The 144179-nt window shown below is 41.0% G+C and overlaps 3 protein-coding genes across 4 annotated transcripts; 2 read left to right on the top strand and 1 right to left on the bottom strand.

Annotated features, from left to right (window-relative positions):
* The first annotated feature begins 54388 nt into the window (after positions 1–54388).
* FAM180A (family with sequence similarity 180 member A) lies at positions 54389–78967 on the top strand. The gene is made up of 3 exons (XM_030960795.1): positions 54389–54464; positions 78017–78117; positions 78419–78967. The coding sequence occupies exons 1-3, from the start codon at positions 54389–54391 to the stop codon at positions 78758–78760; spliced, it is 519 nt and encodes a 172-aa protein (XP_030816655.1). The 3' UTR covers positions 78761–78967.
* Positions 78968–82900: 3933 nt separating this feature from the next.
* On the top strand, positions 82901–109681 carry SLC13A4 (solute carrier family 13 member 4). Of its 2 annotated transcripts, XM_030959978.1 has the most exons (17): positions 82901–83651; positions 89149–89277; positions 92261–92397; positions 92619–92800; positions 93531–93585; positions 95194–95233; positions 95946–96023; positions 97646–97824; positions 98967–99086; positions 101828–101929; positions 103027–103128; positions 104182–104279; positions 104364–104387; positions 105382–105512; positions 105858–106019; positions 107495–107632; positions 108309–109681. In XM_030959978.1, exons 1-17 carry the CDS (start codon positions 83487–83489, stop codon positions 108444–108446), a joined length of 1980 nt encoding a protein of 659 aa, XP_030815838.1. In that variant the 5' UTR covers positions 82901–83486; the 3' UTR covers positions 108447–109681. The 2 variants fall into 2 exon arrangements, with proteins under 2 accessions (XP_030815838.1, XP_030815841.1); XM_030959981.1 differs by lacking the exon at positions 104364–104387 and having other exon boundaries at positions 108309–108446.
* A 4542-nt stretch (positions 109682–114223) lies between these two features.
* On the bottom strand, positions 114224–120358 carry STMP1 (short transmembrane mitochondrial protein 1). The gene is made up of 3 exons (XM_030960224.1): positions 120259–120358; positions 117159–117212; positions 114224–114683 (listed from the first exon to the last, which is right to left on the bottom strand). Exons 1-3 carry the CDS (start codon positions 120271–120273, stop codon positions 114603–114605), a joined length of 150 nt encoding a protein of 49 aa, XP_030816084.1. The 5' UTR covers positions 120274–120358; the 3' UTR covers positions 114224–114602.
* Between the last annotated feature and the right edge of the window lie 23821 nt (positions 120359–144179).

Here is a 144179-nt window from a genome sequence, read left to right as displayed (position 1 = left end):
TTTTAGTCCATTTAATGTAATGTGTTGATATGTTAAAGAATAAAGATCCCAGCACTGAACCTGGGAGCATCATGATAGCTGCCTTTCCACTGTGTTTAGTTCAGTGCTCTCTTTCCTAATTCTTAAACCATTATCAGTCCCTGAGGGAATACTTCCTCCCCAACTGAGAGGGCTGAAGAGCTTTCCAGTAAGGAGCACTGTTGCCACCTTTTTTTGGAAGATGGCAAACTCAGCACTTGAGCACAGATTGTGTCCATGGATGGGTGACGTGGATGTCTTCCCTGGACAAAATGGATGGGGATACATAGATCATACAGATAATGTTTACTATTTGTTCTCTTCTTTGGGGGGATCTTTTCTGTGATTTCCAGCAGTGGCAGGGAGCCCTTGTTTAAGGTTGATGCCACACTGCCACCTTTCATTCCTCCAGCACTTTGTCACTGCTGAACTATAGATCACATCTCATGGCAGCTGCACAGCTGAAGTGCTTTAAGCTCCTGGATAAACATCATCTGATCTGGGCAGTTTTTCACCAGCTCAGTTTCTCAATTTGCTCCAAGTCATCCAATATTGATTTACCAAGCTGAGGCAGTTCTTCCTGGTGAAGAATGTCTCCATTGTAGGAAATTCATGGATACTTTTAGGGCCATTAGATGCTTCTGAAAATCTCTGAGGTTCTTTTCTAGCTTAGCAATATGTCCTGTCACAAACATTAAATACAATGTCACTCTGGGGTGTTGTTTCCTCTGTCCCACCCCTGATAGGCACAAGTCAGGGAACTGTGTCTTTTTTCTTTTTTTTTTTCACATATTCTATAACAAGTTGAGGCTTTATTTTGTCCTCTTATGTTCTGAGTCTTGATATACACTTTGGTTGTGTTTTCAATTGTTGTTTTTCACAGAATCATCCTAGAATCACAGAATGGGGTAGGTTGGAAGGCATCTTAAAATATCATCTTCTTCCAACCTCTGACCATGAGGGTGGTTTTTTCCCCCTTGAACTGCAAAATCTAACACAATATAGACAGAAGTTTAATATGATGGCCTGGGGTTTTTTTTAAATTAAGATTTCCCTTTATGTAATGGTTATGAGAGCGTTCATGATATGACCATTAGATTACCTACTTAGTAGTTTATTTCTTTTTTTAAGTTCTTCTGAAATTTGGAGCCTAAATCCTTATGTAGATTTACAACAAGGCTACATGACATGAAAAGTGATGAACATACACCAACTTCTGTTGCCTTTCAGCCTTTTCACGGCAACTCAGAGCTCTTTTCTTCTGCTTTAACAGACAGGTGCTCTTTTGTTCCAGCCATTTCTGAAAGCAGAACAGGAACTATTTCATTACTCCCTCTAGCCTAGGTCAGGTGCTGTGAGTGGTCAGCTATCCAGATATTCAGCATGCCAAGGAAGGGAGGGCATATTCCTTGGACACCCAACTTCAGGGCAAGGAGGTGTCCTTTGTGCCCTTTGGCTTTTGGAGCCACATTTCTCTTCACAGAGAAAAGCAAGGCACAACTTCCCACAGATATTTCTGGGATTCACATTCTTTGAACCTCAGAGAAAGAAAAAACAATTCTTATCTCATTAACTGCGCCTCTGTTTTGGAACAAGTGGAATGCGTTGAGGAAGATTATTTACCTGAAGGAATTTGCTTGATTGGATTCTGGTGTGAGTGTTTTGATCCATTGGCCAATTGAATCCAGGTGTGTGTGTCAGGACTGTCAGCTGACAGTCATGAGATTCTGAGTGCAGTGAGTGCTTGTGCAGATTCAGTGTAATATAGTGCAGTACAATACAGAATAATATAGTATAATAAAGTAATTAATTAGCTTTCTGATAATATGGAGTTCTCCCCTCATCAGGGGTCGCTTGCTTTCATTATAGGCTTTGAGGGGCTGTTCCTGAGGCTGGCAGGCACCTTTCTTCTTAGATTGATGGTGGGTACCCAGAGTCACAGGCAGCCTCTCAGCATCACTTATTTTGTTCTGATAAAGCTAAAAGCCTTCACTTTTTTTCTTCCCCTGGAACTTCTTTGAGCTTTGGCTCATACTGACTTATAGAAACTGCTTACTCACTCGTTTCTTTCTGAGATTTCTTACAGTCAGGAGCATAATGAATATCAGCCAACGCCATTGTGACAGTGTTGCAAACATCTCCAAATATTGCCAAACTGCCACACCATAGATTAAGATTTCATTGTGAGAAACAGAATTTAATGAGAATAGCACTTCAACCATGGGAATGATTGGTCATTGGAATGATTTATCTGTTGATTGGAGTGGATACCCTGTAAATCAGCAATATTTAAATCAAGGGCACAGAGATTTTTGTAAGGATGTGCTTGTTTCAGCCTCAACAAAAACCGTTACAGAAGAGAGAGATGATAGGAATCAGATTATATTATGACAGTTTTCTCTTTTTTTTCCTCTTAAAATGATATAAATTGTATCTCTTAGACTAGAAGTGTTTTTCTGAATTATTTACCAGTTTACGTTTTTTTAATCATCTTTCTTCACATCTTCACTAGAATAGTAATAGAATAAATAAGCAAAAGTTTTTGGCTTTTATTTCTGGAGGGCAGAAAAAATCCACACTTCAAGCAGCATCACAGTCAGCATCTCCCCCTTTCTCATCTCCTTCAGATCACCACTGAGGAGAGACATATTCCTCTGCCTCTCACTAGGCACGTGCTGAGCTCAGGAATTTCACATCTCATGGCTATCTCTAGAGGGAATTGTCATATGCCAAAGGCCGCAGTGGAAAGGACTGGATTTCTACTGTGTTGGGTATTTTTAATATCTAGCAGGATTCGTAGAAAGGGTAGCAAAGCAAACAAAATTAGTTTGAACCTCAAGGTGGAAATAACTCATCTTTGCTGTTAGAGTTTTCTTCCTCTTCGATTCTGTTTCAGTTGAAGCCAAAGATGCTCAAATTCAAATGCTCAGACAATTTTGCAAATGAATTTCTGGCTCATTCTGTGATGCACTGAAGGAAACGCTAGTTCCAGTTCAGTTCCTAGGAAAAAGTACACAGTGCCTCACATTGCTTGCTGCCACAACTGCTTGCCACCCTTACCTCTGATCTCTCCCAACCCACTCAACCCTTGCTGTTCTGTGGAAAGCTTTGCTTTCATACTGAAAAGTGATCTTTATAAGTGTTTACTTAAATGAACAAGATGCTGCTTTTGTACTTGTTCTGTGTTTCTCATACCATTAAAAAAGTCCTTTTCTGTTAATCCTCTGATTCCAGAGATCAGTTTTTCCCTTCCAGAGTAAGGCAGCACACAGCATGGCAAACACCACCTTGGTGCATTGGCTTGATTGTGGCTCAAGCAAAGTTCTTGCCAGGCTTCTGTAAAGAATTGTGGTTGTCACTGGTTGCCATCACTTGATTGCTCTAATCAAGATTATATCCCTAAAACTACTGGTTCAACCAAGTTTTCCTGCTCAGAATACAAGATTCAATCACCATATTCAGTTTAATAGAACAAGTTGACTCCCTTACCCTTTTAGCCCAGGAGACTAATCACAGGATGTGTCAGCTTAAAGTTCCAGTGGCAATAAATGTTTTTTACACATGAATAAAAAATGAGGAAGTGTGTGCATGCACGTTTTCAGCAGGTGGTTTCCAACAGCCTCAGTCTCTAACCAGCAGTTTTCTCTGTTCCCTTCTCGTGGCTTCTGCAGCAAACATGCTGCATTATTATTCAGAAGATTAAGATTTTGAGGAGGGAAAATGGAAAGTCCCCAAACCATTTTTTTCCTGCAGCCTGCACGGCTGGCTGGGAAGCACAAGATGTGCCTACTCACCAGCTTAGTGGAAAGGGGTAGAGCCAGCCAATTTACTTTCCTCTGACAGCTGAAAACCTCCAGTTTCTCTGCTTTCCTGACTTCCTTGTCTCTACTTCTCATTGCAGGCGTCACTGCAAACTGGTTCCAACTGGCTGCAAACAGCTGTGCTGTTAATTACTTTATTGGCCATAGAAGATCCCAACATGTAGCATTCTTGCTTGATTTCCCATCTCTTCTTTATGTTCCTCCTTATCTCTGCAGTGGGAATTGTGACAGCTTTCCCAATGCAAGAGGTGGAGGCTTAAAACAATAATGTATTTAATTGCAAAGGAATGTTTGAATGGAAATAAAGTGCTCTGTTCTCAGACATGCTTTGGTACTTCTTTTGGAATTACAGCCTGCAGGAAGGCATTGCTTCATCTATTGCCTCTGCAAAGCACCACAGTCACAGGTGGGATCATTCTGCCCCCTGGAATTGTCTGTTTTGCGTTGATTAGTGTCTTCTGTCTCCTTTTATAAAGCCACATTTTATAGGGTTTTACCGTTATGAAGTCAAATATTATAGGTTTGTTATAGGGAGAAAATAATTAATTATAGGATATATATATTATATAAAAGCAGATATAAACTATGATTATTACTCTAAGGCATTGATTCATTTGAATGGTTCTCATAAAGTACATTAATGTCAGAGATTGCACTAAACACACCTTCACTGCATGGTTAACCCAAACATCACCTTTATTTTCTCCCCAGTTCTACTATTTAGGTGAAAAATCTTGTACTATTGAACAAATACATCCTCCCCAGTAAGGGTGGTGACCCTTTGGACTCAGGTGGAAGATGTCCAGAAAACAGGAAACAACAAGGAATTAATTCTCCAGTATTGTTCCTGTGAATCCCCTACATTTATCAGTAAATAACTGAGACTATTAACTTACAGTGGCAGCCTAATTCTTCTGGTACTTTTAAAAGAAAATATCTTTCCAAACAAGAAAAAAAAAGGACCACTGAGGAACCTTCAGGTATCTCCATGCTCTGCTGAAATAGAGTTAAAATTTTCCAGAAGTGAAAATATGTTTCCTGCCAATGAGTGGGATTTCTTAACAAGAATTTAACTTTGACTGCCATGAGAAAGATGGTGGTAAAGCTTCTGGTAAAATGCATTGGTAATAATTGCAGCTGAAAGTAGAGCAAAGCACAGGAATAAATTGTCTGGTTGTTGTGGTGTGCCTGTTGCTGATAGCTTTTAATAATAATACATTACAGCTAAATAAGCATCTCTCATTTTTGGGGCAGTTCAGTAGATCTTGCCTTAGGGCAGATGAATAAACTGGTTATTAGACTGAGGTCCCTCACAGCCCTAATTTTCAGTGATTGCTCACCATCCCAAGGAAAAAACTTCTGCTCTTGTCAACCAGGCTATGACTGATCAAGGTCCTGGGTGCTGTCCTGGCTGTCTGGAGCCTTCTTATGTGCCCAGATAAGGAGTGGTACAGAGGGGAGGTGAATATTCCTTCTCCTGGCTGGTTGTACTGGCTGACACTGTTTTACCCTGACAAAACCTTGGCAGCCCTGCCCACAGCAGTGTCTGAGCCTGGGCTGTGGTGTGGAGTATTTTCCACAGGCAGGGGAGCTGGGATAACAGGAATTCTGTGGGACACCTGTAGAAGCAATTTCACAATGTTTGTTCTGTGGAAGGCAGCCACAAACTTGGGAGGATACATCTGCAGGTGTTGCATCCTGCTGCAGTGCTCGTTCATCTGGCTGGCAACACTGAAGTGTTCAGAGATTTAAGTTATGTTTTGAATTCATTTTCAGGGAGTTGCCAGAAAGACCAAGAAAATCTGTTCCTTTCCTGTGTAAAGAACTCCATAGGCTGTGGAATGTAAAACCACTGGAGAGGAAAAAAAAAATCCTTTATGCAAGTTACATTTTCATAGGATGTTATTTTTTTCTTCTATTTAAAATTTACTGATTTTTCAAAATTCCTTATACATGCTGGATAGGCCTACTAAAAGCTTCTTAAGCACGTGAAATGTTTTACCTACATAATTTCTGAGATGAATAAATGCTGTTAGCAGCTGGTAAAGAACATCTCACTTAAGGTTCATTTATATTATCCCAATAAATTGCTTGGCACGTGCTTGAAAGCTTGTACTGGAAGTCAAACTAGGTATAAGTGTAGCAGTAATGGAGAATTATGTTTTATTGTTACCTAAAACTTTGCATGACAAGGAATCTACAGCTGGATGGGTTCAAACTAGAAACTTCTTCATGAGATTCTTTTAAATAGAACTTATTTGGGAAAGAAAATTCATCTTAAAAGTGGTGACTCTCTTTAGTCTTTAAAATAAAATTGTAGGGTCCAAGATGATTCACCACATAAATAAAGTAGATTAGCAAATATTGATTGATTCCCTGCATTTACGTAGGGCAATTCATCTGGGGAGAACAGCATCTTGTGCTGATTTACAATCTATTCTCCTTGCATATGTACCAAATTTCTAAAATAAGTAGCAGATCACATGCTTTTTACCACTGCAGAAAAGGATTAGAAAAGCAAAGAACTGCCAGGAAAAAAAATCATAGGTACATGGAATTATCAATGGAAGTGTTTTCTTAGGGCTGAGACCGGACCACCACGTAGGTTTTGGAGAGCTGAAAGTTACTAAAATGACCTCTATCCTGACCAGCTCCCAGGTAAATAATGTCTGTTTCTATACTTTCATTCAGAACTGGGCAGGCTTTGTCACAGTGGGGTAAATCATGAGTGTGAGGAATTTGTGGAGGTATGTCCTAGCAGCAAATTCCAGGAGTGATCAGCGAATGGCTGTGAAAACCACAGGTTCAGCTTCCAGTCCCAATGGGTCTATTTTCATGAATAGGAAGATTTCAGAGACAAAACGTTTCTCAGCATTGGTTCTGGGTTTGCTGTAAAAGAATGCTATCACACTGTCAGAGAAGGGACATTCAGGTATGGTGGCTGATGTTTATTTCCTGCTGCTGTGGGTGAACCAACCACAACCACAATCTTCCGTGCCAGCTTCTTTTTCTGCCTTACAGTCTCTGAAAACAGACATTTCTAGACTAGAAAAACAAGGAAATGGTTGATGTTTGAAGTCTCTCTCTGCTCTGCTTCCCTTTCACTTTGCCATGCTGATAACTGCACACTTTGGAGAGACCATATGACCTGCCAAAGAAAGCAGGGGATTATCCTGTTAGCACTGCTGAGATAGCATCTCTAGGGGCAAAGTAGAGGAGTGGAATCAACAAAAAATCATGATGGAGTGGATAGTCTTTCTCTCTTTAAACCTCATTTTACTAGCTGCTTTAGCTGAACTTAAATATGAAATATCTCCTTGAAACCAATGTGGAATCCCCAAATGGGACCTTTGGCAGCAGAGCTTGCCAGAGGGTGCGAGTGAGATTCCATGTGCAGTAAAGCACAGGAGCTGGCAGCCTCTGGGCCTCAGAGGGGAATAACTTAAAATCAGTGGCTGACTCATGGAGACAGGCAGATACAAACACTCTTGTTAGCTCTCTGAGAGATCAGCATTCCCATCAGGCCACCACCCTGCCAAGTCTTGTACACATTCTCAGCCCAAAGCAGATAAATAAGGGGAAATTTAGGAAAAATGGACTCGAAGAATTACAAAATTTCAGTATATGAAACACAGTGTTACACTGTTAATTTCCTGATTACTTTCAAAGCTACTGCTCCAAAGGTTGGATTTAGCTTTAAATATGCTGTGTCTATTTCAGCGCAGGAATTCTAAGGTAATGCAATTGCTATCTTGTGAAGGGTTACACACCCTTTCACAGACAGCTGAGTGCAGAGAGCCATTCAGGACAAGAATTGCTTGTTCTTTCTCTGTTGTCCTCTGAAAGGAAGTCTTTGACTTCTCAGAGTGAAGCCCAAAGTTCCTGCCAAGGTAGAGAGCAGAGAGAAGGAATGGGGGAAGACTAATGGGAGCATTCTTCTGTGAATTTGTCTCATTGTTTCTGCAATCTGCATGTACCTTTGGCTTTGTGAGCTTCCAAATGTAGAGATTTCTACAATGCAGTATGAAGCTCTTCTTTTTTTTGTGCTGCCAAGAGAAAGAGGTTCCTTTAAGGCCTTATGGTAGTTCTGATGCAGCTCTCCTGTTCACAGTTGTTGTTTCATGACAGATGGAATCAGGCATTTGGACATGGCCAGTGGTGAATAGTGACTCATTCTACCTGGTTACCTGAGTTTATGTGTCTGTGAACAACTGAATTATGAAACACACAGGGGAGGCAAACTGATGCAAAGTGCAACAGTACAGTCCCAGGCTGGGGAAAAGAGTAAAGAAATTGCTAAAACAAAAAGAATTACTTCTCTGGAGTTTTGGCTCCCAGAATCTTTTGTCTGAGTCTCGTTTCCAAACTTCTCAGAGGTTGTTTTGTTATTCCTGCTCAGGTCACATCACTTGTGCCCAGAGCTGGTCAAACAGGCTTTGACTGTCAGTAGCCAGATGCTCCCACCTCTGCTCTGTCTGCAGGTTCCCAGGAGCACAGGGAAATGCTCCAGGCTAAAATCATGACAACACTACCAGCAGCCCTGGCACATACCTTCCAGATGATTTATGGGAACCAGCACTTCATGAATGGGAGTAGCACTCAAAATCTTTCCTTCCTTCAGCACTGCTGCTTCTGCCCTAGGACACATGACTGCTTTTCCTGTCCAATGGAAGGGAATCACATCAGCAGCTCCTCTAAGATGAGAGATGTGGTGGCTACATTAGAGTAGCCCCCATGGTGTCACCAGAGCTGTAGACTTGCTTGGAAGAAGTGATTGTCTCAGGGCACTGAAATATCTTATTTCCCATTTAACATTTTATACGTAGAATTCACTCTCACATGTACAGCTTGTGAGATATTGCAGCCCTTCTAAGTCAGGTTAAGGATTCCTTAAGGAATCCTTTGGAGTTTATCCTCTGGGATTTGTTCTCAGCACTTTACAATTGCTGTAAGTAAAACTGTACAAGTAACTAACGAGTTACACATGGAACTTTAACTAAGATGTTGTCTTGCCCTTTTCAGTTTTCTCTTTTTTCTTTTGTTGTTCACATTTCTAGAACCTACAGACAGAAAATGAGATCTCTTTCAAGAAAAGCAGAATGCTGCCTCTCTTTTCCAATTACTTTGTTTTTCAGAGGCAATGAACTGACACTGCAATCAGTCAATACCTAACAAAAGTAAGGTACAATAACACAACAGCAACAGTCTCTCATGCTGTACAATTTGCTAATAAATCCCTTGAGTATCAGGCAGGTTATCTTAGATAGGCTGGCTTCCATGCCCACTCCTCCTGTGTATCATATTTGCCCTAAAAATATTGTGCCAAAATTTACTCTTATACAACTGACCATGAGAAATAAGCTTGACTTTTGCAGGCTTAATATTGCTGATATTTCCCCTTACTCCTCTTGTATAAGCTTTATTTCTTTAAGGGATCTAGTGCACTTTTCACACTCCTCAAAAAATGTATGGTTATTTCCTAAATGAAATAACCAGGGCTTACCTCCCTGATAATGGCAAAAATCAAATTAAATAAAAAGAAGCCTAGACTTCTAGCTATTGTTAAAGAAACCTTTCTCTGTATCACTTTCATATGCTATTCATGGAAGGGAGTAGAGAAGTGGCAGTCAAAATCCACAGCATCCTTAAGAATCCTTGGCTGCAGTTAAACTCCAGGAAAAGTTTCTCTGAACCAATAATCTTCCAGTCTCATCAATGTTCATTTGTCTTTGCTGAACTCTCTGTAAAGAAAGGTGAATCTTCCAGACTTACCTCAGCCTGAGCCATGTAGAAGTTACTGTCTCTTTGAAATATGTTCTGACAGACATGAATTCTAATCAGGCGCAGATGATTTTTCATTCACTGAAGACTTGAACCAAAAAGCAAGAGGTGACAAAGCTCAATCCTACTAATCTTCTTTCCTTACTTTGCTAAACTTAATCAGCAATTGCTGGCACTGACCTTTCTTTCCTTGACATCAAGAAAAGGATGCTCCTACTGAATTAATCACTTCCAGCTTGATGAGGAGGCCTGCACTTCTAGTCAAGTGTGGGATGCAGATAAGGACATGCATTCCCTCTAATGATCAAACACAGGTGACCCCATTGACATCATTTGTGGGGCGCACAAAACCCAGCAATCGAAATTCTGCTGAAGCAGAAAGAAAGTGATTGTTACACCTGTGTAGATCTTTCCCTTCACTTCAGGGAAAGGGGAAGAAAACTTTGCAGATGGAAACAGAATGAAATTACATTCTGAAAATAATGGGGCTTCATTTTCTCAGGCACTTCTTCAATATAATATAATACATATATAATCTTATAATCGGAATTAGTGTTACTTTTTGAAAAAGCTATTTAGAACAGCATATAAAACCTGGAATTCTGACATCCTCCTTTATTCATAAGAAATTCATTCTGAAGTAAGCATGACAATATCTCATTGCTCCTGCCCTGTATGTCTGGCAGCTGCCTAAAAGACCACAAGACTTTGTGATTAGAGAAGTGGCAAGGGCAGAAAAGAGAGTTGAAACATCCCTGAAATGCATTTGCAATCAAAAGGGAACAAAATGTCCCTTGAAAGATGGAAATGAGGACATTGAAATAGTATCTCGTTTTGGTGGTAACCTGGAGAAATAATATTTTTTGCATGAAGTTGTTCATGAGTCCTGCACAGATGCTCTCTCCATCTTCACCCTCCACAAAAGATATAAAACCAAGCTGAATCAGGAGATTTAACTATATTCTGAGTGTTAGTGGGTTTGTTTTTCTCCTTTAAATGTGTCTCCAATTCTGTAAACAAAATGTTTACATTCTTAGTTCATAGTGACAGAAGATATAAATAAAGACTTGTTACAGGAAAAAAAAAACCAAACTGAGAAGATAGCAAGTCAAGGCACATTATTATTAGCATTAATATTAGTATTATTAGCATTATTCTAGTAATTAGAAAGCCTTGCCCATTAAATTCCCACTTTTTTTTTTTTGTAGGTATTATTGCCATGATCCAGGAAAAGTCTTCTTGAACAGTTCTTCTTGTGAGCATTTCACTGGGGAGACAAGGCTGCCACTAACTGCAGGAGTGATGCTTATGGATGCATCATGGTTCTGCCAGGTCCAGACATCTTTGGTGGGATCTCATTTAAGTTGTTTACAGCACAGACATTTATGTCTGGGCTCTTTATCTAACCACCCTGAGAGGTCAAGGGGAGAGAAAAAGACACTGAATAATTCACTTAAACTCAAGGGGACACTTAAGGACATCAAGACTATCTGCTCGGTAAAAATGTCAAATTCTGTCCAGCAAGCATGAAAAGAGTCCAGGGGAAATACCTGGCAGGCATTTAGACTTAAGCAAAATTAATCTCACCCTTCATTTCAGCAGGTGTTGCATAAATTAAGAGATCACAGACACAGGAGGAACCAGATCACATCCCCCATATGCCTCCAAATATGCTTGTGTGACAAAACAGTGAAAATATTATTCCATCATTCCAGTAGCTCTCTACACTTTACACCAAAAAGCCTCCATCTGCTGAAGCAGCCATAAAACAGCTGCAGAGGGCAGGTCAGCATTGCTGGGTGTTTGCTGGCTGCTGTATTCTCTGTTTGTGGCAACAAACCAAATGGAGCACAGAAACCCAACAGGCTTTTTTGGCTGGCAGTCAAACTGTGAAACAGTCCCATCAGCTGGGCTGTAGCCAACACTGCTTCTCATGTCAGGTATCCAGGCAAGAAATCAGTCAAGCCTGCAATTTCTGTCTTACCTGTTCCCACCCTCTCAGACTAAGCCAGGCATTTAAAATTCATCACTCTCCTTAACCACTTTTCCTGCCCTGCCTGTGTTTTTTCCCCCATATATATATATATATGTACACACACACACATATATATATACACACACATTCTTTGTCAAACATAGCAATCTGAGTGTTATTACCATAGAAATTGTATCAAGAACTCTATAAAAAACCTATTTCCTTTCCTTTACCCTCTCCTTGAAATTATTGTCCAGCTGCTTCAATAGACAAAAAAAAAATCCTTCCTTGCACACATGATTATTATTATTGAAAAGATTAAAACAGTCTGGCTATCATAAAGAAAGAAAAATAGCAACCCACACACAGAGGAGCAACTTCTGCATGGAACCATCCAACCCAAATTCCAGGACATGGCCCCTCCTTGGTAAGAAATGTCTTAGGACACTGCTTCTTTTCCACTGCCCAAGCAGCCCTGCAGATGGTGAATAAAAAGTAAGGAAAAGTAATAAGATGTTATTAAAAACCAGCCAAACAAATAGTGGGGAAAGCTGTCTGCCTGCAACCTGCCTGTAGCTCAGGAAAATCCATCAGTCTCTAAACTGATTTCCAAAACAAGAGAAGAGACTGGGAAGGGCCAATATTTCAGTGTCTGAGCCATTCTTCAGTTCAGCTGTGCCTGTGCTATTGCACATAAGAATTTATTATGATTTGCACTGAGGAGTGCTAATTCATTATCCCAAAAAATGTCTTGGACAGCTCCATCACACAGCCAACAGATTCATTTCACTCGTGCTTACTTTTTGTGAGGCAAGCTTTAAGAGAACCCTATTGCTTCCTGTACTTTTGCTGAAAATGCATTTAGGCTGTTTTCTCCTAACTTGGGTTTTATTTGATAGGTTCTATGTCCTGATTGTAGCATTTTGCTGCCCATAAAATTGCACTTGGGGAAGAGCTGTTACAAACATTGCATCGTAACAATCCCTCGATTGTTCCGTGCTTGGTGCTTTCCTGATCGAGGCCTCAGTGCTCTATTACCATACAAATTATGTTAGAATGAGAATAGGAAATGGGGAAAAGTGTTTCTGATTGATTATGAAGTTGAAGCTGTTTTAGGAGCAATGTGGGGTAGTTTACCTTGTGACTCATGCAGCTATACAATTCAACACCACCTATCTTATCCATAACGCTGTGATCGAGTCACGCTGTTTTCCTTCAGGCTGCTGCATCTTTGTGAGCATCCACATTGCAGTGGAAACACTCATTTGCTAAAATAACCCTAGGTGTGTCATCCAGAGCTATGTCCTTGGCAATCTCGTGTTACTGTTGAAAGCTCTGAGTCCCTTCTGGCCGGCTTTGATTTCGCTCTGAGTGTCCCTCACCTTCCAGGGAGGCTTTTGGCAAACCAGCACCAGCTGCACTGTCCAGGCACCCAGGCTGCACACAGAGGGCTCTTCAGATCTGCACATTGGACCTTTGCTGGCCCAAGTGGAAGCCACACAAGCCCCTCTTCCTGGGAAATCTGTGGCTGTCCCTTTTTCTCTTCTTCACTTCTTAAAAGCAGCAAGATAGTGTAGAGATGGAAATTTTCTTCTGACCTCATTTGGATATCAAGGCCAGCCCTGGTATCCTCAGGGAACAGACAAGTATGTGGGTTGAACATGCTGCTTGACACAATTTGTCTTAACAAAAAACACTTGGCTCGTAAAAGCAAACACTTGCTAGGAACTGTGCCAGCTATAATTCCATCACTCCACTGGCCCTATTAAGAACTTTATTTTTAAAAAAAAATTGTCTCCCATTACTGCACACAGCTTTGTTTTCATAACTCGTGCTACTGTCCCAGTGTAGTCGCAAAACCTGCAGTATTAGGAAACCCAGATCTCTCTGTCTTGGGATGGGCCAGGCTGGAAGGGAAGTCACAAGGCCACTTGGTTGAGTTTGTAGTTTCTTTTGACTTGGGGCTTTGAGGGCTTCTATTTTCAGCATGTTGGTAACTTGACACCTTTTTCTGTATTTAGAATGGTTTTGGGAAATGAAGATGAGACACAAAGCTGGAGTTGGAGGCTTGGTTCCTCTGACTAACCATCAGATTTGTTTATTCACTTGTGATTGCAGAGTCTCCTATTGTGGGTGAGCAGGTCTATGTCAGAAAGGATGTGATTTAAATTTTATATCTCAGGGTAAATAGCAATTACTTCAGAGACAATAAGCTCACAAAGCTGCGTTTTCATCACTCTGCAAGTGTAATTATGCCAGACTGATATGAGAAACAGGCACAAGAATTGGATCATTCAGAATTTAAGGTGATTGTTCCTCAACAAAATGGTGGGGAAAAATTGCTGATTATGATAAAAGATGTTCAATATTCATGCTTCCAGAGTAGGGCAAAATATTTTCCAAGGAGCTATTTCTGGGGCAATGATAATTTTTTTCCATCAATAATGCTTTGAATAATACTTCTATGCAGTTCTTTGTGTTAAAGTTGTTTAAACATCTTACCTTATATTTCCATATGAAAATTTATTAACTTTCAAAATACAGCTTACACACTAAATCTCCTGGGTCTAAGGAGAATGACAACAATAATACAATGATTTATTTCTCAGCTCGGGTACCAGCCCACACATTCAGTTCTAAATGAAATGTTCTTCCTTCACTTTTTTAAATATAAAATGTTCATATTTGAGCACCCAGAAAACTCCATTAGGTAAGACTACACTGTGTAAAGGAGGTCAAAATAGCCAATATACCAGAGGAGTCTGTGCTTTAAAAACTTCACTGCTCCTACTGTAGTCCTACCTTATGCAACCAAATACCAGTTACATGAAAAATTGTGATAACGTTGCAAAAGCTGCCAGAGCTCTGAGATGAGCTTTTGTACCAGTAACAATGAACAACACTGACAATGAGCAACACTTTTTTCCTGTTAGAGAAAAAAGAGCAACTCAGCACAGCTAACTTTGGAAAGAACAAGCTGCAACTGTGCTCATCTTGGAGCAATTTAAAGGCGCCTATGAGTTCACTCTGCCCTGGTCTAGGACAAGAACACAGGAAAGAAGCTTGTGATCCTTGTTTCTTAGGGTCTCTCTGATTTGTTCCACCCAGAAGACAGAGGGGAGACATGGTCTGAAAGGCCACCAAGAGCAGAGAAATGACCTGTGGAGGGATGGTGAACTTCAGTTATGGAGCAATGTCAGCAGATCAGCAACTGGGTCACCACTAAATTGATGTAGTCTTACCTTCTGCCTCTGCAAGAGCTGAGAGCAGGGCAGGATGCATCTGGAGATGATAAGTCATCAGCATGCCTAACACCTGGAGTGGTTGCCTGTCACCTGGAAATTTTTCTGTTTAAATCTATGGACTTGGAGTGAAAACTTTCAAGTTATTTCCAAGACTCTCCCTCTGGATTTCCCTCCATCAATGTCCATAGGAAAGATTTTTCATTTTCCCTGTCTTTCTGCTGTCCCACTGCTCTGACATGTTGGATTTTGTTGGACCCTGAGCCCTACTACAAACTTGAGGTGATAATTAAAAAAAAAAACCAATGAAAAAAGCATTACAATAACAGAGCTTTGAATTCCTTTTTAAAACCTTTTGACATGCAGAGGCCTCCCATTGTATATCCAACTCACAGGATAAATTCTGCAGAAATCCAGAGGCTTCATCCCTGGAGAACCAGCCAGAGCATTCCAGCACAGACTAGCACAGAGCCTCACTGCATGCACACAGCTGGCTGGATTTTTCTGCAGACTCTGGGTTTGTCTGCTGCAGAGCAGGATGGACAAATTGCTGGACTGAAATGTGTGACTGAGATATGAATTAGCATCTCCTGACTATTGGTCTGCAAGGAGCAGTCATTGTGGTTAACAATGAAATATCACTTTAGTCTTCATGGTCTTCACCCTTTGTACTAGAGGGAATTTACTTAACCAGGCTTGGAAATGGCAATTGCAATAAGGCAGTGCTCTTTCACCTCCCAAAAGTAAGAAAGAGAGAAAGAAAAGGTTGTGGGTTTGTATCCTTCCCTTCTCATTTAAGCCCGTTTTGTGAAATTACCATAATGCCTTGGATATGCTGGGCTGCATCTCCTAATTGTTCTCAATTCTAGTTCTTCTAAGTAACTGTGCCTTGGTCTGTGCCTCATCTGTTGTACCTTTGTTAGCAGCCTTGCTGGAATCTGTGGCACAATTCATACCTACATCAGCCTATTCACAATTGTCTCTGTGTCTCTCAGTGCTGCTAGTTTCATCTCTTGTTATATTGATACAGTAATGATTGCTGCAGTTCAAACTCCTGCAGTTTGACTCTTTCTTTTCTGCCAGTCAGTCCATTTTTCAGGTAGGACAGTACAGAGATTAAAATAAAATTATTTTTAAAGCTCAGTGACAGTGCCAGGCTGTATCCTATCTCCTCTTCGAAGCAGAAGCACAAAGGTTATACAATTAAATACTCCAGAAACACATAGAAAAATTTTCCTTTTCAGCCCTTTTGTGTGATTTCTTCTCTCTTTCCAACAGATCAATAGCCTAAATTGACACCCACAAAATCTCAGCCCCATGACATGGGAAGCTCTTCATCTACACCAACTGAGACCTCAGTGAAGCTATTCATTCTCACCCGTGGCTTTGCAGAGACAGAGTCAGAAATCACTCTCAGGGTCAGAAATCTCTGTGAGTAGCACCAGGCCAGGTAATTCACATTTGATCTTGGCACTATTAATTTGCTGCAGGCCCTTAGCCCAGCTTGCTCCTCTGCTGGTCCTTCCTTGGTAGTCCCCAGGTTTGGCTCCACCAGCACAGAGCTGTGCCTTACTGTCAAGGCCAAGATGGGCAGCTCTGGGCAATCATCTCACAGCACTTCCTCAACAATTTCATGGTGAAAAATCATTCCAAACTGTGACAGGTTTTTTTTTGGTTTTCCAAAAGTAGACTACCTAGCAAGTTTTGCTGTAGGAGTGGTTCTAGTCTCAGCAGAGCACCCTCCTGTTCACAGTGTCTGGATCTGCAAAAAGCCTTCTGGGAAGCAGGTCAGAAACTGCCAAAATAATCCATGCTTTTCAAAATCATACAGCAAGTTGTATATGCTAGAGAGGAATCAGGTCATTGCCTGGTGGCAGATGGGCTCCCAAATTCCTGAACCCACAGTGACTGCTGCTTTTTATGGTGCTCCCAGGCACTGTTCTTCCTTCCTGCTCTCTTCCCCTTGCTTTTCCTGCCCTGGAGGCTGCTGCTGCTGCCTCCAAAAGAGCAAATGTGTGCAGGAACAACAGGCTTGTTTCATGGAAACTGTGTCCATGCTGAAGATAAGACTCCTCTTAATGCTTTTGCCAGATCAAGACCAAAACACTGATCATCTTCAAGATTGTTATTGGCCTTGTATAATCCATATGATTGCTGATTAAATCAAGGATATATTGCAATTAGAATAGGGATTAAAATCTCTGATTTGGCACAAGGAAAAATGGGAGCTGAACAAGCGTATAATAAGCAATGAGGAGTCAGGAATTTCCCTTGGGACTAAGTGCTCAGTTCTAAGAATATCCTTGAAAATCCTGACTTTCAGTTCCAGGTTATACACCTCCAAGAAGTGCAAGTGCTGCCTGTCAACACTACAGAGCCAGGAGAAATCCTGTTTTCCCTCCTATCCTATTACTCAGCACAGGGTTAGTCATAACTGCCCAAAATAAATGTAACTTTATAACATAAGGCCTTCACTATGCCTTGCTATCCATCTCTCTGGATTATTTAATTATTTCCTTTCCTACCTTACTTGTCCTTCTTTCAGCTTATTGATTTTAAAGCAGTGTCTAGGGCTACCCATTCATGTAAATTAAAAGAAAATAAAACACTTCAGGCTCTTCTATTATGTTTTCAAGTGAATCAGGAAATGCACAATTATCAAATTTAAAACAATTATCGGAAGCAAAAATCCTTACCAAGACAAGAAAGCCCCACCCAAACTCAAACACTGCATGTTATCTCTTGCTAACATCACCATTAATAATCTTTTACCATATTGGCAGAGGAAAGTAAATGATAAAAACCCTCATCAAGGGTCTAGAAGACAAAAAATAAAATCCTGGAGGTTAAACCTTGGCTTTTTGAGAAGGATGTCAAAGGCAAACTGCAGTAGCTGGTCTCTTTGCTCTACTGAGGGCACAATGCCTGACTTTAACTCCATTTCAAAACAAACCAAAAAAATACTGTTATTTCTCTGGAATTTAAATGACATTTCCTTTACTACAGGAAATACAAGAATGTATTTCTTTTTATATGCAGTTTTGTATGCTCACAATTACCATGAAAGAGAAATATGTAATTTTTTATCATTGTTAGTAATGAAACTTAAAGGTGTTCATTGAATAAAAAACTGACATGAGGTTCAGAAATGAGAAATTTGCAGGCAGGGCATTGATAGATTTTCATATTCCACCTTACAGCAGCAGAAAGAAATAAATTGCTGCATTGTCCTGAATATTTCTAATATTAAAAAGCAGAAAGAGCAATCATTTCAAAGCCTGGAGCAACTCTGCCTTTTTCAGCACATGAGATATTCTCCCTTTCATAAGATTTTCACCATGGTTTCTGTAATATTGCTAAAGTTTCCCCACTGGGACAGTACAAGCCTGGATTAGCATTTGGACTGAGGTCTGGATTATTACATTAGGGATGTTTCAATGCAAAGGATTTGCTGCTGCACCGACCCCTTTTTTATTTTCTTTCTTTTTGACTGACTTGGTTCTAGAAAGTTAACTTGAATTAAAACTCAACCAAACAAAAACCAACAGCTGGAATATATTCTGAAATATGTAAATTTAATTTAGTTCCTCTACAATCCTGGTTAGAGCAGCTCTGAGAGTGAGCATCTGATGGGAACAATAAGAAGCTATATGTTGATGCATATTCTTCAGTCTATAGAGGGACAGAGAAATTGGAAATGTGTACTCTTTAAAGGTAAAATCCACAGAGAGAGGCATTACCATTTACATTACTGAGGTGCCCTTTAGTTGAGATCCAAATTTATCTTCCTGAATTACCATCTTTAGGCAATCTATTCTCTCTGCAGGTTGGAAAGTGCTGTTCTGTATGCCCGATACGATGTTGTTTAGTTATTAATATTCACAACAATGTCAAAAAGGGATGGCACTGTTTTTGTTACACACAGTTTTAGTCTTCTTCCTGTCAAAGTTGGGAGTCACACTGGAAAAATTGAGATGGCACCTGGATGTGGTTTGTTTTACTCAGCATCCAAAGGCCAAATAATAAACTTTGTGTGATATCAACTTTAGGCAGCTCAACTGAGCACAACTGGGTTTTGCAAAAGGTTATTTATTGTATTTGCAGGGACTCCCATGGCAGGGAGGAAATGATGCATTTGACTCCATGTTCTCAGAAGGCTAATTTATTACTTTATAATACTATATTATATTAAAGAATACTATACTATACTAAAGAATTCAGAAAGGATACCTACTGAATGCTTAGAAGATAATAATGAAGTCGTGACTCTTTCCTGAGTCCTGACACAGCTTGGCCCCAGTTAGCCAAAGAATGAAAACAACTCACACCAGAATCCAATGAAACAACAACCTGTGGGTAAACAATCTCCAAACACATTCCACATGTGAGCACAACACAGGAGAAGCAAATGAGATAAGAAATTGTTTTCCTGTTTCTGAGGCCTGTCAGCTTCTGAGGAGAAAAATCCTGGGTGAAGGGATTTTTTCAGAGAATGTGAATGCCACAGTTATTGAAGCTTCCTATCAACACATCTTCCTTCCAGTTAAACATAATGTTAATAATGACTAGTAACTATCAGTGATACAACACAGTGCTCTAAATGTGGGTCAATATTTCAGCGCTGCAGAGACTTTGGGTTTGCCTCTGAGGTGATAGTGTGGCACCAGAGCTCTTCCCAGGGTTTCTGAGCTGTCACATGGCCACCCATCCACTACATCCATTCATCTTTTGCTACAGCCCTGCCCAAGTGTGCCTACACATAATTTGTCAGAGTGAATGGTACCTGCTCCTGAAAAATCAGATAAAATGAGGTTATCCAGTGAGGTCTTCCCAGTTGTAAAATGAAGTCATTAATTTAGTCACCACATTAGATGATGTTTTGTACTCCCTGAATTCAAGTTTCTTACCATTTTCTGTCTCAAATGTATTTAATTTAGTATGCTGGATGCTCTACCAAGTTGACAATGTCAATGCATCATTCATGCTCCATGAGTTTCACTGGGGACTGCTTCATTTTAGCTTGGCAAAGTCTAGTTGTTTCACTAAGTGCCTTTCTATTTGCTTCATTAAGTGACTTTCAGATCTCAGCATGGACCTAATTCTCCACCCTGCAAACTGGCCTGAGGACAAGGAGCTGATCGCTCTTCCTTGCGTTTCAGCATTTTGTCTCTAAAGTTCTAGCTACAAAGAGATTTCCTCATTCTGTTATTAAAAGAAGCGAGGAGATCTGGAGGTTGGCTCCCACCAGCTGCAGGGAAATTACCAGGTCCAATGTCACAATCTAAGTGATGGCTGCAAGAATTTTCACCCCTTTCATCCCTTTCTGTTGGATGAAACCCTATAATTCTGTGCTTGGGATCCCTGAGTTGATATCATAGGAATTTCCTTATCTGGCATTTGGATACTGAGTAAAACAAAACAAAACAGAATCTCCTTATCCTTCCCCATCCAGAAAAGAATAACCTTGCTCAGGAGGAATCTCGCTTGCGCTTGAGACACAGGAGACAAAATCTTGCAATCACATTCATTCTTTTATCTCTCCATGACTTGAATACATTTAAATCCCAAGTGATGAGAATGAAGAAGAGCAGGAAGGAAAGATTTTTTTAAGGTGACTGAAAAATTATCAACCCCCAACAACATCTCTTAAAGTCTGTCTTAGAAATGGTATCTTACCCTCTCTACAGCCACTGTTCTTCTGCAGAGCTTGCTGGGAAAGACCATGTAGCAGCAGAAAGGTAACTAAAGCCTTGCAGCAGAAGACTGGCATGAAGAGAGAGGTGGAATTACTCAGTTTTAGTTATCAAAATACTTCAGACTAAAATACTAACAACAAAAGTCTATAAACCCCTGAGAAAATACAAGTAGTGAGACAGAAGTTGACAATTTAGCAAGAGCAAGGGTTAGAGTGTTCTGTGGAGCAATCAAGGACAAAATTTCCCTGTTCCATTGGCTCCTGCCTCACTGACAGACTTGGGAGGGTGAGGAAGGGATGTTGCATCACTCTTAGGCTGTTCAATCATTATCATTCACCTCAAACAAGTATTTAGGGGGCTGTACAGTGGTGGCATTTAAGTGCCAGAGACTATGAAAATCGGAACTGCCCCCATCATTTGTCATGTGGCATTGTGCACAATCACTTGGTTCTTTGGATGCTGTCTTCCAGATGTGTCCTTCAGCAGTGAAGGCCCTGAACAGCAAAGCCCTTTAACATTCCTTCCCTTGGTTTGGCTCAAAAAGTCCTTTTCTGTATCACTCACACACTGGCTCTCTTTGCCCATGGACAGGCTAAGTGTGGATCACAATTTCCATCCCAGAGCAACTGTGCTGGTATTTTACCATTTTAAAAAATAACGTCTTGGAAAGCTGACATATTTTGTTTTAACATTTTTGACTGAAATGAACAATGTTGATGTTCCCAAATTAGAATGTTTGTCTTGCTGAACTCAGCTGGAGTTTCAGTTGAAGTCAATTCAAAATGAGCATATCTCTGCCAGTGGTGCTGCAGGCTCCTGGCTTGCCACTTGCTTTGGGATGAAGCTGCAGTGGCCTAGGGGAAGTTCAGGGTGGGATAAAGGAGTCTAGCCTGTAATGGAGCATGAGAAATAAGTCATGTGAATTCTGACATAATAGGATTTGAAGGGTTCAAGTAGAACATATTTCTGAAGAGATGATTATGTCCTGCAGTCATTCTGTCTGGGAGAAGGGATGTACTGGCATGGAAGAGGCACAGCAACAGGACATTCCTACCCAGAGAGGAGCAACTCTGAGTCTCAAACACTGAAACTTGTTGCAGCAGGTCAGCACGTGTTTTATTCCAAAAACAATCCACAGCAAACTTTAAGGAAGAGGAGACAAGTTCATGGTGTGCAAGAAAAAAAAAAAAAAAGCACCAATCCTGAGCCTACTTTACAGTGCCTGTTAGTAGGTCTGAGGGGAAAAAAACAACTAACAGACAAGAGGAGAGCAGCTGATCAGCTGTCTGCTTCTCCCAGGTCCTTCTCCTCCAGCTCCTGCACAAATTGACTCAACATACTCAGGCACTGGGTAGCATACTGAAATATGAACTCCCTCTTTCTCTCTTTCCTTCTCCCTAAAATAATTCCTTCTCACTTGATGTAATTGACTCTTTTTGCAGGGAAAATTATTCTTTATTGAGACTAAATGAGGGCAAAAGGGGAATAAACTGTTAATGTGAGTAGGGGGGTAGGGGGATGTAACAGCTCACTCTCTTGAATACTGATGCTACTGTGGGGCTCTCTATTTTCTGTGACAGGGCTACTCAGTGTGTGTGACTTTGGTAATAACTTGCCCAAAAGTGTCAAAGACCCAGTATCTATGAAATATTCTATTTTTCTCCCATTCCAAATGGTAAAGCAGCACCTGAGATTTCTTGTAGACATTTTCATGCCACTAACTCAATGCTGTGGGAAGCCCACCTTGTCACGGCATGGACACAGGTCCCCTTAGGACTTGGAGAAGAACCAATGAGAGGAGAACAAGAAGTTGAGAGAGAAAGCAAAATTCTCCAAGACAACTACTCAAGTTAAATCAACTAATTCTGAGCAAAATAAAGCACCTGACTTGTGCAGAGTGTGTCAGTTCCTTGAATTACTGTCAGAGCAGAAAGCATTCCATGCTTTAGCATGCACTGTTCATAAGAAAATTGTGCCATCTTGTGGGAAAATGTAGAAAATATCAGACCATACCTTCACATACATTATGCAAAATGAAAGGCAGGTGCTTCCATGATCAGATATTTGAGGGAATATTCAGTAAAGGGAAATCCCCAGCCTGAGCACTGAAGGACCAAAACCTTCAAAAGACAAGTTCAGCTTCCTGACCTAAACACTTATGTGGGCTTTGTAGTTCTAAGACTAAGAAGACAAACTCAGCCAGGTGATTTATTACTGAAAAGTGCCAGTCTGGCAGGTTTTTCCCAGGCGGCTGTGAACTTCCACAGTGGGCTAATTCTTACCCAAAATAAATCAACATAGGCCAGCTAACTCGTACCATCCTGATTTGGAACCTTTTTAAGAAAAGAATATGCAGGTTGATCAGAAGAGACATAAATGAAAATTAAGGGAGAAGAAGATCATCAGCACTGGCAGAAGAAAACTTGTACCATCAGAGCGTCAGTCTCTGTGATTTCTGGCAAAGAGCAAGCCCACAAGACTTTGTATCCACAAGAATCCTGTTGTATTAGCAGTAAAAAATAAAAGCTAGATAATAGCAACAAATGTCTTGGTCAGAGTTCAAACGCTCTACAGCAAATCCTTGGATTATTTATATAGCTGGGAACAGTGGTGCTTTTCAAACAGACATTTGGACATGAATACTACTGGGCTGCTGTTGCTCAGGAATCCTGCTGCAAGAGGCACCATGAGGCAGGAAAGATGAGAGAAAAGGGACTTGAATCTGTGGGGCCAGTGCAGAGAGGCAGAGAAAAAACAGTGGGGAAAGCAGCCCAGTGTCCTAGAGAAGAACAGGTAGTACCAGTCTGTGGCAGAGAAGGGCTGTGCTGTGTCCTTCCTTCTCCAGTGTCTGCAGGGCTTTCCCACTGTTCCAGCCTGGCCCTGGTGTTGTGGAGGGAGCCCGAAGTCCCCTCTGCTCACAGCACTTCAATAATTGCAGCACACTGCTTCTAAAAGGTGATGTTAAGGCGCTCTGGACAGCCCAAGCTGCTCAAGCTTCACAGCTGGGATTTACCCTTTGACAGGAAAAAGCATCAGATGTGTCTTATTAGCTGCACTGCTTTCCCACAGCCCTTTAAATAAGGCAAAGTATGGAAGAAAATTCTTGAATGCAAAAGAAGAAAACAAACATGGGTCAGGACAAGATGCATTGCTCTAAAATCATATTTGGGGCACATATGCTTTAAATATAAAAACAACTGAGAGATGCAGAACAGTGGAAGGAAAAAGGATATTAAAAAAAATAAAAATAAGAGACTGTCGGAAGTCTTAATAAGCAACACAAAAGGAAGTCTGAAAACTTATGTTTTTTGCTGCTTGGAAAGCTTCCCTTTTTTGTTAACAGTCCCTTGAGATATAAGGGAGGGTTCAATGGTAGGGAGAAAATTTTTAGTCTGGTTTGTAATTTTTACATCAAGAATAAGGACAGCACAAAATAAGAAGGTCAAGCATCAAAACAAAAAGAAAGTTCATGTGATATGTCCAAAATGTTGACAGAACCTACTTTAAGTAAGAGCAGGTCCATGGAGTAGGGCAGGACTCAAGGCACTGAACTTTAAGCTAAGATGGAGATTCAGTGCATTCTGTTCCCTGGAGTCAATACAGAGAGAGGGGCTCCAGAGAGCAAAGTAAAGGATTTATCTGCAATGTTTGAAGATTGAATCAGGACTTTGCTGTGGCCACGTTGACACTGGGGATGTTCAGGACCCCAGACCTGCATGCGCTGGTTTGGACTGGGATAAGAGTTAATGTTCTTCACAGTAGCTGGTATGGGGCCATGCTTTGGATTTATGCTGGATGGAAACAGTGTTGATAACTCAGGGATGTTTTGGTAATTGCTGAGCAGAATTTACACAGAGTCTAGCCCTTCCTGCCACTCTCATCACCCCACCAGCAACTGGGCTGGGGCTGCACAAAGGGCTGAGAGGAGACACAGCTGGAATTGGCCAAAGGGATACCTCAGACCAAATGCCGCCATGCTGAGTACATAAACTAGGGGAAGCAGAAGGAAGAGGAACATTCATTTCTACTCTTCCAATTCTCTCTCCCAGCCTCTCGGGTTGCTGTTGATAATTGCTGCCCCGAGATGCGTTGGATGTCTCTGCTTCAGCCCGCACGGCTGAAGAATGAGTCTGGACTCTTCACTTTTCGGTCTTGAGGTTGTTTATTAATTCTTATCTATAAAATTTTCTTTCTGCCCAGCGGAGGTCTGCTCTGCAGGGCAGCCACAGGCATTCTGACTGCTCCCGAGGTGGTGTTGTCCTTTTATTCTCCCAAACTACGTATAACATATTTACACTTAATTCCCAATACCTATCACCTATGCTAGACAGTGCACTTCTACTCTAGACCAATCCCAAAGTGCCAAAATCACTGCAGAAAATGGAGAACAAGAAGAAGAAAGGCTAGACACTCCCAAGTTCCTCCATCTTGTCCCCATAACCCCCATTTCAAAAATCCTAAAATCCACATTTTTACCCTGTGATCATTTTGTTATTACACTATTCAAACCTGTGTGACTTTCAGGTCCTCATACAAAGTGGGAAACTTGCTCCAGGGGTCAAGATCAAACCCCCAGGTGTTCTGGGCAGCATGCCAGGGTCTCCAAGCCCCCCGGTGGGGTCCTCAGCAACTCTGGACACCCGGAGGGATGTACTGAGTTCCGACACCAGCCTACCCAGGGGGAATGAGCAGTTGTGTGGTTAAACCTTGGCATTATGTCTAGTCCAAAGTAAAACTGCACGTTAATGTATTTGCAGGCACCCTGATGAAGGCAGGAATGATGAATCTGACTCCATGTTCTCAGAAGGCTAATTTATTACTTTATTATAATATACTATATTATACTATATAATATATATAATATACTATATAATATACTATATTTTACTCTACATTATAATATACTATAAAGAATACTATACCATACTAAACTAAGGAATACAGAAAGGATACTTACAGAAGGCTAAAAAGATAATAATGAAAACTCGTGACTTTCTCCAGTCTCTACACAGCTTGGCCCCAACTGGCCAATGAGTGAAAACAACTCACAGCAGAATCCAATGAAACCATCACCTGTGGGTAAACAATCTCCAAACACATTCCACATGTGAGCACAACACAGGAGAAGCAAATGAGATAAGAATTGTTTTCCTTTTCTCTGAGGCCTGTCAGCTTCTCAGGAGAAAGATCTTGGGCGAAGGGATTTTTTCAGAGAATGTGAATGCCACAGCACCTGGTGTATTTGCGCTCTCAGCAATGTATTCTTCACCTCATTGCTGTGTCCTGGCTGTGTCAAGCTGTTGCTCATGTGTTTGCTGAGGCAGCACAGCTTGAAGTGAGCCTGGACAGAGTGCTGAGCCACAATAATGCTGTCCCCAGGCTGACTCAGGCATGGAGAGCTCTGAATGTTTGGGGTTTTTGGCAGAGTATCTCCTTTGCTTGGGGTTACCAGGAAGGGCAGAGAATGACAAACATAATTAGACCATCCTCTCAACCAAAGCTGCCTTGTGGCACACAGGATTACCCACTGGCATGCAGGAAAAGCAGAGCCAGCCTTGGCAACAAAGCTCTTGGCACCTGCAGCCTTCATACTCAGGGCAGCCATGAAGGTGCTGGTGTTGCTGGTGCAGGAGGATGTCAGCCTGTACCAGCCCCAAATCCTTCACAGCAAAGTGCAGCAGGGGTTTGTTAAAGCAGACAGAACAGAAAATGAGCCACAAAGTTGGGATCTGGTCCTGATACTGAGACAAAAGAGAGCAAGACAGAGAATTAGCAAGGAGTCAGCTTCAGCACCATGCTACAATAGGCTTTTTTACATGGGAAGATAGGTTATGTAAACCTATCCTAACACACCATGCTTTGGTGAGCTTCACTTAGGAAGGCTCAGGCTTTTAGCTCTATTAATTGGGGCTTCCTCTGATGACAGCATCAACTCTGCTGAAGGAAATGGGAATGTATTTGAATAAAGACCTAATCAGGCCAGTAGCAACTACATATTCCCACTGCTGAATGGCCTCTTTGTCAATTCAGCACAGATGTTTGATTGTATCCTGGTTGCTTGGCTTCCTTTTCATGCACAGCCTAACTAGTGTGATTTAAAAAAATTGCAATAACATTCCTCCATATTTGCTTTAAATTCCTCCCTGTTGGTTTTGACCTTTCTGAAAATAAAACTACATGCGAGTTTTGACTAAGAAACATTTTTAATTCCTATAGTCTCTGACTAAAGCAGGACCTTGAGACCATTCACTGAGCTTGGGGAGCCCATGACAAGTGCTGGGGAACAGACAGAAAGGTCTTTGGAGGAAAGAAAATATTTACAGGTTCAGAGCTCCCAGTTCATCATAAGCTGTCATGGGCCACTAGTTGATGTTCACTGGCTACATCCTGTACCTCTCATTCTTTGTTTCTCCTGGCAATAGACATTCTATTGGCCCCTTTCCCAGTCCAAGCTATTCAACTTAAGACAGTGCCAAACCACCAAATTTGATCCAATTTTAATCTCCCAAAGCTTGGGATAGGGTTTTACTCTCATCTCTTGTTATAAGATTTCTTCTCATGACAAAAATTACTCCTTTCAAATATTCAGAGTATACAAATTGTTGCTGTCAAATCCATTATTTGAAATACATTATTTCAATTATTTTCCTTTAGGTTTTTTTTTGTCTAGCCCATGAAGAAATGACATATAAGTCCACTGATACTTGCCTCTTCTGACTTTCAGCTGGATTTATTGCTTCATTTCCTCCAGAGTCCTGACAACCTCCCAGCCACAGGAGTTTTAACAGGCTCACTTCTAAGGCAGACCATCTCTTCTCCCTGCCCCAGCTCTCTAGGAAAACTGCCCTCTACTCTTCCCAGTGACAGGTTCTGCTTGAATACCAGGTTGTTTAAAAAAACCCAACCAAACAAAAGAAAACAAGCAAACAAAAAAACAGCTGGAGCAATTTTACACGGGCCTCACAGCCCATGGTCACAGTATGGGGGAGCCAATGAAGGTCCCAGAAAATGGGTAAAGGTGTGGGACTGATCACCTTATCCAATAGCCACCAGCAGATGAAGGAAAGAAGTTATCATATGGTTTAAACCAGTTCATTGAGGTTTTAAATCCAAACTCCAACTATTTGGCAATTTTTCATCTTCCAGAAAGGAAAAGTAGGTGACCTTATTTCAGCTCATAGTAGTTTCCACCAGCCCCAGCACATTGTGTAAGAGAGCTTCTCCCTTTTCTGCACTGGTGCTGGCATCTGCTTTGTGAGGCTGGATCCAGTTGGTGCTAGGTTGTGTTATGGATGAATTGCACAGGCACTTCTCAGTCTGTGTCCTTTAAACCACATCGTTTTTGAGAAGTAGACCACAGAATTTTTCTTGGCTGGAGTCTCCCAGACTGTCTTGAGAATTTAGTCTTGCCAGATATTGTTATCCTGATCGGTGAAACTTTTCACTGCACTCAATTCCCTCTGCAAAGCAAGCAAGCTCAGGCCTGTGTATTTCCAAAGACTGAATGTTATGTAGGATTTGTGCTGAAAACTCTGTGCTGGATTTATGTGTCCTATGAACACCTCCATGATTCCACAGATGCACATTTAAACCTTTGTGCTGTTCCCCAGACACCTGCAAGCACCATAGATTATACTATGTCCTTTATGTTCTCCCATCAAGAGGTACACTCCATATCAATTTTCTTGTCTTTTGATTAGACTTTTTTAAAATTTGGATCCATCTTTTTTCCACATGGTTGTTTTTTAGCCAAATTCATCTACAGATGAGTTTAGGAAAGAAAAAAGGCTGCACAGCAGTGCTGCAATTGTTCCCCTACAAGGCCCTAGGATGATTATACTGATGGTAGAGCACTCTCCCCCTTTGTCTCAGCTCTCAGCGAAAACAGATACCCCCAAGTTTCACATTTCTCTTTCCATGGCCTTTATTCCCTTCACAGGCCATGAAAAAAATATTTTCTTTACACAGAGATGACATTATATCTCCTGACCCTAAAGCAAGTCTCTTGACCTTACAAATGTTCCTTAATGTTTTCACATGTGCAGTCCCCCAGTTTCAGTTGCAGTGCCAATGCACTGGTGCTCAGTTCACAGGATCAAAGACTGAGACAGTCACGAGTTGCGTGACAGATGACAAAGTGTCAAAACTGTTTACATCAGGATGAACTTTTAAGTTATTTAGAGATGTAAACATGCGGGGAAAGACCAAAATAATTTTTGAAAGGCCTTCTCGTGTTTAGGAACAAACCCACAAGATTTTAAAGGTTCCAGACTGCAAAAGGATATAGAAATTTAGCTAAGTACCAATCTTATGGCCTGATAATCTGCTGCTGGTCTGAAGAAACTCCAGCAGAGTTTCCCAACACAGAGTTGTTAAGGTACATCCTGCACAGTGGCATTAGTCAGTTTTCTGATGTAGGTGTGATTTTCCTTGGACTCACTGAACTATGCCAGGACTAGAGAAAAGTAGTAAACGTTATTCCTCCACTGAGTTAAAGGGGGCAAAGTGAAGAAAAAAGAGGATTTCTTGGCTGAATACTTTGGGTTACTTTATAAAAGAATAACTATTTCATCAAATTTGCTTTAGCACCTGTGTGAAAATATAAGCCTTCACTTAGAAGAGACAAGTCTCCAGTTCCTAACTCCAGGATTGTGTCTTTTTAGTAGATTAAAATCATGATTCCCATCCTTTGGTATTTGGCTGAGTGAGCCAGAACAAGGTTTTTCTGCCTGCCTAAGAGGAAGGGCACATGCCACCACCCTGCCTGTGTCACTGCACTGCCTGGGACATGATGGGATTTTGCACCCAGTCCCACAGTAAATGCAACAAACCTGACTCCAAGTGTTGCACCTTGACATGCATTCAGTAAATCATCAAGAAGTCCTCACCTTGAGGGTTTATTTATGACACATTAGCAAGCATATTTTTATTGGGTTTACAAATAATTATTTATTGGTTTTCCATTTAGTCCCTGAGGGGCTGAATTTTTTTATTTTATCACGGCTTAGTGTCACTGAGCAACTGCTATTGTTGAAAACCTTATTAAAAGTATTTTCATATCTTTCTGCCTTTATTTATAACAATACTTATTGGAGCAGTTAATAAATTAATAAGTTAGTAAGTTAAAAGCCAATACCTACCTACTGCTTAGGGCTGCTTTTTATTGTTGCTTTTTGAACTGTGGCCAGGTTAGTAATTCATATTTAGTATCCATTCTCCGGTGTCCTGATCTCAGCAGGTAGGGAGAGTGAGAAACACCCACCTCAGAGAACTCAAATCTTTCACATTATCTGCACACCAACACAGACTTGGCAATGAGCAGTTGTAGCAGCAAGGGGAAGCTGGGGTGATTTTGGGTAAGACAGGAGCAAGGGCTTGTTATCAGCGAGCATTCACAAGGCAAGCTGCTGAGAAATGCGTGTGGGTTGGGGATTTTTTGGTTCTTTGTTTTCAAGAGGAAGCAGATGTAAAGTTCAAATATTAATTTCCAGCCTAATCCGTGCCTGGCAGAGAGGAGGTTCCAGGCTCTTTGCCTGCTGTATTGCCCTGCCCAGGGAGACCTTTCTGTGCCTGCTGTTCCTGGGAGAAGGGGGGAGAGTCACCCTCTGTGCTTCCCTGGCAGGGTGGAGCTGCTGTCCTGCAGCTGGCACCGAGTGTGACACCTCCAGAACAGGAACTCTTGGCACAGCAATCCTTGGAGCTGGCACATTAAATCCTGTTAACACTGCTTCCTGAGGAGCAGAGTGAGCTCAGATCTCACCTGCTGGTGCTGCAGTTTAGAGCAGCACTTTTGTGCTGCAAGTGGGAAGGATGCTTTGTGATCATGTGAAGTCCCAGGGGTAGTAGGAAGGGAAAACGTGACAAAGAATAATCCTCTGCCAAGGAGCTTGCAATTTAAATACAAGCCCATTGTTTCAGGATTTAAAGGGATTAGTGCCATGCAACCTGCACACTGGGCAGGCTAACTGTGGCCTGCCTGGTCACCCTTCCCAGCCATCACCTCACTTAAAGGACCCTGTGTGGAGGGGAGGCACCACAGCTGTTTTTTGCTCTCTGACAGATCCATGCATTGCACTCCTTGTACAATCAGGATAAATAACTTGTACCTCAGGTTATCTCAGCAGGTCCAGCACAGGCTGAACAGCGTATTTCTGAGATTTTCAGTAGGCATATGGCTCCCCAGTCTCTATCCTTAGCTGATTCTCCAGGCCTTGCAACTTGCTGCTTTTTGGAGAGCACAGCTCCTTCAGTTGTGATTCCTCCTGAGTCACAACAATCACTGCATAAACTGTGCCCTCCACACCCTCTCAACAAGATTCTCCTGCTTCAGGGCTTCTTTGAGGAATGATCTCAGGACTGGCAGAGCAGATGACTAGCTGGAGTTTGGTACCTGAAAATAGACTCATCCTGCAATTATCCACACACACTGATGCAGCCAAGTTGCTTTCTTTAAAAGGGAACTTTTCCATAGCACCACATTTTTCTAGCTTATTCCTTTCTCATCCCCCATTAAGGCACATTCTCTCTTCTGTCTTGCAGTCTTTCATAACTTTATCAACTAAAAGTGATTCACAGTATTAAAAATTGTCACACTCAGGTTATTCCATGTTTATCACGGTAAAAGTAGATATATTTCCTTTAATAACTAAAACACATCCCTCTGTTGACTACCACTATTATCCTGTTTAGAGGGTGGCTATGCTTAAGGAAGAGTTTCTATCACTCATGGTATCCCAGAAACTATTCTTACATAAAACATCAAGCACCATTTCCATGTGAAGCTTAGAAGTATTCTTTTCTGGATGTGAAAAGAACAATATTTTTCTTTTCCAGCATTTTTTATCCAGACACAGGGCTTTTAGGGTTTGTTTACTCTATAACAGGTGGAGTCAGTGTTCTGTAGTTACCTTTCCATGGAATTAGTTTGAGCTGGGGTGATCACCCAGGAATATGAAAGTGAAATAACAGTGCTTCAAATAAGACAGTGCCTAGGTTCACTGCTTTATGAGGTTTGTAACTTAATTACCAGCATGTAGATCAGCAGTGCTTCAATGTTCTAGGTGAATCTGCTTTAACAAGAGGGCTGGACTAGATGATCTCTAGATGTCTCTTCAACACCAACCATTAATGACTCTGATACAGCAATATTGTAATTTATGTAACAATTAATTCAGTGATTTTTAATATATATATAAATAAATTACATCTAAAATAAATTACTAAGTACTTCAGCTCTTTCATGCAAAGAATGGAGATGTTATATTTGGTTTCATGTAAAAGATTCACGTTCAACTTCCCAGAATAAAAGTCCAAAGGTAACTGGAGAGTAGCATTGTGGGTATGTGTGGACAATTACTTGAAATCAAGGACATGTAAAGAACACGTTTATTTCCAGCTTTACACCACCTTCATTTTCAGTGCTGTTTGAAGAGGGCAAGTACAACAATAAACATTCTGATTGCCACTTCAAGCTCACAAGAGGTGTCCAATATTATTATTGCAATGGGTCTTAAAAGCACATAGCAGATATTAATATCTTCTTTCATTTCATTGCTGCATTTACTGAAGCAAGAGTTTTATGAGAATTTGGTATTGTTGTCACTGACCTTTCCTGCTGAAAACATTTACCGCCATATTCACCATCAGTCTTTCTTTCAACAGCATCTGTTTAAGGAAAAATGAATCTTTTATTTATTCTCTTTATAGCTTAATCTTTTTCCCTCCCATTATTATTTTGGCTTAATAAAAGGCATTTTTAAATGATCAGGAACCATGCCTGTGAAATGCACCATGTGGGAGCAGAAACAGACCCAGAATGCAGATAAGCCTTAAAAGAGAAGTATTTTACAAAACAAAGCAGCCAAAAAGAAAAAAGGAATTTTTTTTTTCATTATACCTCATCAAATATGGTTTCCACTAAATGACAGAGAACAGAGAGAACTAGAGAAGACACTGCACTAGTGAAAGACAAATGGCTTTTTCTACTTGTAATTTATGCTTGGGGTTACAATGCAGGAAATACTTAAGCCTGCTGTGATTCAAGGTTCACATGAAAGCAAGCAAGTCCTCTGATTTAAAAGGAAATAAACCACTTCAATCTCAGGTTATCAACTGTGGCAGTGATGGGAATCTTCTCTCCTTGTTTCTGCATTCATGACGTTTCTTTCACACATCTTTCTATAAAGAGATGTTCAGCTATCAACATGAGAGTTCCAATAATCTTGGAACACAGAAGAATTATAGGGAAAAAATGGCCTCACATGAAACAGGCTATTACATCCCAATTTTCCATCCAATTCTTCAGTATCTGAGACACCCCTTAAGAAGGTCCACACTTAATGCATTATCATAACCTAGTTGTATTACAGTCTAAGAGCTCTGAAAATGCTCTTCACCCCCGAGTTCAGCAATTATTGATACTGCTATAAAAGCAATATCCCGGACATGAAACACCCAAGGCCATTTAGTGCTATAAAACAGCACATCTGCTGAGTGGTTGGGAAGGACAGTGCAGACTTGCTGTCATGGAATAGTTCCATCAATGCAGTCAGCCTAGGAATGACTGTAATCAAAAGCAACTGATTTACCCTGCTGAAAATTATTAAAAACTTTCATTCTTACTATTGGTCTTATGAATGCTGTCATGCACTGTCATGAGAAGGGTGCCTTTAAATAGCTCATGGCATTTCCTGTGTCAGAGCTATTTCCAGAATCCATGCTTCCCATATTTCAGAAGGATCCTTCCCAGAAACACAGATGTGATTCATCAGCTGTTCGACGTGTATAATGATAAAGGGCCATTTCCCATGCAGGGAATGTTTATCTAGGAAATGTCTTTGTTCTTCTTTGTGCTCATGCAATTCCTCTGTCATACTACAGTGTATTTGTACAATCAAAAGCTTTACCCACTACATCAACAAATAAAAAGTTTTTTAAAAAAATGGGCATGTAACCTGACAGTTTAGACACTCTAAGCTGGGTCTGTTCACACCATTCTATGAGGTCCCAGAATCATAGAAGAATTCAGTCCCGAAGGGACTCTGGGGAATCACCTAGTCTATTCTCTTCCTCAAACCAGGACTACTTTCAAAGCTAAGTCCAAGGAATGCAGGAAGCACCAAACATCTCAGGTATAACTACTGGAGCTGGAGCCAAGAAACATCTGCTCATGTAGGTCTCATAAAAAGGAAACACAAAAAGCATCTTGGGAGGAAAGTGAAGTTACCTGCTGGTTTGAAAGGAGCCACTCAGCCACTGGGTGTGCCATTTATTCAAACCAGGATTCTCCAGTGGGATGCCAGTCAAGTGTTCCATATGGACATTAGCCTCTGGATCCTGGCACAAGCTCCCTTGCTGTTAAACCAGAGTCCCTAGATGTCAAAATTTCTCTTCACCCATTCTCTGGCCCATAAGTGGGGTTCCCTATACTAGGAGCTGTGTCAATCTGCCAGTACTCACCCAGAAGAAAGAATGGAAAAAGTTACATGAGGCTGGGTCTTCAGCCCAGCATGGCAAAATATTTTCTCACCAATATAATGTCCCTTTTTCCTAGCTCAGAAGTGAACCACACACAGATGGGTTTACTGCTCCTTACAAAGGTTTTTGGAGCCTTGAAGGCAGTAATAACACAGCTTCACCACGATTCTTACATAGATATGAAGCATCTTGAGGTATAAAGAACTAAATTACCAGTCTTACTTTGCTAGAAATACATGATCAATTATCTTTCTGCTTCAATGGTGTTTGCAATTTCAAAGATGTAAGTAAAAAGAAAACGCAGGCTCTTTGTATGTATACTGCTCAATTACAAAATGAGTTAATGAACCTGAGAGTCTTAAAACACAAGACATTTACAAATGAACATAGAAAGCAGAAAGGCACCAAGTGCAATTCTTGCTGCCATTTCTCTGCTGAACCATTTCTAAGCTTAACTTGCCTGTGTTTGAGTCAGCAATCAAAGCAAACATTAAAACACCTGAGAGCTAAATCATCTAATAAATCAACACAAAGTCAGCCCTTTGCTTGCCTACAGAAGCTTGTATTTAGGACAAACCCATAACAGCTTCTTCCTGGAACAGTCCTAGAAGTCTTCATTTAGACTTTTTTTACTAGAAACACTTGGCAAGCCTGTGTTAAAGATATTGGGCAAAAAGTGAGAATGCTGTGGTTTGTTTTTTTTTTTAAGGGTGCAATATTTTATCATTTTGTTCTTTCCTGCGTCGCTTCAGATTAAAATACTGATGTCTTGATAATGAGACACTGTTTTATGAGATACATTAATCGCAGCTGCACCTTCTGAAAGTGCAGCCGCTGTGGTTAAAGCCTGCTTTATGTTTTTATGTCTGCTTTGTACAGCCATAAAAACAAAGCTGGTGTGAGGTATTATACAAATGTAGTGGCAGAGCCAAAGGCACAGAGTATGGATTCCTGTGAACTCAGCAGGTTTTGTGGTAGTGAGTACATTCTTTCACCATACTGCAGTTAAGGGTACCTTACCTGTGCCCATTTGCTCACATAACTGCGCTCTGTGTCTTGGAGATCTCTCTACCTTTTCATTTCTAACACCCATAGGGCTATGAAGGTTCCATTTCTGCTGAGATTTTCCTCATTTCCAGAAAGGTTGAAAGCCTTTCCATGGTGACACATATTTGCCATGTATGAGTTTAGCTCCACTGTGTTCACAGAGGTCCCAGGATGAGGGAAGAGATGAGGATCTGACTCCATGTTTCAGAAGGTTTGATTTATTATTTTATGACATATATTATATTAAAACTATACTAAAAGAATAGAAGAAAGGATTTCATCAGAAGGCTAGCAAGGAATAGAAAAAAAATTGAATGAATAACAAAAGCTTGTGTCTGATCGAGAGTCTGAGACAGCTGCCTGTGATTGGCCATTAATTAGAAACAACCACATGAGACCAATCACAGATCCACCTGTTGCATTCCACAGCAGCAGATAATCAATGTTTACATTTTGTTCCTGAGGCCTCTCAGCTTCTCAGGAGAAAAAATCCTAAGGAAAGGATTTTTCAGAAAATATCATGGCTACAGGTACGGTCAGAGATTTTGAGGTAGCTGGTATGTTCCTGTTATCTTCAGAATCATAGAGTAACTGAATGGTTTGATTTGGAAGGGACCTTAAATATCATCCAGTTCCCTCCATGGGAATGGACACCTCCCACTAGACCAGGTTTCTCAAAGCCACATCCATTCTGGCCTTCAGCACTTCCAGGGATGGGGCATCCACAGCTTCTCTGGGCAACCTGTGCCAGTGTCTCTCACCATTCTCACAATGAAGAAATGCTTTAATGCTGTTTCATTTTGTCAGGAGCTTCAGGTTACCTGGAGGATGTGTAGAGCAGCTGTAACAATGAGAAAAATGAATTTTGGAACAAATTTAGAAAATACTTGTGAAATTGACCATAAATTTGCATCATTTACCAAAGTGGGACAGCTTCCCAAATGTGTAAGTTGACCGCATCATTAGATGCTCACTGGAGCAAATATAGAATTGATTGGACCCAAATTTCTGACTGATGCTTGCCACAGATCACCTTGTAGGACATTCACAGTTCCTTTTGATGTTTGATAGGATGGTTAAATTCCAAGCATGAAGATGGCCTGACCTAAAAGTGCCTTCTCCTGCCACCCACTAGATTGTCAGGATGTGTGGAGAGGTGCCAGGAGCAGTGGGGAACACAGCAGGGATGTTGTGTGGCTGTTCCAGCAGTGCTCACACACTGGTATTTTGTACACCTAATACCTGGTTGCATGGCAGTGTGGAGGGCATCCTAAAATATGGAATGTTCCAGCAATAAGTATGTGTGATCCAGCTGCAGAGCACCATGAGCCAGTTGGAAATGCAATATTAGCCAATTCAGAATGGAAGCACTTCAGTATTATTTCAAGTTCAGTCTTTGTAATTACTTTTTTTAGCTATTTTTTGATTATTATTATTTCCTTTTATTTCAGAACAGATTTAGTCTTCAAAAGCCTTAACAAATTGCATCTATATCCAAATCTACATTTTTCTTTCTGTATTCATCCAGCCACAAGGAATGTAATTTCTCGTTTCCTTTAAATGTTTATAAAATAAATCATACAAACCTGCAAATTCAGCAGAACAGACTTCTTGTGGTTAAAATATCCAGCATATGGATCATATTTCATGATAGAGAAAATACTTGCTACTAAGTAATTTCACATTTTAATTGTGGTATATTTTTGAAATACTTTTTAAAAAGCTTTATTGTATTTGAGAAAAGTACATTTATGGCAGTGCTCAAAATAATAATTTAAATAGCATTTCTAATTTTTTTCCTTATGGATTCAAACTCAAGCCTTTAATCTTACCTAAACTTTGAAACCCGAGAAACACAACTTGTGCCCCCTATTTCAAGAATAAGTTGGAAAAATCTTGGTCCAAAAACTGAAAAAAAAAGTTTAAGGAAGTCTGAAAGTCTGGAGCTACCAGAAAGTGGGAAATGCAGCTTTCAAATTAAATGAGAATCTCTGAATTTGAAGTCCAATTTATATTTCTTCAGTTCCATCAGGATTGGGGCCCTGTCCCCTGCCCGGTGTCCTTCCTTCACCCTCTTTTGGCAGCAGCCACCCACGGTAGTGAGGCACACAACAGATCCAATCCCAGCACAGAGCTTGCTCACGTTAGCTACAGTATTTTCTTTCCACCTCACAATTTGAGACTTGTTTTCACACAGCACGTTGTCTTATTTCTCAACCTTTTCCAATGGGTCTGCAAATACTGATCTGTACTTCAGAGATATTTTCTTTCTTTTGACTATATGTGGCCCTCACATAGTTAGAGATACTGTTAGAATCTGAGTTTTTACTCTGTAGGCAGAATTTCAGTCTTGCAATCAGTCATATATTGAAATTTCCCTTTCAGGAAAGAAGGAATTTCATGCAATTGTGGGACAAGAGATCTTAAAAACAGCTCCGGGCCCAGGCAAGTGGTCATAAAAGCTGTAAAGAATATGACATGAATTTTGTCCAATTAAAACCAAATGCAACAAGCATGCAACAACAACAACATACCTTCCTAGCTAGCACAGACACCAAATATGGTGTCATTTTCTCACCACAAACAGCTTTTTAAAAAAATTTAAAAATCTATGTTATGCTTCCTTGTAAAGAACAAACAGTTCATTTAAATAGGATTCATAACTTTCGTGCCAAGCTTGAGAACCTGGAAAATTAATCTCTGTGTGGGTGGAAGAAATGTGCTTTTTTTCCTTGACTAAACACAACTTTCCTCATTTTAAAAAAGGGCCCTCCAGACCCCAGTGGAACTTCTTCCTACATTCTCCCAGGTGACCTGCCGTGGTGACAGCAGGAGCACGTTCCATGTGTGTCGTTTCCAGGTGTCAGCGAGGCTGCAGAGCACCTCTGCACAGAGATGTGAGAAACAACTGCTCACTTTGAACATTTAAAAAGGTTTATTAAACCTTAACAAAAATACAACAAAGGACTACATAAGGAAAAAGCTGCACTGCTGAGAACTGTGCCTCGTGCACACCGCGTGGCCAGTTCATCTTCAAGATGGATGCTCAGGCTTTTATACCCCTGGGGTTGCATCAGCCAGCCCTGGCCCCTCCCAAAGTCTGTCAGCCAGCTCTTCTTTGCCATTTATCAGTGGAAACTGCTTTCTGTAACTGGATTGGAGGTCAGGTGTTGCCATGCTGCCCCCCTAAGCACCAAGCTTTTCCATTCCCAGCTGCCCCATGCCAGGGACACCTGTGCAGCTTCTTTGTACCTGTCCTAGACAGCCCAGGCTGTCTGATGGCAACAGTACAGGGGGGAAAGGGAACTGTGGGGAGAACAGAGGGCATCTAAACTACAATAACATAACTGTACATCACTAAAGCTTTTCTTAATAGTCACACAGTAGTTATCTTTTAATTGCAAGAGCCAATCATCTCATTATCCATCTATAACAGAGAGATTCTGCTCCTCTGCCCAGCCTGTTCCTGCCACTGCAGAAGGCTTCTATTTCTCCTCCCACCTTGTATATCCCAGTGGGATCACCAGCTGGCACATGGAGTGCCAGGAGCCAGCAGGCACTGAGCAGCTCGCTTTGGCTCCAGGGTGTGCAATTCCATGTTAGTGTGCTCTAGGAGTCAGCACACCCCAGCACTGCCCGTGGTCCCAGCCCCAGGTCTCTTACAGAGTTTTCCCACCTGAATTCAGAAAAATTATTTTGCTCTTTGTGGGGCTGGGAGTGGCACAGGAGCTGTTGGGAAAGGGCCTGAGGACCTGGAGATGTCCTTCTGCACTCATACAGGTTGGTCTGTCCCCTCAGAGCAAGGAGAGAGGTTGCCTGCTGAATCCCAAGCAGATCCCAGGGAGCAACAATCCAGGTGTGGAAATCTGCTCATCCAGGTCAGAGGCTGCTCCACATAGGATCTTGCTTTAACTGCAGAGAATATTCAGGCTGACACAGCCACAAGCTATATAAAACTCATTTTTCCTTTCCCTGCCATAGTGGTGACAGCTAATTTTAAAAGTATGTGCTCTTTATGAGCCTGACTAATGGCCCTTGAGGCATCATTCTAATTACTTCAATGGCCTTGGGTGGGGTCTTGAGCGTTTTTGTTACCTTTTGTGCCAAGGGGGTCAGCTGCTTCTCCTCTGGTGGTGGCCACATGGGAGGGAGAGACAACATGGGGACGGTTTTGGCAGACGTGTCTTCTCTGCTCTCCTGGAATTCAGTAATTCCTCACAGACTAATTAACAAGCCACAGGGAACCACAGAGACATGGTATTTGTTGTAATTAGGACTAAACTAAGAGGAGCATTTGGGCAAAGAGAGAGGCAGAGTAAACCACCACAGGTGAGCTGTAAAGCCACAAACCTGGCAGGCAGTGCTTGGCTCCCAGCCCACCTCTGCTCCTGCCATTCCTTCAGCCCCAGGGCTGGATACCAGGAGGAAGCAAGATACTGCTAGAGGAGACTGTGGGACATGGGGGCACACAGAGGTAAGGACAGCTGCAGGAGAGAATATGAATCCTCCCTAATTTGCAGCTATGGGTTACAGTGGGAGACACGGTCTCTGCTCCAACATTGAATGTTGTGAAAAATGCCAATTACTTGTTTTTAAAATTTTAAAAGTTTAATAGTAATACAATGGTTATAAACATAGTAATGCAATTAGAGTAATAATAATTTGGACAATCTGAATTAGGACAACATGAGACAGTAGAAACAAAGAGTTACAGACGTCCGGGTACCTTTTTGTGGGTAAAATAAGCCCGAAAAAGGACACCCATTAACGAAGGATTAACCCTTAAAAACAATAGCGTGTTGCATATTCATACACTTCATACATGATGCATAAATTCCATTCAAACACAGGATTCTGTCTGGTCATCATCAGCTTCTTCCTCTGAATCCTAACAGCGCCTTCGAGCCTGAGCAAGGTGGGAAGGAGTTCATTTCTTCTGATAATGGAGCAATAAATTGTTTTTCTCTGAAAGATTTAGGTGTCCTGTGGCTGCTATCTCGCTGCAAGTCCTTTCTTTAAAAGAAATATCTTACATAGCATAGTTTCTACTTTAACATTATGTTATAACCTAAAACTATGTTTAGCGCACTACTTAAGAGAATTAATACAGCATAACTTTCTAACATAACACATACAATATTCATTTTAATATTTGCAAAAAGCCAATCATAAAATATGCATTTCTCACAATGGCCTATCTCCTTTCTCCCTGGCAAACACCAAACATAAAGTTCTGCCCCATTCAGCTATCCATAAAGACCTAACAGCTTGTTGCAAATAATATTTTGGGATTAAAATAGGGCTCCTGAAATAAGTTTGGGCCCCTTGCCCAAGAGGGTGTTTCAGGACCAAGCCCTAGTTTATTAGGAAAAATTAGAATAACGTCAGCACTATTATCTCCCTGGGACACATGCTTGAAACCAGTTATCTGCTCAGTGTCTTTCTGCTCTCCAGCTAAAGACAGCAGGCCATGCACATCCCCAGAGGGAGGGGGTGGAGGGAATAAAAGAGGTTATTGTCACAGAGGCAGTAACCTGTAAAATCTGCAAAGCTGCCTTGTTTTTTTCCCTTTGCTGTCCAATGTTTCAACAACTTAGCTCAGCTGTTGGTTTTCTATAAGGCTTACTGTCAAAATAAAAATAAAAAAGACAGTGGCTGAAAGAGAGAGGGGAAAGAGAAGGGATCAGCCATCTTTTTATAATTTCATAAAGGATTATGTTAATTTTTTTTCCTGCTTCCCCAATTTTTTAACATTTACATTTAATCTGTTTTTGTTACTTCCCAGAATCTGTTTCTGCCTAGTCTGTTTCCTTCCCTTATTCTCCTATTTTAACTCAAACGTGGTATAACCATTAGATCCAGTTCTTAAGAGTACAGGGTTAATTTTGTTTCCCCTCGTTTCTGCTGTCAACAGCCAGCATCATGTGAGGACACAGAGGGACCTGTTGGAAGTGAAATATACATCATTTTGGAACTCTCCATTCATCTGGACACTTTGTTGGAATTTAATAATCAAGAAATTTCACAGGCCGCAGAAGGAGTTTATCTGATAGTGACCTTCATAGTGACACAGATCTACATTTGGAGATCACTGGGGTGTAGGAGTGGTCCCAAGAGGATTGTTATCTGAGCAACTTTTCCTACTCTATTTTCAAGCCTTCTCTGGTTTCTTAACAACCTGCTAGCACTCATTGTGCACAGAGCTGGTTTTGTCACTGTACTCGAGCCTACCTGCGTTCAGATAAAATTTACCACCTGTGTTTTCTGTACCCAACCAGCCTGGCCCCCCTTTGCTAACACAAGGCACAAGATCTGACCTGGAGGAGCAGCTCCAGGCCAAGCAGTTCCCAGCTGCCCCAAATTGGCCAAGAGGGTCCCCAGAGCTGTAATGAGGCCCCAGGGGTGAATGAAGCCCTGCTGACCGGGAATATCCCCCAGCATGAAGCACAGGCTTCTCCTGGTGTCCAGGAGGAGTAGGGGTACTCATGGTCCAGTAGGCACCGTGGTGAATGAGCTTTTGTGGAAACAGCAAGCTGGAAATGCCCAGCATCCTGAGGCTATAAACCTCCAGAGTCATGCTGTGGCTAAATCATCAGAGCATTGTGCTAAAATGGATTTTCTGTACTTTTTCCCTCATCTCCAGCCATGCTCTGCAGTTCAACTCAGACCTTTGTATGGTGGTGTTCACAGGGGTCCTGAGGGAAGAAATGAGAATATTGACTCCATGTTTCAGAAGGCTGATTTATTATTTTATGATATATATAATATTAAAAGATAATTATATATTAAAACTATATTAAAAGACTAGAAGAAAGGATTTCATCAGAAGGCTTACAAGGAATGGAAAGGAATGATAACAAAATCTTGTGACTGACCAGACAGTCTGACACAGCTGGACTGTGATTGGCCATTAATTAGCAACAACTCTATGAGACCAATCACAGATCCACCTGTTGCATTCCACAGCAGCAGATAATCATTGTTTACATTTTGTTTCTGAGGCCTCTCAGCTTGTCGGGAGAAAAATCCTGGCAAAGGGATTTTTCAGAAAGTATCACGGCTACACCTTTGCTTCCATGCTACAATTGCACACGCGTTAGACAGGAGGTCGCCTCTTCCACACTTCTCCTCGGCTGTTTTCCTCCTTTTACTGCCTGCCCTGCAGCATTGCCCCAATGGGATTGTTCCTTATCTCCCATTACTGGAGATTCATGATATCCATATCATTCACTCCCATTCCATATCTCCCTTATCTGCATGCCCTTGGCCCCTGTGAGAGCTCTTCAGTGTCAGCTGCCTCAGACAATCTCACCATGCCAGTGGTGCTGCAGAGCTGTTCCCCGTGGAGTGGGGAGGTTTTACAAACAGGGGGATGTGTCTGGTGTGGCTCTGCCCAGCTCCCATCACACCTCCCTCTGATTTTGTTGATGCTTTGGTGTTTCCAGTGCTCTCATGCACTCCCCTTGATGCTGAGCTCCTTAAGATCTTTAATTATTAGAGATTTGAATTCTGCTTGAGGAAACCTCATCTCTGAAGCTTAGTTAAAAAAGATGTCTCAGTCATGTGAACACAAATGTATGAAAGGGACACAGGCATCTTGTTTTGCACTTTCATAGGCATTTTCATAGTCATAAAACCTGTGTCTATTGATAAAAACCTACCACTGCTTTCTCTGGAGCCTGGACACAGTTTGGCCCCAAGGGAAGACAAACTGCTTAATTTCTTCAACTGTTTGCATAATCCTTTTGAGCTCTGTAAAATCAATTAAAAGTACTAAATCCAAGCCATTACTGATTTGCATTTTGGTGTCCAAACCTCACTTAATGAGGTATATTAAACTTAGTTCAACTTATCATATGTCCCGTTAAAGGGGCATAATTAATGCTGAGTGGAAACCAGGTTTTCTGCCCTGCAAAATTTTTTCCATTGTCAAAAAATGTTGAGACAAATCCAACACCTTTCAAAGAAAGAGAGGTTTGACTTCACTCCTTTTGTTAAAGAGGTTTCACTTTGTATAAGTAAATGCTCATTAAGAAGAAGAGTGAGGAAGGTGCTCATTAATTTTATAAAAGGCTGATGGGATGTGAAGGAGACAAGTTGGAATCCCTATCTCCATTAATACTGATTTCCTTGAAGGAAATTCTGTCCTTACAATGGAGGAGCCTGAAGGATTCTCTCCACATGTGGGCAAGTGACAGGTAAGGTTCCTGTCTCAAATGTGGGAGTTACAAGGATTTGAATCCAAATTTTCCATGTTTTGTAGCAATACACTAAAAGATTTTATTCATTCACTGCGGACTGAATGCTCTCTTAAATTGGACCAACAATTCCCTCTGAGTTTTAGAAACATTTCCTGCCAGAAATGGTACACATATTTTCCCCGACTCAGAAAATTTTGGTTTCATTTAGTTGATGTTTTCCAAGCAGGAACAGATTAACCATACAATTCCCTGCCACCTCTTTTAACTGAACTTCACTGATATTACTGTTTAGAAAAGGGAGGTAGGGCCTTCTGTCTTTTGCAACATGCCTACTGTATTCTGTGAAAAGGGAAGGGAAGGGAGGGAGGGAAGGGAGGAAGGGAGGGAGGGAGGCCAGGGTCACTCTGGCCTCGGTCACTCTGGCCTCCATGGCACTTTTTGCTATTGTGTATGACAGAAAGAGTTGGGAACAAAAGTAATGGTTCAAGTCCCACTGAAGTCAAGTAACTCAGCAAAAGGGAATTGCTCAGCTCACAGAGAGGATGGAGGTCTCAGTGCTGAGTGGATCCTCAGTTCACTGGGGTTTGGTGCAAGCCAGGCTGATTACAGTGTTCCCCCGGTGTCTTGGCACTTGATACAGCCCAGGGTGCAGAGGAGCAGCTGATACAGCCTCTGATGAGTGACAGCCATCAGACAGGGAAGGTTACAGTAGATTCTGCACTGCTGGGATTCACAGGCATGGAAGACAACTTGTCCCCTGGCTGAGGAAGCTGCTGTCAGCAGTGAGCTCTGTCCTGCTGTATGATCACACACAGACATGTGTACATGCCTCCATCTATAGCTCTTCAAGGAAAACAGAAGAAGTGAGAATTTCCTGGTTTTTCCATTACATTTGCCCTCAAGCTTTTGTGCCAAGCTGAAGAAGAAAGTGAGAGCACCTCAGAGAGGGACCAGCCCACACCCTCCTCAGCAGCAAGAGAGATATTTGGTTGTGTTGTCATCCCTGCACTGTGATGCACATGATCAAGAAATCCTTGCAGATAATAAGAATGCTGTGCTATAAATTTGGGTGATTTGTGGGTGCTAGCACAGCAGGGACAGCCTCTGGGAGGGATCAGAGAAACGAAGCAGGCAGCAGCAGCAAAAGCTCAATTTCCCCCCCTCCTGAGGCAGCAGTCTGACACAATTGGCAGCTCATTTCTCCTGCCCTGGGATATGAGCTGCCTCTGAATGCCTCCCTTGTGCTAGGGCTGGTACTGAGCTAAATGTGGGCCTGGTGCCAATGATTACAATTCCCATTAGCTGGAATATACATTAACTTCGGAGGTTTCAGACCTCTCCAGCAAGGGAATTGCCTGCTGTATGCATCCATTATTTCTCTGGAAGAGAAAGAACTCTGTTTCGTGCCTCTTATTCACTCCACACAATCTGTTTGTTTTGGTTTATTCTGAGATTTTTTTAGGAAGCTGGCACTGTTAAAAACAGTTTTATAAAGGCCCTGAGGCAGTTAGTTTGTCACCACAGTGTGGTATTTTCTGCTGTCATGCAACGTGGCACTGGGTGGCTGCAGCTGCTGGGGATGAGGACGTGCCCCAGGACAGGCAGAGGCAGCTCCAGGAGCCTGGGGGGATGGCTGGAATGTTGCATCCACCTCAGCCCCACCACCTGTGTGCACACAGGCTGAGAGAATGCCCTCTGAGCCCCAGCAGAGAGCCAGGCATCACTGCTGGGAAGGGTCTCTTGAAAGTTGTAGTGATTTAAAGCAGTTATGGGAGCTCTTTTAAAGCCAGGGCATTACCAGTGCTTTCCACTCACCTTTGCTTCTTTATCCTTGATCAAATCTTGCATCCTGGACAGATTTTAGCTATGAGCCTGAGTTGTTAAATCAATGAGTTCAGTCCTCTCCTGTAGCCCAAGATACAGTCTAGGGCTTTAAGATGCTATTCACTTTACAGTTGTTTATCAAGAAAAATCATGGTTCACAAGTCTGAAAAAAATGTGTTTTGAACAAAAATCCAGCACTTAATGGGTTCAGGTTATTGATTTTTACTTGAGTCTGTGCAGCCTAGGAGATTTAATTGGTTCTGACCTCCTTTTCCTCTCCAACCTGCATGTTATCTTCTGTGCTGTCAGTAAAGCTGTGTCTCAACTCTTATCACTATGATGTAGTGGCTGTTTCACTAAATGCAGCCAAAGAAAGTCCTGGAGAAGTGAGTAGATCTGCAGTCTCTCTTATGTGTCCTCACACCTCTCTACAAGTGAAACAAGTGTCTTGATTTTTAATCTGAAGAATCTGGTCACTTTTTTTCATCTCCTAAGGCTTCTCAACAAATCTGTGTGCTAAATATTGCTGTTGGTTGTGTCAGCTGGGAATGCTTCATGGTGGGACCTTGGGTGTTTGTATTCATGGGTGTTTGAATAAAATAAAGTGAAAATTCCTCCCTCCCTCCCTCCGTCTTGGTGGCTCATTGCAGTCATAGGCACAGAATGGGGGATTGGTCAGACACCTAAAGCCCCCCAGGGCATCAGCAGAGGTGAGGGCTTTGTGTGCTCAGTGTGGCGCAGCTGTGGCTGAGGGATTTTAGAGTCTAAAGAGATAAACAGACAAGGAACAAGGGCAGTGTTGTCCTTCCTTTACTGCTCACAGGTAAACAAGGCAGAAAAAATGTCAGTGTTTTACTCAAAGTTTGCCTTTTACCTGAAGCAAATGTTTGCCTGCATCACACAAAGAAAGAAATTGAAGTATCCCTGAATTACTCTTGAAGGCCTTTGCCTCAAAGTTGTTCTTATATTTGAAAATTTTGCTGCTTCAGGAAATGATGAATTGGTTCCCTGGAGGTGTGACAGCCAAGTGTACTGGTAGCAAGGAAAAGTAACTCTTACCTCTCTAAAGATTTGCACATTCTCAGTGGATCTGAGGTGTCACACACACATCAGACCTCCCATTTCTTGAGGATGTTTTGACTTCCTGCATCCCACCTAACTGCAAACTGGTTTGAGGGTCTTATTTGGGAGACTAGGGCTGCCAATTTTTATTCTGCAGGAAAAATGGAATTGGTTTGTGATTTCTCAGTGTAAAAAGGCTTGGTGTGGTAGGGAATGCTCATTTTCCAGAGGGAAGTGTTTGGTATCTGGAGGGTCAGGCATTGCTTTGCAGACCACCTGGTGCATCTCTCCTTGCTTTGTTCACAGGAAGAAGGGAAGAGCTCAACCACGCTCCTGCTTCTACCTGAAGGGAATAGTTTGAGTTGTCCTCTCATCTCTCCTGTTTTAGTCCCCCACCCTTCCCTGAAGAGCCCCAGTGTCGCATTCACATTGTCTGAAAAATTTCTTCACCCAGGATTTTTCTCCTGGGAAGCTGAGAAGCCTCAGAGAAAAATGAAAACAATAATTATCTCATTTGCTTCTCCTATGTTTTGTTCATGTGGAAGGTGGTTGGAGATTGTTTATCCAACAGGTGTTGTTTCATTGGATTTCTGGTGTGAGTGTTTTGACTCAATGGCCAATTGGGGCCAAGCTGTGTTAGGACTCTGGAGAGAGTCACGAGTTTTCATTATTATCTTTTTAGCCTTCTGTAAGTATCTTCTCTGTATTCTTTAGTATAGTTTAGTATAGCATTCTTTAATATAATATAGTATCATAAAATAATAAATTAGCCTTCTGAGAACATGGAGTCAGATCCATCATTCCTGCCTTTGTCTGAGGGGAGCACAAATACGATACCTCACCAGTGTTCCCCTGGAGTAAACAAGTGGCAATATCACTGTGTTAAAAGGCAGAAGCAGCAGATGAAAGTGTTCAGATCATGAACCAAACTTTCATATTGCATTTCCCTTTTGACTCTGTCCAGCTCCTGTGTCTGTTTGCTGATGTCATAACCTCACCTGCATCTGGCATCCACTCCTCACCCTTCCCCTCTTCTGTCATCCTCTTTGCATGATCCAATCTCATCCCACTCCAGTCTGAGCCTTCATGGAATGCTACTTCATTGCACCCCCCCTCTAATACTATCACCACATAATCCATCCTTTTTGTGTCTCTAATCTCTCAATTTTATAATTACTAGCCAGAGTCCTTGCCTCTCTCTTTACCCCAGAACAATTTTACCCACGATTTCGATAAGCTAATGAATCATAGACTCTGAACTAAAATGGAAAATCTCTAGAATGCTCTGCTCTGGCTATTCTTGATAATGAGTGGAAATAAGCTTGTGTTCAGCATTTGGTGTTTCACTCTGCTCCTGAGATAGCATCAGTTACTCCTGAGTTTGCATTGTAAAGCTCTGTTTTTATTTTGCTTTGTATTTAACATTTCTTAACATTTACTGAGGAGACTTTTTTCCCCTGCAGTTCTGAGGACTTAATCATGAAACTCCCCTTGTGAACATTCTCTGCTGTCATTACTGGCTTTGCAGGCTGAAAAGCAGGAAATGCTCTGCATAGCTGACCTTCCTTTATGATACTAGCAGTGATTTGTGGCAGATATTTCTTGTCTGCTGCATTTCAGACCCCGTTTTACAGTAGCACTGCTAACAGCACTTTCTGTTGCTCAACTGTAAGTCATGGCCCTGGAGTTTCCATTGGCTTCGTGCCACTGGAGCTTACATTGGCGGCCAACAGGTTGCAACAAAGCAGAGCTGATGGGATCTGTGGAAAGTTAAACAACCCAAAAGGCTCGTGCTGCATTAGCCAGCAAGGTCTGCATGCTTATAAGCTGGTATTAATCCTCAGAGAGGTGTAGCTGTACCTCTGAGGTGCAGCTGTAGTGATTTACAGCAGCAATGCCCAGGCAGCCACAAGGAGAGATAACACTCTGCACTTTATAAGGTGCAGCAAGAGAAGGAAATCAGCCTCTCATCAGTGACTTCTGGGCTAGATCCTGCTGACTCCTGACTCCTTCTCCTGTCTCCATGCTCCTGCCACTGCAGATTGCTGCCAGCAGCAGCACCCTGACTGATGCTGGAGGGATTGAACACAAAAGGCATCTGCATCATGAGGTGGCATCATTAATTTCTACATTTCTACACATTTGACCACAGCTGCTTTACTGAAACATTATTTTTTATGATGTTTTGGTTTAGGGAAGACTCTGGCTCACTGTTGCTGGGCTGAAAACTGTGAGCATCACTCTGAGCTGTATTCACAGCTCCAGTTTCAGTATCTGGGCTATCTGTACAGTGCCTGGGAAGAAAGCCTGATTTCTGAGAATGTTTCACATAATCCAGGCTGAAACACAGAGACTCTCTAAGCTAGTCAAGAGGAAATACCAAGAAGAAAGGGGAGTATTAAATTTTGTGTCTCTTTGGGAGTTATTTGTCTCTGCTCAAGTTTTCATTGCAAACATGAGTCCTCTCCCTAATTTTTGTCTAAAGCAGGAGAGCTTTTCTTAGATACTTAACATATTCAAGTAGGAACCAATAACCTGGATTCAAATATCTCTTCTACTTGAGGCAACTTAAACTTTCATCTTTTATATGAGCTTGGTGAGTAATGCAATACTGATGGAATGTATCCTGCTTCCAAATAAAAAGGATGGCTAGGCAGTGAAACCTGCATTTTACTTGTGAGAGCTGTGATCATGGCAAAAAGCACCACCCTCCTTTTCCTTCTCTCTGCCACAATAAATATTTCATTACCTCCCACAGATAGTAAGAGATTCGGCAGCAGAGCTGAAAAGCTGCAGCCCAGAAGATCCTGTAGTCTGGGTCTTTGGGGTGTTTCTTGTGGTGTACATCCACATCTCCCCAGGCAGAGAATGGGCTGAGCCAGGACACCTTATAAAGCAGACAGCTTCTCAAACACACAAGTCACACAGCAAAATATGTTCCCCATCTGCTTCCTGAATATGTGGAAAAAACTGAAATGTGCAACATGGGACTTGAGAGGGGCCTTTGCAGTCATATGGTTTTGTGAGTAGTGAGACAGGCCTCAACTTTTTGTTTGAAATATGAACTAGGGAGTAAGAAGCTCTGTTTTTTAAGGTAGATACAGTGATACAAGCATTTAAGAAGCCTCACAGGGGAAGCTCAGGCACACGAGGAATTCAGATATCTGCAAAGCTGCATGTGCAGAATTTAAATTTCAGTTATTTAAATGTAAATCTGTGAAGTATCAGCTCAGCATCTAAGTGCTCCTGTGAATGAGAGCTCAGGCAGCTGGATGAAGGCAACAAGGGAGCTCTGGGCCACAAGGACAACTGAAAGGTGCCCTAAAGTTCCTTCCAGCTTCCAGTTTGTGACACTGTGTGGTCATACAAGGTCCATCCTGGCTGTGGCTCCTCTGAGGCTTGGTGGGATTCTGACATTCAAATTGTTGCTGCAGGAAGCTGCAAGCTCAGCTGAGGGGCCAGCAATAGTCATGAACTGTGGGGCTCAAATGCCAGTAGTCTAGTTTAAAAAGATCTTTTCCTAGGAGCTTGTGCACAGCTATGTTTTCCCCCCTCTCTTTGTTCTCGTTATTAAGAGGGTATTTCTTTTCCTCTTTCTCTTTTTGGTAGATGGCAGTGGTGCTGTGGGAGCTCCTGCAGTGTCAGAGCAGCTCTTTATAATTTGGGCAGAGGAATGGATCTGCTCTCAGTGTCTGCCCCAGCTCTTCCCTCCGTTCCTTCAGGCTGTGAGTCACTCTGGGTGCATGTCTCCATTTCTCCATCCCTGTGGTGGGCAGGACAGCAGTGTCTGTGTCTGTTCCACCCTGCTGGAGGCTGGCAGGCAGATCCTGCAGTGCCCATGGCACAGGGCAGGGCTCTGGCTGTACAGCAGAGATTCTTGCTCAGAGGAACTTTCCATATGCACTCTGTTTTCCTACTGAAACAGGGTACATATTTAAAAAAAATCTGCCTGTTTGACAGAAGATTTGCAAGGATACCCACAGTGACTGGGGTGTCAGGGCAGACTAGAAGCTTATCAGAGCCAGAGCTGGTATCATCAGCTGGTATTCTCCAGTGAAACAGAGATTATTTTCTTTGGGAGACCCACAGGCTCCTGATCACCCATTGCCTTGCTTCCCCTTCCAGTCACTTTTTAGATTATGTTATTTCGCATAATCTAAATTTCACCATGAGCTACTAGAAAGAGCACCAGGGACACCCCACTTGGTACACCGGTCACTCCAGAGCATCTCCTGGGAAATTCAGGATTTCTATGTATCCAGCTGGCTGAAGTTTTGTTCTTCCACCACGACAGCATCTATGATGGGAAGAAAGCTTTGGAGTACCACTACAAGCCCTGCTCTCCCCCTTCCTGTGCCAGCTGTCAGCTTCCCTGTTGGCTCTTCATGCACTCCTTTCCATCCTGCCCTGTTTCCAGGTTTTTCAAAAGGACTATGTGAGAACAACAGTGACAGACAGTCACTGACAGCCTCAGGATGCAGGTCTCAAATGGAATAGTTTCTAGTTAGTATCTAGTCATTGGACTTACATAAATGTCCATTTTCACCTCAAAAAGCCTGCCAGAGGCAGCAGTCACACCTTCCCTGGGCCTGAGAGGTCTCACAGGTACTGGGAGCACCAGAGGACTTGCAGCTCCAACACCTAAATTTGGTAAAACCCAAATATTCACCTTGACATAACTGTGACACTGAAGTCTAGCACTACACTGATTTAAGACCTGAATATTGTCCAGGCAGCAGCCCTGACCCTCCTGGCTGCAGCACATGGCACCTTCTCCTTCTGGGTGCATCTTCAGGATGAATTCCTCACTCTAAACCTCCCCTGTTTATACTTCCAAAGCAATGTAGCCATGGTTAATATTTATAAATAGTAAGGATTTCTACCCTACTTCAGCATTCATTATGGTTGCAGTGATTCAAACCTCCAGCATAGACAGGAACTGCCTTGAGCTGAAATTGAGCAACTATCTAATAAAATATGGTCATGAGATGAATAGGAGTTATACAGTTGAAGTGCCTTGAGGATGCTTGAAAGATTTATTTCCTGGCTTCCTCTGGAGGGCTTTTCAGTAGGGAGGCTTGGACTCTGTGTGTGTGTATATATCCATAGAAGAGAGAAAAATATTTTAAAGTTTTAAGGAGGGGAGGAAGGGACATTTACACTTCTTGGGGAGGTGCTACAGAGAAAGCATTCTTTATCTTCTGTGGGCCTGCAGTATTTACAGCTGCTGAATCTCCTGTAAGAAAACAGATGTGAGAGCATCATTCACAGTCTTACAGGGAAATCTGGGGTACATGCAGGGAGATACTCAAAGCTGTAGTGCCTGAAGACTGCACTGCTGTGTGGGATGTGGGTAGAGATTGTTTGAGCTCAGATGAGGAAGAGGCTGCTGGAGAGGATTCTGTAGCCAGACTCAGATTAAGGAGAAATAAATAACAATTTAAAAAATATATTATGTAACTTCAGAGCAACATCTCCAGGGCCTGAAAATGAGAGCTCAGTGATCGTTTCATACTCTCATGTCCCTTTGATCTGTATGCCTGTCTTACCACACACCTCTTTGGTCTCAGCTGCAACTCCTCCAATGCTCCCAGGATCCTTGCTCCAGAGGCTGGAAGTAGGGGGGAAATCAGGCAAGGAAATTCCTAGGACTCTTCTCCTCACCTTTCTAGGCTGCATACATAAATCAGTGACAATTAAAAAACAGAGGAAGTGTCCCATTGCTGCCAGCCAGAAGAGAGAGCCATTCCAAAGGGCTCTCTCTAGAACATGGCTCTGATTCTGGTTTAGAGGGGATACAGCCTGTCTGACCTCCTTAATCCTCTCTTAGCAGCTGTTATTACCTTAAATGTAAGAAATTACATGATACAGCACCTCAGAAGTTTCCATCCACACTCCAAATAACGCTGTAAAGATGTTCCTTTGTCACCGCACAGGATTTTAGGTTGTCTCATAATTTTCTTCCTTTTCTCAAGCCTGCAATGTGCCTCCCAAGTAATGCTTCTCCCTTGGTTACCTGACTTTAAAACACTTTGTTCCCAGACCCAGTTGACATTAAGATCATCCTGTGACAGTGTTCACAGGGGTCTTAGGATGAGGGAAGAGAACGAGGATCTGACTCCATGTTTCAGAAGGCTTGATTTATTATTTTATGATATATATTACATTAAAACTACAATAATAGAATAGAAGAAAGGATTTCATCAGAAGGCTAGCTAAGAATAGAAAAGGAAGAATGATAACAAAAGCTTCTGTCTCAGACAGAGTCTGAGACAGCTTGCCTGTGATTGGCCATTAATTAGAAACAACCACATGAGACCAATCACAGATCCACCTGTTGCATTCCACAGCAGCAGATAATCATTGTTTACATTTTGTTCCTGAGGCCTCTCAGCTTCTCAGGAGGAAAAATCCTAAGGAAAGGATTTTTCATAAAAGATGTCTGTGACATCATCATTCTTGATACACATCACCTCAGAATTGGGCAAGCTGATGACTGAATGTACCTCCTTTAAGAACAACTCATCCTATCCTAAGAGACCTGAACAAAGTACAAATAATCCTCTCTCTTTCTCTCTCCCCTTCTCTAGGGAAGACAGAGCTCAGTTTCCTCCAGCTCTGTAATTTCTGGACAGACACAGGAGTGAGCCCACACCTAAATTTAACCCTGCATTCAGACCCACCCCTCATATGCTATGGTAACAGGAGTGTATATAGAGAGAGCTGCTGAGCCACCCTCCACTTGAATTGCACCTTTTGTCATCTCCTTGGCATGTAAAATACTGTCTTGCATTCATGTGCTGTTCATGTGGGAGTAACCTGGGGCAGTCTGAGCATAGGAAAATCTGTGCATGTAGGAAAAGAAGTGGAATTGCCTTGAGCAAGACAACCTCATTTGACCCTCCTCCTTCCTTTACAGTTGGTGTTTCAGCTGGGACAGGGAGGAATGAGGGGACTGAGGCTAAGGCCAGATGTTGGCATCAGGCACACAGGAGTTTAACAGGTTTTCTCCATGCCTTCCTGCCAGTGCACATTAATCCTGAGCCACCGTGCCCTTTGTCATTCCAGCTCTTGATCCTTTTCCTTAATCCTTCTATTTATACCTTCTGAGCTGCAGTCTCCTTCCTTATGTGCCAGTTTTACAGCAATGTAACTTTATGGATGTCTGTGGATTTGTTACTGGCTTACTCTCACTCATAAAAAAAAGAGAATTAGACTCATCAGTCCTAGCTACCAAATGGAGTATCCCCTACCCCTTGGTTTTGTAAATACTCCTTGTATTCCTATTTTTCTTCAGTTTGTTCCAACACACATCAGCCTGCTGTTATTTTGGTGCTGTATTCCCAAAATGCACAGTAGATACCTGCAGCTTCCTCCATGCTGAGTCAGCCTGGGATAGACCCTCCCAGGGTTGTGTTCCTTGGCACCAGCATCAGCCAGGAGATGTCTATCAGTAGCCTTTTATTTTTCTCAGCTTCAGCCTTTATTTTTCTCAGCTGAATGTGGAGGCATTCAGCCTGGCTAATGTAGCCTGTCCTTAGGGTTGTTCAGTGTTCCTCAAAGTTCCATTGAGGAGAGCCAGTTAAAGATTTGGACCTTCCTGTCATCCATAGTGGCCAAATGGAGGAAAATGCCAGGAGCTGTCTTGCCTAGAACTGAAATCTAAAGGCAGCATGGTATGTTCTTAATAAAGGAGTGATTATATGAATCACAGTAGCAAAATGTTCTTGCAGAGCACATGCCCCACTCCCTGACTGCAGTGTCTGAGGGCAGCTGTCCATCATTCCAGGGGAGGGATTGGCCTTGGACAGGGGTTAGTTAGTGTGTAGCCCCCTGTGTTACAGAGGAGTAGCTGCAATTCCAGTGTCTCTTTTAACGAAGTTTCTTGTGGCTGTTTATTGGACGAAAATAAATTCCAACTGGCCCATATAACAAATGAAACTCAACTACAAAAATGTAATGATATTTATTCACCCAGCTGCCAGCAAACTCACATGCACTATGAGTCATTCCAGATGTGGATAAAAACAAAGTCTGTCTGTGAAAGTAAGTTTCCTGATCCCGAGGAGACTTGGTTTGGGAGAGGAGCTGTGCGCTGACTTCAGCTCTACTCAGAAGAACAGGCAGGTTCTTCTGCAAAGGGGGAGGGGGAGAGGAAAAGCCATCATTTATTCCTGAAAAGAAAGGAGCTGGGAAAATAAAAAAAGCTACTGTACAGCTAGACATACGTATTTTAAAGAGAAGGATGCTTTGGAAGACTCTGGTGCTGCTGCTGTTCTATTGCAGTGCTTATGCCACTGTGACCCACAGATGGAGCAGAGGTAAGATTTCAACCTGAAAAACTATTTAAGAGAAAAATTTGAGTTGTAGATTTGGTCTCAAATTATGTTGCATTATAAATATGTGTATATATATATATATATATATATATATATATTTTATATATATATATATACACAATTATAATTTTTTCCCTCCAACTCTGGAATATTTTTCTCCGTTAAACAGGTCAGCTAAAAATATATAGATAAATAAAAAATAAACATGAATAAGTGCAAAAAGGTAAAATTATATATGTATTCTATTATAAAAAAAATATATAAAATAGCCCAAGAACCAGAATTACATTCTTGCACTTTTTCCCTTCTTCTTTCTGATTTTTCTCCTGCATTAACAAAAAAAAAAAAATACAGCTTATGAAACCTTAAAGTAAAAGCCTGTGCAGTCACAGGTGGAATAATCTACTCTAGCAGGAAGATACCTGGCAATAGTAGAGCAAAGAATGCCTGGATTGTGCAAGGTTCCTGGGAATGCTGCTACCCTACCCTGGCAGGGGAGCACAGGTGACACAGAGGAAGTGACCTGGTGTCTTATCAGGCTTCAGCTGCCAATGTGACAATACACAGTCGTGACATATTTGTAATTTTTTTAAAGTGTGGCAGCAGCATATGGAATGTTTGGGGACTGCTGGATGGCACAGGAGACGCTCGCTTCAAAGCTAGTGATGATGTCCTTTCCCTTTTTTGGTTTTATTCTCTACTCTGGTATTTGGCACAGGTTCAGGAGCTGCTGGAAGTGGAGAAAGGAAACACCTCCCAAAAGATTTCTTTGGTTCTGATATTGAGATTCACAGACATTTAAAGGAACCAGAGTCTGCTAAAAAAAAAAAAAAAAAAAAAAAGAGCATTTAAGTGCCTCCCTCCCTATTCCAGTCTCCTCATTATAGTTGGTGCCAGCCCAGTCTGACATTTGGGTTTGGTTTTGATTTTGTAGGAGAGGGAATGGTTGAGGGAATTAATGAAGAGCTAAGCAATCCAACTCAGGCTGCTTATTTTTTCCTTACAATGCTTAATTATTCCTTTCAAAAATCCCTGTTGGTGGAAGCTCACCGGCAGGGCTTTGACCTGGGGCTCACCATGGCAGGTTCTTTCTACAACTTTTTTCATCAGAATCTTGGCTGATATTGCATGAGTCATTGTACCTGCATGTACCTTACTTTTCTCTTCTGGTATAAGACTGGAAATAGCACCAATATTTGTCATAAGATCCTGTAATTTTGTAGGTAAAAATTTGTTGTTCCAGGGGTGACACAAAAATGTGAGAAAATCAGAACTAGATCTGTATATATTAATAAAAAAAAAAACTACAGCCCCACCCTTTGGAAGAATGATGTCACATTACCTAAGAAATGGAAAAAAAATTAAGAAAAATGAGTTCAATTTCATGTAATAATCACAATTCAGTTTAAGGATGTCCTTCACTTTTGCTAACACACTCATTTTAATTAAACAACATCACAACCCTGAAAGAAATTCATGCAACTATTAAAGTTCAATTTTAATCACCGTGAATATTTAAAGAAAAACATCAGAACTCTATTGTGCCTTTTGGGAAAGCAGATTTTTTTTCAAGCTGGAAGTTCTAGCACTTATTTTTGGAGGCATCAGAGGGAAGAGAAGATTCATTCCCTGTTGTGATAAGGAGTTCAGTTGTCACAAATAGTGTGTGCAGGCATTTTCTGAGGAGGAAACCAGATTTCTTTTCCATATCTACTGGGACTATTCTGCTCTAAAGATGTTTTAGAGGCACGACTCCTTCAGCAATAACTACTTGAGTGAACCTCTACTCCCTTGAACTGTGCGTCAACCCAACCAAATCTGCAGTACTTTGAGAGGGTCTAAGCACTCTCTTAATTTTTTAATTGCTTAGAAACCTAGGATAAAATTTGATTACTGAGCAATGACACATTCTGCTGCACACTCAGAGCTCTTCCCTCCCTCCACAAATGACAAGTGAGTCTTGTTTAGGTTAAACTTCAGTCATTTAAGCCTTATCCAAGTCCTGATTTGAGTTTTGCAGTGAAAAGGCAAAGATAGACCAGCATCTGGTGTGAGGGAAATGAAAGACAGATCTGTGTGTCATCTCCATGTTGACTTGTCATTCAGATTGTTTACAAACAGTAGGGCAAAGGTCTTGCTTTAATCGCCAGCAGTTGTTGTTTGCAGAAGAAATGAGCAGTCAGTATTGAATACAACAATGTCTGGCTTTGACCATTTTTCCATGGGAAGCACTGGGGCAGCCTGGGATCCCCAGCCCTTGTAACCAATCATTCAAGCTTTGGCTCAAGAAGAACTCAGACATGAGAAAAAATGAACACACTTGTGCTGACTGGGAACTCCCAACTCCTTTTTCCCCTTGCTTGGAAGTATCAATGAGTGGGGAAAAAAAGAAAAAAAAACCATTTCTGGCAGGAAAACAGAGGGCTTTATTCATTCCTTTTTCTTTTTAAATTGCCTCAGCCTTTTGCATTAAAAATCTCACACACACTTCTCCGCATGCCTTGATTGAGCTGTGGACACAGGTCCAGAAGTCACAGGCAAAACTTACTCCCTAGGATGGGTGTGTTTAAAATAACAAAGAAAAGATCCTGAATGATGATGAAATCATTTTCTTGTCATCACCTCAAGTTTCCTTAATCCTTTTGTAGGCTTAGCTGCATGGAAGTACCCTCTCAGATTTTGTGAACCTCCTGTCTAGGGAAAAAAGGTAAAGAAAAAAGGTAATTAAAAGTCTCTACTGACCAAGTATTATTCCCTATGCAATGGCAGAGGTGAGGTTATATAAATTCTTCAAGTTCCAAATAAGAATTCAAGATCTTAAGAGATGTTGCTTCTGAAGAAACCAAGGAACAAATCCTGGGTTTTAACAACAAAAAAAAGCAAAAAAGCCCTTTCCATGCAGCCATGGCAACCAGTGTCACTGCCTGCTTGTTGCTTCCATCAAACTTTGAGAGGTACCAATCCACTGGAGAGCAGAAGCCAGCCTTATGAGCATTATAAAAGTTGCCTGTTCCCTGAGGAGAAACCCTAAGGCAATCCTTACTAGCACATCTCAGCTGGTAGGAGTTTATTTGCTGTAAAGGCTGCCTGATTCTAATAAATGGGACACACAAACAATAGCATCCTTGCTGTGTGTTTACTCAGGGTGGGAAGATGCAGATTTCCTATGGCTGTGGCTTTTGGACAGTGCAGGAGCAGCTGCAAGGGTGAGTTCACCCCTCAGTGGAGGCTGGAAAAGGAAATGTTAAAAGACACAAAATAAGAAGGTAGAATGCTTTTCACCCATCAGTGTCAAAAGGATATATCGGCACTGCAGAGATCTCATGCTTTTGGGGAGCTCACGTGGTGTTCTTCCAGACCTCAAAAGCATCACTACAGTCCCATCAGATCTCTCTGGTCCATGTCCATTATTTTCTACCCAGTCTCTAGTGGCGGGTGAAAGTGAAGTGGCTGTTTGAGAGCACCAGGGGAACAGTCTGCTCTCCTTAAAGTTTTTTCTGCAGAAGGAATTGCTTGAAAGAGCAGAAGGTCCATCCTCTTTAATTTCCCCACAACATTGCAGACTCTCAGTATTTGCTCTGGTGTGGTAGGAGCTCAGTTTGTGGGTTTGGAGGAGCAGCTGCTGCCTGAGCACCTTTGGCCTGGTACTTCTGCTTGTGGGCTTAGCCTGAGCAGGCTGGCAGCTCTCCAGGACCAGGAGAGGGGAGACTGTGTAGAGGAGAAAGAGAGACTGTGTAGAAGAGAGACTGGCTGTTGCTTATTGTGTTTTGTGTTCCCCCCAGACGAAGGAAGGAATGATGAATCTGACTCCATGTTCTCAGAAGGCTAATTTATTACTTTATGGTACTATATTATATTAAAGAATACTAAACTAAACTATACTAAAGAATACAGAAAGGATACTTACAGAAGGCTAAAAAGATAATAATGAAAACTCATGACTCTCTCCAGAGTCCCAACACAGCTTGGCCCTGATTGGCCAATGAGTGAAAACAACTCACACTAGAATCCAATGGAACAATCACCTGTTGGATAAACAATCTCCAAACACATTCCACACGAGCAAAACACAGGAGAAGCAACTGAGATAATTATTATTTTCCTGTTTCTCTGAGGCTTCTCAGCTTCCCAGGAGAAAATCCTGGGTGAAGGGATTTTTCAGAAGATGAGAATGCCACAGTTGCTAGAAAGCCAGCCAGTACTTTTGTAAGGAAGCACTGTTTGATATGTTCTAATCTCTGTGGTCATTTAGTTGCTGGTGATCTCTGCTGTGTGTGCAAAGATTGAGTGCCTCAGAAATTAGAGCATGCTCTTTATCCCCACTCTTTTTCATCCTATTTCCCTCTCTTCCCTGCTGCATTTCATATTGCTTCCCTACAGCCAGGCTCTCCCTGCTTGAGCAATTTCTGGGATTCCACCACTGACAGTAACTCTTGGGTGACTTTTTTGGCTTGGAGAGCATCAGCAAAAGGAATGTGGCCTGAACACAGCTTGTAATTGCAACAAAAATGGTCAAACACATACACATTGAGGTACCCAGTGGTCCTTCAGTAAACCAAGTTGTGGTCAGTGTTATTGGATTATGTGACAAGGTCTCCAGAGATGTGGTCCAGGCTTAAAAAAAGTTACATCAGCTGGTCCAGCTACCAGAAATTTTTAAATTGTAACGTCTCTCCAACTTCTTTTAATTTCTATAAATTTCTATAAAGACTTTGTTATCCAAATCTTAAAATGTGCAGTGCAAACGCAAGAGACGAAATGCTAAGGAACTGCACCAATTCTGTCTAAGCCTGGCTGTGAAAAGAACATTACTTCTTATGAGGAAAATGCAGTATTTCCCTTTCCTCTGGCTGTCATGCTATCACTTGGAAAACTGCCTCAATTGCCCCAACGCCCCTGCTTGTTGGGTCCATTCCAGCAACCTCACTGGAGCTGCAAAAGGTGATTGATCTCCTGCAGGGGTTTTTCCCACCTACCCAGAGGCTGTTCCATGAGTCTGAGCAGTTCCTGGGAATGCATGTTTGTGGGCTGGAGTCCCCTGATGCAAGGTATTTCTGCACCAAATACTGCATCTCTTTCTGTGAGGAGATGAAGGCATCTCCTAAAGAAGGTCTGGAGAGGGATTTTACTAGTTTTTAGTTTTTTAGTTTTTACTATTTTTTACTAGTTTTTAATTTTTTTTCACTAGTTATTAGTAAAGGTGCTTGGTGTTGCAAAGGTAGCTGGACTGTCACAGTCTCTGAATGGATTTTAACCATGGCAGGATAATTATCCGGTTAGGCAGGGCTGTAACTGTAATCAAAATCCATTTTAATGTGTCCTGATTCCCCAAATGCTCCTTTAGGGCCAGACTTAATTAATTTAACCTGCATGGAGGATGATCCCTGAATAAGAATTCACAGTGGATAACTGAACTTGAGAGACATGTAAAGGATGCTTAAAAAAAAATTAAAGTTTCCAAGCTCTTCTAGGGGAAAGATGCTAAACTCTAATGAGATCAGAGGGAAGATAGATTATGGAAGTTTTCACATTTTAGTTTAGATCACAGATGGATTTTGTACTCTTTAAAAGCAGTCATGCTGTTAGGAAGGAAGGATCTAAGTGATTCTGAGACTTTATTCACCACGGGAAGCAGCCAAAAAATGGCTAAAGCTTACTGCTCACACAGTAAAAGTTAAAAAGAGACAGGAACTAGACAATTTTGAGGAAACCTGAGTAAACAACAAGAGGAAGACACAAGAAGTGAAGTTGTTTTCTCTTTGATATATCCTAGACCAAATGAGATCAATTTGCTGAGAGTGGCACCTGTAGAATCCTCCTGGTGATCCCAGTTCCATCCCAGGGCTGAGGGCTGCTAAATCATACATTTGTTGCCGCTTTGGTCATCTTTCTCAGAATTCCTGCATGCTGTAGTGTCACATCCATTTGCCCCAGTTCCAGGGGTGGAGCTGTCCTGGGATCTGGATCAGTTTGTACAAAGAGCCTCCTGCCCCAGCAAAGCCCAACTGGGAAGCACCTCCTGGCCTTTAAGCCCCTGCTTCCACTTTCACCTGGAAATTTCTCCCTTCACCTCTCCCCTAGCAACCATCTCACTGCTCTTAGTGCCTGTGGGCCAGGCAGTGTTCTCTTCCAGAGCTGAGGCAGCTCTGTGATGAATGAAACAGCTCATGCAAAGACTGTAAAACACTGTGAGTCCCATCTTGGTTACCTCAACTGCTGGGCTCACACACCTCAATGTACCTGGCTGTTATAGTAACTTCTTTGAGCTTAATAAGCTTTTGGAGGCCTATAACACACCTAAGACAGCTTAGCTGCTTTTGGAGGCGTAAAAATTAGCAGGGTGGCATCTGTTGCAGTGTTGGAAACAAAAAGGTTTAAAAAAAGGCAAAATAACAAACAGAAAAACTGAGTTAGGTGTAAGAGGTTTTTGTTTTTGGTAAAACACTTTACAAAAGCAATTAGTTTCTTTGTTCACTTCTTTTTCTATTAAATTGCCTAGGTGAGACTTTTTGGCTTTTGTCTAATTAGCTATCCTAAAGTTTGAGGTGAAGTTTTCTGAGTCTTATAAAGTGTCTTCACTTAATCGAGGAAAGAAACTTTTAGGCTTCTTTCCTTTTAAGAGGACAAAGAATAGTTTTGTCACTCCATCAACAAAAACCACACTCCTACACCTGGCATTATGCAAACACACAGAATAAAAAAGAATCTGTCCTTCTCCAGAGAACTTTCAGTGTAATTAAGGAGAGGAAATATTAGCATCCTTTTTTGTTGTGAGGCACAGAGTCATTAAATGCCTTGTCCCAAATCTCTTCAGGATGGCTGTGTGTGTGTTTAGTCCTGTGTATTGTTAATAGCTGTGGTTATTTTATTTTTTAATTCTGTTTCTGAAGCATAAAGTGCTTTTTCTTGTTTTCCTGGGGTAGATCATGCCAAATCCAGCAGGAGTGTAATGACTTCTCAGGCAGAAAGGAATCCTGTCAGAAGCACTGAATGGTACAATCTAATTGAAAGGGAAGCCAGCAGGCCTTAATGAACATCATCAGGCTGCAGAGGCTCTGATCATTCAGCTGGTGACAGGCAAGATGTAAATTGCTGAGCTAAAGAACCGAGTGGGGCAGCAATTAACTCTGCAGCAGTGCCTGTGCCTGGGTTCAAGGCAGGGCAGGACCCACAGGGCAAGCCCAGGAGGAGGAACTGGTGATTGCCCACGGGCACAGGGCTCTGCTGAGGGGAGCTGAGTCCATCCAGGATGCAGAGAAGCCAGCTGGGTACATGGACCTGGCTGCAGCAAAACAGGGAGCTGTGGGAGTGTCTTGGTTTGAATGCCACAAACCTGGCCTTGTGTTAGCTTTAAAAGCACTTCAGTGTGCAAACCAGCATGACAAAAGTCAACAGAAGTTTTTCTGCTCTTATAAGTGAGGCCACAATTCATTATCTGAAATTTTGTTTCCTTGCTTTTTAAAAATCTTCCAGCCCAAAGCAGGTATTTGTTATTTAAAGGGTTTTTCAGCAAAATGGCACTGGCATGGGTGAAGGTGATGCAGGGTCAGCTGTACAGAGAGCAGATGCTGGGAAGCAGAGGGGGAAATGTATCAAAGCATTATTGTATTTGCAGGGTGCTACGATGAAGGAAGGAATGATGAATCTGACTCCATGTTCTCAGAAGGCTAATTTATTACTTTATAGTACTATATTATATTAAAGAATACTATATTAAACTATACTAAAGTATATAGAAAGGATACTTACACAATGCTAAAAAGATAATAATGAAAACTCGTGACTCTCTCCAGAGTCCTGAGACAACTTGGCCCTGATTGGCCAATGAGTGAAAACAACTCACACCACAATCCGATGAAACAATCACCTGTTGGTAAACAATCTCCAAACACACGCTATATGAGCAAAACAGAGGAGAAGCAAATGAGATAATTACTGTTTTCCTTTTTCTCTGAGGCTTCTCAGCTTCCCAGGAGAAAAATCCCAGGCGAAGGAATTTTTCAGAGAATGTGAATGCCACAAAGCATCGTTAAAAGGGGAAAAAAAAAGAAAAAAAGGCAGCTTGAGAATAAGCTGCAAGTGACACTGTGTTATTTAACACAAGCCAAAACCCAAGGGGACTGTTGTCTCTGGGGTTTTCCCTCTAACTGGAAGGGAAGAAAGTCAGTACAGGGATCCTGTGTGTCCTTGTCATGTCTGTCTCTCATTATACCCAAATCCTGTTTAATATGGGAGTAGCAATGGCAGCTTTATGATATATCCCCTACAGCAAGCTTGCTCACCCAGATACATTAAACCAGCCCAAATCTGCAGCACAGGCTGTGGTGTTCCCATGCCCAGCCTCAGCCAGTTCACCCTCCCTGAGGTGCTCCAGGCTGCAGCAATAACCTGTCTGCCCTTCTCTCCTGTCCCAGGGCTTGTTACAGCACAGGCTCAGAGCCAGGCTGGAGGCTGAGAGTGGGAGGAGGAGAGAAGCAGAGTTAAAAAACTCCACTACTCCCAGTTTCCACAAACGTTCCTTTCCTCTGGTGGAAGCATATGTGAGGCCTTTCCTGGCCCAGTTTGCTGGTTAGGTTTGGCAGCCCCCCAGTTCCCCTGAGAGCAGCCTGCATACCATTGGTCCTCTGGAAATTCCTCCCTGGCCACAGGGAAGCAGGTCAGCAGCCAGGAGCCAGGCTCCAAACCACTGAGTCTCCCTCTGCTCAGGAGGAGCCAGGTGGGTAGCTGAAAAAAAGATGCTGAGAAAGGGGAAAATATGTTGTTGAGTGCTCAGAGGTTATTTGGGAGGAAATGGGACAGTGGAAGGACAATGCTTCAGTCTCACATTGGTGACCCAAACTCACAGGGGCTTCTGTGACACCTGCCTGGCCCTTCACCCCCTGGCAGGGCACAGGGGAAGCAAAACACTTCAGATAGGTTCTGCCCAATGGTAAAGAGAGCAAGGACTGGATGTGGATATCTGCTGCAGGCTAGAACATTGGGATTTAATCATCTCCATCTATTTGGCAGGTGATGGTGTGCCACAAAATTGACCCTGATGCTTATGATCTCCTCTCTGTCTTGGGAAGAGCAGAGGCTTTCCAATCTGGCAGGGATTGTTTGAGCCACAAAGAGGGAGACAGAGATAAAGGCAAAGAACAGATTTGCTGAGAAAGAAAAGGGTGGCGGTAAAAATGAAAATGGTGGAGAGGAAAAATGAAGATAAAGGAAAGGTGCAAAGAGAGAGAAATCGTATAAATATGGATGGGAAATAATAAAGTGCACCACATCAAGATTAGGGTAGCATTGTCTCCTTTGTCAGCACGGTATGCATCCTCACTTGAACCCACACTTCAGCAGATGCCCATCTGTCACAGCTGGTCTCCATCTTGCCCATCTGCCTCTCAGGCTCTTGGAATGGTTGCTTTCCTTTGGAGCTCTGCCTTTTTCTGGTGTAAGCAGGACTCAAGTTTACTTCTAGTCCCCAACAGGCTCTCATCCTACAGGATACTGAGAGCTTCCAGTCTGGGCAATTGACCTCTAGTCACAGTATAAAAATTAAAGTTACTGCTACTGAATCATCAGTGTGGCAGGATTTCTTCACTTTTTCTAACCCCTCCCTTTAATCTTCTATACTATGTAGGCAAAAAGACTCTTGCCACTGCACAAGAAACAGCCTGGTTTTATTCCACAGAAGCTGCAGGAATCTTGCAGTTTTACAGCATTTCCCATTACCATCAGTCATAAGAAACAGCAGCACAACTGCACAAGTCCTTGTAGCTCCCTATCAGTCCCTGGAGGGATGGATCAAGTTTTGAAAGCCCTCAGTTTCCTCCCTGGTTTTCATAATGCTCACAGCATTGACATTACTTTTTTGTTTATGCTTGGCTCTGAAGAAACACAAAGTGTTTATTGAATTTATTTATTAAGCACAGATTTTATGTCTCAGAGAAGTGCTTGTGTTTAAAGCCCTCTTTTAAAATAAAAGACATTTAAACATACTTCATTTTTTATTTATGTAATTATTCATGGCTTGGCACTGAACAAACTCCATTTCCAGTTAAACACTATTTGTGGACCTCCTAATATAGTACAGCATGTGTTGAGTGAAACCATCTATTTTTCATAGTTGCAGCAACTTCTGTTTTCCTAGATTACCATGCCAATTTGGCAGAAAGTTTTGGAAGGTAATAGTCTAATGATAAAAAATGTATACACTACTTGTTCTGCTGCTTCCTACTGCCAGGCTTTTAATAAACAGAACTCAAAGGGGCTGCCCTACCTTGACTTGTACTTAGAAAACATAAAGCTCAGTTGGGACCTCACAAAGGAATGAGGATAGTAAAGTATCCAAAGATTTTTCCACACGGGGCTATCCCATGGCAGGAATCAGATGCAATCAGCAAAAATCACATCTACTACCCCAGTTAGGCCCCAGTGGCAGGGGACACTATGTGCCTGCCCTGTTGGGCTCTCCAGCAGGAGAGGATGATGATGATGATGATGATGATGATGATGATGATGATGATGATGATGATGATGATGATGATGATGTGGCCCTGTTAACACACAGAACATCTGGGAAAAAGCCAGGGCGAAATGAATGGGCATCACAGCATCTGATCTCTCCCTAAAACCGTCCTGCTGTTCTGAGGGAAGCCAGCAGCCACTTGGCTGAGGCCTGGGCGCTGCTGCATTGTAGGGATGGAGGAATCCTGCAGGAAGGCAGAGAGCAGGATGGAGATGTTTAGCAGAGGGACTGAGAGAGATGGGGCAGTCACACAGGCTGGGCAGTAGAGTTGCCATGGTGCTGCATTTTCCATGTTCACAGCAGGGAAGTGCTGTGTGGGCTTCAGCTGATGAAGTCTGGTTTTGAAGAATGTGCCTGGTAAATACCTAAGTGTTAGGGATATCATAACAAATTGTATTTCCCTAGAAAGGTGCTCCTTTCCTAGCCAGAAGCTGTATTTTGGGAGCAGGCTGCTGGACACTTGCTGGGAATTTCTGGATGCCCTTCAAGCCCTGAATGACTAACTGCATGTGCCATAGCCCATCAATCCATCACCACCCAGTTCTGTCAGCCCCACTCCCTGTGTGTGCTGCTCACAGCCAGGGAGCTCCAGCCAAAGGGAATGCCAGAGCTGAAAAACATGTGCACAGATCCTCCAAAGGAACACAGAGGGACTCTTGAAGTAAACTATCACCATCAAGGCAAAGAGCTCAGTTTCTCCATGCACAAATTCGGCAGTGTAACCAACTTGTCACATGTCTTAAATACTCCCTTTCTGTTTTCATGGTCAAAGATGGAAATGTGTGTCGTGCTGTCTTGGTTTGGAAAGACAGGAGTCTGCTAAGGAAGTCAGGAGCCTCCCCTGAAATGGAGAATGTAAACCCTCCCCACCCCTCCGAATTGCTATAAATTTCAAATTAAGGGGCTCTCAGGCAAAGATATGGGAGCAGGAAATAACAGTTCCTTAATTGGGAAGAAAAATAAAAAGATAAAATAAACAATGCAGTACACTAGAACAACACTGACAGAGTCAGAACCTAACCTGACACCTCGTGGGTCAGGGTGTTGGTAGCAGTCCAATTGGAAATGTGGCTGCAGTCCTCCTGCAGTGTGAGGTGTGGTTCTGTTGGAGCAGGGGGTCCTGTAGAGAAGGGTGTATTCTTCCTCTGAAGATCCAGTGGAAGAAGAGACAGCTGCTGTTTCTCTGGGAAATCCAGTGGAGAAGCTACGATGGTGTCTCAAAACCTCTGGATTATATCCGGGTAGCAATGCTTGGCTCCTCCCTCTGGGCTCACATCTCACAATGGGATGTTATAGTTCTTATCAGTCATGCACTGATATTCAATAGTCTGTTATCAGCAGATGTCCCCTCCCGAGGGAGGTGTGAATGTGGTCACTCAGAGGGAGTGATAAGGCAAACTGCCCACTTGACAAAAGACAATCTGCCATACAGATGGTAATAGAATACATCTTGCCTTGCAATCTGGAACACATGCCCAGCTGGCTTTTCGCACCCTCTTGTGATGTTTCCTCAGGAGCTTTTCCCTCCTGGTTGAATTCATGCTACCAACCATGATATGATACATCCTCTGCTGGACCTGAGGCTGGAGCTCATCACCCCCTGGATGTGTGCCCAGTGAGGTGGAAAAGAGTGCCAGTCCTTCCCACTGCAGCTCCAGCTGGGAGCAAACTGTGCCTTACTGAGCCCAGTGCATTTCCCTCTGGGTGCTCTTGCTGACAAATTAACACATGTATTATTCAGGCAAAGTTATAAATCACCTTCTGAGCATTCCTTTCACAACAAACCAGTGGCTCATGGCAGCCTGTCTCTGTAACCCACCACAGTGGTTAACAGCTGCTAATCCAAGGAGCTCAGCCACGACAAGCTAGTTTTCATTCTCCTTCATCCATCCTTAATCCTTGGCACTCAGAGGTCAAAGCAGAACTTAAAGATTAATGGGACTAGCATTTGGAATTATAAATAAGGAGACAAGTAGTCCCTGCCTTATTTTGTGGCCATACTAAATGTCAGTCTACCCCTACAAAGGACCTCTGTGTTCCAGCATCTCAGACAATGATTACTCTAATTTGACAAAAGGAAATCATATGAAGATGATGTAAGATGGGTATCAATCACATATTCATAACCAGGTGGTGTCTATAAGCTTACCTGGGAGGTCACCATCACTAAAAAGCTGAGGAAGATCTGTCATATTGCATGCTGAAGTCCAGCTTTGGCAAGGAGTGATTCTGTAGGCCAAAGCAACAGACAGCAGATGGACCAGAAGATTTTTCCCTAGCAGGATGTAACCCACACCAGCAAAACCTTGCTAAACAAGCTCATTTCATTATGCAAGCTTCAGAGTCTCTGAGCTAGCAAGGAGAAAGCCCAAATGTGGAAAACAACAGGATGAGATTTATGATGAGTATCACAGCATCTTAATTAAAGTGCTTCTCCACAGTAACAATGCCTTCACACACAGTCTTCACACACAGAGGAGTTAAACCAAGGAACTGACTCCCAGCTGGTTCCAGTCAGCAGCATGCTAAAGAGTTTCGTGGAAATCAGGCCTTCCTCCCTTTCTCTAAATTTATTCATCCTAAATTTAGAAGATGAGGTCGTTTTTTCCTTAAACATTTACTTACATTGTTTTCCCATAAGCCAAAATCTATTTTTCAAGTTCAGCTCAGATGGCTCCAGAAGAGGGTGTACATTGAGGAAGAGGAGCACTGAATCAAATACATCAAATACGTGTAACAAATTGGCAGGGAGCCACTGGGAGATGGCACCTGTAGGGGCAGAGACTGAAAAAGGTTTTGAATTTCCATCAACTTCAGGCACAGCTGCCAGCATTTTGTGCCTTTTTGAGGTCTCTCTCCTCAGGAAACAGGATATTTGGGTTGTTCTGTTGGCTGTAAGGTTTCTGTAACCCTGACTCTACCATTTTTGTCTCCTCTATGAACCCAGGCATGTCTCTCACAGCACAGAGTTCTCTGTGGCCTGGCTGCCAGCAGAGCAGCATCACAGGGCTGGTGGTGCCAGCTCAGGTCATCTGAGGATTTCACCCAGTGTCCAGCAGCCTTTAATAATTTGCAAGTTTTAGCAAGGCTTTCTGTATTTTATGGTGAATCCAGTTGTATGTCAGTCTCAGCTTTATTTCAGCAGATCTTGAAACCTGAAAGATCTCGAAATAGACAGGTTTTAGGAGAGTCTGGAGTAACAATGAAGACTGGAAAAATGTCAGCTTTGTAAAATGGAAATCCCATATGTGTGTTTGTGAAATGGGGGCTGCAGCTATGAACCCAACCTGTTTTACATCCATCCTTTACATTTCTATGCTATGTTTATGGCAATATCACAAAGACTGTCTTGGCCCAACATCACATCTGCACACATTGAAAGCCACTGATCAGGTTTAGTGGAGTTTTATATGTGAGCTTCACTAATATTTCAATATTATTTCCACAGAGATGCAGACATTAACATAATGGGGCCCAGATATGCGCACAGGTGGGTACTTGACAGAATAGATGTCTTCCCACGCTGATCCTCACTCACCTCTTCAGGAGAAACATGTGTTTGCTCTGACTCTCAGCAGGGATACAGGCCAGCTTTCCATCCTTCATGCTATGCTTATGTAACAAAGCAGCTGTAGCAGTCCAGTTCAAGACAAAACTAAATCCATCTTCAGGTCTTGAGTCCCTTTGTCAGACTTTATTGACACTACTAGAAATCATACAATGATTTGTGAAAGCATTGCCTCCAAAAAATAACACATTTTTTTACAAAAAGGACCCAGTACCCCTATTCCTTTTGTTTTCTGGGCAAGGCTGATTTATCCTCTCTCTCATCCAGCACATATTCATGTCATTAAGAAAACCCCAGCAGGTGCACTGACATTTGGAGCTCAGTGAACAGCTGGAAAGGCAGCTGGGGTTTCCCTGCTTTTGAAGAGCAAGTGAAATCCCAGAGCTGAGGAAGCGGAAAACTGGTATTTATGTATTCACTTCCTAACCATTTATTTCAATTTCGATGGGAATCTGAAGAAAAAGGGAAGACATTTCTGGCTGTTTCCAATTGGAGTGAGAAGATATGGTCAATCTAATGTTTATTTCTCCTCAGTTCTGAGCTGTGATACTCATACTTAGTGAGGATGAGGAGTACCTTGTTGTTTCATGTGGGTGAGCAGTTCATACATGAATAAAATAATAATAGAGAGACTGCTCCTAGACCCACTGTCTGACACTTGAATTTATTTAACACTGAAACCATAAGATGGCTTAAGTGACTAATTCCAGGGTCCCTGGCATTTCTGAGCTGTCATGTGGTCATGAAAAAAAAAATTCATACTACTCCCTGCTAGGTCTGTGGTTCAAACTGGACCCTTGATTATTTTCTCTTCATCCAGTCTGGGAAAAATTTTTACATATTCTTTCTGCCAGTTGAATTTCCTCTGTTAAGAGCTCAGTGGGGTGTAAGCATAGAAGGGGAAGAAGTGTTTGGCAGCTGATGGTCCTGCAGCCAACCCTCTCCTCCAGCAGGTTGAAGTGGCCATCAACAACAACAGAAAGGATCTTATCTATCTGGTGGTTAGATCAAGGGTGTGAAGGCATGAGGAAGGGCTTCTGCTTTTCCTCCCAGGGCTGACTTCCATCCTTAGGTCATCTGAGGACTTGCACAACTGCACTGGGAGTTTCTCACACGTAGAAACGCTGCTGGCGCAGCAGATGTGTTGTGAAGTGAGACAGCTGAAAACTACCACTGGTTTTTTTGTTTGTTTTTTCCCTTCATGCACAACCAGGCAGATTCCTGGCTTAGCTGCCTGTGTGGCCACGCAAAGCGGTGTCAGCGCCGAGGGAAGGAGGGAGGGCCAGGCAGGAGCTGCCCCTTGCAGCCACAGCTCCATTAGGCCAGGCTCAGCAAAACCCTCGCCAAGCTGTCACCTCTGCCTGCCAAGACACAAAGGAAACCCAGCCATTCTTAACTACTGAGGGAATACCTTTTCTGCATGCCCAGTGACTCAGCTCTGAGGAAATACTCACCTGGGAGGTGGTGCAAGGCTTGAGCTCACCCCTTTGGGCTCTGCAATGTTGATATAAAAAGGGCAGAGAACCAGTGAGAGTGATTTGGTATTGTGAGAAACAACTGCGCACTTTGAAAATTTAAAGAGGTTTATTAAACCTTGACAAAAATACAACAAAGGACTACATAAGGAAAAAGCTGCAGCACTGGGACCTGCCCTCATGGATACCACATGGCTGGTTCCTCTTCAAGATGGATGCTCAGCCAGCCCTGGCCCCTCCCAAAGTCTGTCAGCCAGCTCTTCTTTGCCATTTATCAGTGGAAACTGCTTTCTGTAACTGGATTGGAGGTCAGGTGTTGCCATGCTGCCCCCCTAAGCACCAAGCTTTTCCATTGCCCACTGCCCCATGCCAGGGACACCTGTGCAGCTTCTTTGTACCTGTCCTAGACAGCCCAGGCTGTCTGATGGCAACAGTACAGGGGGGAAAGGGAACTGTGGGGAGAACAGAGGGCATCTAAACTACAATAACAAAACTGTACATCACTAAAGCTTTTCTTAATATTCACACAATAGTTATCTTTAAATTGCAAGAGCCAATCATCTCATTATCCATCTATAACAGTGTTGAAGGGCTTTCCCTCCAGAGCAGCAATAGCACCATGCAGGAAGCTCTTGGAGCTGCTGCAGTTCTGTCTTTTCCCATGAAGCAGAGCTCTGGTTTCCTTTGCTCTCTCTCCATTGCTCAACAGCAGAGGCAGCTGCTTCATTCTGCTCCTTGGGTGTTTCCCCACAGCTCAGCACCAAACACAAACCCCCTGCTGCATTTCTTGCATTTCTTTCTTCCTTCCCTCACTCACTCCCTTCTGTGCTGCCTCCTGGGAGAAATGGCAGTAGATTGGAGCATCGTTCTATCCCTTTGCCCGTTCGTTTGTAGGAAACTAGGAAATGTGAAATAGGAAACTATTTCAAATGGGTTTAATTAAGACTGCTTGGTGTCTTTCCCTTGGATCAGAACCATTGTGAGCAACACAGGCAGGGAAGGAGAGGTGGCTCTGCAATGAAGACAGGAAGATAAAGTATTTGCCCGTTTCCTGACTCTGCCTAAAATTAACTGTGTTACCACAATTATTTATTGCCTATGGGTTAAACCTGTGAAGCAGGGTTGATATTTCTTTCCTTTATTGCTGCCCTTCACTTACACAGTTTTTGCCATTGTCTATTCCCAGTTTGTGCTAATATAGCAGCAAACTGAAGGATAAGAAAACAATATATTTCACTTCTTCTTTCCTTCAGTTTCTCTGGGTGCATTTTTTCTCTTCTCACCTTCTGCAGTGACTTTACTCCAGCATACTGAAGGCCTCTCCTGGCTGACTGGAGTGTTTTCTTATGATCATAAATAATTCCAGGTGGGCACCCCTCCTTATCGCACCAAGGGAAGAATAAATAACACAGCATTCTTTGTTTCAGCCTGGGAACAGGTGAAAATGCTGCATAATGGAAATTCCATATGAGGGAATAAATTCTCAGACCATTTTAGTTGGTTAGTGCTCGTGATATCTTTGAAACCATTTCACTTAAGTCATGAATGTAAATATCCTCCAGCTCTCACAAACACAGGCTCAGGCAAACCATTTTCTTCTCTAGCAATATCCATTTCTGCAAGCATAATGGTTTTTTGGTCTTTCTAATGCACCTTTGCATTTCTTACTTGTGCCAAGTAGCTAGGCAGGCTATTATGGGAATTCTGTTGCACATTAATCTAATCTCACACATCTCAGGTCATTTATGAAGGGCAGAAGTTTTAGGTAGGAATGGGTTCTGTTTTATGCAACTGAGACACCCTTTCAGAATGTGTTTGTTTCTTTAGAAGGAGACAAATTAGTAAATTCTAACTTACTTTGAAAAAAACCTGATAATATGTTGCACTATGGAATTAATACAATATGCTTTTAATTTTAAGTGTTGTAAAGTTGTTTTTTTCCTAAGAACAGTATTGCCTTTTGCCAACTTTTGTAGGGAGATCTACTTCCTACATCCTTACTAACAAAACTTTTCAAGACGAAGCTTTTCCTTTAACAATTTTTTTCTTAATAACTAAATATGATGCTAATGTCTATTCTCACTTTCAGTCAACAGTTATGAATTAAGTTTTGCCTTAGGAGCTAAGACAGCAAGGATATGAACTGAGGGCAAAAGAGAGGCACATTATCTTGGTAGTTGCTTTTAAGCATGTGCTAATTCATGTTATTTTGTAATTAAAATGTTTTCTCCATCTCACTGCCGTGTTCTCCTAAGGGGCATTGGGATTTAATCCCCCAATGATGGAGATTTAAATGTATCAAAGTTGGATAAAAGTCCTTGCATTGCACTTGTTGTCATAGAAGCTACTTATGTCAATAACTGCAAATCCAGACACAAATTTCAGATGCTGAACTGTAGCATTGCAGCATTTTTTTTTCCTTGTCTTTCTAGGAATTTGCATGTGTTTCCCCCTGTTTTATTCCCCTTATTCTTCCTCCAAATCCCCAGTCTGTCTATTTCTCCTGCACTGGGACAGTGTTCAATGATTTCTAATATGGCAGTTTTGATACAGAAAAGGAAAAAGTGAGGGATTGTAGCCAAAGCTCATGTTCTGTCCTGGCAACAGCTGCAGGCCCAGGACAGGGCAAACACCTTGCAGATGGTGAAGATGCATCCTTCTGGGGATGAGCCAAGCACAGCACAAGGAATAAAATGCATAAAACACATTAATCCTTTAATAATCTTGCCCTTTTTGTGGTTTACATTACCACTTTCACTGCCTGACACACCTGTCACAGGTTAACATCCCCCCACCCTGGTGTAAGTGAAGCTTTTGACACCACTGCAGAATGGTAAAGGTACCGTTTTCAAGGTATTTTCAAGGGTATTTCCCTGTTAGCCTGAGGCAGCAAATAGTGAATTGTTACTCCAGCAATGAAGAAACTCAGCATGGACCCACCAAAGTGTCATTAGACAGAAATAAAATTCTTTATGTATAAAAGATACTTCTGGGAATAGTGAATTGTCACTCCAGCAATGAAGAAACTCAGCGTTGTCCCACCAAAGTGTCATTAGACAGAAATAAAATTCTTTATGTATAAAAAATACTTCTGGTCTGTGTGCAAGCCCTCAGAAATAAGACTATCAAAGAGAAACATGAAACAAAAGCTTTTTTCAAGTGTATGCAAACTTAGACGCTCATGTCCTCTTCTCTTCTGCACATCCTGGGCAAGGAAGGTTCAAACCTTTGCTTCCCACACAGTTACAGAATCATCCAGAAAGATGATTCCAGAAAGATCCAGGGCCAGGTTGGGAGGGACCACAGTGGGTCACCTGGTGCCACCTCTCTGCTCAAGCAGGGTCATCCCAGAGCACATGGCACGGGATTGTGTTCAGACAATTTTAAATATCTCCAGTGCGTTCCACAACCCCTCTGGACAATCTGCTCCAGTGGGCAGTCACCTGCACAGTAAAGAATCCTCTTGTGAGCATTTCAGGCATTTGCCCTAAAATCCAAAACAGCTTTTAGGAACTGCTCAGCAGTCTCTGCAACAAAATAGATTCAGTCAGCCTGGACCACTCATCATTTTTTGCATGGCATTAATTATAATGGCTGATATATCTGCCTATTTAATCATTTTATGGGCAGTGCTGAGGTTTTTCCTTTGGCAAAAACTTGAATCCATCTTGAAGAATCAAATCCTTCTTGTTCCTCTGCTCCTCCTGCCCTTCATGTAAGGTGTCCTTCTGAAGCAATGAGATAACTCTTTCCCATGCCTCTGATGGAGATCCAAATAATTCCTTCTGAGTCCTAACCCCAATTAAACCGTTCATGCCCTAGAGCCCTGGGGAGCTGTACTTGCTTTGGAGCAATGGTCAGCACTGGTCCCAAATTGTGCTTCACACCTTTTCACAGGAGAAGGAAAGGGCATTGATGATGCACAAATAACTGAGAACTCCTGCAGCTATGCTCTGTGCTTATTGAGCAAACACAGCACAGGAAACAACTGGGAAATAATGAACAGATGCATGGACTGGAAAGCAAAACTAAACATCTGTACCCTCACCAATCAAACTGCAGGGAAAACCTGGGAGAGGATCACAAATATTTACCACACAGCTAATGAAGTGCAGAAGATTCTGGCAGAATCTCTTAAGAGAGATGAAAACATCTTTAAAATGAGGCTATTGTCAGCCTCAAATGTGATGTTTTGTTTAAGCCATAAAGATGCTTTAGCTAAGTGGTTGGAAGCAGGTCAATGAGTTGGCAAACACGGCTTGCTTTTTTTTTTTTTTTTTTAAAGAGCCTGGGTAGTCTTGAAGGAGAGTGGAATTGAGTCAACAGAGCAGTAGGAGGCTGGATGGGCTCCTGCAGCAAGGAGAAAATGGAGATTTCTGTGCCAGTTTTGAAGGGCACTTTTAACCAGCCTTAGCAGGAGAGGTGTGGGCTGCCTGCAGCCCCCAGGCAGAGGCAGTGATGCACTCCAGGCCATGCAGGGGGGCCTGGAGGAGGTGGCTGTGCTCAGATATGCTACTCTCTCTCTGATCCAGCCCTGAGCCCTGAGCAGGCAGCAAGGCAGAGCTCCCAAGGCCCCTCTGCAGAAGGGATTTGGAAGAGGATGAGCAGTTATACATAGATATATAATAGAAAATGTTTTCAGTAAGGACAATGAAAAGCTTATTTTTCCTAACTTGTCTCTGCAAATTGTAAGTTTTTTGTTACATGACTGACCAGCCCTTAGGACAGAAGCACCCATATCTACATTGGAGATGTCTTACCACATTTGTAAGAGAAATAAAAACAATAAATCAATTGGAGACTCTCCACTGACTTCAGAGAACACTTGGCTGAGCTTTCTCTGTCAATACTAATTGGGGATGTCTGCTTCTCAGATGTTCGTGGCCATTGAAATGAATTGGCTGCAATATGAACATAAAATCGTGCACCAACATAAACTCTGCATCTCCAGTTGCTTGAGAGCTTTATAGAGAAGTCCCTTGGGAAAGAAATTAGTAATGGGTTATAAATTCTTCTACTGTTCTTTGATGTCCCCAGACAAATCATGTCAGAGATGGAAGTAAATGCAGGAAGAAGTAAAAGTCAGCAAAAAACCTTCAAGTGGAATTTGCAATCATTAAGTGCAGAAACTGACTGAAAATCTTTCTGTATTTCAGCTTTTGTACTTAGCTGACACATGTGTTAAGTCAGTACAATGAAAATCAGAGTGGTGTTCATACAGACTTGGAGGAACTCCCGAATTCATGGAAAGGACTGTGGAGGGAGTGATGGTGGAAGGATTTGACTACTGAGAAGGAAGGAAGAGAAAGGGAAGGACTGAATTAAATGCAGATCAGGAAAATCAGATAACCATGACAAATACAAACGAGCTCTGAAAGACTTTCTGAGTAGAGTCTCTAAGAACTGTAACAAACTTTAATATGTTTTTGGAACGAGATAATGAGATGAGGGAGCCAGTGCTACAGAGGCTGTGGTGCTTCTGATGTGCATAAAAATCCCTTCTCACCACAGAGCAGCCCAAGCCCTTGTCCCTTTGAATCTCCTAACAAACCTTTCTTCTTTCTGAGGTGTTACTTGTGACTCAGCAAGTACTGAATCAATAGCATGGCGTTCATTTTTGTGAGAGTCCTTTGCTGAGGCTTTTCTGGGTGAGTGGTGACGGGCTGAAACTGGTGGCTCACAGCTCAGCTCCATGGTGGGAATCTCTGCTTGCATTGAAGCTTAAAAGCAATCAGTGTGATGACAAGAAGCATGACAGCACTGAAGCAAGATGCCACAGACACTTTTCCCATGGCTCAGGGGATATTTGAGATGTAAAACCATCTGCAGATGTAGAGGTACTCCATGCTCTGAGGCTGTTTTTTACCAAAAGGGCATCTGAAAGCTAAAAGGGATAAAAATGAATAGTCATCATTATGGACTGGATTTCTGCCAGCTGCTAAGTAATTAGAGTTTTAATTGCCCAGTAATAAAAGTTTTAATTACTCAGCAATTAGTGCTTGAAGTTTCAAGTGCTTCACATGCACTCAGTTGCATCCTTGAATTGTCAAGAGTAAAAAATGGAGCAGCTCCAGTGTGCCTCAGCAAAGCTCTGAGCAAGAGAGGGAAATATCAGGGATGGAGCAGCTATGCCTGAAACCCATCCTAACTACTCTATCTAACTACAGTATGTTTGTTGCAATTCAACAAAATATTTTACTTTTTCCCTAGCTAATTTAAGGCCAAAATACCCTTTGTATCATCAAGTATGAACTGCTTCATACCTAGCATTATCGTGATTCATTTTCCATATGCAGGATAATAAAGGTCCTGAGGCTCTGGTTTCTCTCGTCTTGCTTTACTAGAATTTAAATATCATTAACAAACCAAACTATAACAAAGTCAGCAGTTGCCAATGGTGCAGGAAGCAGGGCTGCATTTAGGGTACAGAGTCTGAAGAAACTGCATATATATGATCTGCTTGGGTAACCCCAAAGAGGCAAATTTTCTGATGAACCATGTAGTCAGAGAGCTGGGACAACTTTTCCATAAAATAATTACAGTTGCTCCAGCTTTTTTTTTTTAATGCCTAGAAGAGAGAGCTTTAAATGATGTTCAGGGTTTTTTACAGGCAGCGTGCAAAATCCATCACAAGAACTTTGGCAAAACCAGGCAAAATTGATTTAGTAAAAATGTTTCATGGGAAAAAAATCTGGTAGAGGAAGGGTGGGTTGAAACTTTCCAAAAATTCAAAGTAAGCTGCATGGTCCATTACGTGTTACTCGTAACTCTAAAAAAACCTTAATTTTGACAGGGGAATCATAATGCCTATCAACATTTGGGGGATTTGTTTCCTTTTTTTTAGACTGGTTTCCAAATTTATCTATTGGCAAACAGATTTAAAGTTGAGAAGTGAAGTTTATGGGAAGCGTACCAATAGTCACATAAGCACAAGTTAAAACAACAAACCCTTCCTATTCCTGAATATTAGAAAAAAATCCAACAAATTCAAATTATGATTACACAAACATCAAAATCAAAATAATATACAAATAGTAATATACAAATAAAACATTAAAGAGAGTTTTTTTCCCTTCTGCTCTGAAAGTAATTTAGACTTTTTAACAGTACATGGATGGTTTGTAACCCGGTTAATAACTCAAAGCATTTAGGTCTTCTCTAAAGCAGCATCAGATGTTTTCTATACCCTGGACTGTCCAGGTCACTGATTCCACACATGCTGTACTTCACTGGGGTGCTGAGTTCAGGGACTGTACATCTGTTTCCTGTCTCATTTCCCTGTGGCAGTACAGTGCACTTCACAGTGCTGAAGAGATACCTGATGGTAGCAGGCTCTGCTTTTTTCCAGTTATTACACTGCGAAGTATTAAAGCCACACTAAGCTGGGATTCACCTCACTGGATGTAGCTGCCTTGTCTAAGCTGGTAACAGGCTCAGTGAAGTGACACAGACATGTGGGTGAGTCACTCCTTCCAAGCGTAAATGCCCAGGTCAGATGAGCTGGTTACTCTCTGGCGGATCTGTCTCCAATAAATAAGGAGAGATCAACTTTTAGGCAATTGAAACCAGGAAAAATGTAGACTCAGAAGCATGACAGTAGAAGAATGGACTAAACAAAGTAGTTTTTGTTGAGCATCAGTACTGATTTCCCCCTTCAGATCCAGGAAAAGGGCCTGTATTTCAGACAATGTTAATGCTGCAATTATCATTATTCCATTCGCCTCTGATGGTGCAACTCAGAGTCCCAGGCCTGGATAACAAAGCACCCTGTGTTAGGCACCCTCTGGATCCAGCTAACCTCCATCCTTGGTCAGTCAAGGCCAAAGCAATCCCTGCCAGACATTTCATTTACAAAGGCCGTTCTGTACAGTAAGATTTTGCAAGAGGCATTTTTTTACTTGATTCTACTGTTGAAAAGTGCTGCTTCTTGTCAGTGTTTGGCACCCTATGGAACCTCTCTTTTCCCATTGCTGTTTTCCAGCTGTGCTTTTCCCAGCTTCTCAGAGATTCAAGAGATCCTCAGCTGCCTTCCTGAACCCAGTGTTACAGAACTCGCTGGAAGATGTGGTCCTGCTTTATGAGGTTCAGTATATGGTTCCTTAAACCTTAACCAAGACTGGGGGTACTGCTCATAATTGGGTTATCCATTGTCTGGCTTTGTGTCGCTTTTATTCATCCCAGCAGTAAACCTCTGGCTGTGTGATAGTTCACCAGGAAGGTGGGAGCACATGTCAACTTTCTGGTCTTCCCTACCTCCAGACAGTGCAGCTGTCTCCATTTGACAAAAATTAAAGACCCAAGGACATGTTGTTAATTCACATGTACTCTGTCTAGAGTCTCTTGGAGAAAATAAATAGCTTTCTGTGTTCTGATTTTGTACCAGTTTCTTTTAGCTGAGCTTGACATTGACAAAGGTCAGAGGATCTCCATCAAGGATGAGGAGCTGGCTTCCCTGAGGAAGGCTGCTGAGTTTGACACCATCTGCAACGAGATTATCCCCAAGAGCATCCCAGAGATCCGCAGGCTGAGCAGCAGGCTGTCTTCCTACCCGAGGGTCCTCAAGAAGGAGGACTTTGAGAGGACAGTGCTGACCATGGTCTACACGGCCTACAGAGCTGCCCAGTCCCAGGGGCACCAGAAGGACACTTGGGCTGAATCCTTTGTCAACCTCTACAAAGCCCTGAAGAACGACTTGATGCTGCCATACAACAAACGGCCCTCGTAGTGGAAGGGGAGCAGCAGCTCAGCCACCTGCCCTGGCTGGTGAAGGACACCTTGTAGCACCCCATCACTTTATTCTGTTAAGAGTTTCATAGCCTGCTTCGTGAAAGATTGTTCGTTTTCTGGCTCCCTCTTGTGGAGTCCGCTTTCTAGTTCCGTGCTAAATGGTGAAAAACGTCTTCAGTCCTGAGAATTCGATTTTTGTGCTGGCTTGGAGGCGCCTTCTGTGACAGGAAAAGGAGGCAGTTTGGTGCACACCCAGACAGATCAGGCAAACCCTTGATTCATCCTTTGGGTTTCCTATAAGCAATACATAAATATGCTGTGTTTGTGCTCACATGCTGGTGTGTAAGTGCTGGAGAGTGCTGCTTTCCTAGCTGGGGAAACAAGTTCATGTTTTGGCTGGCCAGTAAGAGAATATGACACAGATGTGAAGGCCTGCTGTAAAAGGAAGAGGTTTCATAACTGTCAGCCTTCAGAAATTGTGCCACATATTATCCATTCCAAATGTTCGCATAAATAAGTGCACTCTGATTCACTTTATTTGGCTGAGCCAGTGTTTAATTGCAATAACATTTTCAGAAGACAAAGAGCATTGTGAAGACCAGCAGCAAACAATGCCTGTGAACGTATTCCCTGCTTCCTGGAGCTGTCCTCCCAAACAGTCTGCAATGATTCTTTCATTATTTGCACATGACTTTGCTTCTGCTGCTTGTTTTTTTGGTTTTTGTTTTTGGGGTTTTTTTTGAAAGGAACATGTATTGTCCTCAGTGGAATCCAATGCAAGACAAAAGCCCTATTTAATTTAATATGACACATTTTTCCTGGTTCTATCACTTGAATGTAGGTCCTCTAAACCTATGCTCCAGAATCCCACTGAGGCAAGAGAGGAAGGTGCATTAAAACATACCTGAATTTGGCACTCTGGCTCTCTTTTTTTAACAGTAAATTGTATATTCATTTCAGTATCCTTGTGTTTGTGTGTGTGTGTGTGTGTCTGTGTTCATGCATGTGTGTGCACATGAGTGCTCAGTACGTAGAAGAATCCCAAATCATTCAGCCAGTGAACAATTGCATCTGACCACTTGGCAGAAAAGGCTATTTACCAATTCAGTGGTGCAAATTATGAGTTTGGGACCAGCAAAGGAAAAACTGTAGAAATACTGCAACCAATTATAATGAACTCCCAAAGAAGTTGTGAAATGAAAATAGACAGAAAAAGGAGATCTATTTTGTCAGAAGGATGACTAGCTACCAAAAATCCAAACTCTTCTAAATCAAACTCCTCAATGTTTGTGCACAGGAGATACAAACTCTGTTTTTTCTATTGATATTAAAGGTGCTTCTGCTTCCAGACCACAGGGAAATAGCGGAACATTTATTTCATCCTTTCATATCATCATTCTCTATTTTTCTACTGCATAATATATTAAGGATGCAGGTCCAATCACAAATCCCCAAGACTAAAAAAGACCTAAGGATTCCAGCCCAAGTTCTGAATCAATGCTTTTGCATTACTTGAGCAAAAGGAATTGATTCTTCTGTGTCCCTTAACAGGGGTACTTCAGGTATTGAAGCTGAAAAAATCCACCCAGATGCACAGCAAAGAGCACAGTGCAAGCAGTCAGAGCACTGGGTTTGGCAAACAAGCCCAGTTTGTGGGTTTGGGGAAGCACAGCAGCCTTGGGGCAGTCTGGCCATGGCATTAGCAGCTGGACAAGGGGCTTATAAAAGACAGACTCAGTCTTGTTTTCCCCAGGAGTTTCTGGATTTGTGTGTACAAGTGTGCACGTTCATTCAGACACACAAATGTGTAAACACACTTTTATACCTGGAGAATTTTGCTGGCCATCTTCAAAGCCTGTCTGGCAGATGGCAAAGGAAACCTCAAACCTCAGGCACAAAGCTGTGGGCCACAAATATCTGTGTCTCCTCTGCTTGCACACACAGAGCTCAGCACCCCCAGAGCAGCCTTGCTTTCCTGCCCACGTGCCCTTTGAGCCCTCAGCTTTCACTCCGATGATCTGCTTGTGATTTCTTCCCCCCTCATGCTTTGTGAGCACATGAAGGGGAAATGCCACAAGTGCAACCCTGCCTTTCCAGCTCTGCTTCTTGGCTCCCTGAAACACCACTTGCTGGAAGGGCCTGGAACCAGGGCAATTCAGAAATGCCTCATAGCCAGCTACTCCAAGTCTGCAAAAATCACAAGAAAGAGAACTAGAGCAAATAGTAATTGCCATCAGATAACTAGAGCAAATATTAATTGCTATCTCAGCAATCAGAGAAATACCTCCCAGCCATGCTCCTCGCCCCACAACAGGACTGCCCAGCAGTGTTTACTATTAATAAAATATCCTATAAAAATAATTACAGATAATTTTTAATATCTTATAATTCCCTGTGGCATACATACCTTACCATACTTACAAATTGGTAACTGAAACATTTATGTCCCCAACAGAAAATAAAGGGTTTATGTGTTTGTTTTCCTCCTTCTTTTACTGTGTGCAATGTAAAAAAATAGATTTATTCCTTGGGAAAGTGCTTGGACTGCCCAGGTTAATTTAACAGAGACTCTCAATGTAATAATAAAAACATTCTACATAAAAGTCCTTGCCTTTGCACTGTATTGATTTCAGCAGTAGATTTACTATTTTGCAACTTCAGCTTGAGTAATTGCTTCTCTCAGACTGTGAAACTCTACATGGCAGCAACTGTACCAGAGAGAAGAGGGAACAGCCCTTCCCTCTGAAGGAGATAATAAACAGAAATGAGAGTGCCTCCTCTTTCCAGGGCTCAGGTGGGAAGGAGCACTCTGCCTTCAGGGAAGTTCCCTGGGCTTAGGGCACTTCCCTGCCTCAGAATTGCTTAAGATGCAGGTGTAGGTTGCCTTCTCCCTATCTCAGTTTTTGTCTTATCACTTTGGACTGAATCTTCTTTATGGGCAGTTGTTATCTCACAGGTTAGAAAACCATTGCCCCTAAATGGCACATTTTATCCACCCTTTGATCTTATGGATCATAAAAATACGAAATAAGATTGTATTTTTCCATTTAAAATAAAACAAATTTTCATTTTTTGTACATTTTAGACCTTTTTCCTTTGTTATTTACTTAGTTTCTCTGAAACTGCTGAAAAAAGAGATCCTGAGCTCTATTGGCCAACCCAAAATCTTCACATTAACTATAAATTTTCTTCCAGATCTAGTTGTTGAATTTACCTGAAAGGTCTCAAGGTTCTGCTGTTTGATGAAAGTTTTGAGGTATAGAAACCTAAGATGCAATTATTAATTTCAGGAAGAATTCACCCTGCACATCAAACTCCTCTGCAAGGCTGCATTTGCCAGGTTCCAGGACTCAGGGTCACGGAGGCATCACAGTCCAGTCTGGGGAGCTCAGTTCTTCACTGGAAACCTGGCAAATGCAGCCTTGCAGAGGAGTTTGATGTGCAGGGTAAATTCTTCCTGAAATTAATAATTGTATCTTTTAGATTTCTGGCAGAAGACAGGCAAGCAAGTCTGGGGGGGCATGGAAAATCCTAGATATGTTCTTCCCATGAGATACAGGGCAAATATACATTTGTCTGTCTACAGATGGTGCATGTAACCAGCCAGTGGGTTTGGTTCTAAATTTCCAGTGCTTTCTGCCCCACAAAAAAAACATTAATAACAGAAGAGTTAGAGAAATGTTTTTTCCCCCTAGAAGACAAGAGCAGAAAGTCTAAAAATTCTCAATTTGATTTGGAACCCTGTGGTTACTCAAGGCACAGGAGTCGGTACAGAGATCAGCCCCTGCCTTCTGAATTAGTGACATTCAAGGGTTGTGATGGAAGACACCCGAAGACAAAAGATCCTGTTCAGAAAACAACAATTATTTATTTATCACCAGCACAGGGACCTTGCAACAATAACAAACTGTTCAGCAGCCTAAAAAAGGTCTTTTTATGTATTTGTGGGAATGTCAAAAGGCTGTTGATTTTCTCAGTGTTCTGACTGGGTTTGGGACAATGGGTGGAGCAACTTCTACCTTCTGCAGTTCTCATTGGTGAATTAGAGTTGCCTGTAGCTTTTTAACAAATTTTTGTCTTGAGATCAAGTATAATCCATGTTGGAATTACTGCCCTGTGAATTCCAAGCTCAGGGCAAAAGTAGGGTAAAGGTAGATACAAAATAGAAGCAAAGAAATAAAATCTGAAGGATCTGCAAATGGAGGGGGGATTTGGTTTTTTCTTTAAAGAAGAAATACCTGAAAATTTACTTCTATGTATTGGAAAATAAATTGTTTGGTTTAGTAATCTTCCAGCAGAAAAGAAGCTGTATTTGAGATTTTCAGACTATCAAACAGGAGGAAAAGCAGCAGCTCAAAACATATCTTGCCTGGTTTATGAAAAGGAAACGACACTACTAGATGATGGAAGAAAAAAACTTTATAAGACATGGGAATAAGGATACAACACATCTACAACTGTGAGTCTGAATGAAAAAGAAAATTTGTCAAAAGACCACTATGCTCCAACTTGCAAACCTCTGCATGTTATGGTGTGATAATAATTTGGATGTTCTGGTGAGGCCTACCTAAACTGAATGTATTTTTAATTGAAAAACCTTTTCAAAACAACAGATTGAAGAACAAATAAAGTAAGAAAGATATTTTAGGTGGCTGTGGGAATAGGAGATGAGGTTGTGAGAGTTTTTTGGGGGAAATCCAGGCACAGGTGAAGGAAAGCGTGGCATGAAAATTGGAATATCTGAGGAACCAGAGAAGAATCTGAAGGAGAAGAAAGCCACCAGAAGGAGTATGGCAGTGATGAAGGAGATCCTCAGATCCAGAAATCTCCTGCTCGTTGTTCTCATTCCACTTCTGCTGCTTCCTCTGCCACTCATATACCCCAGCAGTGTAAGTACATTTTCATTTTCTTTTTAACAAACACTCTGAGTGCAGCAGGCAGTCCTGCTGATTAAGTTTGCAGCGTGCAAAAGGAAAGACAAAGATGTCAAGAAGCACAGATCTTAGAAAAATCAAAGACTCATCTTTGAAGGACTGTGAGGGTCACTGAGAAATCATCACTAAGAGCTAGAGCTGCCTTGAGTAGTGTCACAAGCAGAGCTGAAAAGCCAAGTGAAGCTAGAAAAGCACTGCTTTAAAGCAGAAATGTTGGATCTCTTTCTAAAATAATATTGTGTGGAAGGGGGAACATAACAAACACATCCATGACATTTTCTTGAAGGAGAGGTCTTGAAAAGGAATGCTTATCTGGGTGACAATTCATGGCACTGAGTGCTCCAGAGCAGGTGTGGGTTCCTCTGCTGGAACACTGCAGCTCTGACATTGGCACACTCAGCAATGCAAAGGGGGAATATCCTGTGCTTAACACACAGACCAGGGAAAGGAATGAGTGCAGTGGGTGCTCCTGACCCTGCTTTGGAGATACTGAATGCCTTGGCCACAAGGTAGAGTCTTCTCTTTGCACATCTCTGCAGTTGTAACCCATAAAATAGCAATGTTTTTCTGCTTAGAGAGGTGGTGATGTTTAATTTATCAAAATCTGCAATGTATTAAAAGTCTACAGCTTGTCCTTACCGATAGACCTAGACATAAATCTGTCCAAAAAAGTGCAGCAATATCCAATTCCACCCTCTACCCTGCTAAAGATTCATTCTTCCTTAAGGTATCAGGGGATTTATGAATGCTGGTACTTTACCCAATAGAAATGCAAAGGATTAGAAATTGCATAGCTGATTTCAGAAACAAAACAGTTACATTTTGTTTGGAAAATAAACCAGAATTCATAAAAAGGAAATATTCCTGCACCACTGAACTTTGTGTTGCACTTTGAGTTTTCCTGCTTTGAACTTCCATGCATCTTGGCTGTTCTCTTACAGCGCTTTTTCATCTCTTTTATCTCAAGAGAGGGAATGAATAACAGACAATTGTGCTCTTCAGGGAACAGAAAAGCTCACCCTTTCACAGAGGCTTGTTCTGCAGAGGGGTTTAATCTCCCCTGATGCCCCTGGAAGGGTGACATGAAAACAGATGCTCCCTGGCATGCTCAGCCAAGGGGATTGTAAAGCACCTTACGGCTGCTGAAGCAGGAGTTCACTGACAGGATTGCTGCAAGAATTGCTATTGTACAGTACAAGCTGCTCTGCACTGTTACTCTGCACCTCGTGGTGCTGCTTTGCTGCAAAGTGATGTGAAAATCCATCCAGTGGAGATTCACATCCACTTTGTGTATATGTGAGTGACCACAGAGGGTAAAGCACAGCTGACAATCTGAGCAAGAGCTGGACAAATGTTTATAGTGCTATTAAGAAAACATCCACACCACTTAAACTCAGCCAACAGTACACTGTCCAAGTGCTTTTGTGCAGATTTCATTTTGTTACAACCCACTGACTATGATTACTTTTTAAATATGAATATTAAATTTGATGCCTGCTTGCATGCTTGTGTTTTTGCAATTTTATTAGGTTTTTTGTCTTTTTTATAGAGATTAAAATTACCAGGTCATTTATATTTGCATTTCTGCAGGGAATCAGCTTGCAGTTTCTTTGATGATACCAGCACATCTCTGGAAATGTTAAAGGAGCATTACATGTGTAGTGGCAAGAGAGATCAAAGAGAGAACAAGGAGTAGGAATTGTTGGTAGATGCTGCTAATGGGAATAAAGTCCACAGCTTCTTTTATATTATTTTGTGAAAAGAAATGGTTGGGTGAAGAATGAATTTGAGAAAATTTGCTCGAATTCTTCTTCCCCTCCTGGAGTCATGACTGAACTTGTCCCACGTGTTTGGACATATATAAATGTCTTTCACGTAAAAAAAAGTGTGTGCTTTACAACCTGAGGGTCTTTTTCATTCTGTCCTTATTTCCTTCATCGTTTACAGTGGCATGTGAGCATTTTTGCTTTTTTTTTGTAATCTTTATCCGCCCCCCTTTTTTTTTTTTTGCCATGAAGCCACCAGAGATACCACAAGGAATGCCACATGATTTCAGTCAGCTGGGGACAGGCTTTCTGTGCCCACTGTTGCTGTGGCCACCCTGCACCCAGTCAAGGACATTTGGATGACTCCTGAAAGTCACCTGCTGGCAGAGCTGTGAGCATGTAGCATCAGGGGATGTTGGCACCTTGATATGCCAAATCAGCAGAATGGACCCTAAAGCACAGAACATGCTCTGGAGAGCCACAGTTGATACACTTTCATTCACCTTTGGTTTTATTTATACAAGCTGAAGGATGGAATTTCAGCATGATCCCATAAAATCAAAGATGTTATTCCAGAGGCTGGACTACCTCTTTGCAGAGCTTAACCCCATGTCTGCATGCAAGATATGCAATGGGCAAATAAGTGGGCAAATTTCCAACATAGAATTTATCCTTCCTTTTAATCATTCTGAGATCCTTGGACATTTTAGTTACAGAAGTTTTATGCATGACCCTTGGTGTGTAGTTTCTAGCCATGGCTTCCTTTCAGCTCTTCTTTTAACCTAAGGGGCTGACTGAAGAGACATAATTAGATTATAGTCCCTCCAACCATCACATGTTTTCCTATTCCCTGCTTCAAGCTCTGAGGTGGGTAAACCAGAATTTTTCAGCTGTAAAACAACAAGCGAGGATGGTGAAACAGTTAAAATTACACTGCCACTGCTTCAGTGTAATACTTAGTAGCTCTGGCAACCATTAATTAAATATATAAACTCAGTTCAATTAAATAGAAGAGATTAATATGGTTTCTCTTGGAAACCAACAGAGAAAATAAATAAAGTTGCCAGACAAGCCGATTAGGTTTTTAGTGGAGATTAGCAAGCTTGGCTTTCCCAGTACTTGCTTACGGTTTTGTACCATTTAAAAATGCAATTTATTTGGGTTTTTTCTTTTGTAAAATTATTACAGCCTAGTGTATAGGAAACACAAAGACTTAGTGCCTATCCCAGTAAGGTTTTGGTAGAGATGCAAATTCCCTCTGTCCTATTCCATTTTCACTACCAGCCTACTGTTTTTGCCACACACAGAGAAGTAATAGAAAATTACATACTTGCTCTAAGAAATTAGAGAGAAGTATATTTTTGGAGTGAGAAAATGGTTTGGATACCCCTTGGATCTTACATCTGGACTGCTCTAAAATAAAAAATCATTGATTCTTCTTTAAGTAGAAGTGTTTCTCCTCAGACAACTGCTGAATCTGATACAGAGCCCATGCAAACATTAGCAGAAACTAATGAGTTAAAAATTAAAAACGTGTTGGAGTCACTAGGTCACAAAAAAGGCCCCATGCTCTGCTCTCTGTGGAATATTAACCTTGAGGTATAATGTAGTTAAACATGACTGAGCAGCAAGTTGGCTTATCCAGAGCTAAATTTCTCCAGCAGCCTTTCAGATACTCTTTATAACCTCTCAAGTAATTGGAGTTTATCTGCTCAAAGGAAGTTACATTTTCTTATAAATTTATTTCAGTTATTTTGCTGGCCCTGCTTAATAGAATCACAGAGTCATAAAATCATTAATGTTGGAAAAGACTTCTAAGATCATCAAGTCCAACTGCTCACCCAGCACCACCCTGTTAACCACTAAACCATATTCCCAAGGGCCACATCCACATGTCCTCTGAAAGCTTCCAGGGATGGTGGATCCACCACCTCTCTGGGCAATCTATTCCAGTCCCTGACCACTCTACCACTGAAGAAATTTTCTTCAATATCTGATATAAACCTACCCCGACTTTGTTGAATTATAATTGTTTAGTTACACTTTTCTGAAGCAGGAGTCAGAGCAAGATCTGGCAGCTAATTTAAATCCAAACTTCTGAGTAATTTTGGCTACAATTCTTGCACAAGTAAAGGAAATAGTACATATCAATCTATCTTAACTTTCTCTCTTGGCTGTGTCATGCCTGTTGTTACTATAAGCTGTACTTAAAAAAAAAAAGAACATCTGATTGTGGCTCTTTTTTAGAGGTAATGTAAAAATGACGTCTATAAAGATGAATTTAAATACGAGCTATTGATTAATTCCATTGAACCCCAATCCCTCTATAATTCCACTAGGCTTTACCACCTTGTTCACAAAACTGATTGAAAACAGTGAAAGGTAAAACATGCTCTTTGATTTGTACAAAGATCTGTGAGAATTGCTTGGGAGACCTCTTGAAAGCTGCTTTATTTAGAAGTCATCCAGCCAGGATGGATGTATAATGTGTAAAATTAAATTTTAAGAGACTCAAATAGCATTTGTGAAAGGTGAATTTTCTAAACAATAGCAATTTGTGAGCTGTGACTCCATATGGCTCGATAGGTTCACATGGAGCATCTGGTGCAAAATGAAGAACAGATAAATTTATAGGTGGAGTAAATGAGTGCAGACCTATTAACTGCCATAGAACAGCAGATTAAGGCAAGTACAATACTTGGCTTCAAATTTGAGAAAGGGAAAGAAAAGGAAAAACCTTTTCTTGAGGATAGTTTCTGTAATTATTACCAGCAGACCTCCCCAGGTCTCTAAGTACAGAAACTATTGCTAAGTATAAGAAACTGAGCTTAAGGAGAGCTCCAGTGAGGGCCATAAATAAAGACATTTCTAAAGAAATGGACCAGAAGACTTCCATTCACTAGCTGTGTTTTCCTGTAAGAATATTCAGCAAATAGCACTTTTCTCTGTCATATCCCAGCTCCCCACGACTGCTCACCATGATGCTCTCATGCCTTTTTCAACTAGAACCTTGGACAGCAGCAAATTTGTTTGATTAGCCTCATTCACCCATTGCCTCCAACCCCTCAGGCCTGTGGTCTTCTTCCAAAGGTCTGTAGAAATTACCTGAGCAAATGAAATCAGCTAACAAATGTGCTTGCACAATGCTTGAAAAAACCCCCAACAAAAAAAAAAAAACCAAAAAACCTCCAACCCAAGTTTCCAGAGCATTTCCCAAAATAATTACAAGGCAGTTTTATGGCAAATATGAATGCTCTCATCTGGTCCTGAAAACTACCAGTTCCTGTCTTTGTCCAGGACTGGAGAGAAAAATATGCTGAGATAACAGGTCAACAGGTCTAATCTGAGGAGTCATGATTGAGTGCTTGGTAAATATTGGATTATGGAAATCAAACAAATATGCAAATGCATTTGAAACCATTATTTTGCTGATAAATAGGCTTATACCAGTGCTTTGCTGTGGATTATATGTGAAAACTTTCATTAGCATCATCTTCTGACTCTCTCCTTTCAGAAGGTAGCCAAGATTCCACACCCAAACAGCTGCAACTTTGGAGGTCCCAATGCACCAGTACAGTTGTTTTTGTTGTATTTTTTTTTTTTTTAAACACAGGCACCCACAGTCTGAAGAATCCTAAGGGTGAGTTCCCAGGGTAACACTCATCCTCTGTGCTGTGTCCCTGCAGGAAGCCTCATGCGCCTACGTGCTCATGGTGACAGCTGTGTACTGGGTCTCTGAAGCGGTGCCCCTTGGGGCAGCAGCCTTGGTTCCTGCCTTCCTGTATCCTCTCTTTGGGGTCATGAAGTCCAGCGAGGTCAGACCATTGTGTGTTTTTATCCTTTAATGTTCTTGCTCTCAGATAATTATGTGAACGAGGCCGATCTTAGTGCAGCGGCAAGACTTAGAGGCATGAGAGGCAGAAGTGCACATCCTGTAAGGTGCAACTGGGTCCCACCAGTCTTTTTTTCATCTGAAGATAGATATAGGATGTGAGAAAGGCTACAGGAGCCAGGAGAGGTGTCCATCCTATCAGCTCCTGTATCACCAACAATTACCAACACCTATTGCACCACAGGATCCCACCTCTGCCTGTCGCAGACATCTTTTATGAAAAATCCTTTCCTTAGGATTTTTTCTCCTGAGAAGCTGAGAGGCCTCAGGAACAAAATGTAAACAATGATTATCTGCTGCTGTGGAATGCAACAGGTGGAGCTGTGATTGGTCTCATGTGGTTGTTTCTAATTAATGGCCAATCATAGTCAGCTGGCTCGGACAGAGAGTCCGAGACACAAGCCTTTGTTATCATTCTTGCTTTTCTATTCTTAGCTAGCCTTATGATGAAATCCTTTCTTCTATTCTTTTAGTATAGTTCTAATAGAGTGTATATCATAAAATAATAAATCAAGCCTTCTGAAACATGGAGTCAGATCCTTGTCTCCTCCCTCGTCCTAAGGCCCCTGCGAACACCATCACATCTGCCCTCCTCAAATCCATGTGAACAGCAGCCAAAGGATTCACTGTCAAGTTTCCTTCCAGTTTTCTTTGTTGGGGATGTCATATAAGGCAAGAGGCTACATATGCTAAAACAAGTTACCATTTACTAGAAAAGACTAGATAATTTTGTTATCAAGCTGAGTGTCTAGCCTTTTTTCAAAGCTGTAACCTACTGTTGCACTGTAGCCATAAGTTTTTAGGCAAAGGAGTAGCTGTAGAGAAATGTCTCTATGATCAGCCCTGAATTTGCTTACTTGAGGTTTTTTTGAATGTTAATTTCTTTCATTATATGCCAAGAATTTATTTTATTTTCTCTGCAACTTTTTTCCCCTGCCTTCTTCTATCTCTTTTTGGGGGAGTGAGGGGACAGCACATTTGATTTAAGGATGAGTAATACAGATAAGAAGGCAGAGGAATGTGTAGCAAACATAAAATTGTTGGATTTCTCTCAAAATCTAGCACTGGGAATACCCATAAATGGATAGAAACAAGCATGAGCTGAGAGTTTAATGACTGCTTATTCCCCCAAGTTTTGTAATAAAATGAGATGCGTTTTCATACCAACACAATTCAGTATTTTCACAATCTTTTTTTCCTAACATAAAGGTAAAGTAGTTGGGCATTTTCATTAAAAATTTGGCAGCACATTGGAGAAGGAAATTTAATGTCAGCCTGAGAGAAATTCAACACAATAGCAAATAAAGTGACAGTAAGACTACTGCAAAGAATGTATTATTTGCTTTAGGAACTAAAATAAATCCCTGCATGCAAAAATAAACAACTCTGAAGCATTATTTCCAATCTGCTGTCCTGGATTGACTCTTGCCTAGAAAATTACTACTATTTAAGCTACAAATTACTCACAAGGGCTTAAGAGCATGAACCAGTGTGTCATATATATGTTTGCTGGTATTAATGAGACTATTAGCATTCACTTATTTCTCCAAAATGGCTATGAAAGGAATAAAGGAAAAAAAAACCCAGATTCTTCATGCTGCTTGACTGATGGATTTCCTTCATTCACCTCATTATTTTTCGAAAAGGTAGCAGGAAAATAAAGAAAGTTAATGAGAAAGAAACCAGTGGAAGAAAGCCAAAAAGGTGATATTTAAAAGTTCTGGCACACAATTATGATGGCAAAGTCTATTTAGTCACCATAGGGATTTATTAAATAAATGTCATTAAATATATAACTTGTTGAAAATTCCACAAAATGACATTATTGTCATTCTTGCATTTTATGGAAGAGCATCAGTATAACTGAGGACAATGGAAAAAATTATTGCTTCCTCTGATTTTAATTGTTTTAAAATGCTGGCACCTACATTTCATGAGAGAACTAGTTTTAAACAGAAGAAATTGCATTTTTTGAAAAATATTCCAGCAACAGCCTAGGAAGGATTGCATCAAAATGAAATGAAAAATTTTGCTAGACCCCAAGCATCTCTTTGTAACTCTTATTTTCTCCTATTTTGTTTGTTTTTACAGAATTATGTGTGTATGTTTGAGTAAGAATTCTATGGTTTGCTGAATTTGTCATTTTTGCAGTTGCTTCACAGAATATCTTCTCATATTTTAGCAAGACCCACAACCACAATTCCTGCTTTGGATATTTTAAATATTTTTGAATATTTTCCTGAGGCAGTGACGGGTTTTGCTCATTGTCTTTAAATTAAAGTTCTTACTCTTGAAACTTTTCCCTCTGTTCCTGATAAAATGGAAATGGATTTCCAATGTGACAAGTTTTGACACAGGATTTGTGGATCACTGCAGAAATATACCAACTCCTTTTTATTGCATTCAAAGAGCAAGTCCCAAAGGACTATTATTTTGATGCAGTAAGTTCTAGGGATGCCACATTTTTCCCAAAAGCTGAACAAGACAGAATAAAGATGGGCAAGATAAACAACACCTCCAGAAGGAAAAAAAACAGAGGAAGCACAGGAATAAGCTGCCTTCAGTCCACTTTTGTCTGTGCTTGTTTCCATCTGAGCCTAGCTGAGTGTGACTGACTCACTGCAGGCACTGAACATCCTGCTTGCAAATGTAACATTTCTCTTGATCTCTTGAAAACTCAGAAGCCTATAAACAACAGGGGATAGAGCCTTACTTGTAAACACAACAAGAAAAATATTAAAGAGAATATTTTGATTTATGAATTCTTCCTTTTCTTCAGCTCCCTGTCATTCTTACTTGAGGGAGCAAAAATGCACTGTGCTGTATTTCTTCTCATTCAGCATGCTTTCTGTGCAGGGTATTTACTGCTTTTTTAACTGGCTGCTTCCCCCTGGCCCTTAATGCAGGTGGCTGCTGAATATTTCAAGAACACAACTCTGCTCCTCATGGGTGTGATTTGTGTGGCAGCTTCTGTAGAAAAGTGGAATCTCCACAAGCGAATTGCCCTGCGCATGGTGATGATGGCTGGAGCCAAACCAGGCATGTGAGTGAACCTTTGGCTTTGGGGTAGTCTGAGGCTGAGAGCAGCACCTTGAAGCCACTCTGATCTTCCCATCCATGGGCAAAATCTACCTTGGTTTAAATCTACCTTGGTTTGGGGCATTTTTCATACCCATCTTTCCTTTCAGAGTTTGACAGCTTACAAATTTTTCCTCCTTTTTCTGCCACCTCCGACTCTCCGTGTTTCCCCACGCTGCACTCCAGGTTGCTCCTTTGCTTTATGTGTTGCACCACGGTGCTCTCCATGTGGCTCTCCAACACCTCCAGCACAGCCATGGTGATGCCAATCGTGGAGGCAGTGCTCCAGGAGCTGGTGAATGCTGAGGAGGAGTGCGAGGTCATCACGGCTGCAGGCAGCACCACTGCTGAAGAAAACAAGCCAATAGGTATTTGTCACTATTGGCATTCACTCTTTTCTCATTTGTTTGTCAGTGGCCTCACTTGTTGATACATATTACTGAAATTCTGTCCAGGTCAGATGTGTCTGACTTATACTGCCAAAAACACTGATATGTGCTCTTTGTGCTCTGATATTCCTTTTGTACTCTGATATTCCTTTTTGTACTCTGATATTCCTTTCAAAAAATGAAAGGGAATTTTAGAAGTAATGGAAGAATAGGAGTTGGGAAACAATTTATACTGAATCAGGGCATCTCCTGTAGCTGTGTGTCATAAACTCTTGGCCAAAGGATTTTACAGGGTTGCAAGGAAACCTTTGGGAATAAAGTCCAGGAAATTTAGAAGAGGCTCAGAAGTTTTCTCTTGACAATCCCATAATAAAAAATTGATAAGAGCTCTAAGGTTCATTTTGTTCATTCCTTCCCAGAAGAAGAAGGCTTAGGAAGAAAAGAATCTCTCTTTTCTCTCACTTTACAGTTTCCAGGCTGAAAATTATTTCGTCCAACCTTGTCTATTACTCGTAGGTATCATAGTCTTTTAATTGCCAGATACACATGATCAGTACAATACAAAATAATAAAATTCCACAACAAGGGGGCACCTGAGAGTGTTTGGACAAGGCTTTTGTTTGCAGCAGCTCCTCCAGGTGCAGTGGTGTGAGCCAGGGGCTGAGCTCAGCTCTTCCCCCAAGGGTTGCTCTCTGTTCCTCTGTTGCAGGTCTCGGTGAAAAGCATGGCCAGCCTTCCCTGGAGCTTATCTTCATCAATGAGGAGTAAGAATGAACCCTGTACACCAGGACTGGACATTTGAGCCCTACACAGGTTGCAATGAGATGAACCCAGGAGTAGAGCCAGGAAGGGCAAGCAGAATCTTACAAGTGAATGTGTCACATGTGACTGACAAGGAAGGCTTACATGATAAATAGGATAAATGCAATGGTCTGGATCTCACTAAAATTTGCGGTATTCATTTATTTTTTCAACACTGTGGATATTTTAGGGAGATGAAAAATATTTCAAGGGGTTTGAAAGCTCTTTTGAAATCTGAGTTTGTGCTGTGTAAGAAAGGGCTGTCCACAGGTTTTTATTCTGTTCCTCTGAAGGAACAGTGATGAAGAGGATCCAAGTACACCACAGGACTGCCCACAGGACATATCCAGAGGAACATCACTTACAAAGCATTCCTGAAGAAAGTCTAAACTACCTACCTAAAGAAAGATGAGAGTGGGGGGCAGGGGGACATGGCAGGGGAGAACCCACAAAAAACCACCCCTCCTCCCCTACAAAATTCGTAGAAGATTTCTTTAAATATGGACAAATTTCTTCAGAGATTTGAAACACCAGTAGTTTCGATTTGGGGAAGAATCTAGTAAGGGGAAAGGGTATATCAAGTAAAGGAATAATTTCTTTGTCAAACTATCTAATCAAGCATCAGTTCAAGATATACAAGACAGTATACAAAGCTAATGTTCTAAAAATTTATTATAGGCCAATTCTGAGGAGCATCTTATGAAGTGTGAGAACAAAATTGCACAGTCTCTTTTTGAGCTCCTCCTGTATTGTTTGCAACTGCTCCAAACTAAAGAGAAATAAGTTCCTTTTACTTTAAATTTTAATTTGCTTTAAAACAAATATTATAATTCAAACAGTACAGGTTGATGACTTTAAGTTAACTGGCAAGATCTAAATAGTTTTCTCATTAGTCTAGAGACTATTTGGGTTCTCCAATATTCCTTCAGTTATCTCTTTTTATCCCAGCCATATTTTCTATGCAATATAGAATCAAATCTTCAGATTGGCATTGTGCCATTAATCCCTTTAACCCCTATTGAAGAGTATATGTGGGATATTTCAAACAGAACTATTATTAAAATAGGATTACTTGGAAAAGAGCTTTGAATTTGGCAGGAAAAGTAGCACATCTTCTGGAAATAAGTTCAGTGGATTGTTTGCATGATCCACATGCCACACAGGGCAGGTTTTAGGGAAGGCTTTAATGTGGTACAGGTGGGTACTCAGAAACAGCATTGGAAAAGTTGGCAGAGGAAGAACTTGACTAGAGCAGGCAGCAGTGGTGCTGGATTGCCTGGTGAGTCACTCCACAGAGAATGGAGTCCTCTCCTAGAATGGAGCAAATACTACCAAGAAACAATTTTTTTCTTGCATGGAGGTGGAACTCCACATTTACACAGCTAGAGATTGAGCTATGAAACACAATAATGACTTATTTTTTGGCCAAGAGCCCACATAAGAGATTCGAATAAGTGGTATTCAGCATTTCAGTAGGCACTTGTTCTCCCCTCCTATCCATGATGTGTGCCTCTTGCAGAAGCTGGACGAACAGGCATTTTTAAAGCACATTTTCCTTTCTTTGTTTTTAGCGCTACTACTACTGACTTCAGCTCCTTGGTGCGCTCAAAGGTATTGTCATAGGTGGTGTCTTCTGTGCTACACTGTCTTCTAGTGCAGGAACAAGCAGAGCAAAATGCACACAGCTCTGAAAACAATGCTGGTCCCTTTATTTCAAATGTGTGGTGGTTGTTGGCAGAAATTAGGTATTGCAGAATGTCCTGCTTTGTATTTAAACTGTCAGTTTGCTAGCACAAATCAGTTGGGGAACATTAGCTCCAAAACGGCAACTACAGAAGCACAAAACAGAAGCCTGTTGTACTCCTTGCTGGAGATCCTGAGATCCAGTCAGAGAATTAACAATTCCATATGGTTTCTAGCAACTTCAGATATGATCTTTTATTGTTCCAGTATTGCCAGCTTCTGGAGCTGAGAATTCTTAAGTTGCTGCAGCAGCTTGTACACATCACAAAGTCACAGGCTCAAGGGACCTATTAGAGTCTCAGACATGCCAGAGGAAGACCTAATCTCATTATAATTTGACTTTAAAATCACTTTAAAAGAAAAAAAGCAGGGGGTTTAAACTTTTTTTTCCCCAATGTAAAATTAACAGCTGATTTTAGTGGGTTGAGTTGTCTTGTAGTTTTGGAACGTTTTTTTCTTTTTCCTTTTTTGCCCCCAAAGCCTGCCACCCCAGTACCTTTTGCAAAGCATCACAAATTCACAAAGTGCCCCATGGAACACTAATCCAAAGGCTAATCCAAAGGCATTTTCCTCCTTGCAGAGTATGAATGGTGTGCACATGATAGCCAACCCTATTGGAACAATGAATTCTACCAGCAATGGGCAGCACCTGCCTCAGGTAAGGAAATGTCAGACCTGGGGGTGAGGCAAAAGACAGATGTGGATATCACCTGCTCCCGACTGTTTCATATTTGTTCCTTGAAAGGATCATTTTCCATCATGCCAGCACAGCCCCAGCTTGGCCCTTTGCCAGTTCTTGCTCCCATTTAGATGCACCCAGCACAGGTATGTTCCCTTCCCCAATGGCTGGGACAATTCATTTAGCTTTACATCCAGTAATGTGATCACGAGTTTCCTTCATTATTTGACTGTAATAGCCACTTTGTTTCTGCAAATCCTCCTTGGAAAATAGCCCAACTCAAAAATAACACCCCCTGGCACACAAAACCCTCCTCAGAATGAAAAAAGCAGACCATTAATCTGTTCAGCCCCTTTGTTGGGTACTCTTAGTATCCACTTCCTTTTTGTCTTCCAAAATATCCAGCCTCAAAATCCTCCATTAAACCAATTCATTCCAGTTTTTCTGCTTCTCTTGAGATGATCCAAGAAGAGATTGCTGGATTGCTTGGATGACAATTTTGTAGTGTCCTAATGGCATAAGTTTATGGGCATGAAAGAATAGGCTAAAATCAACACACGAATTTACATTCACAGTTCAAAAATAAATAAAAATAAAAATTAGTAAATATAACAAACCTTTTTCCTCATTCTACCTTTTTTCCCAGTATAAGAACATGATCTACCAACACAGACATTTTCTTGTCACTAATATGAAAGCTTCTTTTGGAGCAAAATTTTCTGGCATCTTTTCCTTCCATATTCCCATTGCTCAGCCTTTTCCATTCCGTTTTAAGATCCCCAGCATTCCATCCCTAATTACAGGCCCTGAGCTAGTTTAAGTGTGAAAAGTTCACCAAGCCTTTGTGTGGTGGCTGCTCCTAAGCCTCAAGGATTATGGATTCCTTCTGCTCAGTGCTGGAATCCTGTCCCTACAGCCCTCAAAGGCTTTTGGTACCCCACTGATATTCCAGTCAGACCTGGAGCTGGCCCAAACCTTAGCCAGAAGTCTGATTACTGCTTGTTCTACATTTTTGTCACAGACCAGGCCATTTTAGCCTCTGGGACAAGTTTCCAGGACTGATCCCAGTTAATCCCTCTAAAGAAAAACCTGGCCTCTCTTACACAAACCTGTTGCTTCTCTGGGCCCCATATTATAGCAAATCAAAGGCGCCTCTGATGAAGGGGAGAGAGAATGATGCATCTGACTCCATGGATATCAGAAGGCTAATTAATTACTTTATTATACTATACTAGATACATTTCATCTAAACTGAATCTGCCAAGTACTCAGCCCTGCACACAGCTGCTCACACTGCACAGAATCTCATGACTGTCAGCCGACAGTCCCAACACACAAGGAAACAAAGCATCCTCACTTTGGATAAACAATCTCCATATTTCATTCTACTTTGACACAACACAGGCACAGCAAGTGGTAAGAATTGTGTTTTCCCTTTCTCTGAGGTTCAGAGAATGTGAATCTCAGAGATCCCTGGGGAGAATTGTGCCTTGCTTTTCTCTGTGAAGAGAAATGTGGAAACACCATGTCACTCTGGCATTGGAGTAAGCTGGGCTGCTATCCTGATCACCTGCTTTGCTTGTGAATATGTCCCCCCACAGGCTCAGATCCTGGTGCTGCCCCCTGAGCCCTCAGAGCTGAGCAGCAGGTACCAGACCAGGCATGACCACATGGTGTGCAAATGCCTCTCGCTGAGCATCTCCTACGCAGCCACCATCGGGGGGCTGACCACCATCATAGGCACCTCCACCAGCCTCATCTTCCTCGAGCACTTCAACAAGTAAGTGGCACTGGGATTTGGTGAGATCACCATCATCCTTGTGGGTCATTTCCTACCTCAAGGAACCCTAGGAAGAACACTCTCCCTAAAGGAAAATTTGCTTCTTCTTCTACTTTAATGTTATTACCAATGGTTAATGTTTGAAGGTTGCTACATACCCATGTCTTTCCCTCATGCAAAGTAAAAACTCCTCAGTGTGGTAACACTGAAGTTTCTCCAAAAACTTCTTTTGATTTGACATAGTGGTTATCATGAAAGGCAGCAGCCACTCTAGAAAAGTAAACGCTAAAGCTATGAAGATAGAGCAAAAGAAGAAATGTTATAAAAACAGCTGCTCAACATGTAGTGCAAAAATACCCAACCAACTTAGATATGTGGCCTTATGCATTTGTTTCAGAGAAGATGAGAAGCAGCTCTCTGATCACTTAACTATTTCCTTTATCATAGGCCCAGGGTTCTCAAAGACATGAATGTTTCAATGTCAGACACATGAATGTTTTTCTGTCAGGAGATGGTGGCACTTCTCATGTACAGAAACACATCCAAGCTCAGATCTGATTCTGACCATCTACTGCTACCACTACTGCCTTGATATCTCTCATTTCTCTCTCTTAAATGGTAGCACGGAAAGCTAAGTTCAGAAGTCATGCTTAATCCAAGGATTTGGATTTTACAGAATTTTCCAAGATCTTGCTTTTACAACATTTGTATCAAATGCACACATCCAACATCTTTGTCAGGGCACAGCAGAATGTTGTCAATATTTGTGTGGCCCATGAGAAAACAGAAAGAGGTTCTGGGTGAAATCATTCTGAAGACTGTCAACCCTAAAAGAAGCTTTAATATAAACCACAGGTAGGGATGGAGTTTCTCTTCAGGTATCTCCAAGTGTTTTTGAAGCTGGCCAGACAATCCAGACCATCTGGTGTTAAAGGTTTGGAGAGCTGCACTGTTTGGCTGTTGGTTTCACTCTGCATAGGTAATGCAGCTGTTTGCAAATGCAAACTGATGGATTTTTTCTCTCACCCCGTGACAGATAAATGTGCTTATAGATGTGTTTGCAATTATGTCTGTTGGAGGTCTCTGTCCCTGTAGTGTTCTAACTTTTCATGCTCTAACTTCTCGTCTTTTTTAATTTACAGCCAGTACCCAAAAGCTGAAGTGGTGAATTTTGGAACCTGGTTTCTCTTCAGTTTCCCCATCTCCCTCATCATGTTGGTGCTGACTTGGTTCTGGCTGCACTGGCTGTTCTTGGGCTGCAAGTGAGTGAAAGTTGTTCAAGATATACAGATTACAAAAGCAGGGCATCTGCAGCTCCTCTCAAACATGTCTCCTAAAGAAGTTTTGACTGGCAAATGACAGAATTTAAGGCACAATTTCCTTCTTCAGAGGAAATCTCACTGCTTAGCTGCCCTGCATAGACAGCAGTGCAGAGTGTTGCTGCTTGAGATTGAAGTGCCCAGGCATTGCTGACAGAAATCCATACTAAGCATTCAACTGGTTCGGGGTTTTTTTCATTCTTATGACAATGAGGATTCCCTCATGGACCAAATATCTTAAGTCCTTTTGGAAAAGCACAGTTTAAAAGATTAATAGAAAAAAACCTGCAAGTTAACAAGTTACTTTTCAGATCTGTCTCCAGTTCAATGAAATTAACATAAAACCAATTAAAATTAAAGGTAAATAGACTCCATATATATTTCTCTTTAAAGTGGAAGGGACTTACAGCCTAAGAGACAAATACATTTAATACCAGTCCCTAAGTCCCAAAATAAGAAAAAGTTTCAGTCTTCTAGGTCATTTGTACTACATATTGTCTTTACAAAGTTAATGAAAACTGCCAAATGTGTGCATTTAGAATGGATTTGTTAATCTGCATTGAATTGTGATGCAGACACATTTACTCTGAATTAAATTTGCCTTAATTTGATTTAGTTCACTCTTAAAAGTAAACTGAATTGACATCACTATTTTACTCAGGACAATGAATAAATTGATAATGAGTTCTGCTTGCTGCTGACCTTGACTAGATTTGAAGAAGTAATTTAGAGGTGAATGGCTCCATGCCCCTCTCAGTCAGTCTCTGAGTCTTATAGCTCCAAATTAAAAGGCTAATATAAATTCCCTCTGCCACTTTTTTCTTTTAATCTTGAGGAGAAACAGGTCCTAACATGACCCTCAATTAATTTGGTTTGAAAACAAAAATTGAAATTCCACATTGCATCCAAGACTTCATGCTGATTAATGTTGTTCTAAATAATACCAGAGACTGAAGCATTATTGACTTCTTGAGAAGTAGTTGATTCCAAGGCTCCTTAATCTCTGACTTTATTCACTGCACTTCATTAAAGAATATATTATGTTGGGAGCTGGGCTTCAGTTCTTTGCCTTCACATCCTCCTGAGCCTGGAAACACTTGGAACCTGTTGAAACAGCTGCCTAATGCTTTTGCATAAATGTTTAATGAATTCCCGTAATGTTATTTTCCTAGGAAGCCCTGTGCTATCAATCTGTTATTGCCTGGCTTAGCTGGAACAGCATTTCAGACTTTAAGGCCTAGACCAGGTCAAGGGTGAAAGAGAATGGACTCATCAAAGGGTCATTGCCAGCAAAGAAGAGCTAAGGGTGGAAGTTACTACAGAACTGTCCTTTATAAACCATAGAGCTCTTCTCTTCCAGCCTGGAGGGCTCTTACAGCCTCGTCTCTCCCTGCTGGTAGATTTTACTGAAGTCTAACAGCAAGATTTGCAAGGAAATTTAAAATACCTATAGATGAAGAGCAATGCTAAGTGAGATAAAAAGATGTGTTACATATTTGCCCATGTGAAATGCACCCCCTGGTTAAGCCCTTCTGTTGACCAGACCGGGCCTGTCTGGATCTTGAGCAATGGAAAGGAATTTGAGAATCTGGCCTTAAGCAGATACATTGAGGGAGATTGCAGTCCATAGTTTGGCCAGGATTACAGCTTGGGTGCCTAGTGAGGTACCCAATGAGATATTGAAATAGCAGGAACCATAAAAGCATCTATTATCACCCTAAAGAACCATAAAAGCTGTGCTGCCATGGTACCTGAGTCACTGCTGCTGCCTCTTTGAGACTGGCTTAGATCCTGTTACACCCCTATGGCTCAAAAGACAGCTAGGTAACACTTCTGGAAAGAAGAAAAGGAGAGGGTTAAAGTGAGCTTCAAAGCATCTTCATTTCAATTAAGAATGTCCATGCTTTCTTACAGAATGAAGGAAAACTGAATAAACTAAGGGATTCACTTAACATCCATACAAGCATATATGAGGCTCAATATATGCAGCTAGGAAATGTGTTTTCATGTCCCTGGCAGGAGTGCAGGCATTTTTCACCTAGGCAAAACACCAGGGTGACTCCATTGGCCTCTGTGGTGCTTTTCTGGCTGTGCCTGATTTATAAACAAATGTTACTATGACAGTATAAGCAGAAGCAGACAGGTCGTGGCAGCTAATGGGATCCCAAGCACAGCTTTCCCTCATTATGAATCCTGAATATTCAAGGCAAATACGGTCTCAAAAGCCAGAGCAGACCCCAAATATGTTGGATAATCCAGGAAAGCATAGTTAGCCCATGAAAAATTTCTATTGATAGCTGACCTCTGTCACAATCTCTCCACGTGATGATAGACACTAGCTGCAGCTTTGGGAGGTTTCTGGCAGCTCTTTGAGGAAGCCTACGCAGAGGGAGCCCAGCCATGGCTCAAGATGGCTCAGTGATACCAATCAGCACTAGTCAGAGCACCCTGGGAACCTTCCAACTATGTCTAGAGTTGAATCTTAAAAGAACTTGAAATCAGATTAATCAAATAGCATGCACAGTAATTTCCTTTTCCGTTGCCATCAGGCCTTGCCTCAGTCACATCTTCTCCCAACAGCTCCTGATACCAGAATTTTCAGTCTACTCCATTGCTGGAGATTTTTTTAATTACTTTTTCCCTCCCTCTTTATGCTCTTTCCTAATTTTATCATGCTATCTCAGTTTTAAAGAGACTTGTTCTGTGAGCAAGAAGAAGAAGACCAAACGGGAAGAAATGTCAGAGAGAAGAATTCAAGAGGAATACAAGAAACTGGGAAACGTTAGGTAAATCAGACCTGCCTTCCTTGGGAGTTTGTCTCTCATTGTCTCCTACTCCCCTCCATGTTGCCTTGGGCTCATGTAGCTTATTCTAAAATTCTCAGCTCTTTTTCCTCCCCTCCAGTATAGAAATAGAACAAAATGCAAAAATGAACTAAAATCAAAGACTTTGTTACAAGCATGTGTGCTAACATGCAACTCACTTATTTCTGAGGGAAAAGGGAAAAGAAAAAAAAGATTCGAGTTTATTCCAGGGTTCAAAGGTTATCTGAGTCCAGGTTTGTCTTTGAACCCTAAAGGACCCCTTCTCCTAATTCAGGCACATACTTATTTTAGAGGATATAAGTTCAAAAAAGGCTTTTTCCCATGCCATGCATTGTCCAGCTTCCCCAGTTGCCCATAATATTTATGCATGATGGCAAGAAATGTCTCTTGAAAAGATTATTTGGCAACATTTTCATTTTCAAAAGGGCTGATATGCCACAGAATTCCTTCTTCACAAAACATTTTTATGCTGTTTACCTGAAATATTGACAGATCAACTGCCTGAATACAATAAACTCTGAAATTAAACTGTTGTTCAGGGTGTGCCTAAATATGAAATCACTCTTAATTTAAATCTATGCTAAATTAAAAATCCTCAAGCCACCTCAAGTATCCTCAAGTCACCTTGTGTGCACCATCTGTGCTAATTTACATTGCCATTTTCTCTTAGGCTTTCTATCCTTCTAAAAAATGCAGGAGAATGTGTTTACAGTGGAATGCTAATATGAACTTCACCTTGTTAACACATTTAATCAGATAATAATGCAAATACAAAACAAGCATCTGGAAATATTTTCCTTCAGGTCTTGCCCATGAATGATAGCATTGCAAATACAGATGGATATTTTTTGCCTATTTCTTACTGGGTTTAGATGGTTCCCAGCTGGGAGCCAAATCTAGAATTCTTTCATTCAAACTAATCTCCCTTGCTATTTTTAATATATTTTTTATCCTTTTTTTGAAGACACTTTCTACTTTCTTACTTCTTCTGGAACTTGCTCTTCAGTTTTCAGACACACTTGGAATTACTTCCTTGCTTTCTCTCTTTTTATTTCTAGCTATCCCGAGATGGTGACTGGATTCTTCTTCATCCTGATGACCTTGCTGTGGTTCACTCGTGAGCCTGGCTTTGTGCCAGGATGGTCATCTTTTTTTGAGAAGTGAGTAAAATCTCCATAACTACTGCAGAGGAATACAACTTGGCTTCTTATGACTTTCTACAATAATTTTTCCCCCTAAGACATCATTGGACACATTTAATGAAGCAGTGAAAATGGAGCCTTTATTCAAAAATTAGGAATTTTTTTCTTAAATTATATTTTTTTCGTATAGTGAAAAATTCCATTCTTTCTCAGTATTCAAAGTGAGTTAAGTAGACAAAGTAAATTAAACCATTTCAAATGTAAAAGAATAGGAGGGTCAGATTTTGAGCTTAAAATATTTTAGTGCATTCATAAAGAAGTCTTCACTAGAATATATTGCAACTATAATTGAAATTAAAATTTTTGACAAAAAGTGTTTTATCAAGAAAATGTCCATTCAATTAAGTATTGCTGAGAATGGTGACTAAAGCAAATAATTTTTCTTTTATTTTAAATAATATTGAAACAAATTATATTAAAGCTTGCTATAACACACTTTGCACATCAAAGAATAAGTGATTTGAATGTAAGTTTTCCTTATATTGCTACTGTATAAAATTAATTTTTCATTCCAATTTTGACAGAAAAACAGTTTCTAATACTGTGATTTTCTGATGATCACTGGAGTTTGGTACTCCCCAGAATACTTTTACCGAAAGCGTTTTAAACATTTAATTTAAAATCAATCTACATTTCATTTCTAAAGGATCACCTGGGTTTGGCTTTTCCCCAGAATGTGTTTACTGTTTCTTACACTACAGTAAACACACTTGTTTTTTGTACCTCCAAGTTAATAGATTTGTAAACCAAAAGGGATTATTTGTTTTTCAACCAGAATATTGAAAATTGTTGAGCTGTGATTGAAGTTGCCTACCAGAGTCAGTTTAATAAATGGGAAAAAATTCAATTTGTACTCTTGATATGCAGGAATATTTTTCTAGTGGGCTGTTAGTATGACTTCAGATGTGGGAGTACAACTGCACCTGCAGAAATGTGCTTGGAGCTATGTACCTGGTTTGGAAATGTTTCTGTTAAAGTGTTTTTATGGAAACGTTGCTATTTTTTCCTTAGGAAAGGTTACCGGACGGACGCCACTGTCTCTGTATTTCTTGGGTTTCTCCTTTTCCTGATTCCAGCAAAAAAGCCATGTTTTGGAAAAAGAAGAAAAGGTTAGAAGAAGGCAGTAAGAAAGAGAATTGGTACATTTTTCAATGTCTAATGATTTTTTTTTTGTTATTTTTGTCTGTAAAAAGTTCCAAGAAGATACTTTTATGTTGGTAAGTCAAGGATACCAGCCCTTCCTACATCAGACCCCCTTTTCCTCGGCTGTAATTCATATTGTCCAGAGGATGACAAACTTCAATCTGAGACTGACACCTCTTCTATGCTAGCTAGAGTTATTAGACTTTAGGACTGAGGACTCAGCTTTGGGAAAGGTTTAGATGGAGTTACATATTAAAAAACCATAGTGCAAAATCAGCTCAAGAGAAACTCCAGTAAAAAAATTGGTCATCACTTATACAGTGGAAATCACTGTAATGTCTTAAGATAAACATAAAAGAGGTCATAGAGTGCCAGACAATGTTGCAATTTTGTGCAATACTTCTCTCACAGTCTTCTTGATAATGAGATTATTTCACATTTCTTTTTGGGTAGCACCCAGTGGTTTGATCACTTTGCTGCACCAGTCTTTCAGCAGTGCTGTATGACAGTAGAATTGTCTGCACAGTCTTATGTAAAGATTATAAATGTATAGAAACATATATTTTTCTGCTGTCATATATTGTACAGGTTTTAGGAAAATATTAGACTCTCTAACTCCTACTTTAAGAAAATACTCTGGCACTGAAAAAAACCCTAATGTCCTCAGATAAAATCTAGGGGCCTAAATGCACTTTATCAAGCATCATGGCCTACTTCATAGCCCTTCTTTGATAATATAACCCCACTGTAACACCATCTCTGTGGTCTACAAATATATGCACATGCAAATCACAACACAGCACACAGTCCCCCAAAAAGCTGGAACATGAGAACACAGGGGTTTACTACTATTTACATTAACAGAGCAGCCAAGGGAAAGTCAGGATGTTTGGAATTAATATGCTGCATTTTGTGAGGCCAGGCTATCCAGAGAAACAGGCTATGCACTGCCTCTTTGCTCTCTCAGGTAGTTCCATGCATCTTCAATCATTTCTCTTCTTGTGAAAAATGTGAAGGTCTTTGCTAATAGGGCAGTAAAATACTGGTCACACACTTTATTTCATATAGGAGATGGTGAAAAGTCAACAGAAATTAACCCACTGGAGCCCATCATTACCTGGAAGGACTTTCAGAAGACCATGCCCTGGGAGATTGTAGTGTTGGTTGGTGGAGGTTATGCCTTAGCAGCTGGATGCAAGGTACTGGTGTAGATTTTTTTTAATCCTCCTTCCTAAACATATTATTAACTTGCTCTTTTATTCCTTTGCATGCTCCTCAATTTGGATTTATGATGTGGATACTTTAAAGTTTGTACATAATGCAGTAGGCAGCACTCCCTGCACTCAATATATGTCTTTCTTGCTATTCATTAAACACTGCAGTGAAATCTAGTTTACTGAGCAAAAGGAAATGCAGAAAGCATTGACATGAACTTTGGTTATTTGCTGGTGGGATTCTCTGATGTAAATTGCCACAGAAAGAAGAATCTGTTTGACAAACATGGCAAATATTTAGTAATTCATGTGCTTCTGTCCTTTCCCCAGACCTCTGGCCTCTCTACATGGATTGGACGTCAGATGCTCTCCCTGAGCAGCCTTCCTTCCTGGGCTGTAACTCTGCTGGCTTGCATTTTGGTGTCCATGGTAACAGAATTTGTTAGCAATCCAGCAACCATAACCATCTTTCTGCCTATTTTGTGCAGCATGGTGAGTTAAAACAGTGACATTTTTAGTCTGTTGTTTCCTCACAGGCTTGTGGGAATTTTTCAGGATGTCAGGATCTTGGCACTATGTCCACATGAAACCCAGCCTCAGTTCCCAAGCTACTGTTCTGTAGTCTTGAAACTAGGAAAAAAAAACCATAATTGGGCAGCCAAAAGAATATTTTAGCATCATGGAATTTATAATACTTCTCAGACAAAGTGCACTGAGGAATTCATATGCCAGGTACAAGAAAAGGTGATTATGGAATTAACAAGTTAGGTGAATTTCGCATGAAGCTTGAGATGCTTTTGTCAATGTGATTTTAAATGTCTTGTTCATTACTTAGTAGTCACCTGCTCTCTACTTGCGAGAAAAGACTGGAGTGCTGAATTTTATTTCAGATTTAGAAATGTTCAAGGGGTTGATCTAGTAAAGCATACTATCTTCCACCATGGAAGCAGAGATGTTTGTAAGGGGCAGAAAAAAATCAGGATGCCATTGACAAAGGTAGAAGAAAGAGAGAGTAATTTAATTTTATATTGGAATAGCAGTTACAGAAAATTTCCCTTTTTAATGTAATATGAAACTTTTCTGTCCAAGAATGGAGGTCATTAATCGTCTTTCCCTATTTTAACTATTTTATGGGATTGTCCCAAAGCATATTATGTGAACAGTTCTGAGTTAATATTAAGATGTGGCCAGATCACAAGATGTGATTGTGTTTTTGTGGCTTAGGAGTTCAGATTTGCTTCTGCTCCATGCAGAAAGAGATTCTCCTGAAAAATATTTAGAGCAGTAATCTACTTGTAGTGTGAACTGCCATCTTAAGGCAGACTCTCTTTTCAGATTGCAAAAGTAACCTGGAGACACTTCCCTCCCCCAAATGGTTGTAACCTTGTTTATCCTTCTCTTTCCCTCTCATATAAAACTGGGCCAAAGCAATGCAAATTAAAATGGAAAATTTTACCACCACTGAAAACTTCATTCTTTAGCTCACTGTAAAAAATATTCCATCATCTCTGCCTTCTCACCATGCAAATTTGGATCATGAACAGCTGGTTCTCTTAACCAGTGTTCAGGAGGACATCACATAATGGTCTCAGCATATTCAGCAACTGGAAGAAGCAAGTTCTTTGTGTTAACCTGTTGTGACTTCTTGTGGATAAAGACTGAAGCAGCAGTCAGTGTTAAACAAAATGACACAGAGAACAAGTGGGACAAAGAGTAAACGTGTCCTAATCGTAGCAAACTCCACCCTTTCTCAGTGTGAAATGTCCCAAGAGAGATCCCTGGAGCATGACCAGCTCAAAATTATGGCATTGCTCTAAAAAAAAACCCAACCAACCGAAAAATACTTTCACGCTTAAGTTTAGAAATTAGGCAGGTGTGATTCACAGCAGAGAGGGTCCTTTCATAGTCATTGTCAGCTGTGACTTTTATTGATCAGGTGAAATACCTCTCTCCCTCTGTTCCTCCAGTCAGAAACCTTGCTTATCAACCCTTTATACACCCTGATTCCTGTCACCATGTGCATCTCATTTGCGGTGATGCTGCCCGTGGGTAACCCTCCAAATGCCATTGTCTTCAGCTATGGGCACTGCCAGATCAAAGATATGGTGAGTCCTGGCACTGGCTCTATCCCCCCATGCTTCATGCAACTCCAACACCTAATCCCACATCAAGCAGCTAATAACATTAATAATAATAATAGTAATAATAATAATAATAATAGTATTGGTGCGATAATAATGACTGTATTGCTGCTAATATCAAGTACTGATGTCTGAACTGCTCTTACACAATAGAGCTATCAGGTTAAGAACAACCACAGATCTGCTGTGCACACATTTCTTACTTGTATTTTTTTTTATGAATGTAATGGTCTAAAGAGGTTTAAGACATACCATCCTTTTTGCACTGACCTACTAAGACAAGCACAAGAGAGTATAAGAAATTAGATTTATCACATAGCTCCACAGCAAGTCGTGTATCACTCTGTTATGTGTGGTTTATCTCCCCATTCTGATTATCTGATTGAGAAGTCCAAGTGACAAACTCAGCAGTTCACAATGAACTGCATCAATCTCTAACCTGAATATTCATTCCTGAATACTCCAACATATACCCTGACACATATGCTCTCATTTATGCTTCTTTTTTTGCTCTAGAAATCACTATACATAAATTATCACACTATATATGAGTCAGTATAAATTCTACAAACTGTTTTTTTTTTATTTTCCTATGTAACTGTTTTCCATTAAATTACTCTGGTGCATTTTGCTTTTGCAGGTGAAAGCTGGCCTGGGTGTAAATCTGATTGGCCTGGCTGTTGTCATGGTGGCCATCAATACATGGGGAATTAGGCTCTTCCAGCTGAACACCTTTCCAGAATGGGCAGCAGTCAGCAACATCACAAGCCACACATAATCTTCAACGAAAAAAAAGAGAAAAAGTGCAAGACCAAAGCAAGTTGGGACAAAATATTGAACCTACGTTTCACATATGAAAGAAAGAAGGAAGCTTGAACTAGGATCCGTTGTAAAATCATGAAGAAAATCCACTGGGAGGTCTTGTGCAACAGCTTTTCAGTTCTGAAAATCAGTGTGAGTTAAAAGGAGAGATTAGCTTTGCTCTATTGCTTTCTCTGGGATACCATAACTCAGAAAAAATCCACTCCTCCAGGTTATTTCCCTATAGCTTTTTCATGCCTTAGAGCAGTTACATAGGACTTGTATGCAGGACTCAGCGGCAGAAGACAAGTACAAAAACACTGCTGTACACAAACACAGCAGCAGCAGATTCAGTCCTACTATTGACTCCTACACTGAATGTAGGCTGAGCCTTATTCCCAAGTCCAGAGGAGTTTTATAAGCCTACTTCTTTTGAAGGCAAATTATTCTTGTTTTTTGAGATGACTCATCACTGTTTTGCAAAAACCATTTTTCCGTCTAACTCATATGAGCTGGTCAGAAATCCAGCTACCAACTACCGGCGACAGTGCTTCAAAGGGATGATAGAAACCTCCAGAGAGGAAGGAGAAATCTCCTTGGAAGGAGAATATGGGGTTTTTTTCCACACAGCACTAGTATAAATTTCCAATATTGCAGTACTTGCAGTCTCAGCTTTGGAAGGAAGAGTTTCAGGAACAGAAAGTTTTGTTGAAGACCTTCTTCATCATTACTGCAGTGGGAGCTCTTTCAGCAGGGGAAGCTGTGATCAGCAAAACCATATCAGGCCAACAGCCCCTATCACTCTCCTGTCTCTTTGGCTGCTGTTTAATTATGCACTTATGGTTCCCCTGACTGAGAAAGTCCCATTCCTGATGTCACTCAGTGCTGCTCCATGAGTAAGAAGGGAGAGGGCTGAAGTGGAGTGGTGCTGGTGTATCTCTCCATCCTGTGCATTCACTAGAATCTCACACCCCCTGCTCTCTAGCAGCCCAGAGAGCAGGAACTTCAAATGTAGGAAACTGTGGCATAAAGTAAATAACTACCAAGCCCACAGGCCAATCTCTTTATCTCTTATCAATAAAGTGAATGCCCTGCTTTCCTCACTGGATCTCTGTGACACCCATTAAGTCTTCTCATGTATTATGTCCAGTTTTTTAATAATTTCTTTAATGACAATACATTTAAGCTGTATATTAGAATGATTAAATCTCATGTAATCACACATACACTTTAATGAATTTTTGTGCTTTCCACTTTTAATCTAGGCTCTCTAGATGTGAATGTATTCTGCAAAAATAAAACGTCAATAAAATAAATTATTCACTACTGCACATTCTGGTGCTCCATGAGCATACAAATTGAATATATTTCACCCATAACCCACCAAAACCTTCGAGAAGCAGAGTTGAAACAGCAGGAGGTTTTGGTTTACTACTTCTGTCAAAACAGAGGCATCCCACAGACTCATCTTGAAAATAAACAGGTACAATAAAAGGTCTTAGGATGGCAGAAGTGAGAAAAAAATATGAGAAAAAACCAAAAAGCATGTCTTAACCCTGGCTCCAAAAGCAGGAAGCTGCATCCTTTAGCAAAACAATTGCTATTCCTGGTAGTTCCTATAAATTTCATTTTGAATAGCAAAGTGTTTCTGTGCATCAGTCACTTAAAGCATCCCCATGACCCCGATGCATAAAACAAGACCTTGGCCTCACTTTTTCAAATCTTCTCTCACCTCACCTGTCCCGGTGTTCCCCTCACCCTGAGCCTGCTGCTCTGCTGCACTCCAGCACACAAAGCTCAGGGCAGCCTGTGCCATGCAGAGCCCGCTCACCCTTTCTGCTCCCCTCCCTGCTCAGGGTGTTTCCCTGCTCTCCTCCCTGCTCCTCTCCCTGCTCAGAGTGTTTCCCTGCTCCCCTCCCTGCTCCTCTCCCTGCTCAGGGTGTTTCCCTGCTCCTCTCCCTGCTCAGGGTGTTTCCCTGCTCCCCAGCAGGAGGCTGCTCTGAACACAGACCCCAAAATGGTTCTCAAGGCAGAAGCACTCTGGGCTCCCCTGACAGGAGCTCCATCCTGAAGCCTCAGGAGCAGGAGAGGAAAGGGCTGCAATGTTTGCTCACCAACATTTGGCACCTGGAGACAACTTCCTCCAGGACAAGCACTACAGTGGGTGGGCACGTCTGCAATGCCAACAGTTTTGTCCCTACACACAGCAAGCAGAATGTCTCTTTGTTCACAGTGCCTAAAGTTACTTTTGATCATTCTCCCCCTGCCAAGAAACTTTCTGGCTTGATTTCTTCCCAGGGCTTTAGCTGCTCTGCACCTTTCACTTGCACTCATCTTCTAATCCTTTTCACTTCATGCTTCATCCACCAGCATCTTCCAATTGCTTTGCTGCTCAGTAACATGAGCAGCAAAATCACTCTCTGCCCTCCTAATGCTGATTTCTCAGCTCCGCTCAGCTCCCACCACACCTTGCTATCCCAGATATTTCCCAGGGGATATGAACATGGGATATTCTCATTTGTGAGAGACCAGCAGCTGGCATTCCAGCCAGCCTTAGGGAGACCTGGGATTACTCACAAATCAAACAGGGTGCTCAGCCATGCTCTTCAGTAAGAGCAGCACTAGCAGGAGGTAAATGAAATGCCTTGGTGCTCTTGCACATCTCAAACAATATTTCTTCAGAAACATTTCCAGGAGGCTCTGGCATAGCTTGTGTCTCACAAGATTGGCACAGAGGCATTTGGAGTGGACTCGGGCAAGGACTTTCCCCAACAGGCTGTTTCTCCTGTTTTGGTGCTCTTGGCACACTTCCACATTCACAGCTGCTGGCACTTGTCACTGCCATGTCCCACCAGGCAGATGGATGAGGCAGTGGACTGAGATTTTGGGATGTAAAACCAATGAACATTCATGTTAGTGAAGTTCTGTGAGGTGCATCCACCAACTTTATTTGGGTTCTGGCACCCAATAAGCTAATAAGTAGCTTTGCTGTCTGGCTTTTTGTTTATTTTGGTTATTAACCCTTAACTGTTTAATGGCAGAAGAGCCTTAGGACATCATTTTCCAACACAGGATAATACTCTCAACCCACAGTAAATGTTTTAGAAGTCTGTCAGTAGCTCATACATTCCTTTCCTCCCATTTTGCCTTGAACCTTCAGCTCCAGAATATGTCTCGAAAAGAATCAATACACGAACAAAACTGTTTCCAGGAAAGGAAGCCTGCATATTTTAGCTGGCAATTTTAGCTATCCACATAGGCATTTGAAATGGACATTCACAGAGTCCATGTTAAATGGGAAATTTGCTCCTAGGTAACTCCATGGAGCATCCATCTTCTGTGCCCTGCTATGACACCAGTGCATCCAAAGCATTCTGAGCCACCAGATGCAAGACCTGCAGCAAGCACTCATTATCTGTGCTCACCCTCTGCCCTCTGAAAGGTAAGGTCAAATTTTAGGATCACCTAGGACAACCTCAGGCTAGGTAAAATGTGTTATACAGAATTTGCAAAGTTCACATCAGCTGTGTTATGTTATCCAGATTTACAGTTTACTGTGTGGGAGGAAAAAACCCAGCTTGAGCTAAAATGGAAAGTGTTGCCAATAGTGTGAAACACCTCAAAAATCCTGTCTTTAATATTAATAAGCAGATATTGTTTCCACAGCATTACAGCTGCAGCTTTTCATTTACTAAATTGATAGGAAAAAAAAAAAAGAATTCTAACATATGCTTGGAATGCTTAGCTGGAGAGTCAACTCCAAAAACACTTTTAGAGTAACTGGCCTGTTTGGCAACAAATACAGAGCTTTTGAACATTATCTCACTTCTCATCCCCATGTAAAGAAAGGGAAGAACATAAAATATGTTTGAGCAAAGAAATAATCCAATTTTAAACACTAATATAATCTTACATGACAAGCAAAGAAAAATGAATGGGTTAGAGACAGTACTTTTCAATGCTCAAGAATAGGAAAGGGAGGGGAGGGAGAGGAAGTTGGGAGAAACTTAAGTTCATCATGTTCATGAAAACATCAAAACAGCTGTGCAGCACTATCAGTCTAGGGAAACATTTCTGGGCATGGAAAAAAATTCTTTCAGTCAGATCTGAAGGTAATGGAAATCTCTCTGGGTATCTTCCACACATGTTTCCACAGGGTTTCTGGTAGCTGGGTTCAGGTGGTACAACCTTTTCTCCCTGTCAGAGTTTCTTGGAGCTGTTTCCTGTAGAGAAAATTGGTTGCACCGCTACTAAGATTGCCTGACTTGAGTTGGCTTTTAAACTTCGCAAATAATCCTCTGCAAAGACTGAAAGCTTTTATGTCAGCTACACATTTCAGGACAGAGGTGAAAGGAAGGATTTAAAATTCCTTATTAGGAGAATCTTTGCATGTGGAATACTTTCCTCTGTTTCAGGAATGCATTGTGGAAGAACTCTGTCACCACCAAACTTTGGCAAAGGATGCAAGTGTTTGGTGTATGGTACTCTGCAAATGTGTCTTTACTGATCCAGTGAGAACCCCTGAACTTGGAAGTCCACTCAGATACATCAAAAATTAAAAGGCTTTGGGATAGAGAGTGAAAATTACAATGGGTACATAGAGTTCTGTACTTTAAAGCTTTGATGCTATGTTTATATCAAACAGCACATTTCACTGACAAAGCAAGACAATTAGTGCCCAGCACTTGGGTTCTTTTCCTTCTGAGTGCCCTAGCCCTGTCTAATGGACTAAACACCCATTAGAGATCAAAGCACATCTTCTGATTTAGTCTCTTCTGAGAGGAATACAGACCATGTGCTCCATGTGAGTTTCCTATGATGAGAATGAAAACATAGTAAAAGGACAAACCACTCTGAAGCCACAATCCCGATCCTAATTAAAACATTAATGGAGAAGTGTCACAGACATGCTTTTTATGAAAAATCCTTTCTTAGGTTTTTCCTGCTGAAGCTGAGAAGTTTCAGCAATGAGGTGTAAACAATGGTTATCTGCTGCTGTGGAATGCAACAGGTTCGTCTGGATTGGCCCATTTTGGATGTTTATAATTAATGGCCAATCAAGGGCTGAGCTATCTCGGACAGAGTCTGAGAGAGCTGCTTTTGTTATCATTCTTTCTTTTCTATTCTTAGCTTAGCTAGCTTCTGAGGAAACCTTTCCTTCTATTTCTTTTTAGTATAGTCATAATGTAATATATCATAAAATAATAAATCAAGCCTTCTGAACATGGAGTCAACATTCTCGTCTCTTCCCTCATCCAAGAACCCTTGTGACCACTGTCACAGAGAAGCACACTAGGTATGCTTTAATCTAGAGCCTCAACAAATGGAGGTCATTCTCTGTGCTTGTCTGTAGCACCTCATCACCAGGCATTCTCAATAAGAGCAAGAATATCTTCCTGGCACTTTTCTGTGTTCTTCATGTCCTGCAAAAAACTGTCAATGGCACTCTTGTCATTTAAGCCATGCTACAGAGTTGATAGACTTCTGTCATTTTAAGGGAAAAAAATTACTTGAGAGATTCTTGAATTAATAAAATTGACATCTATTCAAATCATTGCAACTTTTTTTTCAGAATTTACAACAGGATTTTTGCAGAATTATGGTTTCAAGCAAAAGACAAGAGTTCTACAATGGATGTGTGTTTTCTCACACACCAGGGGTTTTAATGGCTGCTTTTTTTTGCTTTGCTTGTGTGTGTGGCTTAAGGACAGCGAAGTACCACAGCTCACAACAAATGACAAGAAACTCTGAAAGTTACTTCTTGATGCATTTAATTTCTTTTGTGCTGTTCTAAGAGCTAGGGTATTACAAGTGTGAGGTTACAATTGTAACAGGACCAAAAGCACTCCAGTTGGATCAGGTAAAAACAAGTTACAAAATACTAGGAAAAGAAATACTGAAAAATACAAATGATATTATCCAGTCACGCATCAGTTGCAAATCCAAATTCTGAAACCCTTGAAAATCAGTCCCAGGAAAAGTTCACAGCCACCCTTTCAAAAGGATATTCCAGTTCTAGGAGACTAAGAGTGGAGCAACCTCCCATGCCAACCCTCTACTTGACCTTTGCTGCCTGAAAGGTCAATTGCATCCTTGCTGCACACACAGAGTTGACCTGGGGAACATTTCTCTTTCAGGACTTGTCATTAGGAGGTTTCTTTTTGGCTTCCACATCCTTCTTAAAATCTTCCAGCTTCTTTGCAATGTTAGGAATCTTTAAAGAGAAAACAAAACAATCAAACCCCACACTACCAAAAATCTGTGGCTACGTGAGTTTCATCAGGAAAGACAATACCATACACACAGCAAGAAATTCCATAAAGTTCAAACTGGTTTTTAAAAGATATTTCCAGTATCTGTCACCCTGCACAGAGATTAAATCTAAGCAGTATCAGGCAAACAGCAGATGAGAGCACCTCACATGAGGCTTCAGGAAATACTTAGATTATTAAGGCTATAAGTCAGTGGTGATGGGAACAGGAGGAAGGAAGAAGGATCACCTTACAGGAAATTTAGCATGACCAGTCTGGCTTCCTGACTGAAAGAAGACAAACTGCCAAGAATAAGCAGACTAAAACACTGATTTTGAAGGGGAAATTGGATTGCACTATACTGGTCATATCCCAAGAGAAAAGAGATGTTCAAGAACATCAAATATATTCTCAAGAAATTTATTAAAAAATATTTCTTCTGGTTCATCTTGTGGGAAACGAAATTCCTCACTGGGGAATCCTACGGTATTGCAAATTGGCACCCTTTTGCAGTCTCACACTTGAATGAAAATTCAATTTACTGCTTGTGAGCCCCAAATCTTCAGCTTTCTCTTATAAATAAAATAATTTTGATGAAATAATCCAACAGTAAATGTTGATCACTTGAAAGGGAAAATAAGCTGAAGCTCTTAATAGCAAAGAAGAAATTATGACTAGCTAAAACTGGGAAGTGATAATGTATGATTTTACAAAATAATGTATGATTAAAACAAAATTAAAGCAAATTTTCCACTCTTAGCTGTGAAAAAAAATATCCTGGGTTTTTACTTCATATGTAACCTGACCACAGAGCAGAAGTTAATCCAAACAGAATGCAGTTCTCTTATTGAATGGTCTGAGGCTCACAGAACTGGTAATAAGTTCCTCTCACCTTCCTTTTCAGAATGAAGCTCTGTTTGAACAAATGAAATTAAGAGCCCAGCCTGTAACATGCCTGACATTTAAACTAGACCAAGAGAACTCCACCACTGTCAGCAGAACCCTCCACGTACTTATTACTAAGCACATTGTGTGTACAGCTGCAGAATTAGGATCTCATTATGACAAGCTTATATTAAATGTCACCTCAAACCAATCATCTTCAACACCAGCAGTAAAATTTCCATGTTCATCCTGCATTTCCAGGGAACTTCTTCCAGCAAATCAAAAGCCTGAGTCCCCCTCTTGTGGCAATACTTTATCAGTGCTGCCAGAAAAGCACCATTCAATGCTTGTGATACATATTGATACATCCAAATATATTCTTATGACTACATTTTTGTAACACTGTAAAACAGGTATTGGACAGAAACACCAGCCTTTCATTAGTTCTTTTACGGGACTGACTGACAGGAAAAATCACCAAAGTTTGTGCATAAACAAAGCAAAATAAAAGATTTTTTTCTTAAGCAGGATTACTTCAATACTGAAGACGACAGGAAAGCAAAACATAAATTCCACCAAAGCCTCAAAAACTTTGTTTGTTTTTTTTATTAAGGCTAGTACAGATTGCCTAAGAATTTAAAAAGTTTTATATGTTAATGTTATTAACTCCTCTAGCCAGTAAGTAAAGTGGCACTGCTCTTACAAGGGACTCTGCTGACTAGGCAGAAAGTAAAAGCATGTTTTGAAGGCTCAGCTTGAAATCTTTTTCCTCTGCCCTCTCACATTGAAAACTGTTAACTGAGAACTGAAAAAAGAAAGATCTCTTTCTTTTCTCACTGTGAGAAAAGAAGGAAATAAAAGTTGCAGGTCAATACACTTTTTGAAGTAGGAGAAAGTATCACATTTACAAAAAAAGCTGGCAAAACTTATTTCCATTATAGATCCAGAAGAAAGACATTTCACAGGCTTTGAGGATTTTTATTAACAGTTCTACTGAGTGAAGAACACTGTAGGAAGACAGGCTGAGACAGGAAACCATTATTTTGTGCTGGTAGAATCCATGAGCAATTGATAAACCTTTTCTGTTTCTCCTGTCTTTGCCTGTAGAAAGCTGGGCTCTAGGACTGAACAGAAATTTAGGCTTTAAGCACAACACTACCACAGACAATGTTTTGGTTACACTTTTTCTTTTTTTTTGCAATTAATATTGGAAAAGTCCTACAAGATCACAGAGTCCAACCTTTGAACAATCAGCACTTTGTTAACTAGACCAGAGCATTAAGTCCATGTCCAGTCATTCCTTGAACACCTCCAGGGATGGTGACTCCATCACTTCCCTGTGCAGCCTGTTCCAATGGCTGACCACTCTTTCAGTGAGGTAATTCTTCCTGAAGAAGTCTCAGTTCTCCTGTAACTCACATGAGCATGATCTGCATTCTGTTCAAATAATATAAACTATCAAAATAAAGACTGGTTCGATTCTAATTGAGGGAAAACAGTCATTTATTTTCAGTTCAGGACAGGTTTACCTCTGAGAACAGCAAGATACTCACATCATAGTTCTGAGCCAGATACATCCCAACCACGTTGCCAAGAGTAAAACCAAGCTAAAAAGGAAGAAAGGGAGAAGAGTTAACATCCTTGCATCAAAAGCTTATTGGCTAAAATAAAGAAAAAGGGATATTGCAAGTTATTTAATGAGTTTCAACTCCACTCCTACGTAATTTCTCATCTTTCATCCAGAGAGGTGCAATTTTCCCCATCTTCCTCACCAGAAACACCTTGCCATCATTTCCAAAATACCACACAGTTTTGTTATTCAATCCACATCCCCAAGACTATTTGGATCAGGCTGTGTTCATCCTTGTAAGGTTCTCTACACACCCACAAAGGCAGTAACTCCTAGAAAAATGGGGGAGACAGCAGCAGGGACCTACACATCACAGAGCTCTTGGTCCATGATGGGAAAGCCTAAAGCAACACACCACTGGAACAGTGCTCAGTGTTGGAAAGGGACATACATGTCTTAGTATGAAGTAAAAAAAACCCAAAACTTCACAACATGAACATAAACTGATGTAAACCTGCTTCTTCTCTTCTGCAGCAACAGCTGGGCATGTTCCAGATAAACCCTTCTGACCCCAAGGCATCAGTTCTCAGCCAAATCCACTCTGATCTAGGGGCTCCTCCAAGGCAGTACAGTTGGCTGGAAGCTGGGCACAACCTCTTCTGATAACTGTGCAAACTTATAGTTGATGAAGGGTGTCCATAAAAATGCACTCTGGAAGCAGAGCAAGAGTAAAACACAAGTGCACTTTCTGGCCCAGACCCTGCCTGCCAGCTGAGGAAAATCCTCAAGCATAAGAACACTTCTAGAGTGAAAAAAGTTCCTCTCTCCAAAGGCAGGTGATGAGATTTTCATTCAGCAACTGCTCAGTATCCTACATTTTATTTTTGTTGTTACACTTCAAAATAAATCTGCCCTATACCATGAAAGCTCATTTAACTATTTTGAAAGGGGACACCACTAATATTGTGCTTTTCTTCATTCTTAGTAGACAAATCACTCTTTGTAACAGCTGAGGACAGTTCTATTTAAAAAAGTTGTTATTGTTCATGGTCACTGCTGTCAAAATAAGACTACTTTAAGAAAAATAAAACCACAGTCCACAAAACAAGTCTGCCAGCACTTACTGACCAGACATCTTTTCCAAGCCCAAAGCAGCACTGCTCATCTTTTCTGTGATCCACATTCCATAAGTAGCACTGGTGAAAATCTATCTATAGAAAACTAAAATTGGCTGAGAGCTGTCAAATGAACTCTGGCTGCAAATTACTTCAGTATTTTCTTAAACTCATTTTTGGTCTTATTCCTTATATTCCTATAATTCCTTTTTTAAACTTAGCTTTAACAATTTAAGAAGAATTATTCTTGTGTGTATTGTCCTGGTTATCAATGCTCTTGTAGTTTCAATTACCAGCTAAGTAGGTACTGTGGGAGATGCTAACAAATAATGCACTGATGAAAACCAGACCTGTGATTTCTCTTAATTCAGAGGATCACTCTAGAAGAGGAGAATTTCCTGTATCTTTAGGACGGTCTGGGAAGCCACCTGGAAGCACAAACCAGATCCTTGTTTATTGGCAGTGTTCTAGGCTTTTACCCTAGAACCTCTTCAATGTATGTCATATTCTGTTGTGAGATAACCCTTACTCAGTAGAGATAGTACTGAGATTAGTACTCCCTTGAAGTGTACTCCTTTATTGGAAAGTGCAGCACTGCATCCATCCAGTTACATTTATTTTTAGAGCTGACAATTCCAGCAGTGGGGAAAAAAAGAATCACTACTTAAAACTTCAATTATGTGCAAAGCAAAACATATAGCCAATGAAAATGTGCATATTCACTAAAAGCAACAGGACTGATGAGGGTTCAGGGTCTTCCAATTTCCACCCAGCATTTCAAGCTGCTTTGTAAACAAATGGCTTATTTAAAGCTTAACTCTGGACTGCAAAAACACAAGGTTTGTGAGATTATTCCTTTATCTCTCTGCTACAGCCCTAACCAGGGAGAGCAAGAGTCAAACATCCAATCTACACCCAAGCAGGGAAGAAACCCAGAATTAGTATATCTTTTGTCTAACGGTCAGGCACTAATGAGAAGTTGTAATTAAAAAGTATTTTCTCCTAGCAAAAAAAACAAAACAAAACAAAACAAAAAAAAACCCCAAAACAAAAAAAAATCCCCATTAGAAGAAAGCAGTACAGCTGATAAGCACAGAAACTTTGAGAGAGGCTAACCATATTTAGCCTTACTGAAGGTTAGGCTCCATTGGGGTGCGGAGGGGATTATAAACAGCTACAGAAATGACTGAGGCTTCATACTTCTTATTATGAAGCTGGGATGAGAAATACCCCTCATTCATTTATTTATCATATAAAAACAGGCAAGACTATCCCAATTTACAACAAGCCATCATTTTTTGCTCTGTATCAACACCTGCTATGAAACTCACTGGTCAGCTGCATTATCAAACCCCAACACAAGATGAAGTCTAATATTTAGTCTAATAATTTTGCTGTTCTTCGGGGCAGTAATGAAACGCGATCCCTTGCTTTAATTTCCATGTATAAAACCCCACATCTGCAGCGGTACACTTTTAAGTGTGTACAAAATGGCATGGGCTGCTCTCACTATAAAGGAGAGAGGCATTTATGCTTACACAAAGAAATTTGAGCAGCAAGGGGAGCATCACCGTGAGCAAGCAGAATCTCCAAGGCAAATTAAGAGCACGGCTTGGAGGAAAAACAAGCCGCGGAACTCCATTTTCAGAACAGCTTTAAAGCACCGTTCTGCGAGAAAAGCGTGGGGAGGAGCGGGAGAAGGAGAAGGAGAAGGGAAGCCGCCCAAGGATGGGGCGCTGCCGGGGAGCCAACGCCGGGCGCAGCCGCCCCAGTGACAGGGGCCGCGGGGTGGCCGGACACAGGGCCGTGCTGTGGCCAAACACGGGGCCCCAGGGTGGCCGGACACGGGGCCGCGGGGTGGCCGGACGCCGCGCCCTTTCCCCTCAGCTGGGCAGCAGCCCCGCCGTGCCGTGCCGTGCCGTGCCATGACGGCGGCGCGGCACCACGCCTCGGAGCCCAGAGCCTTACCAAGAACTGCAGCATGGTGCCCGCTGCCCGCGCTGCCGCCCCGCCCGACAGCCGGGGAAGTGAGGCGGGCGGCGGCTGCTCCCCTTCCGGGTCCGCCCTCGCCGCCATGGCCGGGGGAAGGCTCCGGCCCGGCCCCGCCGCGCCCCGGCGTGAGGGGGAGCCGCGACCGCGCCATTGCCGGCTCCCCCTGAGGAGGTTGTTTTGGGTTTTTTTTAGGATGCATGAGTAGTTGTTCTTTGTGAATCACTTTGGGTTCAGCTTCTTTTAATGGCTACGCTTAATTAATTGAGATTTGGGCAGTAAATATCAGTTAGGAAAAGTTCTCCAGCAGCGAGTTAGTAAGAGATCGCAGGCTTTATCGCAATTTATTTCAAAACTCTTCCACCCCCAGCCCCCCCGCGCAAATTTTCAGACAAAAAAATCCCAAAAAAAGTAAAAAAAACCTAACAAAAAACCTTCAAAAAAACCACACCAAAACAAAAACAAACAAAAACCCCAAACCAAAAAACAAAAAAAAAAAAAAAAAAAAAACAAAAAAACCACCCCAAACAAGCAAAAAAACTACCCCAAACAAAACAAAAACAAAACTAAACCAAACTCCCCCCATGAGATATGTATATTTTTGAGCTGTTGGCAAACTCTACCCTGAAAGCAAGTTAACTCACATTACATCTCAGTTCCCAGAAAGCTCCAATTCTCCATCTAACAGAAAATATGTAGCATCTTCCTTTCTGAGGAAGGTACCTTGGTGAAGTAAAGTATCTCCTAACCACTTCAGGGGGAAAAAAACCACAGAAAGATACTAAGTAACACCTTTTTTTTTTTGTTCTGGTGATACACAGGTAAGGACCTGGACTTGAGACCACTTTTTCCTGAATTTCAAAGTGTCCCAAAGGTGTTATGTTCTTCCGTCCCTGAGAGAGAGAGCTGACAGCTGGAAATGACACAAAGATTTGAATGGATGTGGTACAAGAGCCAGGGCTGGGCTGCCTTGTCCTCTGCAATGACTGACTCTTCCAGGGGTCTCACAAATGAGCTTCGTTCTGGAAAGAGGAACAAATGAGCTGCTAAAAACTATTTTCCTAATACTGAAGCCTTCTCCATGTGTGCAGGATCAGAGCACTCAGATAATATTAGACTCCAGCCGGAGCACATGTCAGAAACCAGATGGGGCAAATAAGGCTTTTAGCAGTTATAATGCCTCCATAGTATTATCACAGGGAGATAAGGTTCATTAAAAATGTTGTTATTATACTTAGGCTATAATGAATACAACATGTGTTGAGTCTTGGCGCAACGTTACTCTACATGGTTATTTTCCTACATGCCATAAATTTCCTCTGTGACATTTAGAGGACTGCCAATTTTTTTTTTTTTTTCCTTTAAAGTAAAACTATTCCATTTGCATCAGCCAATGCTGAATCATTTTGGGTCAGAGAGTGTAGAGGGTGGTTCTGCAGATGGTATACGTTAGTGGAAGGAAGAGCTCAGTCTGGTAGTTATAAATGTAACAATTATGCTTTTATAAATGGGGCTGTGCTGGGGAGAAGCTAAACCAAAAATCCCCAAAAAACCAACCCAAACCTACTTTTTTTTGCTGCTAGGGAAGACTTTCTCAATGTTATCTACTATACTCTGGTATTCTGCAAGTACAATCAAGCCCCTGATTGTACAAAAAGCTTATTTGTCAGGAAGTACTGGCTACTCAACACGATTCTCAATTGCTAAATCATATTTGAAGATGCATTCATGTTGATTTAATATTGTTTTATAGAGCATGTGCAGTACATACATACTGCACTCTATGGAAAGTGAGAATATCTTTTTTAAAGGATAACATTTAATTTACTCTGCATTTACAATAAGTTTGCTGGGTTATGAACATACTAGGGCAAGGATATTTATATGTTAGGCCCAGTGGAAAAAGAAGGGTGTTCTGTCATAATACTGTGAGAATTGCTAACAAAGAAGAGTTTATATTCTGATATGCCTATGAGTCTATGTGCTGGACAAAATTTGCCCCAATGTGAGAGAAGTGGCTGACATTGTTGCAGGACCACTGTGGATAATATTAAAATTTATAATTAAAAGTTACGGAGATCAGAGGATATCTTTAATGACTGGAAGAGAGCAAATGTCAGACACATCTACAAGAGGGGCCCAATAGAAGGCTCAGGAAACTACAGACTCATTAGTGTGGCTTCAACTCCTGGGACAGGGATGGATCAACTCCTCCTAGAAACTATTACAAACCAAGTGAAGCAGGTGATTTTTCTGTACAGGCAGTAAATATGTGATTGTCAGATCTGAAAGCAGCACCAATAAAATATTTGATGTGAAAACTTATGATAGTTGTGTTGCAAATATCTGAGAGTTTATTTGAATAAAGCAGTAGTATTGATTTAGCCACTCATGAGATGCAAGCAAATCAAGGTTGGTAGGGAGGAGTAGTATTTTGGCATTCTAACTGGTATCCTAAGGAGAAATTATAAGTTTGCTATAGAAGATCTTTCTCAGAGATGAAATTATTCAAGTCACAGGATATAAAAACTAAATTTAAAAAGTATTCTCTTTTTACTTTCATAATAAGTAATATACAACTTTGAATGTAAGTCTTCAGAATATGTATGTTTAACTGTCTTTTTAATACCACTCTTCATTTCCCGTGTGCAGCTGGAAAGGGAAATCCTACTGCCTTGAGATAGAAATTTTGTAAAATAAACACCAGATGGAGCCAGAAAACCATCTACTAAAACTTCTGTTAAAATTTTATTGTGTTATATCTGTGCATTTTGGTTTTAGTTCTGCCCATTTTCTTTTATTTATTTTATTAAAGTATCTTTTATAATCTGTGATGTGATTTCAGGGTTTCTGAGAAAGTTATAAATATCCAGGACTCTTGTCTTGCCACGGAGACATGCACTATTATAGCACACAATAGATACACAATGTATTCTGCACTTGACATGTATTGAACATTATGTAATAAGAAATCAGAACTGCAGGGCACTAAGCTTGCCAAAAATTTAGTAGGACTTATGACCTCTCAAGTGCAATTGCTTACCTCAAAAAAATAGGTAGCCTTTCATCTCAAATCTTTTCTGGTGGAGGTGCAGTTTATTGTTAATTAAAGTAGTTGAAACCATATTTTCCATAATAACTTCCACTGCTTTCTGTTTCCTCTTAGTGGCTGTATCCCAAAGGCCTTCTGGAGTTCTCAGATCAATAGCCTACTACATTTTTGACAGAAAAACAGAAAGCATCCCTGACTCACCATGTAAATCAGATTGTTTAAGGCCAAATTTTCAAATGTAGTTATGACTAGAAGAGGTAGTTGGTTTATAGTAGTTCATATTGACCCTCTCAAAGTCAATTTTTACACAGAGCTCTCTGAGAGCCAAAGCTGAGTTTGTACACCGGAGTCTGTCTGGCTCTGTGTGAATGATTTGTCAGAGGCAGAGAGAGCAGCTTAGCCCTTCGTGCCACCCTCAGCCAACCTGCAGACCCCTGGAGGAAACAGGCTGCAGCAGCAGCTGGAACAGGGAGATGTCAGGCACTACTGGGCTCAGAGTGAACTCCAGAGTGCACTCCAGAGCACTTCCTTCTCCTAAAAGTCCTCCTCAGCAGTAAGAAGGAAACTTTAAAGCATGAGGAAGGTGAGCCCCAGGAGACCCAGAAGAAATAAACCTACAGAAGGTCTCTGAGCAGCAGGGCTGAAGGGCAGCATGAGTCACAGTTGGAGTTGAGGGATCTGTCACCTCCCGGGGTGACACAACAATGCAGGACTCTGGCCCCACTTCAGTGAAGATTGTTTCTGCATTTCCAATAAAATGAGAAAGTGGTCCTTACTCTCGTGGCATGGTCTGATGGTGGATGTTCTAATTCAATCTATGAATCTAAACATCTATGGCTTTTTCCTCACTAGAGTAACTCCACAAGACCCTTGGCACAAGGGGAGGGAATCAGAGGGACTTGAGGAGTAGCTAGAAAACAGAAAATACAAGCAAAATTTTCTTTATATGCAAAATAACAATGGGATGCTCCTCCAACAAACTAACCATGGAAATTGAAATACTTTAAATGAAAAAAAAGAAAGAAAAAAAGATAATTCAACCACATTTTTGTTGCTTGTAGATACATGAAACTGCATTTCCTGACCCATTTAGCCATTCATTCCATCCTAGCATTGCAACTTAATCCTGCATTTCAACAAAAGGTGATCTGCAAGCCCTATCTATGAATTTATCATATACCTTGAAATTATCTCACACAGTGATATATATAAGCCTATAGATGGCTGTAATTTATCTGCTTAATATCTGACCACAAACCTTAGAGCCTCTGGTTTTACCTATGTAAACATGTTTTACCCATGTACATGGCTCTGCTTTATTCTTTTTTCTCCACTCCTTCAGTATATTTATATATATAGGCAACTTATATTTGACTTGGACTCAGCTTTCTACTGTTTCCTCATTAGATCAGTCAGATGATGGTGCAGGTCAGAGAGGCTGTGCCATATCCATCTGTCAGGTTTTATTTTTTTCTTTTAATGGAGGAAAGAGATTTTTCAGTCTTTGCATACAGGAATATAGAAATAATCATCTACCCTACCAGGAGAAAAGGAAATCTGTTCAATGAAAGTTCCAGTGTATAATTAAAAAAACCCTCAAACCCAAAAGACTGATGATTTTATTTATAGGCAGGGTAGTAGAGTATCTTGAATGCAAATGAGTCATGATTTTAAGTTTTTACCCTGGAGCTACAACATCTAGAAATGTTCTTTAAACAACTCCTCCCCCAGCCAATTGAGATGTTCCCATGAATACATGTCCCTGGGACTAGAAATTCAAAAATTGGAGGTTGAGTCAAGCAAGAAATTATTGAGTAATGATACCTTTCAGCTCTAGCTGCTGTGCTGTGGCCTGACAAGGACAATACATGAGAAGTAGATGATGTATGAGGAATATATAATTCTTCAGTGACTCACAGAGAGGCATAATTGCATGAGCAGATAATAGATATGAAATGAATTCCACTCTGTGCCAGACCCACAGAGGGCAAGGGTGCCAGTCATGCAAATCTAGCTGGCATTTCAAGCTGTAGCTGTGCAGGCAGCTGTGGGAGCTCTTGGTTCAGCTCCTCACATTCTGGTTTAGAGACAATCATCACAATCATATCAGGTGTGAGACACTGGAGAAATAGGCCCATCACTCATAGGATGACAGCAATCACCAGCACACCAGTTTTCTGAAATTGTTTCTCAGAACAGCACTAGAGCTTTTTAAGAACTCAAATTGTATCAAAAGTACAAAAGAAAAATGAGCAAAGAAAACCTATTTATAGCTAAGCTTTCTTGCTGCAGTTAAGGCCCTGAATGCACCCACAGGCTCTACAGCCTTGGCTACCACCCCTGGGTTGTGAGACAAGGCTGGGACAATCCTCCCTGGGGCCCTCTGTGCCTTGGATCTGAAGCTCAGTTTGCTTCCTGCTGCTAAGGTGTTACTGGCTACTAAAACAATCAAACATCACAGTGGTATTAGCTGATGGCTGAAGGTGCACAAGCTTTCTTTTACATGTGTTCAAGAGTCATCCAGAACTTCTGGAGTTAAGATTGTGACGTTGCACACAAATAAAACACATGCAAAGGAAACATCATACAGGAATTTCAGAGTGATGATCAGTAGATGGTGCTCTTTTGCCAAGCAAGAATGTAAGAAATATTTTCAAATTATCAAAAATATTATCAACATCTTTCAATTTTTTTATTCCAGAATTAGGTAATATTTATTAAAAGTTGTTTCAGACACCTTACTTTTTTCCTTCCAAAAGTCACTCCAGATTTTCACTAGATAAGAAACAGAGAGGCACTGATTTAACTGACCCACTTCATGAAACTTGGTGGAATAATCTAATTGTGGTGTTGCACTTTAAAAAGCAACCCTTCAAAAAGAGTAAGATTATCTGTCCAGATTTTAATTAGCTGTCCTCTTTCTATCATGAGATTGTTTGTTCTGCTTTTTATGAAAACAAAACAAAACCAAACCAACCTGTCACCCATAAAATCCCAAGCCCCTTGAACTACCTGGTTTTATTTTCTTAAACATCATTTCTTCAGTTAATTAAAATAATCTGAATTAATATAAATAGCAACAAAAAAGTGACCTGTTCTCCTTACATTAGTAATGTCAAAAAGAAAATATTTAAAAGAAAAATGCCCAGGACTCTTGTTTTGAAGCAAATTCCAGGTATGCAGGGAGAAGTTCAGGTGACAAGTCACAGATGTCATGCCTTTGCAGGACTGTGGCTCTAAATATTAAATTAATCTCTGACACAAGAAAATCTACACTGGTTACTTTCTGCTGAGCCCTGTTCACGTTTCTTTTTAGTCTTCAGTGCAAATAATAACCTGCACATATCACAGAACTGAGGAACCCCACTTACTTGATTACAGTTATTTGGTATTCACTCACTTTCTGGTTTTCTTTGATGACTGTCATACTCACTGGCAAGTAATCAGAGTTCAAATGCTCCCAGTTACCAAGTTACCAAGAAATTTTGTGCTGCCACTTCCCAAGTTTCCAGCACTGTACAAGACAAGCCAGTAAAGTAAGTCTGGGGAGCACAACTTCTATAAATGCTTTTTCTGCCCTGCCCCTGACTGCTGTGCCTGTGAGTGCTTCTATTGAGAAATTACAGCTCCAGAGCATCTCAAGCCTTCTCCTTGAGGGTCAAGGAGGGCCACTCAGTTTGCCCTCTTTTGCAGGCTTTGGGGTTTGGGCTAAATAATTTGAAGACCCCAACAAGGATTTAGAGTTTCAAATGCTACTAAAACCCATGCTTCATGTGACAGCTGCCTTTAGAGAAATGAATATTTACAAGAATTTAATAAAAGCATAAGAAAAAGTCTGGAACTCATACTACGTACATAATTTGTCCTGCAATTACTTCTTGAACTGATTGAATGATTCTTCTGTTTAGGCCAATGTGGTGTTACAGGGAGCATTCAAATCACTGTGATTTCATACAGCTAAAGTCAAGGATATTATAAGATGTGAGATTTTTAGCTTAAGAAAAATATGTATTGATTTTTTTAAGCAGATTGATGAATGTAAGATCAAATCTGTGCATTGTACTTGTCTGTAATATGTAATTCAGAACACGTAATTTCCTTCTGTTTCAGTAACTGAGTGCTCCTTCTTTCATAGGTTCATTTAGATGCAGACAATGAGATCCTGTACTTCAATAACACAATTCTTTTAGATGGATGATAGATATGTCTCTGTTGTACTTGGGAACGTTGAGGCTGCAAAGGTGTAAATTCCATGGATGAGGAAATGTGATAGAGGCCTAACTCTAAATTATGGAAAGCATGGGGCATTTAAGGGCTAATTTACAAAAGGACTAACTTAATGTCTTGCCTTCTGAAAGGTTACTGAAGTAGAAAACTCAGATGATCCAGCTGATCCCAACTTCTTTCTGGTAGTGTGTCAAGAAACAGCAAGGCAAGCTCACGCTTTCCATGAACAGACCTTGTTAATTGCACTGTCAAATTTATGTACTATTAAAATAAAACACTGTGTTCATGTGTGTCACGTACATTTTGGATAATATCACATACTTATATTAGAGTGGTTTAAAAGTCTAAATTAAATGAAATAACACAATCTGATGATTATGAAGGGAAAAAAATTTCACTATCAAGGAAGCATTTTCAAAGTATATATATATTTTTTGTTCAAGTTAAAGCATCCATTTATGTTGACATTTAATTTCTGAATGAAAGAGTTTTGAATAAGCTTAGAGATGAATTGCTATGTGTATTTGATTCTCTGATTTTATGGGAGGCTACACAAGGGTGTCCTAAGAGCTTTGTGAAGTGCTATTGTGTTGTACAACGTGTACTGCTTCTTGCAAGTTCTTGTCATAACATTCCTGACCTCTATTAACTACTATAAACCAAAACTAGCATATACATTCTCATTCTGATAATATATTCTCATAATGAATGTATTATTCTTATCTAACATGGGAGAAAAACATGGGAGAGAGACACAAGTGCTCCACTTTAATATCAAACATATTGCTCGTGATCTTCAATAATGTGCACAGCCAGATGCTCTTAATCTTCTCCTGCAGGCAGTTCTGACCTGTCAGTGCTTAGTATCTACTACTGGGTAGTGGGTATTTCAGTTTTGCTAATTTCACAAGTTTTTTCAGGAAATCACAATATAATCTGCTGTTTTCTAGGTCAGAACTCTGTTTACAAATGCTTTTTGGATATTTTTTATTCCATGGAAGTAAAAGTTGTTCTTCGGGTAAAAAGATCTCTACTTCTGAAGAAGTATTTTAATATACTGATAGCAGTTGCAAGTTCTTTTCACATTAGTTCATGTCTTGCTACTTAGGTCAAAGTAAGGTGGTTCTGGCAACATCCATTTTAGAGTGACTATTAAAAAACAATGTGATAGGTAATGAGCATGAGGTTACAGACTTGAATAACAGGTATCAAATGCATGCTCCTGTTGCCTTAGTAACCTTTCCTTCCCCACTGAGAATTTAATTTAACCCACTATGCAATGTAAATTTAACCCAGGATATTTCTCAGTTATAGAAAAGGGAAACATTTCCTAAATCCTGAATGAAATTGCTGGAAGAAACAGAGGGTAATTTGTAACTTTATAGCAAATCTTTGGCTCAGTTCCCTGTTCACCTGTTACATAACCTAAGTACAGGACAGTTTCCTGCACCCTTTTTGTTTAATTTGCACATAAGAGTCAAAAGCTTCATAAAAATTCACTCTGCATCTGAGGATGACTTTATGCGGAAGTGCACAGGTAAACAAATATAGTTTTGAAGTTACTGATTCTGTTTAGCAAAGTGTTTAGCAAAGCCAGGAAGGTAATATTCTTTTTCCCTTTTTGTCCCTTATTTCACAAGTACCCAGGCAATTATCCTTGAAGCTCATTCCAGGAGCTGTCTCTAATTATTGTAGTTACATCTGCTAAGGCATGAAAAGAATTATGTCAAAGCTTAAGGTAAAAAAAAGCCTAAGAACTGAAGTGTTAAGCTATAGCTGGAGCTGGTTCTGTACTCAGGGAATTTTGCACAGTGTACTGTCATATCTTAAAGAGATAAAAGGAGGAAGGGAATCAAACTGTTCCTCCTTCATGTCTTTTTGAACTGGCCCCTAAAAGGCCTCATATCAGATGAGCTTCTACAGTAAAAATTTGTGCTGGCATTGCTCAGGGACATGAGGAAGTGTGATCCCTGAGCAGCAGCAATGTGCTAGCTGAGAAACCTTGGTAAGAAGCAGTTATAGAAAGAAAAAACACACTTCAGTGTGTAGCAGGGTGCACTATATGAAATGCATCTTCTGAGCTGTTTTAACAATCAGAGCCCTTTGCATCAATATACCCTGGAGTCAATGAGGCCTCACTAGACACTCTCCTTTTGTTTAGATTTTACCAGATGTGTATCTTTTTTTTTCTTCATTTCAATATTTTATTTTGCCGTTTCAAAAGTTTCATTTTCCTTCTGTCTAAAACAGTTGGAAAAGCACAGCTGTGTCATGCCACATGGCCCTGGTACAGCTCTTGATGTGCAGCAACACATAAAACAGGATCATTTGGAATGGTCTATGGAGCTGATGGCCTGGACTTCAGGCAGGAATGCTTAAACACAATCTCCAGAGTGGCTTGAGACTCTTTGTTTGAGGAAAGGTGCCTGCTGAGAAAAACAGTTGTAAGCATGAAATGAAAGCTTAAGGGACTATGTAGGAGCAGAACTGCACAAAGGGAAGAAGCACAACTGAAAAGGTCTTCTCAATGCTAGTACTCCCTATTTTTTTTTTTGTGAACTATATAAATATTTTGCATGCAGTGTGTTATTTATGACATAATTGCCTCAGGACAAGATAAATGATTTTCAAAGTCCCATCCTACCTCAAATGGCCCATAGAAAAAGAAGAAAAAGAATTTAGTTATGCAAGTTTAATTTGGAAAAAATAATTGTGGTGCTATTCATAAATTATCCTTGACTTTAATACCAGTTAAGCATCTTTTCCCCAGCATTATCTCCATGACCTCTGCCCAATGGTCCCAGACAGTTTCTCCTGATATTTCTACCTCTGTTTTCACTTCCTTTACTCCTTGGTACAGGTTAAAGCCTAAAGCCCAGAAACTCTTGAGAAGAGCCTTTGCTGCAAATCCCAGACTGCAGACAAAGTAAAATAAGCGCATTCTTCCCTACTATTTGCATATGGTTCTTCAAAGAAAAACAATAAACTAGATACAACATTGCAAGGTGCCACTGCAATACTTTCTTTGTACAGGTGACAGTAATGCTGTCATGTAATTTGTTCTTTTTGTGACCCTTTTTTCTTCCAGTAAACCCATGCAACATGACACTTAGGATGCAGGAAAAACCTGAGGAACTCACACATCTCATCCTGAACAATTAAGTATTGGAAAGGGAAAAAAAAAAGATTATTGGAAAGAAGGTCCACTTTATGCATATATTCTCATCTCACTCTTTTTCTATTCCATATCTTGCAAATAAGAAAAGTTATTGACCATTGTTTTGTTGTAAGTAGCAGAATTTAAAAATGTTTTTGTGTCTACAGACTGTGCATATGTTGGCTGTCAGGTGTTATTTGGATTCTTTTTTGCTTTGAGAGAGGTATTTGGAAACATTTAACAAGGTGCCAAATAACCATCCTACAATAAAGATTTTGATGGGCATGAAGATCCTGAGGCCAGTCAGGCAGGTAGCTGTTCAGGGCCTGCTTGACTGGGAGTGTGAAAAAGAATCAGTGAACAGGCTTTTAGACACAGACAGAAAGTTTCTCTTCTTTCTTCCTTCCCCTTGTGTTTCTGAGACTCACAGGGAAAAACATGAAAGTTTGGAATATTGGAAATGTTGTGGAGAAAGCAATGCTAAAGGTTACAAATGTATCTGACAAAAATGCACTGAAAACTCCCATTATGGATCTCTGAGTTCTTTGGGGTAATTAAACCTTTCTGTGTTCTCTATTCAAGTGCTGTGATCTGATAAGGCTCCTAAATTATAACACAATGCCATAGGAAAGAAAAGATCAGTTCAGTGAAAGCAGCGTGCTGAGAAGGAGGTAAAAACCCTTGCACTGACACAGTCAAATCAAACTCATGGCTGTTGTTTTAACCAACTTACACTAGTGAGAAGTAGCTGTAAGTGATTTTCAATCCATTAACATGGAATATTTTTCATCAGCAGATCTCAATACAGTCCATGACAAAGTCAGTGTGATTGTCATAATGTTGGAAATGAAGAAATTGAGATATAGAGAAGTAACAGAGTTTGGTGCAAGGTCACCAATCTCTCTGGCAATACCACAGTAAATACAATCCAAGAATCTGTAGACTGAATCCAAGATTTTCTGGAACATTATCTTGTTGAAAGTGTGTGTGGGGTGAAATTTGGCATGTAGATGCCCACACATCTTTGCACAAACTCTTATACCAGCAGATATTCTAGAAATAACTGGAAGTATAATTCTCTACTATCCCATACTAGTAATCACCTGTCAGGAAGGCATTGAGCACATCTTATCAGAGTGCAGAATAATCTTACCTCTAATCACTTTCACCTTTTCTATCCATTAAGAGGCCCATCTCTGTTGTGCCTTCCATCCAGTTTTTTTTTTTTTTGAGAGACCCAACTGATCTAACATGTATTGATCTGAGCTTGTCTTCCAAATTACTAATTTGTTTATATGCTCCTAAATGGCTCTAGCAGTGTTTCTGCCAGGATTCTGGCAGAATCTGAAATAGATGCTTTTTGATAAACAAACACGCAACTTATATAATTTTTATAATAATATTTGATTACTGTTCATCATGTTTTTACAAAATACTTCACGGTAGTAAAGGACAGAACCTGCCTTTGGGGGTACAATGGCTACTTTTATAAATGCTGCAATTTATCATTTCACTGAACCCATTTAAGCAAACTGAAGTTATCCTGCCTAAAATTGTCCCAAGGGAAAAATGGGATCTACTTTTTATTTTTTAAAAGGTACATTTGCATTATCACATACACCAAAAATTAAAGTCATATTGGCTATTATAAAAAATAATAACTTAGCAAGTATAGAATGCAAGCCATCAATAAAAATAAACCAGATTTGTCTTATTTTCCCTTTTATATTTGTCATGTACTTAATTTGTTGTGATGCTGTTCTGATCCTCTGTTAGTTTAAGAATCAGAACTGATTAGAAATTTGCTTGCAATACTTCTAGAAATCCCCTTTTTATACACTTTCTTTGGGTATTCGTTTATGTTTTTATAAGAAATGGTAAGATAGTTCTATATTACTGTGGATGTTAGTGTTACTTCTCAGAAACTTCTTTTTCCTTGAGATCACTGTTAATCTTTAAGAAATATTCTTGTATAAATATTATAAAAAGATCATAAAATCATGGAATGGTTTGGGTTGGAAAAGACCCTAAAGGTCATCTAGTTCCAACCATCCCTTGCCATGGGCATGGACACCTCTCACTATTCCACTATTCTTTCCAACCTGTCCTTAAACACTTCCAGGGATGAGGAATCCACAGCTTCTCTGGGCAACCTGTTCCAGTGCACTGAGATGAAATGCTCAGAGGGTAAATTTGGTAAATTTGATCCTAATAACTACTGGGGATACTACTAAGTTAGATCACCAGAAACTCTGATTTCTAAAGCCACCATTGGGCTATCAGATGAAGACTGAGACTTTCAACCACGTAAGTCTGTACATTCCTGGTGCTGGAGGTGATATTCTTCTTTCTGCAGCAGGTGGCTGACTCTGGGGTTGGATACAGATGCAAGCTTGGCAGTAAGGGGCTGAGCCTGCTGGAAGCCACTCAGTTTGATCTCTTTTGCAGGCTGTTTTCCTTAGGGATCTGCTCAATTCCAAATCCATTCATTGCCGTTTGCCCATCTGTACTCTCAAGACAAAAAAACCCTCTTCATTTCCATTCTGAACCAATAAGTTTCATGCTCACTGTTGGTCTGCAATCCATCTCAACGACCTTATTATCATCCACCATCCAACACAAAAGAGTTTGCATCTAAGTGTTGTGTTTTCAACTCAGAAAACCCAGGGGAAAAGTTCTGGCTGCAGAGAGAGAGCAGCTTTTTCTCACTCTTCCATGCCATGTTTGGATCTGTTTGATTACATCTCCATTTTATCTTTTTGTAACTCTCTGTAATGTTCCTCACTGGCACATGTTTTGGATGCTTCAAAAGCAGAGGGAAGAGATGGACAACTTTTTAACTATATAAATTAAATTTTTCTCTTACCACAAGAGCATCAAGCGAGTCAAGGAAGCACTATAGAAGCTGAAAACACCAAGGAATGTTCTTCTCTTTCTTGTGTAGAGTAAGAGTTGCACTTCTGAGAACTGAAAAAGAGCAAACTCTCTGTGCAGAGCCTGGGCACAGTGGGAAAGATTCACAGATGCCTCTGTCCTACTGCACTGACTTTGTGAAATTAAAGCACACGGTGTAAGTTGATATGTAAGACAAATTGCATTTATGAAATTACATTTCTATAATCGTTTAAATGCATCTTGTCCCACTGTAGTACTGGAGTTATTGATTATGAGCTAGAAAATGAATTCTGTTGCTTTCCCAGCATAAAGAGAAATGTGGAAATGTAGATACATCTGTGAGGCTTCTCCTCTTTTGCTGGTAACTCAGAATGCCCCTAGGAATTTTAACAATGCAAAGGACATCTCAGGCTCAGAAAAACGAGAACATAAAGGTATCAGCTCCCATGTACACAGTATTTGTCAAGCCTTTGGATGTGAGAGACTGTTGTTTTACCGGATTTCCCTATGGCCAAAATTTACCTAGACAATGCTTCCTTTGGTCTTATGGATATCTCACAATTTACTGAGGCTCCTGGGTGTCCAGCTGAGTGCACGTGTGCTTGTCTGCCATCTGCCAATAATGGTTCATCTACAAAACACACCCCGCCTGTAAAATGGATAAAAACAAATAGAGTCAAGAGACTTGACCACAGAAGACTTCTCCTCATTACAACAAACTGTCTGAAGGCCCTGACAATTTGTTTCATTACAAGCCTTGCTGATGCAGGCAGACCTTAACAATATTCTGCCAATGATCCACTGTGGAGTAGCAGTTACCTTGCACTTTTCATTTAGAGTTGTTTTCCTTTCACGTTTTTCCTCTAGGTTTTCTCTTAAGACAAAGTTAAAAGGCACATTTCAATCTACCAGGCTGATATTGTTAAACTCATGCACTGAACTCCCATGGGGGGAAAAAAACAACAAAACTTTCTGCTGGAAAGGGGAAAACAAAATTCTCCGCTCCAATTATGTAAATCAGGAATCTGTCTGCAGGAAGGGAAGAAAGGGCTAAGTGGAATTAATAGAGAAGAAAAAACCTATTTTATTATTTATATTTGAGTGAGTGTACCTGGCATCTTGCACTCCAGGGACCTGCTGTCAATAAAAATATACTATGAAATATTGTTAAATAACTGTACAGCAGCATTTCCTCTTTCTTAGGGAGAAGAAAATTTATTAAAATATGCGTCAGAATTATACAGTCATAGAAAATAGGGCTGGAAGGGATCTTATTTAATAATCAGGCTCATATTGGCACCTCATGCCTAAAATATACCTGGCAGACATCTGGAAAACCTTGAGCAGTGGACATCCCACAGCTTTTTTGGATTAACAATTGCTTGTCTTTAGTAATTATCTCTTGTAAGAAAGCACACACATTCCTCTGAAGCCCTGTCTTGTTCTAGCAAACCCAGCCTTCTACAGTACCCCTGGAAGCTGCTGTAGAGCACTGGAGTTGGCCCTGACAGTCTCTTTCTTTCTTTTTTATACAATATTACCCTATCCAAACAGGTCTGATGACAGCTGTTGCTAAGCAGAGCCTAAAGAATAAGATGTTTTCTCAGATATTTGTCTCAGGTATGTCTGGGTTCTGCCCCTTCACGAGTGTTGGTGCAAGAAGGAGGAACCGAAAATGAAGCTGAGAGAGGAGCAAATACAGCACCTGTAAGATATTGGTGTGCCCTGGCATCGGATGTAGAAGTTCTGCCAATTTTCCTCTGGGCTGTGTGGCGGGAGCAGCAAGAACTGATGGCATATGTCACAAGGGTCAATAGGGTTGATCAAGTGTGATAGGCCACGAAGTTTTCATGCGCTGCTAATCAGAAATTTGGTGAAATGCCTGTTTTCCCCTCCTTTTTAGTACAGCTGTTGCCACTGTGTGCCCTTACCACCAGAAGCACAGGGACAGAAGCTGGACCCTCCTGGGTGCACACAGCTTCAGTTATGCCCTGAGCAATTTGTTTTCAAACACAGTCAGAAGTACCTCGAATTGTGGGGTTTAGGTAGTTTTGGTTTGTTGTTGTTGTTGTTGTTTTTTTAATTCTGTTTTCCGTTACCTACGGAGTACCATGTCAAGTAGCAGCAAATAATATCACATTGTTTCCTTCATTTCATCTGGCACCTGGAGCCTAGGGGTTGTACCCTGCAGAAATCCAGACACTCTCCTCGTGATGCTTACATTCATATCATCTAGGAAAAAATTCTTTATTGGAGTTTAATGCCTGGCAGCCACTGCTATTTGGGTGCAATTTTCACAAACAACAAAATTACTTCCATAATGAAAATGGCTCTCTAAAATGTATCTGCTGTGTATTTTTAGTACAAATTTACTTTCACCCAAAACCAGTTTAAAATATTTTACTGCTGAATTAGGATAATGATATGTTAGATATTTTAGCAGAAAATGAACCTGTTTCTAATTTAAATGTTGTAGGTTTTAAAAGAACAGATCACTTTGCATAGTGTTGGGAAAACCTACCATTTTATGGAACTGAAAATTTAGCCACAGCTGGTAAAATAATCAAGAATTCCATTTCTGCATAGTGGGCAGAAGGAAAAAAAACCTGACTCCAAGCAGTTTGTTTTCTTGACTGAGGAGAGAGTTATAAAAATGGCATTGGGGCCAATGAGCACAGAGACCTATCCTGACGTAGTGCTCTTCCAAACACAATCTCTCCTCAGCAAACATGGCCTGTGATGAAGACTCAAATCAAAATTGCCAGGCAAGTCACAGTGAATCCCTGGCATCATGATAAGGACTCTGCTTTGTTCTCTTTATTTATGAAAATTGCTGTGGGAGCAGAAGCAGTTTGGTCGGGAGTGTTTTCTGCTTGGCACAGTAGGTGGGTTTGCTGAGGAAAGGGAAGGAATTAGGCTTGCTGGGAGCTCTGTGCTGCTCTGTACTGGAGGAAAGCAAGGCATTGGCTGTGCTCTTGTACATCACCCTCCTTCCTTCTGCCCTGACTCCCCCAGGTCAGCTGCAGCCAATTTTATTATCCAGCAACATTCATTGCTGAGGATGGTGATGCTAACTGTATAAATAAGGCAATAATAGGTAAAATCTGCAGGCTGAGGGATAGAGAGTATCCCCCTCCCTTTCAGTCGGCAGGAAAACATCTCCTTAACTTTTTTCAATCTGCTTTTGAACACAGTGCTGGGGCAGGGTGAGGTTGGCCTCTTTAAGGGACAGATAAGGGGCAGAGAAATGCCCATTCCCTAAGCAATGCTCCTCTGTGAAGAGTGGAGGATGCAAACTGAGCCAAACTGGAGAGGCAAGAGGATGATTTTAGACAGCAGGCTTGCTGGGGTAACATATTTATCTATTTATCATTTTAGGCTTTGTTTATGAATAAACATGCTGGCTATATCTGTAAATATTTAAAATAGTTCAGTTGGTGGTAGGCGTGGGAAGGGGATCCAAACAGGGATGTTGGGCATTTTCCTTGCTGTTCCTTCTGACATGTCAGTTCAGAGCAGTTGGTAACATAGCGACAGGCTGCAGCCCTTCATAATCACCACAATCTGCTACCTCTTTAATATAGTATCTGACATTTCAGTCAGACAGAGATCTGCATCCTTAAACTGGCAGGAACCTGATGCCTTGCACTTGAGAACATCTCCTTGCTGGGTGTGGGCATGAGGCAGGGCACAGGCTGCCAGTTTATCTAGATATGCCAAAGCATGGCATACAGGTGAAAGGCAAAAATATATAAATACTGATGGAAAATCACCAGCAAGATCCAAACCATCCTTTGCCATCTGGCAAAACCATTTCCCTGTTATGCAGTTTCCAGCAAGGGCTCCCACAAGTGTTTATTTGAGAGGAGAAAACCCAGTGTCACTTGAACTTTGTTGGCAGAGCCGAGGCACCCAGTGCCACAAAGTTGTGGGGAAGATGCCAGCACTGAAAGTGATGTGGCCACAGGGGCACAGGGTTGCAACTATGTTAGCCAGGCAAGAGGCACAGGCAGACTGTACTTTTGGGATTTCAGTGCAGGGAAAAATTTGAGCTTGGAAAGTTCTGACTTAAAAGAAGCAACTCCATGCTGAAGACTTTTCCTTAGGTATGTTAGAGATTTATTATCTCAGGCTTGCCTCTTTTGCATGGCTTTGTGTGGCTCATCTTGAAGTTCTGTTTTGCTCTGCCTATTTGTCCTTGTAGGGAATCTGATATTAGAAAACCTAAATAAATGGCAGAAGTGAAAATGTGTAATATCTATTGCTCATTTGAACCTCTCCATCTCAAGACCTCGCTCATAAAAATCTTGAATAAAATCAAGCCTGGAAAGCAAATGTTACTAATATTAATTTACCAGGTGGGTAAACTGAAGCACAAACAGTTACTAGCCATGTACAGACTTTCCTACTTTTACTGAGTAGCTGAGTTTCTCCCAGGAAGACTGTGAATTTTATATATTATATGGAAAAAAGGCACTAAATTTTTAGGATTTAGCTGCAAATAAGTACCCTAACTATGAAATCAGAAAGTTCTGGTTTGCTGAAGTTTTGCTTTGCTACTTTAACAACACTGGCAAGCCTGATGTTTCCTGTTACAGCCCATTGAGCTTTCAGTCAGGGGTACCAGCATGACTGAGAAGTTTAAATGCTGTGCTAAATGCTGATCATCAGAAGAGCTGCCCAGTTTGCCCCACAGCTGCACAGAGGTAATGTGTGAAATCCTCTTTGTTTGTAATGCTTTCTGTGTTATCCAGCTTGAAACACTAGATAAGCTTTTGTTAATATTTCAGCAAAATTTTTATCTTAAACAAATCTTTGATCAAAGCTTAAATTTACCTCATTTGATCTAAGCTGACTTTGTAGATAGAAGTAGAATAAAGGGATGATTTCCAGTACTCTCCATTTTATCTTGGTTAGAAGAGTTTTTCTCAATAATTCATGCACTACAACATCCATAATCTTTCTTTTATTATGGCTAGACTATTTGCTTTAATACTAGGTTTAAAATGTCACATAGGATAACTATGGGAGTTCTGTGAACTGAATTGTTAACAGCACTTTTCTGCTTTGTAATTCACATAAACCATAGGCTGATTATGAAAATAAAAGCCTGTGACCCGCATTATGATTGTTGCTGTGAAAAGAAAGGTGAAATCTTTCTCTTGCCAATGAGAAGCAAGTATGTAAAACACAATGCTGGTCTGATTTGTGAGCAGTGGTTAGCGCAGTGATTTAGTAGAAACTTCATAAAAGCACTCCAGTAATTTGGGACATTTATCTTAATTTTTACAATCATCCACAACCTGTGAAAGCTTAATATTCATTGCAAAACAGGGAGACTTGAACTCCTAAGTGTCTAAAGCCTTTTGAGAAACAATGATTCAATTCTCAAAAGCCTGTTTTTCCTTCTAAAACTCTCAGTCCAAATTCAGGGGTTTTGTTTGAGTTATTTTACTGTATTAAACTTCCTTAATACCAACACAAGTTTGCCTTAAAGGGTCTTTCACACTTAGTGAGTATATGTGGGAAATATAGGATGTGGGAAATATAGGATTCCATGTTATACCAAAATACATCACGCATCTCCTAGGGAAGACTGAACTTGCTCACTGAAGTTCACTGCCTGTGAATAATAAAGTCATAAAACACTAAGAGAGGATGCTGAGCATGCATTAATTGACCCAGCACGCTTCTTGCCCAGCGGAGGGCTGGCAAACACCAGTAGACAACGCTTGTGGTCAAGGAAGGGTATTGCATAGTGAGAATGTACCTGGGAATCATCCTAATGCTGTTTGTAGATGTGTTGAACATGTTTTTCGTAGTGCTTGGAAGTCACCAGTGTGTTGGAGGTCTGACAAAGCTGTCAGTCAGCTAGGAAATATCAAGAGATACCAGATGGCAGGCACATGAGGAGCTTCTGAATTCCAGGTCGCAGTCACTGGAACTGCAAGGCAGATTGAGTTTGCCGTGCAAAACCAGGTTCCTACTCTTTGTTACATTGTGTAACAGAAATTGATTGACAAATATCATCAAAGGATATGAAACAAACACTTAAGAGGCTGAAGAGCTTCAGTGCTAAGGTCATTTTCCACTATTTTGCTTGATCAAAATGAGGGGAAAGGGATTCATCACCATTATGGCACTAGAGTGTGCAGTTCTTTGCTGAGACCACTCTAGACTTTGCACCTCATTTTGCAGCAGCTCTTTCCCCCACAAGAAGTGCTTGCTGAGTGTATTGGTTTACCCCACCTGGCAATTACCTGCCCCACTGCTTCTCACTCACTTGCCCTGGTGGGATGGGAGAGAGAATCAGAAGAGTAAAAGTGAAATATCTCGTGGACTGAGATGAAAAGGCGCTGTAACAGGTAAAGCAAAAGCCACATACACAAGCAAAGCCAAACAAGAAATTAATTTCCCATGGGCAGGCAGGAAGTCAGCCATCCCCAGGAAAGCAGGGTGCCATCCCAGGTGAAGGTGACTTGGGAAGTAAAACTCCATCACTCCCAACATCCCCCCTCTTCCCCCTTCCCTAGCTTTGCCTGGTGAACATGACAATGTATGGGATATCCCTTGGGTCAGTGGGGATCAGCTGTCCTGGCTGTGCCTTCTCACAGCTTCTCATGCACCCCCAGCCCACTCCCCGTGGGGGGAGAGGCAGGAAAGGCCCTGACCCTGAGTAAGCCCAGCTGAGCAGCATCTTTCCAACTTCTGCAGCATAAACAGTATTTCCAGTACAAACCAAAAACATAGCCTGTACTAACTACTGTGAAGAAAATTAACTCTGTCCCAGACACAAACACCACACCATGGCAGTCTGGGTCTAAAAATAGTGCTGATGTTAATGGAAGAGAAGAATGAGATGTGAATGAAAAATTGAATACATTATATTGACGTCTCGACTAAAGAGAGATTTCTGACAGTACTTCTCCCACAGTTTTGTAAAACAGTACTTCCATTTTATTAACAATGACTGAAAGAAATAAACAATTGTCTTTGTATTTTTCTGGGGAGAAGTTTCTCCTTCTAAAATCCTTATAATGAAAGGCCATTCTCTCTGCCTTTCTCAAACCAATTTGTTCATAATTGCTACCTTTGAAAAAGAACATGTCTGAAGATTTCAGTTTTTATCTTCCAGTCCACATCTTTAAAGTAGAGGCAAAACAAATGAGCTCAAGCTAAAAATTTCTCTTTTTTGTGTGTGTTCTTTCTTTTTTGTTGTTTTTTTGGTTTCTTTTTCCACAAAAATAAGAGCTAAAACAGTAGAATTGGCCCATGCTCCATAATGCTCTAAACCTTTGCAAAACTGTAAGACCCAGAAGTTTCCTATCAAGAAATTTCTTAATTGTGAAACATTATACAGCTTCATAAAACAAAAATAAAAAAGTCTGCCTACCTCCAATCACTGATCCTTTGTATTCCATAGTGGAAAAGAGAAGATTTGTGAATCTCATAATTCAATATCTGAGAAAATACAGCCTGGCAGTTAATGGAAAGGAACCTGCTGTGGGTCATTTGGGGTACATTTCAGAGTTTATCATTGACTCACAGTACAGCACTGAGCAAGGAACTTGATCTCTTTGCAGCCCACTTCATATCATTATTTAAAAGTTGTAAGGAAATCTACCTTCCAAGGGTTTTTTCAAGCCTTATTGTTCATAAGACAGCAGGACAGGACCAGTCACTGGAGAGATTTCAAAGTATAATTAGTGTCAGAGGATTACTAGGCTATTTCCTACTTTGGTGATGTGCAAATGACCCTGTAGGAATCCGAAAGTGCCTCAATCCCCAAATTCACTCTATGAAACACTGATAGTCTTAATTCACAGTAGCACCAAAAAATAGATAGAGGAAGGTGAATATATAAAGATAGGTAGGTAGGTAGGTAGGTAGGTAGGTAGGTAGGTAGGTAGGTAGGTAGGTAGGTAGATAGATAGATAGATAGATAGATAGATAGATAGATAGATAGATAGATAGATAGATAGATAGATAGATAGATAGATAGATAGATAGATGCATAGATTAAACAAAGATAAAGATAAGATAAAGAGAAAACTTGAAAACTGCTTTGGGTGGCTCTTTAAGCTGTCAAGTAAAGTAAGCTGGAAGTTAATGCCAAATTAGCAGTGGTGAATCTGTTTTTCCTCTTGACTGTGCTGCTGACATATTCCTTAGTTTGTTCCAAGATGTTGCTATTAGGAGTCTTGGATGTAAAGCAAGCATTTTGACAGTGTATCTGAATTAACTTTCTGTGAAAAAAGAGATGATATTTTAAAAGTTGTCTATGATACCTCCCTGCAATTGTATTATACTGGAATATATTCATCTTTGCTGCTAGTTACTGAGCTAAGAAAAGCCAAAGGACAAGATAAGTAGTCTCCTTTAGGGGTAAATCAAAGGAGCAATTAAGCATTTGGATAGCTAGGGCTAGATGCAGCTCAGTGATGGGAGGCACTGAGCACTTGCACCATGCGGCTCAGGAGAGCACATGCCACAAGTGGGTCTGGGAGCCCCAGCTCATCCTGTGCCATGTAAATCTGTGTTTGGGGGCTCAGCTGGTGTGGTGCTGGCTACTGCCTGCAGTGCTGGGAAGCATGAGGCTGAGCAGAATGCTGAGAGAGCTCTGGGGGAGCTGGCTGCCAGGACAGCCACCGGGCTACAGGCGGATTACAGGAGGTGGGAGGTGGAGTGTGGATTTGTGCATGGCAAGAGTGAGAGCAGCGAGTGTTAGCAGCACTTTGAGGGAAAGCCAAGAGCCCGTATTTCATTTTGTAAACACAGTTTTCTTTCTCCAGGCATTCTTTTCTGCTTGTTTTTTGGAAAGTTTGACTTATGCTATGTTATAGGAGACAAGTAGTAAACCCAGTTTTAACCAGTTTCTTCTTCTGTCGGTACTTGCATCTCACAGTTTTAAAGCTCTGAACCTGTGTCTTGGAAAAAGAGATCCTTGGCCTTTCTGGGAAGATTTATTAAAAAAAAAAGAAATTGAACAGAGATTCAGCTAAAGTTTATATGAATAAGGGAGAAGATGAATATTTATAATTTGCTTTGCCTTTGCAGTTTAGGAATTAGGTCTTCTAGAGAAAATAAACAGTCCCAATATATGCAAAGCACCCTGAAGAAGAAATCCAGGACTCTTGTCCTGAAAATCTTTGCTTTTCAGAACTAAAAATTTGTACTTACTTCAAATATAAATTGTCAAGATGTCTCTCCAAATCTCCCTATTAGAAAGAGTCTAAAACTAGTTCAAATTTAATTAATACACTGGATATGAGAAAATAAAAAAAGGAATTATCCCATGCCTCCTCTTGTGTGTATGTGGGTTTTTTCTTATGAATGCCATTGTAATTTATGCTAAAGTTATTTTCTGAATAATAAACCTGTTTGAATGTATGCTTGTTTCTGTTCTATTGGGACAATAATTTACATTCCTGTGTTATTTAGCAGTCACCTCAGTTTACAACATCACTTGTGTTTATGCTCTTCATAATTCTACTCCAGAAAGAGGCAAATCTAATTTCTCTTCTATTTTCTTAAAAATTTTACAGTTGCTGTATCACATTGGTCAAGCTTGGTCCTTCTTCTTATGCACAAGGTTACTGAAAGTACCTTTCTTTATTACAGTTGTATTTTTTTCCTTTTTCTATATTTTCCCTCCCTAAGGGCCAAGAGTGGTTAACCTGTGTATGATGTCATTGTCATGCCAGTACCAAAGCAGCAGTTTTGTGTTCAGAACCCCACTACTCATTCTGGATTTACCACTGTGAGTTTGGATGAAGGTTCAAGAACTAAGCTGATGTGAATATATTAATAAAAGAGCCAATGTTATACAAAAGTAAGTCAGCAAAGAAAAGAGATGAAACCAGAATGCTTTAAATTAGTAACAGGCTTTGCAACTTCACTAGGTGGGGTACTGCTACGGACAACCTCCTTGCTGAAATTAAATAATTTGGCCCATGTAGAACAGAAAAACCATTTTGCTGCATCCCATACAGGCTCAACTGTAGGAAGAACCTTCTGTGACTACAAAATGAAAATGTGCCAGAGGGAGGTCTGAGTCCAACTGTTCTTCAAAGGCTCTGAAGCTGTCAGCAGGTCCCCTGCAGATCACTTTGCAAAACTTTTTCAGATATTTCCCTAAATGTGGGGCTTACTGTTTGAAAATTGATTTGTCAGATATTTTAGAAAGAGTCAGAGCCCAGCTGTGTTATCAGGAGAACATCTGGTGACCTTTGTGAACTCCCTGTAACCCTAATTGCACCTTCTTGATCACTTAATATCAGGTCCCATGCTGTCCAATGCCATAAAATAAGAGGGGGGTGGGGGAATTGTACAGGGTATCTTTGGCTGGGATAGGGTTAATTTTCTTTATAGCAGCTGGTGAACTCCTGAGAACACACATTTGAAGAGTTTTGTATAATTGGGAGAAAAAAAGTGCATGTAATTATTTTCTGGGTTTGAAATGGGGAAAAAGCCCAGTGCAATGAAAGGATTGACACCAAGTGATTTAAAATGTCAAGTGCTTCAATTTCTATCAATTCCACATACAGCTAAGGTTGAATATATTTTATA

Source organism: Camarhynchus parvulus, chromosome 1A (genome assembly GCF_901933205.1).
Source record: "Camarhynchus parvulus chromosome 1A, STF_HiC, whole genome shotgun sequence".
NCBI lineage: Eukaryota > Metazoa > Chordata > Aves > Passeriformes > Thraupidae > Camarhynchus > Camarhynchus parvulus.
Note: the sequence above shows the minus strand (reverse complement) of the source record. Positions and strands in the feature narration are given on the sequence as shown.

Bases quoted from the DNA above. Each gene is read 5' to 3' on its own strand.
- FAM180A (XM_030960795.1), top strand. From the start codon at position 54,389: ATGCTTTGGAAGACTCTGGTGCTGCTGCTGTTCTATTGCAGTGCTTAT. The intron at 54,465-78,016 runs GTAAGATTTCAA...GCTGTTTTCCAG, and splicing joins GACCCACAGATGGAGCAGAG to CTGTGCTTTTCCCAGCTTCT. The intron at 78,118-78,418 runs GTTCAGTATATG...ATTTTGTACCAG, and splicing joins ATGTGGTCCTGCTTTATGAG to TTTCTTTTAGCTGAGCTTGA.
- SLC13A4 (XM_030959978.1), top strand. From the start codon at position 83,487: ATGAAAATTGGAATATCTGAGGAACCAGAGAAGAATCTGAAGGAGAAG. The intron at 97,825-98,966 runs GTAAGTGGCACT...TTTAATTTACAG, and splicing joins TTCCTCGAGCACTTCAACAA to CCAGTACCCAAAAGCTGAAG. The intron at 105,513-105,857 runs GTACTGGTGTAG...TCCTTTCCCCAG, and splicing joins CCTTAGCAGCTGGATGCAAG to ACCTCTGGCCTCTCTACATG.
- STMP1 (XM_030960224.1), bottom strand. The intron at 114,684-117,158 runs GTGAGTATCTTG...TTCTCTTTAAAG, and splicing joins ATCTGGCTCAGAACTATGAT to ATTCCTAACATTGCAAAGAA.